We start from the raw sequence: 118,842 nt of genomic DNA on the forward strand, positions 1-118,842 counted from the left end.
TGATGACAGATTGAAAGTGGCCTCAAGCACTTGAGCCTTGGATGGTCATTCTTTTCACAAGTGGCTGCGTTTTTGCGCCGTCAGCTAATTAAGGGTGCCCCGTCATTAAAGATGCGTAAATCAAAGCCTAATGTGACAAACGAGTCTCGGTGAGACACTGGGGTGGGAAAAATGTGGTCCCCTGATTTAATGGGCCTTGAACTGAAGGGGATATAAGTCTTGATGATGATAGTCAAGTACAGTGTATTGATCACCGCTCCATCTGTGTCTGTGGAGGTGGGAGCAGCCAGGACAGAAATGAAACTGGTCTCTCAACAGAGTGGAGCGAGCTTACTCAGGAGCAGGGCGGTCATGACACCAAACATTTGTTTTACTTGACTCCCACTGCAAAAACAGGCCCCGTAAAAATGAGGCAAAAGTTCTTAACCCATAGCCAGATTTTCTTTAAATAAGCAAAATAAAGAAATCTGCCAATGGGGTTAGACGAATAGTAGTGGCGGACCGTGCATTACACACCTGGGCCTTCAGTAGTGCTACGTCTGAATCACTCAAACCCTCAATAACCATTTTCATGGCTCTAAATAAACGGAATAAACAAAACAGTAAACTAATCTCATTATGCAACTACAGCCAGCACAGAACATAGTAGAAAACAACCACATATATTTAAAATATTATTTATCATGATATTTATAATTTCACTTATCAAAGAATCAGATTATTTGAAGACGAAACCCATCCTCTTCTCTTTCCTCAAAAACAGTTCAATCACCCTGTCATGTAGATTATCGCGCTTTAGTTCTGTCAAGAAGTCCTTTTCTATTCCATCATGGTCAGTGCTGAGAGGCGAGTCTGTCCAGTTGTGTTTTTGCGTAGGTTTTAATTCGCTTTAGAGCCAGAAATGTTTAATCGACTGATGCAGTGGACACGGGGATGGTCAGCGTCAAACACACAAATCTGTACAGCTGTTTCATGCTCTCACTCAGATTTTTCTGATGAAGGAAGTCAAAGAGATCAGTGGGAGATTTCACTGCTAAATCCTCCATGGCGTACATTACACCCACTTCTGTTTGTAGCCCTAGTGCTATCCTAGGCACTTTAACATTGAGAGTTGGGTCATCTAGACCCACTAGACAGTGCTCTGAACCTTTTTTCTTCAATGATTTGTGATCTTCACTGGTGTCCATGGATTACATGAAACCTTTCCACCTTTATCCACCTTTGTCATGGTAGGGAGAACACGTCAATGTAAGGGTGGGGTCATCTAAGATAGCACATGGGTTAACTGAGACTGATCAAAAAGAGCTCCGCGGCTCTGTGTCAAACTGGGCAAGGCTGCATGTGACTTCCTGAAACGTCTGTCCAATCAGAAGGTCTGAAAACCATGACGTTGTCTAAGCCTGCTAAGGGGGCCTGCTGAAGCCAACTCAAAATCTGATTGGTTGAAAGAAATGAATGACCAAACTTGATTTAGCAGTAGGAGGTCTTCACAACTCATGGTGAAGGCCCTTACCCTGCCTGGCAACAAAGGAGAGCTGGAATGTGATTGGTTAAATGTTCCAATGTGACAAATACGTCTGTCTGAAAGCAGCATAACCATCATAAACACAATAAAAGAGAAAGGAACATTTAGAATGATTTAATGAGTATGCATGGACAAAATATATTTAACACATGATTCATATATTTTTTAGGCCTTTAAAGACCTTGAAGGCCCTGACGGCCCACCACTGACAAATGGTCTTACCAAGAATTCTTAATTTAAGAAGAAAATTCTAGTCACTAAGACATGTTTTCTAAGATTATTTTGCTCATTACAGCATTTATTCACGGTGAAGTCCACTTAAAACATGAATAAAACTTGACTTACCTTTTTCGTAACTCTGGACAAACAACCTTAGGAATGATTATATGAATGATTATTATATATTAACTTACATATTCAAATCAAATCAAAGTTTATTTGTATAGCACTTTACAACACAAGATACTCAAAGTGCTTTACATGATGACATATAAAAACAAGAGGACAAGACAAACAAATATGTAATTAAAGACCGGCACACAGCCAACACCCCCCCCCCCCCACGCACACACACACACGCACACACACACACACATGCTCACTCGCTGTGATAAAAGAAAAGGATGCAATGTAGAAACCTGGCCTTGTACTGAGGTTGGGGAAACGATGTTTTAGGGGCATGTCCACATCAGTGACACCCCACCCAGGTTCACGGAGTCCACTTCCACAGGACCCCCCAGATCTAGACAAAAAGCCGGACCTGAGAGATCCCATGCAGCGACCCCGCTCACTGAGAAGGGTCCATCACCGATGTGGAGGATCCCTCGGAGGAAAATAACTGGCATTACAGCTAAAATATAAAACACAACAGTCTCTGCGGCCCTGAGGCTCTCTGGGAAGCTGTTCCACAGCCGAGGTCCATTAAAACTGTTTTAGTTCTAACTTTTGGAATAACCAGAAGGCCAGTATCAGAGGATCTCAGGGTCCGCGAGGGCTCATACTTTAATATCATATCAGGTAAACATGAAGGCCCAAGACCATAAAAACATTTGTAAACCAATACAATTATTGATGTATAAATATTATTGATGCACACATAGTGCTAAGCAGTTACATGAAGAAACGTATAATAAAGCTTTTCATACCATGGCCTGGGTGACTACTCGATTCTGATTGGCTGCTGTCTGTGGACCCAAAAGTGATAATCCACAGTGATCATGCACGCCTAAAGAAGAAGTTCCGCTCACATATTTTAAATGTTCTATATCACGGTGCTGGCTTCTTTCAAACAAACTTTTGCTTCATCATCTGGACAAAATTAAGCAGTAAGAGGTGAACTTTCTCTCTTAACTGATGCTTTATTTAACCTGTCATGACGATCAGCATTGATATAGCTTTCCTTTGCCACTCCAGTCGAGAACAGCGCCGGCTCAGCCGGCTCAGCTGTACCACAGAACAAATAGTCCCCTTTTTGGGAAAAAAACGATCCAAACCGAAAAAATAACAAGACAAAAGTACTACAAGCTGGTTGAATATTTATTTACTTTGTAAGTGACCATGGTATAAGCAGGATAATGGCCTTCAAAGTGTGATTCGCGTTGGACGGTTCAGGATGCGCTCCTTCCACTTTCGGCTTCTCCCATCAGGGGTCGCCACAGCGAACGAGTCGCATGGTAAATTTGGCAATGTTTTACGCAACCTTCTCAAACCGGGCTTGGAACCGGCAGAGGTAGAGAAGGGAACAGGGAGCAGCCCGGAGTCGAACCCGGGTTTCACGGACGGAAGGCGCCGCAAACCAGCACGAGCTAAACTGGCTCCCGTAAACGATATATATTACATACGTAAATATTACATACGGTTCAGGATGCGCTAATTTCTGATAATGCACACTTCATCATCCCTTAAGTAATGCATTAAGTAAGGTTAAGTAAACATTGGTTAATTGCTAACTTATGCAATAAATAATACCCTTAGTAATGCAAAATAATGCATAAAAGTGGCTGTTAACACTTTATTTACTGGTCATTTCATCCTTAATTGTGCATTTAGTAAGGGTTAATGGCCGATGAAGTGTGCATTGTCAGAAATTAACGCACGCCTTGTAAGCCTGAACTGTCCGACGCGAAGCGGAGGAGTATTGCTTCCGCAAAGTGTGTTAATTTCTGATAATGTACACTTCAAAGGCCATTAACCCACTTATACAATGGCCACTTACAAAATAAATAAATATTTAATCATATTTCAGTACTTTAGTCTTGTTGTTTTTTCGGTTTGGATCGCTTTTTTCACAAAAAGTGGACTAATTATTACGTGGCGTGTTTTCATGGCAACGCACCACTACGACCTCCGATCTCGACTGCAGCAGGCAAAGGAAAGCGATATATATGCTGATCGTCACGATGGGTTAAATGAAGCATCACTTCAGAGAAAAGTTCACCTCTTACCGCTTGTTTTTGTCCAGATTTCGAAGCAAAAGTTTGCTTGAAAGAAGCCATCACCGCGATATAGAACATATCATGCTATGTGACCAGAACTTCTTTTTTAAGCATGCGTTAACACTTTTTAATGCACACCCAGCAGCCAATCAGAATCGAGACTCACCCGGACCATGGTAAAATCCACAGTAATAAAGGGACCCTTAATTTAAAGTGTTACCAACAGTTTTTCAAGACAATGGTTGTTAAAACAGAAGTCTTTTTACTTTCTTTCAGTTTTTACAGTGGTGGATCAAGTCTTCCCTAAAAGATGCTTTCCCATTACTTTGGTAATAATTTGTATTTAAAGAAAAGTATAATCCTTATTTTCAGTCAGCCATAACCCGTTTTTTTGTCTGATGTGCAGTTGATATCTTCACACATAAAGGTAAAACGTCTTCTGTTCAGTGTTTATTCAATCATTGTGACGCAGACAAATCCCTCACTTGTCAGCACTTCATCAGCAGGCTGAATGTTGGCAGAGTTTGGCTCAATAACAAGACAACAGCAGCAGCAGCCCAATGACACTCTGTGTGTTTTTTAATCAATTTGCACTGTTTTATCACTGCTGTAATAAAACATGAAATATTTATAAAATAAGGGCCTAGGTGGTGGAGAACATTCTACCCAACTGCGTCATTAAGATTTTTGGTTAATTATAATGGCCCATTGGGTCTAGCAGCTCCTCCAGTGAATCACTATCCTCTGTCTATTATCCACTATAATTATCAGCACTGTCTTGCCACTCCTCAGCACTTTCTCTTGGAAACATGTTTATAATTATCCCAAGGACTTGATTTGCTAGTGTCAATTAATAAAAAGCTTCTGTTCATTTGCTTGAGGTTGGAATCAAAAGGCCTTTATAGATGCATTCAATGATGCAAGCCTCTGAAGTACCTGTTGACCATCAAGGCTTTTAATCATTTTTCATTGTACAGATCTTAAATTTGAAAGTATTTTTTGCCTCATTTTGGTGAGAAGACTGGATATTCTGACTTTCTGAGTGCTTTTATAAAGAAAAGTAAAAAGATGGATAATATAATGCAATAAGGTAAATGTAGGATACATTGCCACAAACTTTCAATATGTCTAGCAGTGAGTTTGTGTGAGGCTCCTTAAAAAATGCCTTTTGGAATGGATTTCATCATTGTGTTCTAATAGATTTACATGGTGCAGCATGTACTTAGTGGCCCTTATCTATTTTCTTTTTCAAGTTGCAAAACCTGTTCATGTTTACAGGTGATCAGAATGTTCCCTGTTTTTAGTGTCCCATCTACAATTTTAGAAGCAGAGTGTGAGTTATATATTTTTTTCTTTTTTGGATTTATTGATCCATCCCAGGTCAAAGGCTTTTTCAAATCCAACATTGACCTTTCTGTCACTGATTAAATATGTTGTAGTAAGTTACAGTTTCTATGATAGACGTTTGATAAATATTGAGGACCACAAATTATTTTTTTTCCCTTCGGAAAATTCAATTAAACATACACTTAATAAGGAAAATAAACTTATTTTTGAATATTTACTGTTAAAGTAACAGTTAAAGTTAAAGTTTTTGAACCGTCTTCTTTAGTGTTTTATAAGACTTTCTATTGTTTGGATGAAAGCAAAACTGCAAATCAGGAGCAATACTTTTTCAAATCTCTTAAAATAAAATCTCTTAAAATAACTATCTATGGACCACATAAAGAACTAATTGTTTTTTGCAGGATTTGACGGTGTTTCCATTATCAACTAGTAGTTATCAAAATGCTCTGAAGAGAGAACAGAAATTGGGTGATAACGGTAAAAACAAAGCAAGTTCTTTTACATTTCTTTATTTAACAGTTAATTCTCTTTAGTTTTTTTGTAGGTAAAATGTACTTCTACCTTGGATTCAAACAAATACAGCACCATTTTTAATAAAGTGGGATTTTTGGGTAGAAACTATAAATAAAGTTAATAAAGTCATCATCTTCAGTCTGCAAACCAAGGCAAATATTTTCCCATCATTTGACACATTCAGGATTCTTCTTTAACAAAAGCAACCCTTTAATTTCCCACTTGCATCTCAATCTTCTTATTTCATCATAAGACTTTGCACTAACTGGTTACTGAGCTGATCTCCTTCTCTGGTACTATTAAAAATGCTGGACTTGACATTCATTTTTCGTTTGGCAGCAAAACATTACTGAGGGTCCACAGCAGCAGAATTTCAGATATTTAATTTCATACCCATTATTAGGTAATATACAGCCCAGAGATAATACATTTCATGTATGGATCAGTTAAAAAGTAAACATATTAATACTAAATAAACAATGATGGACCTCTGAGTCCTCAGGCGAAAACACAAGCAGAGCTACAGTATGGTTGGAGATCCTGAAAAGTGTCTGTCTGGGAGAAACGTACCAAAACATTTGTGTTTGTGAATTTTTTCTCACTGGCATTCAAAAATCAAATTTATACAAGGTTGAATTCACTAAGCAGCTAACTGCTAATAAATTCACAGTTTGAGGGGCATTACTTTTAAAATTTGTTTTACTTGTTGCCCCGATGGCTCTGTTTGTACTTTTATTTTATTTTTTGTTATTTGATTTGCTTGAAGTCATAAAAGCTGGTTTGAGATTTCATCAGCAATTCTTTTTCTTCTTTTTCTTTTGTGTACAAACGTTTTTTCAAAGAAACCAACCAAAAGTAGTGTTTCTTCTTAAACCTCATGCAGCAAAAGTAAATAAATAAATAAACTACGAGATTCATCTTCGATTTTGACATAATTTCTTTGGAGGTTCAAATAAATAATGAACGTAGTTGGCCTGCTCTCTTAGCAGGGAAAGATTGATGAGCGCATTCCTACATCACAGATCTACAGACTGTCATATGGCTGAGAGACTTTTTTTCAGGCCCCTGGTGTGTCCAGTGATGACAAACAGTGGGAGGACTGAGAGATCACAGCAGTGCTTTCCTTTGCCTCATGCCTGCTCTCCTGCTGGGAAGCATCTGCGAGTGTGTTAGTGCTGACTTTACATGTACGCCGTGTCTCCTTTCATGTATGTTTGCTAGCAGGTGTTACAGACTCTTCAATTTCTTACAAAGTTTTACGGGCTTGATTGTGTCTTCAACCCTATTTTTTCTTTAGGACACCCCACCAGTGACGTGGGGTGAGGTTCATGGCAGCTGAAGTCAGATTTGCAAGTTTCTGATGTAAAAAGAGTTCACTGTTAAATTGGCAGCTTGCATGTTGAAAAAAGGCCATGTATGAAGTTTGAATTGAAGTCCTGTCACAATTGGTATTTTATTTGCACCAATCTAAATTTTTAACCCTCTGTAAGTTTTAGTTGTTGTTTATGAAGATTCATAGATTTCATTACAAAGTGTTCCTTAAGACAATAAAGACAAATATCATAATTTTGCTTGACGTCATAATTTAGATTTAAAAACCCTTTTTTTCTCGATATGATCTATTTTTTGTTTGCTTTTTTAAAAAATATTTGCAAAAATGGTTGTAAAAACATTCAGGACACATTGCTGAACAGATTAATTATGTTGTTTAGAGGCTGCGTGTCACTGCAGGTCACATGGAACGCCCTCAGCCACAAATGCCTCAGTTGTCCATCTGTCAGTGGCTGAAAAAACACACAAAAATCAACACTGGATGCAAAAAAAACAACAACAGCAAACTGCCTAAAATAGTAAGCATCACACACTGCAGCAAAGCCCTGTCTTGAAATGACAGTAAACATGCACAACTGTCAGGTAGTAGATAACCTTTTAACAGGAGCAAAGTGTGGACTTCAGTGTTTGAGTGTTCACGTTGCTTTGCTGTGTTCCCTGTACAGAGGATTGCGATGGTTCTCTCAGGTGGTTGGGGCGTCTGATCTTTATGCTTGCTCTCCTCTCTCCCCGTGTTCGGTGGAAGATAATTTTGCCTTCTGCTTGGCATATTTGATATCTTCAATGATTTCTGGTGGAAAGTGAACTTCTACCGAGCTCCTTGAAATTTCTGTTTAGTAATGTGCTCTCTGTTGCTCCTTTGAGCTCGCCGCACTGCCTCCCCTCAATCATTCAGCTTCCACCTCAGCTCCTCCATGTGGGATCAAGTACACACCTCATCAAAACCTACAAGCCAGTATCAAAACTTTGCTTGAACCTTTGTCATCAAAGAACCAGCTGCCCGTCTGCTTTGTTTAAGTTTCTGATCTTTGATTTGAGAGGCTTAAACTTTTGGACTAATAATTTCAGGTACAAATTGTGAATGACAGTAGAAAAATACTGAAGCAGCTGTAACAGTTTATTCTCCTTCAGGTATAATTTCATTTAGTGACCTAATCTACTTACGTCCATCTGAACTGTAGTTCAGTACAGCCAGCTGATGATGACCCTTAAAACTATGTATAAGGTCTGGCTGATCCTCAAATCAATCAATGTCTGTAGCCAATTTAAAGCCATTTTAATTGAAACCAGATTCAGCAAAGACCAGCTGGCACCCAAGGTATTTCTTTTCTCTCTAATAAAAACATCATCATGTATACTTGGGTTAGAGACTGGCACTCAGTATGGAAAACTTGCAGGGTTGAGTAACCTGTTAAATGTTGTCCATTTAGAAAAACTTCACAAGAAAACTTCAATATCGACAATTTACACTGGGCAGATAAGCACGTTTTATAGAGTCACTGGGATGTTCTCAAAAAGATTTTTTCCCTTCTAAGACAAGTCAAGGGGACCGACTTTCAGTAAAGAACACAACAAGCCTTGTAGGAAGTAGTGTTATTTCAGAGCTGATGGGTCAAGTGTTCTTTTATGCTACATTCACATCAGGCTCAGAAAGGTGCAGTCAAGCAACCACTTCACATAAAAAGTATATGTAGACGTGCGCATATGTGCGTTTCAGGATTCAAAACTTAGACCCATCCTCTGGCTCTACGTACAAAATGTGCGGCCATTGAACGCGTGTTAAAAGCTGAACTTTGACCAATCAGGGGGACTCAGATTTGGTAGTGACATAAGGCCAGCATTCTTTCTCACAACACAAAGGTGCTAACAACTTAAAATGATGATGCGTTCAAGAATGCGCTAAATGGATATTCTTAAACGCTCATCGGAGTGAACATAGCATGAGGTTCAGGATGCCTTCTTCATTATTGCTTGTGTTCAAAGCCCTGTTCCCGTTTTTGGGTTTATTCATTCAAATAAACGAGTCAAACTTTTTATCTTTCTCTTTGTGTTCAAATTATCAACATCAAGACCAGAAAAAGGGTCATGAGGAGTTTCAACAGTCCCACGAGAGACTCTGCACGCATTTAATCACCTGACACAGCTGCTTGCATCTTCAAAAAGTAAGAAGAAAAGAACTGATATAAAACTTCCATGATCTCAATTTTATTTTTCCCCTGCTGTTCATAGAGGAGGAAGGTCATGAACATGAATACCAATGAACAGCTATGTTTATTCATTATTCGTAGCCGCTATAATAACCCAAAGTTTATCTGATACGGATTCTTGAGAGCAGAGGAGAGAACAGGTAATTTGGCAGAAACAGCAAGTAACCCCAACACACCCACACTAGGCTTAGTCTTTTATCGAACAACCTGAATTACACAAATGAGTTTGTGCATCTTTGTTTCCAACATTCAAAGGGACCAATCATTATCTTTTAATTACTAGTACCCAGTAGTGGGGCCCATTAAAGCAAAGTAATTAATCTAACACTTTCGTGAGGGAGGGGATCTGCGGCACAAACGGCGAGTTCACCAAAACAGGTTTGGAGCTGTATTTTTCACACATGAAGAGGCGCTGCAAAACAAATTAATGGTGCACGCAAAGACTAAAGCCAAGGAGCACAAAGAACTGGGGTACTCATTCACGCACACGAAGGTTTTATCAGAGATGCATCTTCATGCATTTTCTTAATCTATTGACGAGTAAAAGATCAGTTGAATGACCAAAGATGAAAGAGCAAAAGAAATCAGTAAATGAATGACGGAATCAATGTCTAATGCAGTTCACCTTTGTCCGCATGCAGCATGAGTCCTGTTCATACCCTTCGTAAGACCGTAGTGTGTGTGCGTCAGTTATGCTGATGATTGATGAACGTGTCAAATGAAATCACTGTCAAAGTAAAGAGGCCTTAGCTGATACTCTAAACAGTCCAATTACACAGAAATTTCTGGAGTGAACTCAATCAGTCCTAAAGGACCAAGGTCATGTTCACCAGAAACATCTAAATTCACTCCCTTAGTTACTTTTAGCTCATTGTTTCACGAGTCAAAAATGGATAGTTTTATTCATGTTGCCTACATTAAAAAAATGAAATTTACATGAAATAAAGGGTTAGTTGGGACAGTTTTTCTTCAGTAGATCAAATTTATTAACTTCACATATTCTGTGCTAGTGTTCCATAAATCCTTCCTACCAGTGATATTTTCCTACCAACACTCACTGCACATGCGCACACCAAAATGACATCAGAATTTTCTGTTTTAGCGGTGTGACGAGCAGTCGGAGGCAGATGGATCCATCTGCAGAGTTAAATGAAAACAGGAAAAGTGTCGAGAGCTTAAGCAGATCAGACTGGCAGGCGTCGGCTTTGGACTTGGGCCGGAAACAGCGAAAGCGCCGTCGTCAGGATTGACTCACAAATAAATAAATAAACAGTTCATACTGGTCAATATTGAATGCTTCCCCCAATGTTTTGCTCTGTCCTGTTTGAGGATAAAGTCAGTAGGAAGAACAAAACAGACTGGAGATATCGTGACGAGCACATAAATGAAACAGATCATGTCTATGACACAGATTGTAGCTTTTCAACTTTTAATTGCAGTTTTTTTTATGACTGTACAACCCGTCTATACAGTTTTGTTTTTGTTTTCCTTTTTGTGACTACAGGTTCCATGTAATTACATGCTTAATGCTATACTCCCACTTGTAAATTGTTTTCACACAGCGCTTTGGCTCAACGACAGATCCGTGCCTACAGAGTCTGTCTGTCCGCGTGGTGAGTGTCTTAAAATCCACAAGGTCTTTTGATCATCTTTCCACATCATGTGAGGAAAGCAGACGTGGTTAAAAAGTTAGGACGTGGATGGATGACGGATGTCAAGTCTTCACAAAGTCTACAACAAATAAAACAGAATGATAACTGAGGCTCATTCAGGGTTTAACTGTGCAGTGCAATAACCGTTTTATAAATAAGAGCCAGTCAATAATCACTCTGGATGCAATTAACAGCTTTAACTTGACTTGGAACAAACAAATAGAATATGCAGAATAACTGGGATTTTATTATCTCATATTTTCTACTGTCGATTCAGTTGAAGTCATATTACTGCTGTCAGAGTACAAACTTTTCATACTGGTGGTGGATATTGCAGTATTGACTTTTTGATATGAACCTTCATTTTGTTTATCAGCAGCCGTCTTGGCAGATATTATACACAAGTTTTTTTTTCCCCTTAAATTGTAAACATTTTACAACTGTGACTCTCTTTGTTGATGCAGTCAGCCCATGATTTCAAGAGATTTCTTACTGCACAATATGTAGATAAGTTAAATGATATAATCCATAAAAAGAAAACGACTCTTCCAGTGAATGTGCAAGAATTTTATTGTGTTTCTGTGCTATTAAAGTTGATGTCTAAAGCAGGTATAGAGAGAAATATATTGTAGAGATTTATTTTTCGAGGGGGGGGGTTATGCTTTTATGTTTTAGATGTTTTAGGTTAGATTGACCCCTCGTGCTATCCTATGGGGTCCAAATGCCCCGATCCTTACATTGACGTGTTCTCCCTACCATGACAAAGGTGGATAAAGGTGGAAAGGTTTCATGTAATCCATGGACACCAGTGAAGATCACAAATCATTGAAGAAAAAAGGTTCAGAGCACTGTTTAGTGGGTCTAGATGACCCAACTCCCAATGTTAAAGTGCCTAGGATAGCACAACGGATAAAAAGATAAAGCTAACAACACACTTTTATCTTCATAAATAAATAATGTAATCGGTTTTCTCTCATAACAGGCGTGAGGTCTACTGGCCAGTAACCAATTTAACTAAACAATCAATCCAAGAGATGCTGTATTTTTTCTGTCTGATTATTATTGATGCTTAGCAGTTTAAAACTATTAAGAAATAAATAGAAAACTGTTACTTTCATAAGAAAACCTTTTACTAATTGGTCATCCAGCTTTTTGTATTTTTATTATTGTTGCATGAGTTGGTGGTTTAACCACGTGTGTTAATGTTTTTTTTGTCTGATTATTGTTGTGTCTTCTTCGTCTCCCACTCCCCATCCAGCTGTGGGACCTACAAATGTTGGAGGAGACACATGAATGATACCACAAAAACACTATCACTCAGACCAAAGGGCCTTGACCTGTGGGGTCCCCCAAGGTTCAGCCCTCTTCTATCAGTAGATGCTTCCTCTGGGCCACCTGATAGGAAACATTGTAGTGTTCTACCACAGACACGCTGCTGACACTCAGAGCAGGTAAATATGGAGCCAGCATTTGTCCAGGTCCTATTTAGTTTGTCAGAGACCCTCTGGATGATCCAGAGCAGGATTAGGAGAATCTCATTTAATCAGATGAGACCAGCATGGCCATCCGCCATATTTGGAGGGGGAAGAATGTTAAGTTGCATCCTAAGAATAATAGACCGACTTTGAAGCATGGGGGTGGAAGTATCATGCTTTGGGGCTGCTTTTCTGTAAAGTCGACAGGATGACTGATCTGTATGAAGGAAAGGATGGCGAGATTTAAGGAAAAACCTTCTTTCCATTAGTGGGGATAAAACGTGGCTGGATCTTCCAGCATGGCAATGATCCCAAACACATCGCCCCGGGTAACAAAGTAGTGGCTCCTTCAAAAGCGTTTCAAGGTTCTGGAGCAGCCTAGCCAGGTTCTGGACCTCAATCCAGAAGCAATCTGACGGAGGAGTTGAAAGTCTGTGTGGCCCAGTGACACACCCAAAACATTTAGTTGGGTTTGGACCTGAAGTCTCTTTTTTTTTGACCTCACAGATTTATGTCTGTGTGTTTGAGGTCAATAGAACATTTTTCAGAGCTCTCTGAGGAAGCGATGGGTGAAGCTAATAGCTCCTTGTTGCAAATGATGTATTTCTACCAGAGTTAAAGAGAGCTATCATCACACACCAACATCAAGAAACACATCTTTATAGGGAAACCGTTTGGAGGTTTGACAACATTCTGCTAATTTGCCTGGGTCATTCTCCTCAAGCATCTCTTCATCAAAACCCACACCACACACAGGAATGATTCATCTGCATCCAGGAGAGAGGCTAAGCGCCATTTCAAAATTACCTGTGAGTTATCTCCTCAATAACTTCTAATCAGACAGCTGCTGCTTCCCCCACTGTAAACAAAAGTAATTACAGTAGAAGTGATGGATGGAAAGAATAAGAGAGCATCTGCATGCTCAGAACCGGCATGGGACTCCACGGAGCGGAACACTTTAATTAGGGACGGCCTAGCCCAGCACAACTGAATGAGTCTGACAAAGCATGAGTTCAAGTTGCTAAAATAAGCTTCTGCAGATGCAGTGTCTTTGTTTGTCCAAGTTTGAGCCTGTGATTTACTCGAGCGCCTCTGAAAAAGTAACTGAATATTGGATTACAATCTATCTTGACAAACTGTCTCCCTGTTACAGGAAGGAAAGCTGTAACATCAATTTAGTGGGAGATTCATGTATTTTAAACTGCAATCAAAAACCAAAAACAAAGTTTGTGTTGACCAACCATGAGGGTGGCGACACATATCTGCTCTTTTGTGTACTCTTTGAGTATTTAATGAAGATTTGATCCATAGTACAGTATTCCTCCCATATCATGGTTAGGGACTCGTCAAAAACCTTTCTGAAACATTTGTTTTTCATCAAGAATGTTGGAATATTGTTCAACACAAAGTTTTTTTTTGTTTTAGAGCAATAGACCGTACCGTAGTGTTCTTTATGACAAACATTAGGAGTGTCACCCTGTCTCTCTGTGCCTTAAAACCAGGACTCTCCTCCAGGACCTCCTTCATAAGTTTAGTGCAAGAGGGCATCTTTCTCCAGAATAGGTTTCATCAATCATTTCTTCATCTGGATGAGAAATATTTTCCGCAATTATCTTCTTCTGCGTATCAGGATATTTCCCAGCCACTTCTGAGTCAGCTGATGCCATTTCTCCATGCAGAGGCACAATCTTCTCTTGGTAGTGACTCTGGAACCGGTGGAACCAGCTCTGGCTCGCTGTAAAATATTCTTTAGCAGCCGGTGAGGAAGCCGACGGGCCTGAGTGCTATTCGTCTTTGCTCCCCCTCCTCAGAAACTCCCGCAGCTAACCCCTTCATACGCAAAAGTCTCAAACAGGCATGTTGAGTTGTCTAAGTTTTTCTTTTTTTTTTTTTTTTTTTTCTAACTTGTCCTGTCCAACAGCTGGGCAGACAGACGAGAGCTGAGGGCCTCTTGTGTTGGACATATTTTGCTTTAGCAAGAGGGGTTATTAATCTTCTGACAAACCAAAGGTATGTCTGAATAAACCCCTTTTGTAATTGAGGCCAAACTTTATTAATTTCAATCATGTCTGAAAATCTTTGGTGTTGGACCGGACGGAAAAGGAAAGAGGGGAAGAAGAGAGAGGGACGCTAGAGAGAGGGGGGGGTAGGGGGTGATAATAGGAGGGGAAGGGGGATAAGACCATGAAGCAGCATACAGCAACAAGTTTACTGGTTGTTAATCATTATGGTAAGGTTCAAATGCAGTACAAAAAGGTCGGGGCCTGTCCACACACACACTCAAATGTTATAAACACACCTGCTAGCTGCAAAAATGTCCACCTGTCGACATGTACACAAAACAGATAGTGTTCACACGCATACTTATGCCTGATAACCAACTAGTGTGAAATTTATTAGTCATTCAGTCATGCAAGCTATTAGTGCAAAGGTGAGCTAACACCAGTGCTCAGGTGAGGTTTTATGTTCTTCTAAAATGGATGGTGGAACGTGAAAAGAAGGAGGGAGAGTGCCCAGCCATCCCCACCCCAAGACCCCCACCGCAGCAGCAGCGGCAGCCGGAATCCCCCCAACGCCACACGGGAACCGGCAGGGAACAACCGCCGCCCGGGCGACCAAGCCCGCCACCCAGGCCAGGGCCAGCAGGGCCGCCGCAAGGCCCCCAGAGCCAGAGGCCAGGGAAGCACGGAGGGAAAGAGAGCGCCGCCCCAGCCCAACCAGGAGAGCAGCCCCCCCGCCGCGCCGGGAGAACCCAACGCAGAGCCCCACCGGAGAAGGACGCCCACAGCCCCAAACGAGCACCCCACCACCACCCAGGAGTTCCGGGCATCCCCCCGCCCCAACCCCAGGTACGAGCCAGGACCCCCCAAGGGAGACCCGCTCCGCACTCCAGGCAACCATCCGCCCGGCCCACGGTTGGTCCAGGGAGGAGCGAGGCAGGGGGCCCGCCGCCCCCGCCCAGGAGGGGGGAACCCCGGGGAAAAAAAGAGGGCCCACAAGGGGTGTTATAAATATGGCCCGACCAGGCTCGGCCACAGTTGGAAATTTGGCGGGGCCCAGCACTCAGGAGCAAGGACCAGAACCCACCCCCCAGGAACCAGACACCCCCGGCCCAGATGTAATGTGAACTCCCCCACCGCACGGAGAGAGCACCGCCGGGCCCAGGAAGCCGGCACCCCGGGGACACGGCCGCCGTTGCAAAGGGGGGCCCGCACCCCCCACCAGGGAAGAGGAAGAGGCAGGGGACAGATGGACCCAGGTCCCACCTTCCTTGCAAATTGTGTGTGCGTGTATGTGTGTTTGAGATGGTGTGTGTGCATGTGTGTGTGTTTATGTTGGGATGTATATATTGAGGGGGGAGGGGTGTGTGTACTAAGGGGGGTGCAGTTAAAATTGGCGGGTAGGGCACTAAGGGGACATCTCCTGATTACTCACAGTGACGTCCCCTCACCCTCCCCACCAAGGGGCCCTAAATGTCTAAGGTGCGGTTAAAATTGGCGGGTAGGGTGCTAGGAGGACATCCGCTGCTTGCTGGCAGTGATGTCCAAGCACCCCCCCTACCAAGGGCCCTACATGTCTAAGGTGCAAATAAAACCGAAAGAGGGGGGGCCCACTCCATACGGCAACCATAGGAGGGGGGCCACTGCCTAGTAAACCCCCTCCCCAAGGCTCATCGCAGGCTAAGCCCCCCACCCCCTCACCCTATTATGAGGTTATATGAGGAAGGGGGTAAGTTGGGGACAGCTGATAGACTGTCCCCCGGTGGTCAAACAGCTGTCCCCCGCCCCTCCCCCAGCAAGGGGGCCAGGCCCACCCAGCCCAGGGGCCCCACCCCCGGAGGCGCCGACACCCCAGGCCCAGCACCACCCCCCCCCACACAGAGAGAGAGGAGCCAGAAAGCGCCGGCCCCCCCCGAAACAAGCCCAGGCCCCCACCCCCAAACGCCGGCCCTAGAAGAGCTCTGGTCAGGCCTCGACGGGACCGAGGCAGCCAACCGGCCGGGGAAACCGCCGATGGCCTCAGCGGAGACCCCGACCCGTCAACACCCCCTGCCCCGTACCAATACTGGACCCCCCCCCTCCCCCAGAATGCCCCCCCACAGGTCAGGGCCGACAAGACCCCCCACCCCACAGCCGAAGCGGAGGACACCCAGAGTGACCGGGGGCCCCAAGAGGGTTGTCCCGTCCCGCCCCAGAGCCAGGGAAGGGCCGATCCCAGCCCCAGGCGTAGATGGGAAGCCCATCCAGTGCCGCTGGGCCCCCCCCCCCCCGAGCAGCGCCCCCCGCCGACCCCCCCCAGCACAGGCAAAGGGACCACCCCCCCAAGCCAGGCCAGACCACCACCCCACCCCCCCACCACGCACCCCCACACCCAAGCCCAAAGGACCACGCAGCTCCCCAGCCCGCCCCACCCAGGCGCCGGACCCGATCCCCCGACCAACGGAGCCCCCAACAACCCCCGCCAGGCACCGGAGGCCCCGACCCCCACCCCGGCCCACGGCAGAAGGGCAAGGAGCAGCGACGACCAGGCCCCCCCCACCCCCTAAGTCACGGAGTTAGCTATGGGAGACCAGAGAGACCGAATTCTTTCGAAGTTACTTGAACTTTGGGCTGACATTTTTTCCAAGCTGATATGATCAAGCAGCAGATTTCTGTGTTGACTTATATTTATATTTTTTTTGCTTTTCCAATTTATTAAAATAGTTTTTTTAGCAATGCAAAGAGTTATGAAAATGATAGATGCTAATCCTCCTTCTACATCGATGGCACTCATGTCACCAAGCACACAAAGTGACGGTGAAGCTGTGATTGAAACCTTAAGCCAGACTGATAGATCAGCACATACCTGCCGCCAGAGAGCCTGGACAGGCGTGCAGAACCATAGTGCATGCATGTAATTGTCGGGTAGATTACTGTCACAGTGCTGAAAAATGTCTGAGTTACTGAGACCCATCTTGAACATCCTCTGTCCAGTGTAGTAAATTCTGTGAAGAGTTTTGAAATGGATTAGCTGCAGATTTGGACTTTTTGTCATTTTAAAGGTGTTTAGACAAAGTTCTGACCAAAAACTTTCATCTGTGCTGATGCTTAAATCCGCATCCCATTTTGTTGTCGGAAGTGAAATATTGTTATCTAAATTGCATAAAAGTTTGTATATTTTGGAGAGAGTTTTATTCATTGAGAAATTGATCAGAGTGGTAACTACATCTGGTAGCCTTTAAATCGTTGTCTCTGTATTTAAACTTTTTAGTAATAATTGATTTAAGTTGCTGATATTCCAAGAAGTTATATATTCCATGTTTGTCTTGAAGTTCCTGGGGAGTTATGAATCTTCTATCAATAATTATGTGCTCTAGTTGTTTTATGCCCCCTGCTTGCCAAGCTGGGAAGTGGATAATTTTTTTGTTTATGAGGATGTCTGGGTTGTTCCAGATGGGTGTCATTTTGCACGGTTGAATTGATGATTTTGATATTTTGAGAAATTCCCACCAGGCTGTTAAAGTGGCATTTATATTAATACTTTTGAAACAATCCTGTTTTTTAACTATTTGGCTAATAAATGGAAGATCTGACAGGTTGATCTTTCCACATAACGCCTGTTCCAAGTCTAACCATGAGTTAGTTTCTGGATTATTTTTTAACCATTTTAAGATATATTGTAATCTATTTGCAAGAAAGTAATTGTGGAAGTTAGGTAATTCTAATCCTCCACAGCTTTTTGCAGATTTTAAAGTTTTTAGACTAATTCTTGCAGGTTTATTGTTCCATAGAAAGCTTGATATGGATGAGTCTAATGTTTTGAACCATTTTAATGGCGGTTGTGTGGGAATCATTGAGAAGAGATAATTAACTTTGGGTAAGATTTTCATTTTTACCGTGGCTACCTTGCCCATAAGGGACAAAGGCAGGTTGGTCCAGCGTGTTAGATCGTCCTGTATGTTTTTCAGTAATGGGGTGTAGTTTAGCTGCACCAGTTCTGATATTTTGGGGGGAAAATAAATACCTAGATATTTGATATTTCCTGTTTTAACTGGTATTGTGAGTCCTTGCTCCGCATTACTGTTCAGTGGTAATAAAACAGATTTATTCCAATTAATGGAATAGTCTGATATAGAAGAGAATTCATTAATTATTGTTGCCGTTTCATTTACAGAATGTATATTACTTAAAAACAGTAATATGTCATCTGCATAGAGACTAATTTTATGATGGCTGTGTTTGGTTTTAATTCCTTTAATACTCTCATTCTGTCTTATTGCTGCAGCTAGAGGCTCAATAAATATAGCAAAAAGAGAAGGAGAGAGTGGGCAGCCCTGTCTGGTTCCTCTTCCAAGAAAAAACCTGTTGGAAGTCTGTTTATTAGTTCTAACTGATGCATTGGGGTTGTGATATAATATTTTGATCCAATTGATGAATGATTCTCCAAACCCAAACTTATGGAGGGCAGCAATGAGGAACTTCCAGTTTACTCTATCAAAGGCTTTTTCAGCATCCAGTGATAGTATAGTCATTTCCTGTTTTTTGATGGTGGCAAAGTCTATTATGTTAACGAGTCTGCGGACATTATCATCCGAGTGTCTGCCTTTGATGAATCCAGTTTGATCAAAGTCAATTATGTGAGGAGTGACTTTTTCTATTCTCTGTGCTAGTGCTTTGCAGATAATTTTTACATCTGCATTAATTAAAGAAATGGGGCGATAGCTTGAAGGACTCGTGGGGTCTTTGTCTGGTTTTAGAAGAAGGATAATGTTGGCAGAGTTCATGTTAGGTGGTAGAGATTGGCTTTCATTGATAAATTTTACCGTTTTATAAAACGTTGGTGCCAGTTGTTCCCAGAATTCCTTATAAAACTCTGCAGGAAAGCCGTCGGGTCCTGGTGCTTTGCTGTTAGGCATAAGTAACAGAGCTTCATGAAGCTCAGACAGCGAGAGCGGAGAGTCTAAATTTGTGATTTGATCTTCGTTTAACTTGGGCAGGTTTATATTGTTGAGAAATGAGTTGATGCTTTGTTCTGATGGATTGATCTGTGGAGTGTATAAGTTTTGAAATAAGTCTTTAAACGCATTATTAATTTTTACCGGGTCATGGGTGACATTCCCTGTTTGGTCCATAATAGAAGTGATTGTTGATTTTTCTTTATTAATTTTAAGCTGATTAGCTAGAAATTTGCCAGATTTATTTGAGTTTTCGTATCTTTCCAGTCGAAGCCTTTGTATCTGGAATTGTGTTTGTTTATTGATGATGTCATTTAACTGTAGCTTTAAATTTTTCATGTCGCCCAGTATGTGTTCCTGTGCAGAAGCAGCATAAGCAGTCTCCAGAGTTTTTATTTTATTTTCTAATTCTAATAAATCTGCTTTCTCTTTGCGTTTTTTATGCGTTGAATAAGAGATGATTTTCCCTCTCATGACTGCTTTTGCTGCTTCCCAAAGAATACTTGGTGATATTTCAGAAGTATTGTTGAATTCTAAGAAGGTTGCCCACTCTTTTTTAAAGAATTCAATAAATTCCTGGTCTTTTAACAGAGATGTATTAAACCTCCAGGTTGAACCCGAGGGTCTGGGTACTTCCCTTGAAATAGTAACAGAAACTGGTGCATGGTCACTGATAATAATTGGATGAATGTTGGAACTTTTAATTTCTTTCAAAAGGGAGTTACTGACTAATAAATAATCTAAACGAGAGTGTGAATGATGAACTGGAGAAATAAAGGTGAACCCCTTAGTGCTTGGATGACATGAGCGCCACGCGTCGCAGAGACCCAGATCATTCATGTACTGCTTTAGAATACTTGCAGACCGCCATGTACGCTGATTTGCTGCTGTGCTGAGTCTGTCAAGTTCAGGGTCCAAAACCAGGTTGACGTCTCCTCCTATAATGATTGTGGAGTCAGAGTGAGCTGAGAGTGAGGTGAAGAATCTGTGAAAGAAGGAAGAGTCGTCAACATTAGGGCCATAGATACTGGCGATGCAAAAGTCCTTATTCTGAATGGATATATTAATGATTACAAATCTGCCTTCTGGGTCAGTAACTGTATCCTTATGAGTAAATGTAACATTTTTATTAATCAAAACTGAAACCCCTCTTTGTTTGGAGTTGAAACCGGCAGAATACATAACTGGATACTGGGAACAGCACAGGAGATGACCAGCTGATAAAGATAAATGGGTCTCCTGCAGTAAAGCTATATCTGCTTTAAGATCATTCAGGTGATTTAACACTTTCAATCTCTTTGGCCCAGAACCAAGTCCACGCACATTCCAGCTAACGATGTTAAGACTGTTCATAGCTGTTCTAACCGGGAGAGTGCAAGGCTAAATAGTGCGTGTGCCCGTCCGTGTGTGCGTGCACGCTGTGCGTTTCTGCTACACTGACAAGCGCTGTGCGTTGTGGGTGAACGTGTCTTGGCTGTCAGCTGCATGTTGCGTGCGTCCTGTGTGAGCCTAAGTGAGGTTTTTGCAGTTTATCAACGTGTGTGTGCGGGATCGCGTGTGCATGCTCTTATGCGCGCTAGTATGCGCGCGCGCCCGTTCCGTGCATAAATAAATACTTACCGTGGTTGCGTTGACTTTACCTGATTCACATATGAGGAAATGGGAAAGGGGGGGGGACAAGAGAAAAGAGAGAGGAAAAGAGAAAGAACAAAAAACAAAAACAATGAAACAACAACAGAAACATGAATGTGAGAGAAAGAAAAAACACTTTTCCTGAGAGGTGTGGATTATTGATGATCCGATTATTTCCTATTCAGTTAAATAAGTTTGCGGGTTTCTTCTGGGCAGCGCAGATGTCAGTGCGCCTCTGAAAGCCTTCAGCACAGCCAGGGTGTTACCTCTGGGTCCCGGAACAGCTTGCCATTCACAAAAAGTTTATCAACGGCAACCACCGCGCGTGCTCCAGCAGACAGGTGCTTCCTCCTCAGCGGGAAGAGGATTTTCCGCCGGCGGAAGATCTCACCTGGAAACTGATCATTCACACTGTAATGTGTGTCTTTCAGCTCTCGCCCTCTGCTTTTTACCTGCATCTTTTGTTTATAATGTTCAAATTTAGCAACAATAGGACGGGGACGCTGATTGTCCGGCCTCTTTCCTCCGAGCCGGTGAACCCTGTGGAAGGAGATCTTCTGGACTTCTTCCTTGGGGAGTTTCAGGTGGACCTCTATAAAGGACTTAACAATGTTCTCCGGGACTTCCCCTGCCTCTTCTGGAATCCCTGCGAACACTAGATTGTCCCTCATGCTCCTCGCCTGAAGATCCAGGAGGGTTTCCTTTATAGATCGGTTTTCCTCAGAAAGACGGGCGGTGTCGTTGGCCATGATCTTGACGGTCTCTCCGAGGGACTGGTTCTCCGCTGCGAGCTCCTGCACCTGCTGTTGGCTGAACTCCAGAGACTCTCGCAGACCTTGGAATTCCTTATGGAGGATCTCCAGCAGATTTAAACGGCAATCAAGGCTGGAGAGCCTTTTATCAATTGAATCCAGGATGTCACTCATGTTGCTGCCTGGAGAGGAGGCAGCCCCCGGGGGAGTCTTCGGGACGGTTGCGTTTGGTGGACGGAGTGGCGGTGTTGGATTTCTTCATGAGGCAGGTATTGAAACACTCGTCGATGTAATTCTCCAGATCCTCCAGGTCCTCCAGGCTGGCAAATGCTTGACAAACTTTTTCAGATTTTTATTTTTTAACTTTCTGGATTATTTAAATATGGCGGTGTAATAAAATAAATCAAAAATGTTTGTTCACAACTTACGCGCCGCCAAGTAAACTCACCACACTCCTCTCGTCGGCTCTCGCGATACTACAGCATCACGTCATACTACCCCACACGTCATACTACCCTAAGTTTTTCTGATGAACCAGAGGAGTCACACGGCAGATAAAAAAAATACATAAAACTGCGAATATTAATACGCAAATAAGCGTGGGAACACTGTAGTACTGGAAAGTGCAGGAAAGATACAATCCAAGTGTTGTTCAAAAACCCAGAAGTTGGAAATGAATGCTTTTACTTTTAGATTGATATTGCAATGTTTATCGTAATAACGAGGGATCACTGTTACATTTGGTTGCATTTACACAAATGTCAAAAGACATAAAACTGTACAGGAAATTAGTTTAGCTCCTGTTTTATACTCAAAGTTTTATCAAGCTGATGCAAAATTTAAAAAATCTAATAAAAAACCTTTATTTTTTGAAAAGATTCTCATTTTAGTTGCATTGCCTTCCGCTGTTTTGAGATCTCTTCAAAAACACCCTCTGAACCACTTTCTAAAACAATCCAGCTGTTGTAAATTATTTCTCTGGTCACTTTTAAGGATATTCTTCAAAAGCCACACCTTTGGTTTCTGCAGCAGAGCTGATTCTTTCCAGATCACATTATTCCACATGAAGGAATGGTGTTTGCCTTCATGTTTTTCTGGGAAACCGATCTATTGATCTAAGGCTTTGCTCAGCCATCAAGGGCTTTTCCTGTTTGCCTCTAGTCCTGGACCACTTTATTTTATCCTTTCTCATTATAATTTGATGCTCTTTAACACCAGCAGTCCATGAAGCAGTGATGAAATGTTTGGAATTTGGCAGTTTTGTTTGTTTTGCAAAACTAAATTTTAATGAGCAGCCATTTATTTTAAAGCTTCTCTTTTTATTCCAATAAAAAAAAAATCCTTTATAAGATTTTTTTGGTAACTAGTTTTTACTTTTTAACCATTCATATCACAGTGTAGACACGAAGATGTAACATTTCTACAAAAAACTTCAAAGTATTACAAATAATGACAGTTAATCCAACGTATAGATCTGAATTTGTGGTACAAGCTGATGCAATATCAGCTCTAAAAACGATCAGAAATTGTTTCCCCCCTAAATCATAATTTTTATTAGTAGCAGAAGGAAAAGAACTGTCTGTGAGCTATAAAGGCTTTATTGGCAATTAAATGAAATGGGAGCTTATATATTTAAACACACACCTATATTACCTCTATGAATAAACGGGTTCTAAAATGTTTTTTAGTCTTTTCTATTTTTTAAATAAAAATCAGAGGAATTTCTATCATTTTTCAGACTGACTTCCTAAAAGGAGAAAAAAAAAGTGTGAAAAAGCCTAAAAATGGAAGACAGCATCCTAAACAGATGTGACTGTTTAAGCTAGAAGCAGAAATCCTAAAAAAAAAAAAGCAGTGTTTAAACTTTAATGTTCAACAAGAAAATGCTTTCATTTCTCTGAAATCAAATTGAAAGGTGTAAACATGTGAGCAAACACTGTTTTCTTCTCCTTAAATATAAATGAGAGGGTTTTTGGAGAGAAATTGATGTTGGCTCTGTACTTAGTAGACTGTTCACTAAATTCCGCTTTTATGAACCAAAGGTCAGAGAAGAAAATCAGAGCTAGCAAAAAATAAAAAATAGTAAGCATAAAACTGTGCGCTTACTTCATTTTTGTAATGTTATAAAGTATTCTTGTAGCTTTATAGTAATTGTTTTTTTTTTTAATTCTAATATTTCTTTGTAATATTTCAATTTTTGTATCCTGAGTAGATTTTTTATTTTTTATTTAACTGGTCTAAACAACAACAAAAACATTTTGTATTGGTTTAATTGGTGTGTGACAGGATAACAGGAAACATTTCTTATTAAACTAAATGCTGCCTAACAACACAAAAAGTTGTGGCTTCTATGATCAACTTCTATTTGTGAAGATTCAGGATCCCAATCAGGTTTTAAACTGGGAATCCATCCTTAGACTCCTATTCATTTTAAATAGACTTCATCATGTTATATTTGTCATTCTACTAAAATGCATCCCACGCTGATATGAAATTTTAAAATCAAACTTTGAATTTTCTGTGTCTAGTTCTCCTTGTGGCTTTTTCTCAGGACCAATGCAGCGTCCACTTCAGTCGTCATTCACACTTGCCTGTCTACCACAAAGAATTTTAGAACCAGATCATTTGAACCTGTTGATCCAGGTGAACCAGCCTCTACTTACTCTTGTGCTCTGTGCTCTTTTTTTTTAAAGCCACAGGAAGGGTTTCTCAAAAGAGACGCATTTTCTTTAGCAGCTGGAATTTCGGAGGCTTTTCCGCTCAAGGATGCTCCTGATCCTGATCCGAGCAGGATTTCCGTAGAACTCCACAGGGAAGGATCTTGGAGATCACAAACCCAATCTAAAACACATCAAGACAATAGAGCAGTGATGCTTCATGTTCAGAGAAACTGGAACTTTCTATTAATATGAGCCTTAAAGAAGAATGCTTTTAAGCAACCAAATGTCTTGGTTTTTCTTCCCGATTCCCTCTTAAACATGACAAGAAACATGTTTCTACACCAGATGTGGATTAATTGATTTCTTTAAATGATTTTGCTACATCACCTCAACCATTTAAGTAAATTTTGAATATGAGTTTTTTTACTTTAAAACTTTATTTGCGTCATACATTTGTCTTGATTAAAAAGACAACAAACATTTTTTAATACTAACACGCAGACTTGCAGAAACATCCAGAACATCAGTGCTGCATTAGGACCGGCCAGAAACAGAAAGGTTTACATTCTGTTTGGGTTCGAGGACCTGACAGTAGAACTACTTTGCTTGAGGATAACTAACTAAAAAAAAGAAGTTGAACCATGTTATTCGAATATTTTGATTTGGCCACACACCAGCTTAGAAGCTTAGTTTTAAACATTTTTTGTAAGAAAAAGAAAAGTTAATTTTGCTTCAAATGAAATACCAATAACACTCTTGCATGCTGTCACCTCAATTATAAGCAGTTTTCAAAACTGCTAATTTGTACACGTCGTGTGTTCAGCAGTACAGCTAAAGTTTTACTGATAGAAAAACTAATGTTGCATGTGGAGCCTAAAATATGACTCAAAAACTTCACATTGTTTCTAATCATGAACAAAATCAGCACTGTGGCTTTTTCCTTTTTAACAAACTATCAAAGTTCTAAACACCAAACTGCAGAAATGAGACGTTTCCTCTGTGAGGAGATGGCGTGAATGATTCAAGGTCCTTCACAGTTGGCTAAATTGCTCACGACATCCACATTCTGAGAAGACGACTGTAAAAACCATTCATATTTATCTTGATAAATTGTGATGGAAGGGCTCAAGAATAAACTAATTAAACAAAAGCCTTTACTCCTGGTCTAGGAGCAGGATTTCTGCTTTAGGTTTTCTCCACTTCCCATCTCGGCTTTAAACGATTCTTTGATTAAATCAAACCCGTCTGAACACCTGGACATAGAACCATGCGATCAGGTGTCCGATCGCAAATAAATGGGATGCTGGGTTCAAATATGAATCGAGTTTGTTCCTCGTCTACTGATCAGTTTAAACAGATGTCATGGCTGTTATTTATGAGCAATTAAACCCTGCTGACACAGATGTTTCCTCTGAAATGAAAACAAAGCAGAATTTCTTCAAGAGAGCCTTCATCTTGTACTAAAAATTACAGAGCGTAGCTGTACTGATTTGAATGACTGCTTTAATGGGACCTTATGTTCAAATCAAGTTAAATGCAGCGTGGCAAATGTGCTAATATAAATATCTTGTATGTTTGGACAGAAGTCTGTGGCAGAGTGTGCCAACACTGCCAGTGAGGAGAACGGGGAGCTTTTTCAAGAAACCGTGGATTCTGCTTCAATCTTATTTTTAGTTTCTTTTTTTTTTTTGTCTCGTTTTACTCAATTTAGTTTAGTATCTTATTTTAATAAGGTCTACCAAAAGCCAAAAACAGGATCCCTGCATAGCTTATCAGGTAAATGTGAGAGCTTTATTGATAAAAGTGTTTCTTTTTCTGCACGTTGCCTCCTTTAAATCTAATTACATTCATGTAGGATAAACATGCAACCTCTGGAATTAATCACTGAATAAATGCAACTGAACTAAAGTGATCTAATCGATGTTGTAATTCATTAATCCTAATTATTTTGCTTAGTTTTTTATTATTTGTGATGGATTATCCTTAGAGGTTTGATCATTTGTGTACAGATTAAGGGTCAGTTAAAATCTTTGGTTTTTATTGACTAATGACATATTATTGTCATATGCTTTTTCTAAATAAAGCACACTTTCACTTGTGAACAAATTTTCTGTTAACCCACTTCGATCATCTTTTAATCAATTTTAAAAGTGTTCATGTTTTTTTTTAAATTATGACTATGCCATTTTTAGCCAAAATCAAAAAAATTATCATTTTTTATAGAAAATAGTTTCAGCAGAGCGGCAGGGGTTTATTAGAAATTCACCTCTGAGTTGTGAGAGGGACTGTTGGCGCGGAGTAAAATGCAAACGTCCATGGATCTAGTCGTCTACAAGTGGATGCATCAGAATGGAGCAGAGCCAGGAGCTTGTGGCCCACCCAGCGTGTTTTCTACATCATTACTAGGCCTGCACAATATACCGCAAATTTATCGATATCGCAAGATCAGGCTGTGCAACATGCATATCGCAAAAGACAGCAAAAATGGCAATAAATGTTTGCCTTAAATGCGCTAAAACAACCTTATGGCAGCTTGAATTATTTAACCAATCAAATAAATCCATGTCTGCATTTAACCAATCAGATGGATTCCTTTACGATGTTGACCAATCAGATGGAGCCCTTTGATGTTAGATGTTCCCGTCCTATGTCGACAGGGATCATTTGGAGTATAATTCTTAAACTGTTGCAATGAAATGGAAATTATGTTTTTGGTTGCTTCGCTATTTGTTTATATGGCGCAAATTATTTTGTTATCGCAATATTAATCACTCATATCGCAAGTTTTCCTCATATGGTGCAGCCCCAATCATAACTAAGATCTTTATCAAGCTGCATTTTTGTCCTGCTCCTGATTCCCAACAATTTGATTGGAGATAACTTAGAAATGTGATTTTGAGTTCTCCATCATCACGACATGTTAAAAATACAAAAAACCCAATTTGAATCGGAGTGGGTCTTTAAAGCCTATTTAGTCTTGTTTTTTGTATAATGAACATTGGTATCAAGCAAACATTATTATTATGCAGCTTGATATTACTTAGTGCAGTGTTTTTTATATGTCCAATTATCTGGTAAAGCAAATATATTTTCCATGGGAATATGTGCAATACATCAAAGTTCAACTGAATATTTAATGATCAGTCTGAGTCAAATCAGGTTATTTTCCCAAAATGCTGCACTCTAAATCTTAAAAGATAATTCAAAGGTTCATTCGCAAAACCCCCTCATCTCTTTTTGGACACCACAGCACCCACAAATAAGCGCAAAGTCTTTACTTTTGCCAAACACTGGTCACTTGACTCTGAATGGTGTTTGAAGTGAATGCAATTTGGAATTAAGGGTTGATAAAGGCGTGTCAGACTTCTAAATTAATAAGGCCTTGGCATTTGCTTTTTGTCTCACAAGAATGATTTTTTTAATTTCCAAATGGTACTTCCAAGGTCTGACGAAATACTCAGCCACTGAGATCTGGCTTCCCTCAGCTGGACTTTTATACTCTTTATATTTATCTGGTAAACCCGTTTTAGTGTCTCTGTCCCTTTTTCCCGCAATGCAAGACTTGAATGTGTTTTTTTCTGCCCTGGTATCAGCAGTCTGGCAGCACTGGGTCCATCTCTCCCTACCAGAAGACAGAAATGCCTTCCCGACCAGCGCTTTCTTCCTTAAATCCCAACACGTTTTTTTTCCCCCCAGTACCTAAACGGGAAAATAAGTGCTTCTCAGAAAAGGAACAGCCAAACAAACCCCTCTTTGGGCCCGCAGCTGCCAATCTGTAATTTAATTTCAGGCGGGTGTCTGGGGCACGAGGACACACAGGAAGGTCAAGGGCTACTGCAGAGAGAAATGTGTGCGTTTGGGCACAACCTGGGGCCCGATCAGCCTCAGCCAGCTCAGGCCGAGGACGCCGTGTATGCCTCGCACGTGGCTTTGTGAGCTGGAGGAGGTGTCTCTGCAACGTACACAAGTCAGAGCCGATGCAAGTTAGTTATTCCGTGTATGGCAGCAGCAAACAATCACAGGGAAAATCCATTATTCAGAGCAAGTAAAATGTTTGGGATGACTGAGCATCTGTAAACAAAGCAGAATTAACCCTAAAAAAAAAAGGAAACAATTCAACATGGCAGGTGTGATCTGCAAGTCAATGAAATATTTGTGTGACTTTGACAATAATTCATGCTTTAGTCATTATGTAGAATAGGGCAAGTGGCAGATAAATCACCCTTGTAGAATATAGAAGGCGGTCTTTGAACAGCACAGCTAAACTTGTAAGTGATTAAAGGAATGGTCTCTAATAAACTCAACCTTGTTCTGCCTCCACGAACACAAAGTGACCCTGAAAGAGAAACAATAATTACCCATGACCACACACTTTCCCCATCTCTTTAATGTAAATAGGCCTTCAGACAGAGAAACACCAAACTAGGACTTGCTAAAGTGTAAAAAAAAATAATAATAATAATAAAAAATAACATACTTTAAAAACTAGCACTGACAGGAGAAAACAGTTCAAACCAGTCGTATAAAAGAAAAAACAAGACAGTCTGTGTTCATTAAAACTGTTTCGTACATGTAAAGCTGTCAGAGCGCTGAGGAAATTAGGCTGTATCACATGCGCCATTTGCAATTTGTTGGAGCTTAACTGGCATTCAATTTCAATTTCCCCAACTTATTGAATATCGGAAAGCAGCACACAGTGACAGGTACAAGTTACTCCAGCGACAGACACTAATTAGCAAGTCCTGGAGTAATAGGAGAGCCACGTTCTGTCTCTGGCAACTGAGTCAGGGTCATCTCTTTAAGTGTCTCCGTTCCGAGCAGACGCCTCGTCACTTCTCAAACTGTGATGTCAGTGACAGACAAAGGCTTCTGTCTGCGTGCTGCATGGAACACAGCTCACTCAGCAGCATGTACTCACTGTCACGGCTCTCCATGGAGACCAATGCAGGGAGGGCAATAGAAAATAATGGCACATGATGTGTTTATGTGATTTAATAGAAACTCGGGGGGGGAAGAAGATGATGGACTCATCCTTTGCTCAGCGAGGCTTTTACATTCTGCAGGGGACGCTGGAAATAGTCTCCAGGTTGATGGATAGGTGGAGCGGGATTACCTACCACACCACTCTCCACCCCCCAGTATCTGGCCTCGACTCCTGAAAAAAAAAAAAAAAACATGAACACAAATCATGCGTGCCTTTTTAGTGTTCTTTTTTTTCAGGTTCAGAAATAGCAAAAGATAAAGATTTTGTCACGGTGACCCAACAAATAAACCAGAAAATTCAATTATAGATCATTTTCAAAGAATTAGCTGGAGTTCCGGAGTCAAGCAACAGGTGAGAGAAACAATTAAATGGAGATTGTGTAGATTCAGGGACAACAATTGTGCGTTCATCCAACCTAGAAAGCGTCCTCAATCATAACATCCTCCTCCCTGCGTCGAAGTGGACTTTGCCTCACTCGCAGCCCCTGTGGGCCGACCCACTGGAAGCACGGCGAAAGAAATTGTTCTGCCTGCATCATTAAGCACTTGAAATTAAGTTGGCTGGAATTTAATTGTGTCACACATGAAGCTCTCCTACTTGAAAGCCTTTTAAGGCAGTATAGTCGGACGTATGCTGGGGAGTTGTGATTTTAGGCACATTTTTCAAGTCAGCTGGCTTTGTCTGCATGCGGCTGCAGTGCTAAATGAATGTAATAGCCTAACCTCATCAGGACAGATTACAGTTCTGTTCACTGGTCAGATAACCAAGCTCATATCCTGAGTGGAGTTAATAATCTTTGACTGGGAGCAGAAGAAGTGCTGCTTTAAATGTGTATTCCACTAGGACTACTAATGTCTATGTCTGTCATGAACCTTTTGTTTTTAATACACTGTAACAGGGGTTGATTTGACTTGCTCTGTAAGCACATGTAATCCTTTGTTTGAAGCACTTATTTAATAATTTAAAACAGGAAATACAAAAATAATTCAGTTGTCAAGCTGCTCGTACTTTGTGGTTGGTGCTAATTATCATCCTTTATTACACTTTACACATGACAACCGGTTTGATGTGAAGAAACACCCAAATAAAATCCCTCGGGTGATTGCTAACTGCTTCAAATGTCAAAACAAAGAGCGATACAGTTAGAGAGGCTGTCATTCTAAATGCTGGAAATCTTGGCAAATTACAAAGCTTCCCATCAGAGTCTCTGTTTTAGAGAGGGGATTTTAAAATGCAGCCAACTTTCATTTTCTCCCTGTCAAGAAGCAATCCAACTTGCCAACTTATCCATCACCTCGCACTAACACAACAGTTTTCACATGTGCTTTTCTCCCATCGCACTCAAATGATCCTTTTACCCGAACGGAGAGCTTTGCAGATGAGTGGAGCGGTGAGAGCCCGGGCCTCAAAGGATCAAAGAAATAACTCCAGCGTTTACAGCCACTCTGAAAGGAATCCTATTAACAGCACTGACAATCAAACGGATAAAATCAAACTCAAAAGGTTACATAATCATTCCCCTTCACTTACATTTCTAAAATCATTTGTAAAATTTCATGCAGACTAATTGGCAACCACAGTGCCAGAGTGTTCTGCAGTCTGGTTATCGGACACTCGCATTGATGACTGAAAAATTCACCTTTGGTCAACCGACTGCATGTGGTTCTGAGATCCTAAAGTCCCACACCGATCAGCTTTTGATCTTTATGATTATGCTGTTTTAGGCCAAAATCAGAAAAAAAAATCTTCTAGGACATAGTTTCTGCAGAGAAAACATTTCCCATTGCTGTGTGTCTTCTGTTTAAAGGCTCTCCCGCTAGCTTACAGCCCCCCACACCCCCAACCTAAAATTACCAGTGCAACAAAAACGGCAGGCAATATTGGAGCCATCCAGCCGTACGGTTTGACCCAGGATGAGGAAAGCAAAGACGTACTTGGGTCTACTTGTCTGGGACTGGACGCATCAGAATGGAGCGGAGCAGGGAGCTTGTGTGCCCCCCCCCCGCTGCATTTCCTATGTAACAAATACAATCTTTTCAAACTGGATTTTTTTTCGTCTGATTTACAACAATTTACAACAATTGATTTACAACAATTTGAATAAAGAAATAATCTGAAATGCAATTCTGAGCTTCATTTTCTTTATATATGTCCTCCATCGTCAGAAAACTGTTAAATCAATCAGAAAGATGTTAAAAACAGCATTTTCATCAGAGGGGGTCTTTAATTTTGCCAAAGCTGGGCATCATTAGATTCTGCAATAAAACCACTGACACTTGCAGCATTGCAGTTACAGTTTGCAGCTTTACCACTCTCTGATCTGGCTCTGCGATGTCACAGAAACAGCAAACGGGGACTCAACAAAAGACATTTCACACTTGGCTGGTCTCACAGCAACAGGGCTATAATGGATGTGAGCTTTTCACTCTCTTATCATTTCAGACAAGCAAATATTAGCTCCCTAGCCCAGAAATAAAAACAAAAACACTTTTCATATATAAATAATTACTTATACATGATTTAGATATTATGCATCCTTTAGAACAACCAGCATCTCTGTAAATCTAAAGCTGCCACTGCAGTGCAAAGCTATCCCCCGCCCAACACCTGGAACAAAAACTGATGGACACATTCATTTATTCTGGGTACCAGAGATTTAATTAATTTACTCAGGCTATAAAAGATTGTTCAGTGAAAGATACAACGGTAAAGGGATTCAGTCTAATGAGATATTTGAAATCCCCAATGGGCTCATTTCTGTCTTCATTTAAACAGAATAGCGGATGATACGTTTTATTCCTGCTGCTGTTTACCCTGGACATAAATATAAACACAAGATATCCGTGTGTGCATCGTCACGCTATACATCAACATTGTGTTTGACTTTGACGAAAACCATAGCAGCTTTCAGACGGTGTGAGCAAATGATTAAGAGTAACCTTGAGCATAAAATCAGAATAATAGGGAAGCAGCTAAGCCCTGTTGGTACTTAAGGAGTATTACCACATGATCAAGCACATCAGAGTGGCTTCTCCGCACACAAACGGATAATTACAGCGGAGAGTGTGTACCATTCACAAAGATATGCAGATCTGCTTTTAAAAATACATCCACATACAGACATCTTGCAAGGATGCACAGGAAATCAGATCCCCAGGGGCCTGCACAACATAAATGCTGGGGTGTGAAATATATTTAAATAGCAGTTTGTCTCAACAGAGTGGGAAGAAATATAATAGGCTATTGTTATTAGGCTTAACCATGCATGTAAATGCAATGCCTTCAAGTAAACTGTTCCGTTAAAGATATAAGCCTTCCAAAGAGAAACTAAGTAAAGTTAAGTGAAGCAGTCTCTCCTTTTAGACTTTTTTTTTCTCACTTGAATCCCAGAATTATATTCCTCACACTCCAATTGAGAACTATGTTTTTTTTAAGTCTATGGCTGCCCTGCCAGAAAAAAAAAAGTCCCCTCTGTTTCGTATAATATTTTGCATTTATAATCTGCCAGCTTCTGCAGGTTCACATTTGGGTTTATACTTCCAAATTCGTCTTTGATCTAACTAAAGCAAATATTATACAGCACTGGTACAGTTTGTAACTAGTTGATGACTCAAGATTTCAACAAGAACCAAAATATTGGTTTAAGTTTTCTTTGAGAGTCCCACTGAAGTGGTACTGCAGAAATATTGCAACGACTGCTGCAGAAATGTGCAACATTCATCTATCCATCTTCTCAGGCTCATCCAGGCCCGAGTCACGGGGGCAGCAGTCTAAGGAAAGATGCCCTGATTTCCCTCTCAACCCAACAGAGGAAGCTCATTTTGGCCGCTTGTATTTGGGACCTCATTTTTTCGGTCATGACCCAGAGCTCATGACCATATGCAAGTATTGGAATGAAGATCAACCGGTAAATTGAAAGCTCCGTCTTCTGACTCAGCTCTCTCTTCACCACAACAGACCGGCACTGCAGCGACTGAAAAACAGCTGACTTTTGCAAAGAAACTTTGGATACCAGGTTTTATTATTCATTTATTTTCAGGACAATCCAAGAGGACAGGGGTTGGGGGTAATTTGCCATTTTAATGATATTGGAGCTCAAGTGTGGACATTTTTTAGGAAGGCATTTGGCAGGAAAGCTGTCAAATGAAGAGACCTAAAATAGCTTTAAACTGTATTTTGCCTTGCCTAACTGATGTTTTTGGATCGTTGTTGAGTTGGTCGGAGTAACTTCTGCTCAGTGCCCATCCTGCTTTAAACCCCTTTTGCTCAAGTGCCAGTGAGCAAAAGTGAAGTGTAAAGAAATGGTGTGGCCGTTGTGGCCAATAATGGTGCCGTTGACTTCATTAGACCTGCTCAATAATATCAGTATATTTTTTGGAAAGGTTTTCATTCATTTCCTTTGGTCTAAAAATGTATTTTGAGTGTTGGGAGATTGGATTAAGGGATTATACAACATGTTTTGCCACCTTTATAATTAGTAGCTGACAGTAGTGTAAATATAAAATCATTCAATTGGGTTTGTCAGGAGAACACTTTAATTAATTCAAGTTATGTATTTATTTAAGTTTACTCATGTGTGCTTGTTCTTTCCCCTTATGGCAAAGCAGTTTTATTTGCAATTCTTTTTTGTTCAAATATTGAAATGTATCATTTTCACTTGAAAATAAAAAGGGGCTTCAAATTAAAAAATATTAAAAGAATGTGTCTGGAAGGAAACAAGGTGTCTTACAGTAATTCTGGTGAACTACTCCACCTTGTCTGTACGTCTGTAACCATCAGACAGATAAGAAGCTGGAGACACACTGTGGTCAGCCGTCCGTCTTGCTCAGAAGACGTTAGATCATCTCAACACGCATGGAACAGTCTGGTGCAGTGATAATTCACATAGGTCACAAAATATAACAATGATTACTGTGAGAGGTGCACTAAGGCAGCAGCTTCTGCTGTAGGCCTTTCCACTTTAGCCCAATAAGAATAAGGCAGGGTGAGGTGTCTGACAGGTCATTCTGTTACCACACTGTGGTTCCAGTGCAGTAGCACACATCTCCCTCAAAAGAATCCCACACCTATCGCAGCTATTTTTTCTTCTTCCATGGTCTGGATGAGGTCACTCGTTTCCAGCTTCTTTCACTAAAAGCACTCTGCAGCCCCCTCAGAGTTAATTATAAGATTTTTTCCCCCCTTAGGGGAAGTGCATTAATCTTGATTCTTGACTTCAGTCTAAGGGATCATTCGAAGAGGCTCCTGTGGTAAACCCCAAAGGCTCGGCTGCTCAGCACAAAGAAGAACACAGAGAGCAGAGAGAAAAGAGAACGTCTGCTTGTTCTGTGCTGTGTTGGCCACTTCAGTATGCAAGACAATAATTTACCTTAAACCGTTTACTTGGTCAGTGTGTTGATCTGACTCACTATTTGGTCACAGAGCATGACATGCCAGACATCTGCCACCTGTGGTGTGATTGATTTGTTCTCTGATTCAGCATGAAGGTGAATGTCACTTTAGGAGATGAACTGAATAAAGCTCAGGGACCGCAATATCTGTCAGTCAAACAGATAACCTGCAGATCATCACAGCTTAAGTCTGTGGGTAAAACATTGGTCAGCTGCGAGCCGGAAACTTGTTTACAACCTTTGATTCCTTTTTTTTTTTTCATTTACATTTCAAAGAATTTAATCCAAGCATACAAATATGGTTTAGGGATGTACAAATAGGGCTTTGACGGATCTTAAGTCAATCAAATAATATCTTACAAAATAAAATTATTGAGTGAGTCATTGGCCTTAAAACATACCAACGGATGCTAGCTAAACTGGAAACTAAGTTTTTTACTTTATAAAACAAATATAGGTTGAAATGCTATACCCCCTTATCTACTATATAATATAACCAAGAAACATGTTTTTAAACTACCAGTCTTGCATTCTTGTAAAGATAAACGTAGAGACAATATAAAAGTAAAAAAAAAATTTAAAAAAACAGCTACCGTAAATTTTTTTACTTGAGAAATTACACTGATTTGGGAAAATGAAAGATGCTAATCACACTTTAAAACATGCAATAAAACCAAACTTATAATCAGTACTGGGTGGTTTTAGCCACTTTTAAATAATCCTCTGCAAGAAGAAAATATTGAAAACAGTTGCCTCCAATCCTGGGAGTAAATAATAAAGCAGATGGATTCCAGGAATGAAAATCAGCCAAGAAAATGTAGAATTCCATCTCTGCGATTGTTAGTATGTTACCAAAACATCACATCAAGCCAAAGTCACAGACAAACAAAAGAAACCATGTTTCCTAAATCCAGTATATAGTCTCACCCTGCTGAAGTTGGGTGTCCTCCACCGTCTCAACCATAAACGACCTTTCTCAAAGAAGATTCTGAGATGAGACCAAATGTATGAGAAACAAATCTTTGAACTGAACCTGGAACATATTGATGCGGTCACATTATAATGACCTGAGTAGAAATGAATCAGGTTGCAGTGGACTGAAGTCAAAGCCAAGACTTCAGTCAGACTGAAGCTTTGACTGTGGGGTGTTGACAGAGGGGTGTATGCACACGTCTGCTAGCTGCAATGAAATGTGGGGGTTTTATTAAACCTGGGTCGAAAATCTGTCACAAAGATGAGGTGCAACACATCATTTGGACAGATGACTTTCAGTTTCTGTTTTCTTCAACAAATTTGATTTGTTTTTTCTCTATCACCACACAAATTAAACACAGATGTCGTTCATTTACGCTTCATTTGTCTAATTTTAAGGCTCTGAAACACAAAATGCATTTTACACTTTTAAATTAGCAAAAAGTTGCAATAGAAAAGGAATCCTTAGTTTTTTAATTTGGTTTAAATCCGCCTTATAAACGGTTTCTAGCAGTAATCCATGAAAAAACACTTTATTCCAAATCGAAGTTTTACAACTCCTCTATAATAAAACTTTATTTGAAATACACATTTTTTAACCAACTTATATAAAAAAGAAGACTATCTTTTAATAAATAATAAACACATGGGTGATTAGTGAATCATTTACAGTAAAAACATTTTTGAGAAGCCGCTAGCATGCAGAGATGTGAATGTTTCAACTTCGATCTGAGCATGTGCAATTTGCACTTAAGTATCACAATGAAATGTGCACGCTTCCAAAAGACACACATGAAAGTCATGGGCAATATGTCTTGCATACTCCCATCACAGCATGGGGCCTGCAAAGTGTTTAAGTTGATGCCATCTGTAAAGTCTCTGGTGCTGAATATTTTCCCTTTGATAGCCAGGAGCTTTGTAAACAATATGCAAAAATAGCTGCTCCTGTTTATGATCAAATTTAATTAGTTGTAAAACTCGGAACGCCATCGTTTTTGCTTACTGTGAACAAAACATGGCAAATGGGAGACGTTCTGTCCCGTTGCCACATGAAGGAGAGATGCTGCGGTTGGTTCATGGGATGTTCAGAAAGGCTCGTCTTCGTCCACACAGGGAAAAGCAGACAGAGAGCAGCCTGAGCGGGGAGGAATATTACTGATGTTAATCTGCCGCGACAAAGGCCACGGCCTGGTGACCACACACAAAACAAAGTATGTCATCACCACGCCGCACACAGCAGCACAAAGTACACAACACGTGCGTAGACGAGCTAAGAGTTGACCTGCACTGCCAGACAGCTATTTGACAGTGTGCATCTTCAGCACGAGCTTTTGAATAATTCAGTGTTTTCTATATGTTTTTTTTCTTTTTTGCCTATAACTAGCGACGGAACATTTTCTAAATATTAGGAATAGTACTGGCATTTTTATTTAAATTTGTAAAAAAAATAAAGACTTGTGAAAATATTTATTCTCTGCACGGTTCTGCCATATCTTCAGTTTAGGGTGCAGGCATGCACAACAGCGCATCTTCGTGTTTTTCAAACACTTACACACTGCTGATCTCGTGTGCCGTCGCTCATTTGCAATGTGAGCAATCTATGGTAGTTAATTGAGCCCAGAGGCAGTTGGTTTCAATGAAGGCTCTTGTGCTTTTCTGGCAAAAACAGCAGAGAAGGAGCTCTCTGGAGAAGGCAGCTCTGTCGAGAGGCAAACAGAGCAGAACTCCTGCCGTGTTCATTAGCTGTCATTGATCAGCCATTCAGTTGCTGTGCAACTCCTTGTACAACTCCCATATTACCAGTCTGATCTACTAAAAATTAGTGCAAAGGTAGTGAAACCAACACGGCAGCCTTGTACTTTTATTTGAACTTCTTAATTTTAAACATTACAGACGCTTGGACAAACTGTCTGGCCCCATTCCCCCTCTCCTAATATTTCAAATGGACTGCTCCTCTTTGGCTCGTTGTTCCTCTTGCTCAAATAAATAAATAAATACATAGAAAGACGCAGATTTATGGTTTCAGGTGATGGAACAGTTTCTAAATGTCTCTACCGTATTACAAACTGTGTCCTAAAATGTCATTGTATTTTAGCTCCTTTCATCACCCTACAAGTACAACTACCCATACACCACAAAGTCTAAACTATGATCATAAAAAATATTAACAATGAGATGTATTATTAGCATGACAAGCCACAGTTAAAGTGAATATAAATAGAAGGGAATTAAATCAATATTTTACATCTCTGCCAAAGGAACCGCAAAAGAGCCATTATGTAGCACTAATTACACCTATAGGGCCTATCTTTTTAAAAAAAATCTCATCTTCTTTCTCATTTGAATTCATTGAAAGTCCTGGAGTAGACCAGGATCGCCTGTGCAGCACCTCATTTCACTGAGTTCTTTATTCCTTTTATGTCTGCTTTGAACGTTTATTCTCCCCTCATTTACAGGCATATGTGGCTCAGCAAGGTTTCCTGCAATGCCGTATTCCCCCGACATACATAAGAACAAAACGGCTTTAAAATATGCAATGATCCCATCCTATGGACATTTACACCCTGAACCTCGTACACTCGTCTCCGAGCATGAGGTTCTAGTTTCCTTCTCTTCAAAATAGTTAAACAAGGCCTCTAATTTAATGTGATATAACACTTTTGAAGCACAGCGAAGAAAATAGGAGCAAACTTCAGCTCACTTTGCTGACTCACCTGTAAACACAGACTATCCTTTCATTTAGCTTGAGGTAACTCATTGTGGATTGTTTGTGTTGTTTTACATAAGAAATAAATGTTTCCAGCCTCAACTTATTTCTAGAAATTAATTTAAAAATGTTGTAGTTTGACAAAGAAAAAAAGTCTAAATATTTTAATCTTTAAAAAGAAAAATCATTTTAAATCCCGGACACAGTGGTTGGTGTTAGCCTAATCCTAACGTTGTGTTACTGCTTCGTTGACTTTCTGCATCTTAAGGCAATAAGTTAAAAAACAACAACATGATTTGCATCGTATAAATTTGTCTCAAAAACGACATTTTTAACTTATCACTTGTTTATTTGTCATCAAACAGTAGATGAATTCTGCAGAAAACAGCCGTTAACTTAGCTGTGTGTGTTAACACATTTACCATACATGTGAACATATTTATTGATAGGGAAAAAGGTTTATCAAACTAAAGTGCCTCTCGACTCTAAAGGGACTCAATTAAATGCAGAGCTTTACCTTGCAAAAACATGCAGATATGCTGCACTCTGCATAAATGCATCAATCAATAGAAAAATTGCTACAAATATTAGAATAATTGATCCTGAATGATTCAGGAGAAGGGAGGTCTAAAGCCCTGCAGGATATTAGGTCGACAAGGCAGCACAGCTGAAGGTCAGTGGACACGACAGTAATGACAAATGTCTCCAACTGGTCAGGCTTTACTTTGGCTAGTAACGGGAAATTACCCTTCTCCATCTCAGGGAGTCTGCAAGGAGCTTTACAGCAGGAACCAATCAAGGTGTAGTAAAAACACAGTTGTTAATGTCTAACCTGTAATAAAGAGGCTTCATAGATCCATCATCAAAGGATTATTTATATTTTTGGTGTTCTTGCAGCATTTTCCTGATGACAGAGGACAAAATAAAGCTAAAAATTGCATTTCTGAGTATTTCTTCATCTAAATCGTGGCAAATCAGGAGCAGACGAAAAAATGCCGTTTAAAAAAGAGCTTACATAGAGAATACAATTGAATCGGTTAGTTCAAAAGGGGCCCAAGTCCACAATTTTTCAAAATAGAGATATTATATGTTCTGTGGTCTTCAAAGGAAAAGCTATCTGATTATGTGCAAAAAAGTCCCAAGTCCGTTGTAATGTGTTGACTATGCTTGACATTTAAAATGCACTAAGTGCAAAATTCCTGGAATTGGGCCTCTCTTGCATGGGTCTTGCTTTATCCCATAGATGGCAGCACTAGCTATGCAATATGGCAGCGCCCCTGTTTAATTCAAGAAGGGCCCAAGTCCAGAGACTTTAGTTTGCTAGTCCTCTGAAATTATAAAAGTGAGGTGCTTCATATTATAGCATTTGTAAGCTATGAACTGGTGCTAAATCTGGGTAAAGTATTAATCATTTGGTGTAGCCTCCCTTGAAGCTATGCAATTAAAATCATTTCCTGGAAAAACAAACCTCTTGGACTTGGGCCCTTTTTGAACTAGCCACAAGCTCCCAGCTTCACTCCATTCTGATGTATCCACTTGTAGACAAATGGATGCATGTACATCTTTGTTTTCCTCATCTGAGCTGATATCTGGCTCAAAACCGCATGGCTGGATAGCTCCAATACTGCTCGGCAGTTTTGTTGCACCGGTAATGTTAGACTTTTCTGCTACGATAACTTCAGTCAACTTAGTTTATATTTTTTGCTGCATTCATTTGAGTTTTAGCTCACCATTTTTATGCATAATCTTAAAACAAGAAAACAGTCCATATGAAAAACTAGCAGTGATTTTAATGCTGAATTACAATATAGAATCTACCATGAAACTAGTTTCTGAACAAAACCACGTTCATGACAGCTGCATAAATCAAAGAATGCTGCAGAATCGATTTGGTTTTTATCCTCAGAACCTCAGAAACGACAGAAAACCTCACCTTTCAAATCACAAAAAAGACTTTTGACATATCTGTATCCAAATAAAAGAAAAATTGAAGTCCAAATCCAAAACACAGGAAAGGAGGCTTTTGTCCTCCTAAGAAGAGAGATAGAAAACAAAACATATTTAGCCTTTGTGGACACGTTACGCCTTTTAGTTGACAACTTTGCCAAAAACTGTTCAAAGGTTGAGGGGTTTTCTGGCCCCTGCAGGTGCACGAGCTGAGTTTAGGCAGGGGTGATGTAGCATGACACATTTTGTCTACAGTCGAGTGAACAGCGGGAAGCCATGAGTGTCCAATTCCTCTTTTCCAAGCACAACAGGGTCAAAAATGCAAGAAAATCTGTCTCTCATCACTGCTGTAAATGTCCACCTGTGTGCTGCTGATGCTGGTCATGATGGGCTGGGAGATACGCATCAACAAAAAGAGTGAATAAAGAAGCCAAAGGAAGATCTAGCATTCTTGCACTTTCAAAAAAGAAAATGAACCGAGGAACAATAACCTAATGGATGTCATATGACAGTTAGGAAACCTAGCAATGCTTTAAAGTAGCTACATTTTAAAAACCATCTGGATATCAATGGATAGGGTAAAATGAACACACGGTTTGCAGCACAAAATGGCTTACTAGTGATTAACCACACTGCTCTGGTAGAGAAGGCTTTTGCCAGGGATTATTGACCATCAGTCCTTTTAACGAAAGAGAAAAAGTAAGAAAAGAGTTTGCTTTTATTAGAAATAAATAAATGTGTTTGCAATCATGAAGAATAGTACTTTAACAGGTAGGAGGAATACATTTCTGACAGCAATGCCCGAGTACCTACTGTATATTTGAGGGCAACAGATGAACCTTGCAACTTGAGCAATGCAGCTTCAAAGTCTACAATGATTGAAACCATTTTTCATTTAATACAAAATAAGTTACTAAGAGGTGAGTATGCCCGAGGAAAAAATAATACAATGTGGGCTTTTCTATTGTAGAGAACGCTACTAAAACCAAGAGGGCAAAAAATACTAGTACCAATAATTAATGAGTTACAATTCATGAGATCAGAACTTTTTCTTTTCTTCTAAGGAGAAAAAGGTAAAATTGAACCATTTTGTAAAACTTTTCAATAAAGGCGGGAAATCAAACAAATTGAAACTTGCTGGTTTTAATTTGAAGGAGATTTAAGCCATTTAAAGCCTGATTCACACCCTCATATTGTAGCTGTTTTTAATGAACCCACTTTCACTGGTGCTTTCAGCGGGCCAGAATATCCTTTTGGCAGATAATATGAAATACATTGTGTATGTCAGCCAGTGACCTTGGGAATCCTGAAATCAAAATGTCAAGACTTTATACTTTGGACTGTCTGCCAGCCCTCATTAAAGAACTTAAACCAAACGCTCTCAGAGGCGCCGTGTCCTTCAGCACTTTGCCTCCAAGTTTACCTGGTTATTGTGATTCTATGGAGAAACGATGCAAATCTTTTTAAAAGAACTGTTGTGATGCAGATTATCTCACCTACCTTTGTTATGCTACAGCCTTAGTCTTCAGTGGGGTCATGGCTGAGGAGAGAGGGAAAAGAATGAGATTTCAGACTCTGTAAAACAGTTACACTGGCATTATTTTAACTTTCATGGCCACTTTCTTCTATATCAAAAAGGCTTTGTAGTTATTATCCTGCCTCTTCCTCCTCCCCTCAATCTCTGTGCACCAACCTCGCCATGGCTAACAGGAAGCAGAGGGCACAGCGCTTTATTTAATTAGTCACAGCAGCTGAGTGCTCATGTGGAACCAAACAGGGCAGGCAGATTGGAGAAGCGAGATAGATAGGCATTCTCCCACTGGGCCTTTCCTGTGCTGTCAGAGAAGAGCAGATTACATGACAGAAGGGGAATTGGGGGAGCAGGGGGGTGTTGGTAGTGGGTGTTGTATGGCAGGAAGATGTAAATGGCGCCTGTACAGTCAGGTTCATCCAAGAAAATAGATTGCTTTTGCCTCTGAAGTTCCTCTTTTCTCCAACAAAAGCACGCTTTGCAGTGTTTATTGCTAACATGTAAATCCAGCGAGAGTGGACTGGCGCTGCGAAACACAACTCAAAGAGGTCCGACAGATTTTATGAAGCGTGGCAAAGCTCATTATTTCAAATTATTTAGGGTCTGCGGTTTATCTTCCATATCTTCTGACACTGATCAGGTGTCTTTCTCCTCCTATAACCTCTGATAGTCTGTGTAAGCTGTTCAATGTGCAGAACAGTCTTGGTCAATTTATCTCTCAGCCTAAAGAGAGTTAGGGGCCAAAGGAGAAAACACAGCCTCGTCATATACAAAATAATGAGGAAAAACGTACAAAGAGTATTTAGAGATATGTTTAGATTCAGAGCAGGAACGTTTTGATTGTTCCGAAGGGACGGAACGTTTTTTTTCTTTCCAATTTTCTATCTAGTTAGTTATTCTTTTAAAAAGTTGTCAGGGTTCACCAAAGGAGAAGACAAAAGAAGAAATAAGACAGCAATAAGTCCAAGAGCAGTTCGCAAATGTTTTGAGTGCAAATACTAAGCAATGGTTTGTAGAGAGCTCTTTTAATTAGCACTCCTAGAGTTATCCTGTGACCCACATTTAATAATGAAAGAAACACGAATGTTCTATTTACATATCTTTAGTCGTAATGTGTGACCGTTGAGAGAGCCCAGGGGTTGGGAGAGTGGTGCCAGTGAAAGGAGGCATGTCAAACTGAGCTGCCTGGGGCTGCTTTTCAATGCCCTCTGCAGCAAGGTGGAATGGTATATTAGTGACTGTAAGTCTGTCAAGCGGAATTATGTTATAAAGGAGCTGTATGCAGCTTTTTATTGAGCCTAATCCTGTTACATCACACACCAGGGTTGTTTTTTTCCTCTTTAGATTTAGGTTTGTATCAATAAATAATACAGTTAGGAGTGTGTTTGTTTTTTACAAATTCCAAAGGAGGGTTGAGTTTCTAAAAAGAGTATCAATATTTATTTCAGTACTTTAACATGACCAGAATACTAGCTTTGTGCAAGTTTACTCATGCTCCCACTAATCATTGGCTGACAGGTTTTAGCAACCACCTTCGATTGCTCCGTTCGATGACTTACAAAGAACCAAATAATTCATGGGATCTTTTAAAACTTTGCACAAATGGTCAAAGGCAATTATCCATCGCCGCTGGATCCTCTAAAGGTGAGATACATAGCTCATGAGCTGACACTGCAAACTCATTGATTTCTTATGTGTTAACAGTGACTGTTTGTCCTTTCTTCTCTGTGGTATGACATGTTTTAGTGAATCCTTTAATTCAATGTAACTACAATCTGATTACAGAGGGCATTTTGTGACTTAAGGAGGAAAAAAAGGGCGTCAGAGCTCCATTTCAGTGCTTTCTGCCAGCGGTATACCTTTGTGTAACAAACTTGATATTCTCCAAACTTCCTTCTTCACAGGCTTTTTTCAAACCCTGCTCTCTTTTTCACAGGGTGTGTCAAATTGTGCCTTTCCATTGATTCTGCGCCGGTGAAAGAACTGGGTCACTAGCGCTCTCTTCCAGGCACTCGTGCATACAAACTGAAGCCAGATTCTGACAGGAGCTCCACTCGCATGACGGAAGCCATTTCTCCAAAACACATGACGGTTAGATGACTGAACACGTTTCAAAGGGAAGGTGAGGCATGAAGGCAGCGAGAATTGCGTGTCGGATTTCTCTGAATGTGGACAGACATTAGTGCATAAACAGCTACTTTCGCTGTCTCTTAATGGTCTTTTCAGAGTTGCCTGTGTGTTTTTGTGTCAAAGTGCTGGCTTGAGTAAACTCCAAATACATCCAGGATGTGAACTATGCTGTTTGTTAAACATTATTTGCCTCTGCTGTGGATGCAGCAAAGAAATCCCACTGCAAATGAATGAGCACAGGTCCCTAGTTATCACAGGTTATTGTTCCAGCTCGGCTGGCTTTGAAAGGAAGGTACACTCTCCTTTGGACAGCTCATTAAGATAACACACAAATGTGGCCTGCCATCATCCTAGGTTTATGAAAGTGAGGCTCATTTTAGCTCCTTTGTCTCACACAGGAACCTTTGCCTTTGTCAGCGCAATTGGAGCCAGATGGCAAAACAAAGCTGCCTGTCTGAATTGCTCAGAGAATGATCTCATAAAACAGAGCCATTAGCTTGACTTCACAAACTCACCGCCCACCAAATCCACCTGGACCACCAGGTGCATGGTCGACGCAGCGGAGAGATGAGGCAAGAGTGGCTACCAGTTTCAGTTTCATCACTGGAGTACAAGCACATTACAGTTCCCAGCTGTGTACTGTTTTTTTGTTTTTCCCCCAGCCACTTGAGCAAAGGGTGAACCATTAAGTCTTGCTAGTTTTGGGGCAGCTGACCCCGTTTCCGTCATCAACGGGTGATGAGAGAAGCTGACTAAATAAAAGCCATTGACCCCCTTCATTTATGGATTCTTATCTCTAATATTTTGAAAATCACATGCTTTTAACTTTGGTGTTCAACAAAAGAATAAAGTAATAAATCAGAAAAAAACAGAAAGTGAAGGGAGAAATGTTTAAGTCTTTAAGGTTTAGCCACTGAAGAATGTTGACAAAACCTTTGCTTAGTATAATTAATTCTTGACACAGGGATATAATATTGCCAAGCTAGATATTAATAAAACAGAATTCCTAAACGCTGATCGATTAAAAACAAAAACTCAAATACACAATTCACATATAAAATTCTTGCAATAATCCACTTATGTTGGTTTTGTGCCACTTGTGAAACCTTATAGTTCTTTAATTAGCATGTTATTTGTTTAACGTGCACATAAATATTATTAAAATATACCGGTACGCAGTTTTAGGAGAGTTGTATGGTAGGCCCACCAATGTTTTCTGGTTAAGTCTTTTGCAAAACCCCAAACTCAGCTAAAATACATTTACAAAGAAAAAAGGCTTAACTGACATTTTTATTATGCTTAAACAGAAACTGACACATTTTAGAGGAAATGGAATTAAAATGCTAGATTTTCCTTTTTTAGAAGGTTCAATTTAAAACCAATGAACCAAGAAAACATTTGCAGATAAGTAAGTTTGGTAAATTGATATACTCTTCAAGACCATTTGTCTTTTGTTTATTCCATCTTCTCCTCCCACCAAATAATGATGAAGGCTCTAACACTTCACAGAAATACATTTCACTAAGATGAAGAAGAACATAGCTACATTTTCTTTCTAGAAAATCTTTCCAATCTCACAGAACTGTAATAAAAGAGATAGTTTAGGACATTAAAGATTAAATCATTTACTAAACAAACAAAGAAAATACCGGCCTTTTCTTACATATTTGTCACCTGCTAGTCAAGAAAAGCTTGAAAAAAACTATTTAGATAGTTCTGACACAAATCCGTTAAAAAAGTTTAATCTGAATAGAGTATGGCTGACTCTGTCTGCCTATTAAAGTTCATTTTTTAAATCCATATTCTTCCTCTAATAACAAAAAAGGCTTCTTTTCTTTAGCAAATCAAATTTTAAATTAGCTTTTTACAAAAACATTAAAAATTCCCTTTATGTGAAAACCTGATCATTGTGTTCCAGGTTGGAAAGGCTAAACAGAGAGGGCAATCTTTTAGTATTTATTTATGTCTTTAAACCCAATACATTTGTGCTTCCTGTTTTTATGAAAAACGAATCAAATGACTAATTCATTTACACTTAAACCACTTAGGAGAGTATTAGTCAAACACACATATCTAAACTGTTGAATGATGTGATGAAAACATGTGGAAATGTCCCAGAAAAACATGTTGGACCCCTTCAGAAAGAAAGAAATTAATAAATAAATAAAAATGTTTTACTGGTTTCACATGATTCCTACTTTACCATTTTAATTCTTTGCTTATTCAAGTCAGTTTGTTTAGTTTGGTAAATTGTTGGAAGGCGACAAAAAAACTCTTGATGACAAATGTTATTGACAAAAGATATAAAATAATTTATTACCAGAGACAAATTCAGACAAAGTATAATGAAAGAGAATGTACTCAAATATGCCACTGAGTCATGGACAACAACTACAGGCTCTGTGTTTTTTCAAAGCGTTAAGAAATCAGGGTGTTGAAAATATAAGGAGAACTAAAGCAGCATTTTCTTAAGGTAATAGAAAATAAGTTAAAAGAAACTCTGAGACTACCAATAAAGAAGGAAAATGACCCAAGAGGAAAAAGCTAATACAAAGAAAATGTACAAATCCTATATATATAATATTTCAGAAGAAATATTGTTAATAGATTTAGTGAAAGTTACAGCTTATTGCCTTTCACATATTTAAATTCCAACTATCTGTTTGTGGATGGCTTTTGGTATGAGCACCACCACAGACACTGAGGTTTTATAGGTTACTACAACTCTACAACTATCTGAAACATAAAGAAAAGATACATGTGAAGGTTAGACATTCTGAAAGATTTGTTGAAATTTCAACTTTAAATTCTCTTTTGGGATGGAATTGTGTGCCCATCAAGATCCAACATTTTTTGTCAGAAGGACACCACCCAAAAACTCAATCCTCTGATCTTGAGACATAATTCCACTGAAAGTGCAATTTGTTTTTCTACTGAAAATATCAACTTCTTTCTCAATAAAGGTGTTGGGGACACTGCAAATCATCTGGCACTGAACAAAGTGTGTGTGTGTGTGTGTGTGTGTGTTTTTGTCAGCTATCGTTCTTACCATTAGATTTTTGTTGCTCCAGATATGTCTTTTACTTTCACATTTAGCACACCCCCCTGCTGAGCTTCATCACAAATCACTACGCTTTCTCTTAAGGAGTCATGTCACATATGTCGCTTTTAGCTGAGCCACAAATAAAGATCTAGCAAACCTCATGTGGCTCTGAAGCAAGGCATTGAATGAGGATGATCAAAACATAGAAATCTGCCTCCCTTAAGCTGCTTTGAATTTTTCCTTTGACCTTGTGACATTTAAAAAAAGGTTCAGAGTACAGGAAATGTAGAGATACATCAATTTAAGAACTGCAATTCAACTAATAAAAAGACCACACATATTATAGCACATATTCTTGATACTGCCACCATGTGGCGGAATGGCAAAATCCTTGATTTACTAACCGGTCTCGGTCTCGTCTTCGTCGAATTCTTTGGCTTCTTCCGCTGTGAAAGAACAGAGGAGCCATTATTAGCATAATTCAAGGTACACAGAAAGGTACAATACTTCATCAAAAATCTACAGTGAGCTCATCTTTCACTGTTCAAAGTGATGGCAGAGCGATTTGACTACGAGATTGTCGTACGATAGACGCTACCTGCAACCCATCATGCGCTCAGGAACAGGCCCGCATCCACCCTTTAACCTCTTATCCATCCCGTTCACAAAGACAGTAATCACATTAGGCTTTAGCTGCGGGCTGTCTGAAAGCCCACTGTCAACAGAGTTAGGGAGACAACCCAGTGATGGCTGTCACACACTCATACACACAGGACAGGCATAAGAATATTCACACACAGGCTAAAGATAGCCTGTGACAGAGTATCCAAGGGGCAGATATGTATTCTGTGACATGATTCTTATCTCAATCAAGCCTAGAATTCACAATTTAGTGTCTGTTATTGGAGATTAAATTGATATTTGGGGGAAAAAACGTAAATGTCAAGGCAACACAATTCACATGTTTATATTCCTGCATGCCAGTGCAATTATATTTGACTCTGACAGCGGAGACTACAATCCTCTGGGGAAATTAAAGGGAGAAAAAAAATCCAGCCAACGTATGCTGCTCACACCACAATTCTGCGTCTGTCTTCTACTTCTACTGTGTTTGGAAATTATATTACAAAAAAACCAAACATTTTAGCATACTGTGCTTTGTATACCATTTTATATCAATACTCAACAGTTTAACAAATGAAAGCAGAGAAATATGAGGTTGGCCAATCAACTCCAGGTTCTGTGGGGATTTATTCCCTCTGTTTACTGATATAAAAAGCACATTCTGTTGGCAACGCGGGGCTGAATATTAACTCCACACTGATAATACTCTGCGCACTTTAATAAAAAAGAATTTTTTTTTTTAAAAAGCACCTTGAAAAATGCAATTTATATACATTACTCCAGACCTCAGAACGGCTGTGTAAATGTATCACAGAAGTCTGAGCCTCCCCCCTCTCAACAACAGTCCTCCCAGTGTGACAGCACTGAGAATACCTCAGGGAAGAAGACTTTGAAGGGAGAGTGAAGCTCATTTAAGGGCACCTTAAAGTGAGGGTGAAGATGAGGACATCCACAGAGAAGTGAAAGCTGACACATTTGTCTGCATCAGTGTTACAATTTTATACTTTTGCCGTCTGCATTTACGCAGAGGTAAGAAAAGAAAGTTAAAGACCATTAAAGACCCACTTCGATCATCTTTGGAGCTATTTTAAAAGCGTTTCCAGTGGTCTTTTAATTATGCTTATGCCGTTTTAGCCGAAATGAAAAAAATTGTATTTGTTTTCTAGGACATAGTTTCTGCAGAGCGGCAGTAGTACATAAGAAATTAGCCTTTGAGCTGTGGGTGGCCCCCCCTTGCTGTCACCCATAACTGAGATATCTCTGTTGATGCAGTCTCCCGCTAGCTTACAGCCCCTCACAACGCCAGTCTTACATTAGTGGTGTAACAAAACAAAAACAAAATAGAGATATTGGAGCTATCCAGCCACCAAAAGCCAACTCAGACATGGAAAACAAAGACGTACATGGATCTAGTTGTCTGCAAGCGGATGAATCAGAACGGAGGGAGCCTGTGGCCTGCCAAACAGATTTTCAACAGAACTATTCTTTTTCAAAATGCATTACATCATCTGCTACTTATTCACATCAAGTGAAACAAAAAAATACTCAGAAATGCAACTTTCAGCATAATCGTCTTATCACATGTCCTCCATCATCAGAAAACAGTCACAAGAACATGTTAAACACACCAAAGAGGCCGTCTTTATCAGAGCGGGTCTTTGAGAGAAATAGCTCCTCAGGGAAGTCTGGCCTCAGGGATGATTCTTATTGTTTCTGTTTTTTCTAAATTGATGCTAAAACTTCTCAAACACTGCTGAGACATTTTATTTTATTCCTGCATTTTAAAAAAAGTACAATGTGTTCTATATAGTCCTAATTCTAAAATCAAATGAAAAAAAGCTGCTTCCGGTCATTTGTTTTGGTTTCAGGTTGAATAAACTGCCGCTATTATGTGTCCTTTTACATCGAGCAGAATAAAATGTCCCATCTGTCTGTTACTCCATGTGCATCAACGAGGATAGCTTTTAGCTCGAGGTGAGCCTTCTTCACCTGAAGGTTGAGTTGTGTGAAACAAGCGCACCACAGTGGTAAAAGCCCACAGGGAAAACACTGTCTGCTTTATCACCTCACACAGGGGAAATCTGTCCCACGTCGATTACGCATCATCCCTAGAGTAGGTCTGATTGAATTACATGCTTGCTGGAATGTAAAAGGAGCTTTAGAAGAATGGATCACTGGCTCTGGATAGGTCATAGAAGGCATATATTAGAAACCTAGCCATTGTCATTATGTAAAGTTGGCCAAAGGAATGACTGAATGGAGAAATGGAATGACTGAGAGAAAAGAGTCACGGCTGTGAGAGCCTTTCATTGGCGCTCGAGCTGGGCTTTTCCTTCCGAGTGCTGTATCGCAAGCTGCTCTGCCGTGATTCACACTCCCATGCTCGATACACATTATGACAGCAAAGAAAAAAACACTTCTCCACTTTTACTGACCCCTCTATCCTCACTACCTAGACACAGTGAAGAAAGAGTCAACTTCAATCTGACCAAAGCGGAGAACACCATTAAAAGATAAGACACCCACAATTAGGGAGCACAGCTCTGCTTCCTGCCCTCCCAGCATCCCAGGATATGTGCATGGCAAGCCTATTTTAAACCCCTGCACTTCTGTTTTCATACACTATCACTATATCAAGAGAATAACAGTCAGTATGATATGAGAAGAAGTCTGAATCCCCAGCTTTCAGTGCAACGCAGGGAAAACCCTGTAGACTCCACAAGCATTGCTGGCAGGGGACAAAATAAGATTTAGCATTTCAATATGGCAGACAGCGGATGACCACATAATGAATCCCGCCTTCAGTGTTACGGCTCCAGGCGAGACAAGCACCCCCTTATAGTGCCCGCTAAAGAAAAGGATCCCAACAAAGCTGGGAGGCCTGTGCCCGTGGGAGGGGCTGCATTATATTTTTTCTCATTCCATTTCATGTGTTCCATGCAGCTATTTACTCTTTCCTCTGAGTCTGTGTCACTTCCATATTTATTTTTAAACCTCTGGGCCCCGGTACAGACTCTGACTGACCTTTATTTAAATGTCTCCTCCACTCTGAGCAGATCTCATTACAGCAGAGCTAGTGGCTTTGCACTATCCATCTCATTTCAAAACTTTCTAGTTGCACTTGCGGCGATACTCAGCTGTTTTGCAACCCCTAATTACTGTACCCGGGTAATGATGTTCCTCTCTGCTGACGATATGTGTCCCACCATGCGAAATCCTGCCCATATACATTAGGCTAAATTCCCTCTGGATTCCTGGAGTTCCTTGAGCTGTAAGCATCCCGCCTCTGCTTTCTGCTCCGTCTGTCTTTCTCCCATTGTGCCTCCCGCACGCTGCTGAAAGCACGCCGCATTTCATCTGATGGATTGCTGTGTGAGAACTTTAGGAAACCGTCTCGCATTTTAATGAATAACCAAGGAAGGGTTGAAAGGATCTCGGAGCGTAATAGGTTATTCTTTACTAAGCAGTTTAATAGTGTGTGCAGAAGGTCAACATAGTCCAACAAAAACAGGAAATTGTTTCATTACCATATTATGGTTCTGAGTGCAAAAAGTGCAAAGTTCCCACTGTTCTGATTTTCATGGTTCATACCACTCCTAATGAAACCAAAACAGTCCCAACACATGCTTTCCTCCAACTTGGCATATTTAACCAAAGAATTCCTAGGGAGTCATCACCAATGAGATGATCACAGAAGGCTGAAGGGACGCCTTGTGTGTGCGGCCTACCTTCTCTCCTGGCCTCCTCACAGCTCTCCTTGATCTTCCTGCGGCAAACAGCGGCCAGAGCGACGAGCAGCATGAGCAGACACACGGCCAGCCCGACTGTAACCCAGAGAGCCACCGGGGGGAATGCGATGTTCTGACCTGAAGCAGAGAGGGCAGAGGGAGAGACGAGCACAGAAGAGAGAACCTCATTATTCACTCTCGCCGAGCTAAAATAAGAGTGCAACTGTCACGGCAGCATCCATCACCATTATTCTGCCGTTTGGCAATTCTGCTATTAAGGCTTCTCGTCATGAAAATTATAAAAAATCTAGACCGCAAGACTGGTGAAGCACAACATGATGACACTGATAATGACTTTTGCTATCATTGTCACAACTAGCCTTGACTTTCAGAAACGGCAGGACAGTCAGAGAAAACATAAATGAGTATTAACTCTTGCTTAATGTGAACAGAGAGACAGCTTCTTCACTAGTGTCCAATTAAAAGCCCTTCAGTTGAGTCCAGATGGCAGCCAGCTTACCAGTCACACAAGACTGTGATGTCATTTCACTCAAAAAGCCTTGGCATGGTTTTCAGTGGATGCCGGAAAAAAAAACGATCACACCCCCCTGCCTTCTGTTACACATGGAAAAAATATATTTCGCTTCAGTGCTCTGTTCTTTTTAAGATGTCCAGCACTCTTACTGTAATAAAGGAACATTTTGAAGTTTGGAGATACCAAAATAAAAACAAAGAAAGCTTGCAATTACATATTAAAAAAAAGATTAAATTGTCCTTTATACGAAGAGCTTTTTTTCTAGCAAGCATGTGCCATTAGACTTTTGATAAATGGGTTTCCAAACTTACTCAGTTAAACCAACAGCAACTTAGAAAGCGTGTTTTGGCAAAGTGATAAGGGGAAGTGAATTCTGGTCAGCGGGACACAAAACGATGTCGGACATGGCCAAATTTCCCTTGGGTGTTAAAACTGAACAGAGGGAAAGGCAAGAAGAAAACAGCAGAGCCATTAAATATGTGTGAGTCTGACTGTAGCACAAACAGAACTCCTTCACAGAGCTTGCTCTGGGCAGAAAGAAAAGAAAAACTGCCTGGAAAATGAACCCCACTGGAGATGCATAGTGATGAATCACGTGTAAGGGCTTGATGTGAACTGAGGAGACAGACTTTAGTCCCTGCTGGTCAAGACTGAGCGCAAACAGATGCATTTTTGAAAAAAATCAAATGGAAATTAATGCAATTCTGCTCATTCCTGAAAGTATCTTAAAATAAAACAGAGTGTTGAGGCTAACCTAGTCAACCTTTAAGGTCACCAATTGGCAGAAATAGAAAATCTGCTATGACATTTCTCATTCCCAAACAATGAATCCTAATGACTTCTGGGGAGTCGCAGGACTTTCCCTACGAAACATTGAGGCGTTTTGGTTTTTTTTCTTTCTTTTTCTTTTTTAGAGTCATGACAAACTTCTTTCTTAACTTTTTATCAAATGCCACCAAATTAGAACACATATTACTTGTGCAACTCTGGTTTTAGAAAAACAAATAAATAACCATTAAAAGCTAATTAGCCATTCTGAGCATTTGTAAACACAAGATCGTGTTATATGCAAACTTTAGTACTTATGTGACTACGTTCAACCTCACAAAGGCACCTGCATGACGGTGCGCCCTCTCCTATGGGGACTTTATCAACAGACAAATAAAAGGGAATCACTGCATTCACACCATTACTGTCTAGGCCACAACAGTGTAGATTATGTTTTAATATGATTTAGCCTTTTGTAAACCAATATAAAGTCAGAAAAATGAGTTTGAGAGGGAAAGAATCCTTAAAAACGAAATTATTGACATATTGTTTTTCCTAATGAAAAGCAGGGTAAACAACCCAGCGTCACATACACAGGACAGAATTGAAACGTCATTCTGCCATTTGGATGAAGCCGTGTTTGTCAAGAAAAGTAAAAATAAATGTGTTTGGCTTTTGTACCGAGTAAAAATGGCAAAGAGTACTTTGTTTGTATTTTTCTTTTTTGACCATTCTCGCTCTTGTTGCTCTCACACCTTCTCAGCTCGCTCTCCCTCCCTCAAGCCAGGTTGATAAAGACAAATACCACCGTCAGATATCACTGCAATACTGAGGCCCAAAGGGCTGTGGGATCATATTTTTCTCTTTCTCTTGTTTGATGATGTGATTTTGTTTTTCTCAGAAATAGATTTGTCTCTAATGGTTCTGTTTACCTATCCTCCCTCCCTCCTCTTTTTTCTCCTATTTTCTCTGTGCAGTAACAGCGTCATCCTTGAGGCTCAAGGGTCACGTTACAAGGAGTGCGCAGTGTTAATGAATTGCCAAATGATTTTCCTTTGACTAAATCACAATAAAGAAAAATAAATCTTTATTAGCAACAATAGTGATGAAAGGCGGGGCTTATTTCCATCCATCCATCTTCTTTCGCTCATTCTGGACCAGATCGCAGTCTAAGCAAAGATGCCCAGACTTTCGTCTCCCCAGCCACTTCTTCCAGCTCCTCTGGGGGGAGGAGCCTCCCCAGGGCCTCCGCAAAGGCATTGGTATCGCGATATCAAGCTGTGCATTATGCATATCACAACAGTCTATAAAAATTGTAATAAATGGTTACCTTAAATGTGCTAAAACAATCTTATGGCAGCTTGAAGTACTTAACTATTCAAGCAAATCCCTTTATGCATTTGACCAATCAGATGGACCCCTTTGGTGTTAGATACCCGCCTCCTATGTAGACGAGGGTCATTTGGAGTATAATTTAAGTATGTTGACTTGTTTAAATCAAACTATGGCAGTATTATGGAAATAATGTTTTTTGTTTTGTTGCCATTTGTTCATGTACCGCAATTTATAGTCGCAATATTGATCACTAATATCCCAAATCGCAAGTTTTGCTCATGTCGTGCAGCCCTAGCCCAACCAAATCGAGCCTGTACCTCTAAACTTCCCTCACAAACTGAGGCTCCTTTCCTCCCGGAGAGGTGACGTTCCATGTCCCAAAGGCCAAACTCCATAACATAAAGCTGGTATAGTTGTTTATAGCAATACATTTTACATCAATTTTATATCATGTTAAGTCGAAATAGTGTATATAGGTGTAGATTCTTCTTTTTGTTAAATGTTATTACTTTTTGTATTTTTGCCCATTTTAAATACCCGTTCATTCTTTTTGCACATTGCTGTTGTTCTTCTGTTTTTGCACTGATCTGCTGTAGCAATTGAATTTCCCCAACGAAAAAGAATATCTCATCTTATCAAGAATATATATATATGATAACGTTATATATTTTTTACAAACACGAAAATGTCTTCGTCTTAAATTTTCTTAATCTCGTTTTTTTCTCCTTCTTTTTCAATTATATAAAAGAAGATAGCAAAACACATTTTTTGTATTATCAGTCAAGAAAAATGCAGAATGGGCTAATATTTGATGAATCAACGCCCACAGGGTCTAGTTGTCAGTTTGAGGGCACAGTGAACCCAATCTAACCAGCAGAAATGAGCATCTGCCATCGGATGATGTTAACATATTTACTGATCTGCCAAAAGCAGTCAGCAAATATCAGCTGGTCAATTTGTGCCCGCTGCAGTACGGCTTTCCATTGTTGCTGATTCAAACACACTATGTCAGGTTAAAGCCAAAGACAAAATTGAAAAGAAAATGTGCACTGTCAGTATCAAAAAATAAAATTATGCTGTGCAGAAAGCAGATGCCTTTTGTCATTCTGTTTTTCCCTCAGCTTGGTTCCATAAAACTACATTGAGAGCAGAGACTCTGGAGTTTGTGTTTTCTATATTTCAAACAGAAGTAAGACTGAATATTACAGAAAGTTTATTCTGTTCCCTTAAATAGAGATCTACTTCCTGTCATGTCTAACAAAGAAGGAAAAGATGTGTGTTTATATACTTATCATTTGTTAGAACTAACTGCACACAAACCATCAAGAGATGTTTAGAAAATTAGCATAACATCATATGTTGGTTACTCGCCCTTCAAAAAAATTACGGTAGAAAAAACTACGCCTAAACTTACACCCACAATAAAGTCTGAACTAAAGTACTGTGTTTTTTTTTTTTTTAAAGAGAAATTGACTAAAAACTGTTAATTACCATCTCTAATTCAGTGTGTAAAGTCAAATGAAAGTAAATAAAGTTTAAATCATTGGACAGTTTACGCATCCTTGCCCTTAGACCCTCCTTTTTGGCAAGAAAAACTCCTACAAAAATGGATTTTGGGGAAAAAAAGAAGAAACCTCAGCAAAGTCCACACGAATGAGGGATCCTCTCCCAGGACGGACAGGCGATGAACCAGAACTCCTAAAGAAGAATTAGCTTCTCTAATTCTACAACTACATGTTTAAATAGTCCAGCAACGATGTAAAAATAAAAGCTTTCCTACCTATTCTAGAATCAATAATTCTACTGTGGTGTAACAGCAGATCAAACTTCTCAATGAAACAGTTTTCTAGTTAGACACTGGTGGTGTACATGCTCTGATTTGATGGGATCTAGGAGAGCTCTTAACCTGCTCATGCTGGACACTTGAACCTTTTTGCCCAGTGTATTAAAAAAAAGGATTTTTTTGGTGCTTTATAAATGAATGGGATGAGCTGTTAAGTCAATTTAAAGCATTTTAATGCTTGTGAAATTAAATGTCAGTAAAAATAATAAACATTTGTATCACAAATTAGTGATGAATGCCACTGAAAACCAATTACAATAGAGAACATCTAAATGACACTATTTAAAGTTCATGCTAATAAAATGTGGGGATACTTGTTTTCTATGGGAACCAACTAACGCCTGCTTAAGTAAAAATAGATATTTAATGGTGGTAGGCAGGAGAATGATAAAACACCACCTCCATATGGAGCTCCTAACACAGGGCCCGTCGCCAGAGAGAAATGAATCTCCCTTAGTCTCAGGGAGACAGTATAGGGGAGTCGCAAGGGGCCAGCTTAGACATTGTTCAGGCTTCAGCAAATGTGTGAGCCAAGATTTGCCGGCATTTTTACAAGCCTGAGTGTTTTCTCTCGAGCACCTTTGGTGGAATAAAGTGCTCCTAAGACTCCCTTGCCTGTCATCTTGGTTCTGCTACATGAAGACAGGGAAGATCAAAGCTGCTTTCTATCCAACTGCCACCTTAGTTTTACCTGCCTGGAAGAAACCTAGCCTCTTAAGCTGGGACCAAAAGAGAATAATGTCCCTTGACAGAAAGATGGCTTCTGGCTAAGAAGAGCCTCAAGGCTCATTGCCGACAAGCAGAAAAGATGAGGAAGAGGAGAGGAACAGTCACTTAGGTTTTTCTTTAATTGACAGGACAAACAAGCTGTCTTTATCGTGGCTGGCTGTGAAAATAAAGGAAAGGAAAGGGACCTGGGGATAAAAACAGTCCATCACAGAGGGGGAAGCTGGACTGAGGCCTTGGTTGATGGCCCTGTCCTAAAGGAAGACATCCAGCCAAGGAAATGGTCAAGGCCAGAAACCTAGAAAATGTTTCTCTATATCTACCCAACAATGCCTTACACAGTAGAAATAAACAAAACAATATAAGGAAATAAGGTTTTAAGGTATAAAGAAACCATACAGAGAGATAAAGAACTCTGCTGTGCTCATACTTAACTGACACTAGAGAGAAGACTGATGCACATTTCTTTAGCGGGAGCAAAGTCACAGATCCGAGTGATTTAAATGTCTTTATTTATGCCCTGTGCAGCACACACAATCACACGTCAAAGAGCCTGGGAGGAACAATAACAAGGCTAATGGAAAAACGATGGCCTTGGTGTCAGAGGACACAGATTAGCCAGAACAAAAAAAAAAAAGAAACAAGCATGAATTATTGGAATTACGCTGAACAAATGACTTCATTTGTTTCAGCTCCAGCGTCAATTATGAATCTTTATAATCAACCTCCAAATGTCCATCAGAACAACCAAACCTATCCTACCCAGACGCTGGAGTGTGTGACCTCAGTCGCACCAGCTGTTCTTGCAGTATTTTTAGGAAAGCCTCTCCTCACCGGGAGAGGACACATAGCTGACTTATGAAGGGAAAACTTGGCAAACTGAGATGGATATGGACAGCTTCTGTCCTCTCAGCATCTTCGCTCTGAACCATCGTTCTTTTTTTTTTCTTTGCATTTCAATAAACTGCTTTTCAGGGAAATGCTACCTCTGTGTCTTATTGGCATGCAGAAAGATAATGCTCTCATCTCGAGGACGACATTGCGTCTATTTACTTACACAATTTGTCTGACATTATTGCCTTCCCCTTGACACAGTGAGCTTGTGGCAAACACAAGTATATGATGCACAGACTTGCACATTAAAAAAGAGGAATAGCTCTGCATTTATGGGAATAAAGTCCTTAACAGCCCCTTTTCTTCTCCGTAGGAGAACAATAAAAGCCATCTGGTGGTGGTGGGGGGTGTTATTGAAGGTACGCTGGAGAGGCAGGTGAATGAGCTAGTGGGTCAGTGAAGGTTAAAGTAAGTAAGGATGTAAGTGATCAAGTGATCCAAGCAGATGAAAAAAGAATGGATGCTAAACTCCAACAAAACCATTTTGGGATTTCTCCTCGTGAGCTATTCTCCTCACACTGCACTGGCCTTTCTTCAAGTGGCTGCTGCCTCAGAGGTCACAGGTCATATTCCTATTGTGCAATACTCAGGATTTAGGATGAGGAATTTGTGCGGGAAGGGCTCCTCACCTGTGAAATGAGGCGGAGTTTAATCTGACTGATTCACACGGAAGTATTCCCGCTTGCCCAGCGGATACACAGCAGTCAAAGAGTAAAATCAGACATTGAGATTGGAAACAACTGCTGATGAGCCAGCATTAGAAAACTGGAGTGTGTGTGTGCATACAAAACAGCTGTCCAGGCGAATAAAAGGATCAAAACTTTTGTTTTTTTGTAAAGGAAACCATGTAAAATGAATTAATTTAGCCAAATAGTTATATCAGGAAACACGTTTGTTTTAAATTGGGTAACTTCCTTTTACAATAAAACACCAAGTGTTATTTAGAGAGAAGGTTTTGAAGATCAAAACTCTGATATGATTATTCAAATGAAAAAAAACAAACAATCTGTTCATCACTAAATGAACATTTAATATTATACTCCAGTCAGACTTCTTTTTCTTTTAATGATAGTGAGTTTGGTGACGAATCCCTCTGCATGGTGGCATGATTGCCTCTTGTACGTGAAAATGTTTGTCAACAATGGCAACAAAGGAAACACAAGCTTTAATATATATGACATGGATGTTAGTTAACCCTTTAAAACCAGTGTTGACGTCCTTTCATTGTATGCAAGTCTTCAACTATTTACACAATTACCATAATTTCAGCCGATTCTAAAGCATAGAAAAAAAGCAGCTTAGAGCTGATATGCAACACTTTACAGTAATGAAGTGGTGACACAAACAACGTAGATCAACTGAGTCCGTCCTGGAGAAAAGTGGCTTTGTGCACTTCTGCAATACTTACCGAGAAGGAGGGTCTTTGGGCAGGGATGCCCAGTTTAGCTTAGTCTGTTTAGTTTAGTTAAGTTTAGCAATTACCTATTACATTTAATGACTGATTTCTTTCTTATACAACTATTGTTGTAATAGTGGGCAATATAAATAAAATGAATGGAACTTTATGTTAGTAATGTGTTGCATTTCGGTGCATAGCTGTGATTAAAAAGCAACATTTCTATGTGTCAGAATAAGCTGATTCAAGTTGATCCAGTAAAAAGGTTGGAGAGTTACGGAATGCCAAAGAGCGTGTTATTGAAGTGTTACCAATGACATCTCTGGTGCTGAAAAGTTGAAGAATTATTCAACTGCATGATTTAGATGCTGTGGCTAAGATTTGAGTGAACTGTTAAATATTAGGGAGCTAAAGCTATTTGAACAGAAAGGGTTAATGAAACAAATATACATGTTTGAATCAGTTGCAGAAAATACATTCCAGGTAAAACTGTATCTTAGAATCCGTAAACACTGGCCAAGTCTAAAGGTGAGAGGTATAATCAGAATGAACTTCATATTAGTAGACATGTATGCCTTGATATGGATTTGAGAACTGTATTTATTCGAATACAGAATGGGTTTTAAATGTCATGTCAAAGAGCACTGCATCAGCTTACTGAATTTTAAGCGGTGACCATATCCCTCAATTCAACCATAAAACAAATAAAACATTTGCATGTTCAGACAAGGCTAGGAGAAGAAATGAAGTCAGATGAGTCAACAGACAGGAGCAGACCAGAACACAGAAGTTTGAGGACTATTTTCAGAATGTTCTGCAGCTCAGACACTCAGCACTGGCACAGATGAAAACAAATGATGGACCACAAAGCAGACAATATGCCCACAGTTAATGTCCTAATGAGAGGGAAAATGCACAGTTGAAAGATGGACATAACCTAATACTTTCCACTGGAACAAAACAAACAAAAACAAAAACAATGACAAAGCTGGATTTGCAGTCAATGACAAAGACTTGAAGGCATCTCACCCTTTAAAAAAAATAAACAAACAACACACACACACACACACACACAAAAAAAACAGTTTGTCCAAATTTGTAAAACAAAAACTTGGAAAAAAAAGTAGCAGAATCCTCATAAAAATACACAAAGCTTCTTTAGAAAAACCCAGTGCACTTGCATTTCTAAAACAATGACTGTCGACTTCTAATTATCTGCACAGAGTGTTATGGAAGAGAAACTAAAATGTTTAAAGACTCACTCCAGTCATATTTTGATCAATTTTTTATCTAGAACTAAGCTTCTTCAGTGCGGCACTAGTTCATTGTGGGTGGGACCTTTCACACAGAGAAATACCCCCCTTTTCCATTCTCCATAACTGAGAGCTCTGTGCTTAAGTTAGCTTAAAGCTTCTCACAACCCCAACCCAACATCACCCGTACAAAAAATGACGAGTAATTTCCAGTCGCACCGCTTTGAGCCAGATGCCAGCTCGGATGGGGAAACAAAGACGTACATGGATTCATTTGTCTAAAGGAGGATGCATCAGAATGGAGCGGAGCAGGGAGCTTGTGGCTTACCGATTGCAGTACCTACATCACTGCTAGAGGCGTTTTCCAACTGCATTTTCTGTCTGCTCCTGATTCCCAACGATATGGATAAGGAAATATTTAGAAATGCAATTTAAAGCTTAATTTTATGTATACATGTCTCCCATCATGAGAAAAATGCCCCAAGAACACATTAAAAGCACCAAAAACGCAGTTTTCATTGAAGTGGATCTTAAAGAAGATTTGAATTATGTATGTCATATTTCAATGGTTTTTTTTATTCTGCCATTTTTACATAAAGACACAAAAGTCTTAGCAGCTAACTAATTGTTTCTTCAATTGAATGCGTGTCACTACGTTCTGCAACACATTTAAATACAGATTAGAATGTCTAGAAATAATGTCTTACATGTGTCATTAATACTAATTTTATCAATCTACCTAAAAAAAGGTTGCTAACCTTTTTTTCTTAGAGAGAAGACGTAAAGTGTGGAACAAACATCCAGCCAGGCTGTCTCCCAGCCTCTTCACCAGGCCTCCAGCCCCGCTGGGGCCTCAATTAAAAAACTCCTCTGATGTGTAGTAACTGACAGAGAGTCCATCACTTCCGCACATCCCTCTCCACTGAGAGCAACATTAAGATGTTGCAGGCAGAGCAGAGCGGAGGATCGATTTTCTGTTTTTGGAGGGCTACTCCTTTTTTTTATTTTTTTAAACTAAGCTATCGTCGCATTGCAGATTGAACTTTGGTGCAATAATCACTTTATAACATTGTGTTGGTCAAAGTTTTAATTAGCTTTAAGACAAGAAATGCCTGGAAGGGATTTACTGGCGATGTGTGGGAGACAATAATTAGTGACGGCTATGACTGCCAAAACTGTTTTTCTGGCAAGTTGACACTGAAGACGAGAGGAGCTGACACCAGAGTGACAAAGATAAATGTACGAAAGCAAAGGAGGGATGCCTGAACTACAACTGCTTCCTCTAATAGCAATAATATTTCTTGTCCTAATCAACTACTTGGATTGCAACAAGCTGGGAAACAGCAAAACCCTTAAAACGCATGCAATGACTCCAAAACAGCCATGTCATTTTCTTTTCCTTGGGATGTTTTAACTACATTGTTAACAGTCAAACTGATGCAATACAGTAAAGTAAAAATATGAACACTGTAAATAAATCTGCAATCATAAATGTTTAATAGTATTCCAACATAAATATGTCAATTACTCTGCATGCACTAAATGTGCAGCTGAACAGTTTTGCAGTTTTTCATGATTTATTTATGGAAATGTTTAAAGTCACCCCAAAGAATTTGTATTTGGCAAGTCTGAGAATCATGAAGCATGACATGATATAATACATTAACATGACAGTGAACTAACGACAGACAATCAATACGTTGATATTGACGTTGATATAGACCATCAAAACTTGCGAGCGAAAAATAAAGTTTAACTGAAGTAAAAGTGCACGACTTCCATGATTTCTGCCTCTAGTTGCTTTGCCCCGCCCTTGGAATTCCTGGCCAATGAGTGAAGAGATCTTTAATCACACGGTTTTGTTCACAGGCTTTAGTCAGGAACAGGAAAGTCCCTCTTGACAGCAGTCTGAATACAGACCAAAGGCAAGGTTGGTCCGGACCAAATTAAGTGGACTGGGTCCGGACCAAATGGATTTTGCAAGTCTGTTTAAAACCACCTCAGCTCTGTTTGCTGGTGTGAAATTTGGGAGATCTTTTAGCCTGTATGCCTGCAGAAATACACCACCACCCCCTCAAAAAGGAGAGAATGTTGCTCATTTGTAGGTAAACTGAAATCTCTATTCACAGTATGATGATTGTAAAAAGCACTCCAAGAAACTAAGCCCTTTAGCATAAAGTACGAGTAAAACAGTCATATATATGCATTTAGGATTTGCTACATCCCCGAAAGTTTGTGGTACTAACCACTCAGCCAAACATGAGATAAACAAGCAACCGCTTTATATTTAATTTATTCATTGAGTTTACGGTCAATATATAGAGGTTTAGCTTTAAACTCATCAAGCTCGTGCATATTCTATCATTTTCTAAGTTCTCATTTGCATTATGCCAGTGGGAGCGGAGAAAAAAACCTTTTAATTAAGTAAAGAGATGGGCTCGTTGTGCATGGAAATAGCTTATGCATAAACAGAGTAGAGAAAAGGTAAGTAATATGTTGTTGCAAACCACTTGAAAGCGACTAACATTATTTTGTGATAGTTCCAAAGGCTGATTGCTGCTTAAAATCCTATGCAGACACCATGAAGAGCAAACCTGATTGCTAAAACTGCATCGGTATTGCATCAGTTTAGTGCAAAGTGGGTGTCATGTCATGCAGAACTTAAGCTTTAATATGACACTCATTGAACCACCTATTCATGAGTTAATTTGGGTTAGGAAATTAAACAGATGTGCAAGCTTTTCTTTTTCTCTACATGCTCTTAAGCTTCTTCATTGATCTTTAAATGCAGTAAAGCTCCAGCAAAGAAGAGGGTTTTTTTTTTACTTGGTGTTGCCTTTATTTTAACTGAAATAATTTTGATGTTTACTAAAAAAAAGAAAGCTTTGTTTTTAAAAACACAATTCGTTTCCTGTATTTGTAACTAAATACAGCATGGTTCAAAATCTACAGGAGCATAGACGTTAATAATTCTGAATAAGAACGGGATGTAAGCTAAACCCTGTGAGACAAACTTTATTCACAACTTAAAAGAAGCATCTGGACCTCTTCAAGGAGCTCAAGTTCTTAGTATGTTTCTCCCACTGCAGCATTACTAGGAGAATATTTAATGACAGATTTTTTTAAAGACATTTCTCTGCCTGAGGCTGTCATTATAAAACAGCATTTCTCATATTCCTCAGCTGCAGCCTTTGGTGAATATGGCAAAGACAGATGAATATTCTCAGAACATTGATGTTGGATGGACTGACATTTCCGTGCAGGTCAGGAATTCCCTCATTTATTTATGCTAAGACCAACATGTCCAAAGAACAAAACAAAACAAAAGTTACTTTTCTACTGATTGTGGTAATAAAAAAAAATGTAATTAATTAATTTGCTCAGTGTTTCAAGTTTTTAATGCGTTTCTGGGGTTTAATCCCAATTCTCAACCAAAAACTGAAAAACAATGTTTATGTTACGCAATGAGAATGTTACCCTTATTTATTCATGCACAGGACAGTTCAGTGAATTTGCACACATTTTGCATGGTCACATTCACTACATTACCTCATGTGTCGTGCAACAAGTTCCAACATAACAAATCCTATTAGAACTTGACTGTAGATGGCTTCAAAAGGGGAAAATAATTCAATAATGTCTTTTCTTCAACAAATATGTATCTATTAGTTTAGGCAAATGAAGAAAAAAATAGAAATGATTAAAAAAGGTTATTGTTTACCACACTGTTTAATTAAAGTCTGTATTGGCCAATTTCATGCATTTAAACCCATAATCACTTCCTACAAATTACATTTACTGTGATATTTACAGACTCCCTCCAATAATGATGTTATGTCACCATCTTTGTTAGAGCAAAACATTCACATAAGAGGTTTCTAACATCTTGTTCTCTCAATTCAGAAGCCCAATCAGCTAACTGGTGATGACTGAGGATTTATGCACCAACTAGTCATCTACCATAAGCACACAGTGCAAACCACACACAAGCTAATTCAAGGAAGCACTGTTTGTGACCCACTTAGACTAGGGGTGTGCCAAAATATCGATATGGTGATATATCGTGATATTTAGTCCCGTGATTGATTCTCGATGCGTCATTATCAAGAATCGACCTTTTATATACGTTGATCCCTGCACTGTACGCCCAGACAGAAGCTATGGTTGAGATGGCGCCTGGGACAGCAGAAAGAGAGGCATCCCTGCCCTCAGGCCCCCCTTCTCCTCAAAGCAGCGGTAGACGAGCGGCGTTTTGACGCTAAAAAGCCTGTGGTTCTCAAGAAAAAACATGAACATATAAACATACATCGCATGCAGCTTTTCCCCATACGTTTTGTTCACAAAGATGTTTACTTTTAGAAGCACTTTAAGTTCATGTATTTTATCCCTGGTCATTTATTTTAAAAGCAGTCTATGTCTTAAATAACTTAAAGGAAAGTTCCTGGCTACTTGATTTAATTTTTCGGGGAGAATTTTATTTTTGCACTAAAAGTGTCATTTATTTTTAACAAAGACACTATTATTTGTTCACAGAATTGATATCTGATTTACAGCTATTATTTTTAAATAATGCAATGGCTATGGCTTTGTTTTTCAAAAGTTAATACCAATGTGCCTGGCAGCTACTTGACTTATTCATTTTTTATCCTGTTTACAGCAATTTTGTACTAAATAATGGTACTGCTGTTCATGTTCACTACTGTTTACACTGAATTTTACAGATATTTCGAAAATGAAAGTTGTCATTATTTGTCAAAGACAGAGTATTACTGATTTCAGCAATGTTACACAAAAGTCTGTTATCATTACACTAAATAGGACACAAGTTGTTCCATATCATTGTGTTTAAAAACGAAAAAATAAATCTGGAAATATTTTCCAAAAAACAGTTTTCACGTTCTTCTTTCTTAAAGTTTGATATATCGTGAGTTGTTAGAGATGATATATGGATTATCACATTATCACTGTATCGTGATAGTATCTTTATCATTTATTACCGAGTACCCAGTGATTCCCAGCCCTAGCTTAGACACTGAATTCATCACTGCTCCAGGTGAAAGACGGTAAAGGCAAAGAAGCTGCCATCGGTGGGTGAATGTGTGTGGATGGGTGAATGGGACTGTGACTGTAAACCGCTTTGAGCCTTAAAGACCCACTCCAATAAAAACATTATATTTGTTGTTTTTAACATGTTCATGTTTAACATTTTTCTCATGATGGCAGATAAACATAGATGAAATTACAATTAAAACAGCTTTAGTACCCCACTGATTACAATAACATCTTTAGGTCAAAACTACTCTATAAGGTCCAACGTGTCCCAAATCTTCACCAAAACTCTGGTTTCGAATCAAATCGCCTCCTTTCTGAAAGACTCGCATTGGCTCCCTGTCAACTTTACAATCCAGTTCCAAAGCATTGTGTTTTCCTCTAAGAGAACCTCTCGTCTCCTTACATTTCTGATCTCACCCATGTCTCCCTCTTCCCGCTTTCTCAGATCCTCCTCTGCCATTCACCACTGTACCTTATGTTCCTCTTCAGCACCATGGGGAGCCAAGCCTTCAGCCATTCTGCTCTCAAGCTCTATCCTTCTCTCTTTTCTCCTTTTTTTTCTTCAAGTCCTAACCTTAAACATGTCTGTTTATATTTTTAAATATAGTCATTCTTTACTCTTTTATGTTTTAACTTATAACAGAGTTTTTGAAAGCCACTAGTACTGTAAATAAAATGAATATTTATTACTACGGTTTCAATTTAAGACAATCCACTGTAACTTTTGATCTCATTTTGTTTCCAACATATACCTGTATGATGACTAAATCTGTCGATAGTCCTTACACTATCTTCTTCTTCTTTCCCTTTCGGCTTTTCCCATCAGGGGTCGCCACAGGGAACAAGTCGCATGGTAAACTTGGCAATGTTTTTACGTCGGATGCCCTTCCTGACCTCAAAGCAACCGGGCTTGGGACCAGCACAGAAGTAGAGAAGGGAACAGGGAGCAGCCCGGATTCGAACCCTGGTTTCACGGACGGAAGGTGCCGCAAACCAGCACGAGCTATACCGGCTCCCGGATAGTCCTTACACTATAATTTCAAATAAATTCAACTACATGAAAATGACACCTGAGTTTTTTTATATGAAATTATTACATTTAAAAGACTGAGTCATTTAACACTGAAAGAACTTCAACGTAGCAATTAAGGGCTTTGTTGAATCAATACATCAAACTAATCTCAGAAAAATCCAGACATTTATTGAGTATAAATCCTGAAGGTGTTTCTCCAGTCTCTTAAGATGGACTGTACTTAAGTGGAGCCATGATTCATTACAAGCCCTTCCTATAAAACCGCTTGTAATTTTAATGCCACAAGTCACACTGGTAAAACTGTTATATTTTTCTTCACAGAAAGTGATGCATTTGAATTCCTTGGAGTTTTGGAGAATTTTACAAAAAACTACTCAAAGCCCTTTATCTACATTTATTTTTCTCCCAAAAAATTACTGTCAAATTCCCCTTCATTGTTTGTTTTTGTTTGAAGATATTGCGTTGTTTAGTCCCTTTAGACAGACTGAAAAATGGGTGGGTGTTCCATTTGATGGTGTGCAGATAATCACATGTGTGACAAAGTTATTTAGTTTGAGAAATGCTTGGCCTGAAGCTGAGAAATGAGTTGGTAACATGTTGTATTGTATGTTCACACCAATGTCGCTCAAGGGCAGCAATTTCCACATGACAAATGTGTCAAAAACCAAAGCAAGGTTTGCTTATGCGCATATCACATGAGAAGGTAATGGAGTTAAAAAGAAGAGCTTGAATAGGGATTAACAAGTTTAGAAGGAAACTGGTCATTTTGCTCTTTCTGCAGAAAGATAAGAGAAAAGCAGCAGTAAAAGACATTTTGAAAACACCTGCATGGGCTACATTTATCTAAGCAGCACTAATGCAAATGTGATCATTTACAGTTGATTCTATTGTCCTTTTAGAACCCCCCCCCCCCCCCATGTGCTGTCATAATACAGACTGCTCAGAAAGTTGCTGCTATTTAACCAAGAAAAAAGATCAATAAATGTTTTCAGTAAAACGACCCACCTTTAAATCATATGAAACCCCAAAACATGCAGTTACTAAAAGTTCTAAATAAAGACCCAATTCAATGAAAATTTGGTTGTTAGGGTTTTTTTTCAAAACATTTTCTTTTAGCATTTTTCACATGATGGAGGACCCATTTTCAAGAATTTAAAGTGAAAATTGCATTCCACCCTGTTTTTTATTTATTAAAATCGGGGTGAAATCAGGAGAAGATGAAAAAAAGCTCACTTTAGTGAAATGAAATGCAATTGCAATGGGGGGGCCATAGTCTCACTGCTCTGCTCAATTCTGATGTTTCACTTGCAGACAAAAAGATAAATTATGTCTTAGTTTTCCTCGTCTGAGCTGGCATCTGGCTCAAAACCGTATGGCTGGATAACTCTAAAATTGCTCACCATTTTTGTCGCATCGCTGATATTAAGTTGGGGTTGTGAGGGGCTGTAAACTAGCGCGAGAGCGTGTAGACTAATGGATGATGGGAATTGAACACCAAGCCATAAAAAAACAAGACAAACCAGGAGAGTTTAGTGAAATATTTAAACGAAGCCCACATGGTCGTTCAATATCTCTGTTTCAAAACGTTTCACCAAGAAATTAAGGCGAGCAAAACATGTTCTATGAAAAAGTTGAAAATCCACTCTTTGTTTTCTCTGAAGTTAGACAAAAGGACTCCTCACATTCATTTCTTATCTTTTCATTGCTGTCTTCAGGTAGTGGTGTAGAAATATGTTCAATTGTTTTGCTGTTTTTGCTAGAAAAATGCTGAGACATTTCTATTTTTCAATCATTAACTGTTTGGTTACAAACATGTACGCATTTTATTCCTTTGTTTTTTTTCAGATTCCTGCAGTCTATCTTTACAAACTTCCCTACTTTCTGTTTTGATGCTTGATGAACTTTTTGGAGAACATGCACAATTTCCATTTGCAACTTTCCCATTTTTAAGAATGTCGTTTTGTTTTTGTAAAAACCTTTGGTAACACTTTATATTAAGATTCCTTAACAAGCTTTGTTAACACATTAACAAGCATTATAAATGAATTTATAGGGTGTTAGTAAGACATTTATTAGTACAATAAGTCTAATAAGGTTTATTAAATTACTTAGTTAACACATTTACAAGCATTATTATTAGGATGTTTTCAAGATGTTAATGATGCATTTACTGATATTATAGGTGCCTAACAAATTTGTCAGTGTTAATAAGCTTAATAAGATTTATTAACAACCTTTGTTAACAAATTAAGATGTATTTTTATTGTTTGGGGTTCTAGTAAGATATTTATTAGCATTATAGACGCCTGACACAAGCCTAAGTGTTCATAAGCTTAATAAGTTGTATTAACTAACTTATCAAATTAATAGGCTTTATTAATGTGTCAGATGCTAGTAAGATATTTATTAGCATTATAGATGTCTTGCAAATACCTGAAAGTGTTAATAAGATTTATTAACATCTAAAGTCAGACCATTGTCTTCTGAATCCATATTACTAAACTGCTTATAAGCTTTACAAATGTATTAATTAACTTTGTTAATAGTTTATTAATTGTTTTGCAGCACCTCATCTAAAGTGTGGACGTTTTTAAGCACAAACAACCACAAAGCATAAAGATTGTAAAAAGAACTTTATGACATTAAATCAGACTAAACATACACAAATCGTTCTGTAAAATATATATAATAATTTAATTCAGAAAAATATATTTTTAAAAAAAAACATATATACTGGTGTCGGATTATGCTACCATCATAGCTAATAAGGATAAAGTATTAGCATCTATCCTGAGTGAAACATTCATTGCTAATCCCATCACCAGGAGACAATTCTCTGCATTCAATGCCAACTTCATTCAACCACTGTTGCCTTGCTTCAAAGTCCACAAGAAAGTTGCACAAGCCAGTCATTTTTGAAGAACGAAGACAATAAACCTACAGGAGCCATGCTAAAGCTAACACGCTAACGACCGACCGGTACAGAATCAAAGATGGGCGGGGCTTCTTTCGTCACCTGTGTGAAAGCAAAGTCTAAGAGGCCATTCAATTGGCTGAAAGTGAGCATGCCTGTTTTGCTGATGAGTTTGATTGACAGATTCATTAGCCAATGGTGACATTAGTTAACCTGCCCATCTTTGATTCGATGGGCAGGTTAGCGTGTTAGCTTTAGCATGGCTCCTGTAGGTTTATTGTCTTCGGTCTTCAAAAATGACTGGCTTGTGCAACTTTCTTGTGGACTTTGAAGCAAGGCAACAGTGGTTAAATGCAGTTGCAGTGAATGCAGAGAATTGTCTCCTGGTGATGGGATTTGCTATGAATGTTTCACTCAGGATAGATGCTAATACTTTATCCTTATTAGCTATGATGCTAGCATAATCCGACACCAGTATATATGTTTTTAAAAAAAAAAAATATTTTTCTGAATTAAATTATTATATATCTTTTACAGAACGATTTGTGTATGTTTAGTCTGATTTAATGTCATAAAGTTCTTTTTACAATCTTTATGCTTTGTGGTTGTTTGTGCTAAAAAACGTCCACACTTTAGATGAGGTGCTGCAAAACAATTAATAAACTATTAACAAAGTTAATTAATACATTTGTAAAGCTTATAAGCAGTTTAGTAATATGGATTCAGAAGACAATGGTCTGATTTTAGATGTTAATAAATCTTATTAACACTTTCAGGTATTTACAAGACATCTATAATGCTAATAAATATCTTACTAGCATCTGACACATTAATAAAGCCTATTAATTTGTTAAGTTAGTTAATAAAACTTATTAAGCCTATGAACACTTAGGTTTGTGTGAGACATCTATAATGCTAATAAATATCTTACTAGAACCCCAAACAATAAAAATACTTCTTAATTTGTTAACAAAGGTTGTTAATAAATCTTATTAAGCTTATTAACACTGACAAATTTGTTAGGCACCTATAATATCAGTAAATGCATCATTAACATCTTGAAAACATCCTAATAATAATGCTTGTAAATGTGTTAACTAAGTAATTTAATAAACCTTATTAGACTTATTGTACTAATAAATGTCTTACTAACACCCTATAAATTCTTTTATAATGCTTGTTAATGTGTTAACAAAGCTTGTTAAGGAATCTTAATATAAAGTGTTACCAAACCTTTAAATAAATCGAATGCCAAGATCCTATCTAAACATCATTTCTACGTAAGCAGATGTGTCTCTATGGGATGAACTGTAAAATAACGCCACTGATTTTTCGCTCATATAGTAACATTTTTTTCAGTAAAAATTGAAATTCAAAACAATGTGTATAAGCATATATGTTTAAGCATTTTTTATCCAGGTTAAAAAGATGACCTATTATGCCAAATATGTATATTTCTTGGGGTTTCTTTGAGTTTTTGAGTGAAAATACAGTCAAAGACTTTGCCATTAAAAAAAAAAAAACTAACTTTTGAAACTTTACTAAACTGTGAGAATACAGTTTGAATGTAATTCAAACAGCACTTTTTTTCCAGGGTTGGAGTCTGTTTTTTGTTGTTTCTAGATATAATACTGACAACTTGAAATGTAGTCTAGTTGCAAATGTCTATCTATTTCACAGCAGCAGATGTAAAGCAGGTGTTAAAAGCTCGCTGTGGCACTGACCAAGTCACTCTTAGCTGTGGAAACATGTCTGAAGATTGATAACATGAACCATATCTGACAACTTTAATAGGGTAAGAAGGTTTTTTGAGCTTCTTTTTGGACAATTTAGTAACAGACTGCATTTTGTCAAGGAGACGGATGTAGCTGCAAAATTCAAGCTAGCAGCAAAATATCAATTTGTCTTGAGGGCTGTGTAAGTAATTGGAAAGCTGCTGTAAATTCAAACTTGGACCAATAAAAAGGGCCACACAACTTAATTGTAGACATCACTGTAATATTTGACCCCAGGGCTTGGAAGCTTCATTACTGTTGAGCTTCCTATCAAGCAGTGAGCCTGTGGATACCTCTGCATTCCCAAGCCAAACTGTCAAGACGTGGAGACAAGGTCGTTGACCGATACAGCTGTTTGAAACTGCTGTCCTCTGGCAGACGAGACACGGAGCATATTCTGAACTTTTATTTTACATGAATTAATTGGTTATAGCTCTCTACTTGCTTTAAAAAGAATAGAAATTGATCCTTAAGGATCTACTCTGACGTCTACCTGAACCAGTAGACAATGCCCTCTTTGTTTTGCCAGCTACTAATTTGGACTGTTTGCAACCACTGAACAAAGCAATTTACTGAATTTGCAAACATCCTTAGCAGGACAATAACTCATAGCACTATCAGTGGGGGAGTTTAAACATCAAATGAATGACCTGAATAATTCAAAAGCCAAACTCTGAAGGTGTGCCCAGTGTTTTTTTTTTTTTGTTTTGTTTTTTTTTGGTGGCTGGTCTCCCAATTTCTCTGGAAAGCTGAAGCTAACATGATTTTATGTTAGGAATCTAAAAGCCGATGCCAGGCTTCCTGAAACCAATCCCTCTTACAGGATTAACAGGGGGCTGAGTGAAACGTCCACTATGGAGCCCCCACTGGTTCCAACACAATCACTGACAAAAGTCCTTTTTATTCATCTCTACTGGAATTAAATAAAAAAGTAACACAAATGACAAAGTTGTGTCTGCTTTTGAGTAAGTAACTGTGTGTCACACTGACGTAACCATCTAGACAAACAAAACGTGTCCGCTCCAATGTAGTCTATGCATGCAAACACACCATATTTTTTTCTTGCAAGTGTGAAATACTTAGTATAGGAAGGGCAGTCTCCAGTTTGGAAAAGAAATCCATAATGGAAGTACTTAAACATGCAGTTACTCAATCGATCATTAGGAGTCTGCTGCAAAAGTAAAGGTCAGCTCATACTCCCCAAGAACCGAGAATATTGTCCCACCCCATGAAAATAAATGATGTCTTCCCACAGCCTTGCTGTTGGAGTTCCTGCAGCTTATTCTCCACACATCCCTTCTTCTCTTGTTCTTCAGGTGAGAACAAGTGGGGTTAAAAAAGTAAAGTACTGGGTTGTTCACTTTTGTTCATCCACACCGTCATTGCTCACTCAATGAAGGGATCAGATCTTTAAGGACACAATCTAAGTTCAGTCGTTTTCTTATAAAAAAAAAAAAAAATCTTTTTTTTCCTTTCCAATGTTTGGTCTTCTTACTTTCTCCAATACTGCAAAAACTGCCAAACTTCTCATTGGCATCATGCTGCGGCATTCCTTTATTTTTGCTGTATTGATGTTACACTTAGAGCAAATGACGTACGCTGCATTGGGAGTGCCCTACATCAACTTCTTTGCAGTACGAGAGAGAAGATGACATTTTTCAACCAAAACAAACTTGATCAAAAATCTCTATTGAGCAGGCCAACAAACACCTCTGTTTTCCAAAGCATGCGGAGCCCTTAACTCCTCTATATACAATTGTATCATGGTATTAGCTTTATTCATGTGGACATTTTTGATAAAAACAGTTAGCTACCTGAAACGGCATGCCAGCATGTAATGTCATGACATAATTTAATGACTAATAGTTTTGACTTTGCTTCTGAGAAAAGATATCAAGTGAAGCCAAACATTTTAGTATTCCTGGACGAATAAATCAATACAAAATGGAAGCCCAAAACATGATTCAGAGGGGTCATCTATGCAAAGGAATCTAGCGAGTATTTCTTTTTTTTATTACAATTCTTTGTTTTTTAATTTGGAGAACAAATGACAATCAACTGTAGAGTTGCCTGCATATCCTGAGGGAGTAGGATGAAATATGCTGAGGTTTTTATTTTTCTGTTCAAAGTATGACACTTGAAATAGTGCAGCAACAAATGAAACTAAAATGTATTCCTCTAAAACCCATACCTTTATTTTATTTTATTTTTTCTGCTAGGACAGGATATAATGTAAGGACATATTAAAATACATATCATGTACAGGCAAACTCTATTTTAACAAAAAATATAGGGGCTCCAAAAGTTTGGTTTTCCAGATAAAGAAAGAATTGATTCTATTTTAAGGTCCTTAAGGAAATAATACTGTCAAAGATAAAGAAAGAAAAAAAAGTAGCTTTTGATTGTAGCCAAGAACATTACCAGTTAGTTCTAAAAGATTTTCAGACCAAACATTTGACAAGGTAGTGTCTGAAATAAAACAAGGGAAAATGAATCTTTGCACAAAAGAGAGAAGCTCGGATTTTCTCGCTTAGCGAAGGACTCTAATGGGGCGGCATAAAGCTAGAACTGACAGCAACTGAACTTAACCTTGCAGTGTTTCTGAGCTGCTGACAGAAAGACTGCAAGCATGACAAATCACATTGCTCTGGACATAATTCAAGGATAAAATTTGCAATAATGAAGACCCAGTGGAGGACATCCACGTGTCTTTAGAGCGGTGACAGCAGCAAGTGGCCCCCATTTATTAATCCTGATAAGAATAATGTGCTCACAATGGTGTGGTTGCTGCATACCTGTATTTATTTTAGATAGTAAACCTACTTCATCAGTCTGCTGATTGTTTTCACAAACTGGGCTGGGTTCATGATAAGACACGGCGTGCATTCAGCAAGAAAAAGACCTATTTGTGCACTGGGCGCTAATTTATACAGTGCTTGTGAGAAGGTTGCCTGCTTGCAGCTCCACTGACAACAGATCCATTTATACTGTTTGCCGTTTCTCTGAAGGCTTTGTTAATTACATTTGAATTAGTCCTTGTTCAGGGAGAACAAAAATCTGCAAAGTGGTTTGTTATGGAGGACAAGAGTGCAAAGCCTGATGCTGAATAACTTATTAGATGTGTGACCATACGCTGGGTAAGATATCCTGGTGAAGAACAGATTTTGAGTGCCTTAAACCAATGGATGCTGTGCTATCATGAGGCTTTATTCTTCTAAGAAAACAGCTCAGTCCGTACTGGATGCAACATTCTTATATAACATTTGGAAAATGTCTAATAGAACTGAAACAAAAAGGCTTCAGGCTGCCAGGAAGTATGTGCAGTCTTTAGGGAAAATGTATGTAAAAAAACACAACTGTAACAAAAAAAAAAGCTGTTGCATTACGTGTACAGATGACATCAGTATTAGATTGTGATGATATAACCAAGACAGGGACAAGTATGAAAGCAAAAGTCTGCTGCTGTGCTTAAACCTGAATAAATGAATTCAGGTTCTCAGACTGGTAAAATCCATCTTCATGACAAAGGTCACTGTTTACAAGGCAATTAAAGTTGCTTTTAACCTTGATTTTCCCAGTGAAGCTGAGGTTTAGAAACCACGTGCCTCACAATCACACAGTAATAAACATTCTCCTTGGGGAAATACAGCAGACAAAAACAGCGTTGAACCTGAAGTACAGTGAACGAGCAAAGGCATTCTAAAAGAAGCTGATGCGTAAAAGCGGCATGTGGTCTTAGCAGAGAGGGAGAGCAAACTTAAATTCTTAACAAGCATGTTTACTTTTACCCAAGAACCCTTTATAGGAGTGAGCTGAAAGAGCAATTTTTGAGACCGACTGGGCTCCAAGAGATTCAAAACACACAGTAGCAGCAAAGCAGAGCTGGCAAGAATCTCTGACAGCTGACAGAGTGGATTTGATAGCCTCCTGACAAAATAAAAGGACTCAGTTACTTATTTTGTTAAGCCAAACAAACACAATTAGGAGAATCTCCACTGTTAAAAGTCTTAAGCCTTACAACCCACCCGCATGTGCTTAGGGATGTGAATACTAAATCAAACAATTGTGGTCAATAAAGGGAAAATGGTGCCATCTGGGCATGCGGATTGTATTTCTTTGTCTTATTTTTTTGCTGGCCTTATCAAGACATTTGTAAATTCTGAACACAGATTTTGAAAAAGCAAGTCAAAGTGAGAAGGTGTTGAAAGGCTTCAGTTTCCTTGCAGACATAATGGAGGGTCTTCTAAATCACTACTGAGTCAATAATCTTTCTTAATAGCAGATGTATTCTAAAATACTAAGTGGTAGAACAATGCTAAAACTAATGGTACTGTGATACTAATGCAGAATTATTAAAACTAAATGATATTAAATACAGCAGTTATACCAAATAAAACCTAATTTACATTTTTGTACAATATTAGTCATAGATTCTGAAAGTTGTCCCACTTGAAATTGAAAAAATTGTGGATGGATTAGGTCATTGAACATCTTAGGTGGGGTGCACATTCAAACACCGAACTCCCAAATTCCATTGGCATCAATTTATTTATGTTGACAGATGAGTTGAATGGTGGATGATTTTGCCTGGAATTAAATGCAGAAACAAATGAACACAATGATATATATTCTATTGTTGGTTAAAGATAATAAAACAAGACCTAAAGATCCTTCAAAACTGGCAGTAAAGCAGATTTGATTATCTTTTATAGTTTTTAATGTAGTCCTACTATAGATCAACAGTTTCTGTGGTTTTGATCACACCACTAGGGATGCAACAATTCACTTTACCCACGATTTGGTTCAAACCTCGTTTTTCGGGTCACGGTTGTGTTTCGGTTCGATATATCATTTGTGTATCACAAAATAACAACAAATAAATACAAATTCAGAATTTTCTTTCTTCTGATAAACTAGTAATAATGAAGAAAAGCCTTTCAGTTGGCTCGTAATAAGCCTGGTGTACTTCAATTAAATAGTAAATATTACCGGTAAATCCTTCTTAAATTCAGCATAAAAATTGTTTGACTCTTTCAACGTAAACACCCTGATATTCAGGAAAGGATGAAACGATTCCCTTTCCCCCGTTTCGCTTTTGGTCAAGAATTGTGGCATTCCTACCACCAACCCATGAGGAGTACCTCAAGTACTGGATATTTGCTACTCAACATGCACAGGCTCCCTTTTGGGTTCCATCATCCACACTGATAATGTTTTATAGCTTAGAAAGGCACACAACACTCAAGTTTACTTAGCTCTGCTAACAGAAGACCATGTCCTGTTTGTCACACTAGATGCACTACTGGATCCTAGGAGGCCAATTCAGGCATTTATTTCCAACAGTTTTTAGTCAGATTTTTGCTCTACAAACTGATGCAACCAGCTTCTCCTCTGTCTCAACTGTGCCGCAGAATTACAGTTTTAAAACCTAAACTTTTTTTTTTTTAGTTGTCTTTGTTCAACAGAGATAAAGACATTTTACGAAATCATTTCATAACAAAACAAAATGCCAAATGCAAATTTCTGGCTTTATTGTTTAAATGTTTTACATGGTTTTTGTATTGCCCTCAACTCATTTTGTGTGGGTTAATTTTGAATGACCTCTGTTTGAAACAGACTATGTACAGATGGAGCCGCACTGTTCAGCAAAAATAAAAACTAAAGTAAAAGAAAAAATTATAATAAAAACACAAACATGTTAATTGAACAGATTACCTTCAGTCGTATACTGGAAAGAGTATGACATTTTAACTTTTGTGCATCAATTGCAAAAGTCTCTCTACTAAAATAAAAAGACACCCCACAATCCTGTTACAAAGAAGCTAACAAATGAGTCACTGTGCTGCATGTTAGAAGCCAGATAAAGGCTGCCAGAGTAAAAATCAGTGAAAACAGAGAGGCGGGTGGTCTCGCTTTTTGTCAACAAGTCCATCTTAAGCCTGTCAGGCCATAATGCCCCAGCTCTGAGCTCAGCAAACACTGTTGTCTTCATCTTACTTTCTGTCATCAACTCTCCCCCCTCCTAACCCTTCCCCTGTAGCTCCCTCCATCTATCTCCCTGGCTCATCTCTCTGTCTGCTACCTTTCCCCACTATCTCCATCAGCACACTTTTCCACTGAAAATGCTGCGCCAGCACAGAGTTGCTGTGGAAATGGCGCCATCTCCGTTGAAAGGCGGGCAGACGGAATGGGGGGGTTGGTGCTAGGGGGGCTGTTCAGTGGCACAGCCGTCAGGCAGCACACAGCAGCAACCGCACAGCAACACTGCACTTAATCTATTGCCAAAAATACATACAAAAGGGAGTCAGAAAAAAAACCCACTCGATTAAAAAAAATTCTATTAAAATGAGGAACACAGTGGTAATAATAGTCTGGGAGTGTCTGACATTTTATTGCACACAGACAGGAGGGAGGAAAATGGCAGGGAGTTGGTACACAAGCCAACTGCCCACGCAAGCAGACAGGCTACGGTTCATTTGAGGACTGGAGCTGCACCTTCCCTAGACTGTCCATTAATACCAGCTGCAGGTCTCCTCACGTCTAAGCATCAGTCCCCTCAGCTAATCTGTCATCATCTCAGAAACACACAAAAAAGACCCTTTTGTCAGATTAAACACATGTCCAGACCTCTGCTACAGTGCAGAACCACCACCTGTAGCTCCCTGTCATCTCAAGGAGCTTAAAGCAGAGACTCTTAGAACGCACGCACGCACGCACGCACACACCCCTACAACTTTTACAACGGATGCAAACACATTTATATTTCAAACAACTGACCATGTACCCTACAACCCATTATACTACGCACACATCTTGCTGAGAATTTACAAACCACTAGGGCCTTCAAGCTGTTTTGCTGTTCTCTACAAAATTAATATAAAATGGAACAATGCTGTTTAAAAGAGCACATTTTATTCTACCCAAACCGCAATATGAAGAAGGCTTTTGAAATGCACTTTAGACTCCAAGCTATTTATTTTTCCTTTTCCTCCCCTTTTTTCCTCCTCTTTCTCCATAATATTTTACTAGTCTTCTGTCGGAAAATTCATTGACTTCTCAAAGTGTGGATTTAGCTTTTTTGTCTCCTGCTTCCAATGTTCTATTTATTTTGTATTCATTTGACATTAGTATTTATTTCTGTTTTTGTCTGAGTTGCTATGTAACTAGCCAGGTTTACGTCTTAAATATCCTGTTTTGCTTGATGAGTTTGTTTTGTCGTCTTCATCATTTCCCATATTTTCCCGTGTCCAGCTTTAACTGCCTCAGTTGTTACCACTTGGTCTCAGATTGCTTTTGTCATTTCCTTTTTTATTTTCTCTGTTGATTTGAACTGATGTTTTATTTACTCCTTTGTGCAGAATTTTCAGCGTTTTACGGTTGATTTTATTGCCACACTGGAAACTTTTAATTTATTTATAATATTACAGTGAATTCAAGTGACCACCTGTGTGGGCTCTCCAGTGAAAGAAAAAAAATGATCATTTGATGACACAAAGAGAAATTAGGTGAGGAGGCAAGTCAAAGCCATGCATTTTCTATCAACTTTTTCTTTGAGCTTATTATCCAATATATTTCAAACCGTGTCACTGATCTGTTGCACAATCATTGGGGGAAAGAACAGTTAAAAGTTTCTGCTTATAATTTATGCTTTTAATCCCTGCTGTGATACAAAGGGGAAGATTAAAGTGTGAACACTACTGGGATTGTTTTCAGACAGTCTCTAATGATCAGGACAACTCCAACTGTAAAAATCTAATTCACCATTTCAAAAGAAAATAAAGTCATTGCAGAATTGTTGAATTTAAATTTATGACATGAAAGGTGAAGATATCAAATGTGCTTCAAAAAAATGTACATACAAATAAATAAGTAAATAAAGACGTACATAAGATACTTTAAAGGTTGCTCCATAGCTTTTTCCGAATTTGCTTAATTTGTTCCAGCTTCTGACTGATAAGCGGTTCTGTTTTCGTAAAGTCCCAACCAAATTGTTAAAGAGGCCTCTTTTACTGCTCCATCCAGTCCTGCCAATTGGCCATCCTGTTTCCAGACAGCCCAGTCATTTCCCAGCCCAGTGGAGCAGCACTCCCTGACCTCTGCCACAACAGGCCGACCACCAGCACCAGCCAAAGCAGAGTCGGCCTGGGCCATCTCTACTTATTTATGAGCCATTTCACACAGCGCTGCTCCCATTAGAGACCCAGCCCAGCTTACACTGGACTTCCATTGCACTTAACACATGGAGGACACCAACAGGGCCACAGGGACATGACAGGATTATGACTAGGTGGTGGTATTGCCGGGGAGATAAAGAGAACACTACAATTATTATGCAGGTAGCAATGCAGATAACACTTAAAAACACAAAGATGGCTCCTATTTAATCAAATTCCAACAGAAATCAGCAACAAAATCAATCAATTTACTTCTTAACCTTCATTTTTTTTTGTGAAGCATCTTTTAACCCATGTTTTAGAAAGCTATTTGATTTTCCTAGGGGATATAATCATCCTGTGATGTAATTAAACAATGGGACAGAACCAATAAGTTCTGCTGATTTGACATTAATTCAACATTTCATTATTTTCCATTAGTTTTATTGAAGCTTCAACAGACACAGAAAGAAGCCTCCACGGTGGGGAAATTTAGCTAAGTGATTGATTCACCAAAAGCATACAACAATTTAATCAGAGACCCTGTGTATGCATGACTAACAACAAGATTAGTGTGAGCTGGTAACATTTGAACACTGCAGGAGATACAAATTAGCTTGTTTACTTTGCCACAAGAATAAGAAAGACAGTGCTGGCTTGAAAACCTTAAGGGAAGACTCGTCCCCACCTGTGATGGTGAGAAAGGCGAAGCCGTCTTCACCTAGCAGTGGGTTGATGAGCTGGCAGCTGTATGTGCTGTTGGGCTCCAACATAACTGTTAAGACGCTGGTCATAGTGAACAGGCCTTCTTCATTAGCCACCAGCGAAACGGTGACGTTTTCCGTCAGGTTGCGGCCGCTCCCATCCTGCCATACAACACTGCCTTCAGGATAGCCTCCGTAAGCCACACAGGTCAGGGCCACTTTGTCGCCTGGCCGCAGGTTGGATTCAGGCTGTAAGGTTAGCACAGGCTTGGTGTACGGCGCTGAGAAAACAAGAGGAGGAAAAGAGTGAGGAATCAAGTGTTAAAGACCCAGTCCAATGAAAATCATGGTTTTGGTGTTTTGAACATGTTCTTGAGGTGATGGAAGACATATATAAAGAAAGATAATCTAAAATTGTGTTTGGTGTTAGAGTATACAATGCAGAATACAGGGATAAATTGGAGAAAGCTGATTCACTGTGGCGACCCCTGAAGGGAAATGCCAAAAGGAAAAGAAGAAGAATCTAAAATAGAGTTTCTGAATAATTCTTTTTTTCAAATCTCTGAATGAGGAGTAGACGAAAAATGCCATTGGAAAAAGCTTGTAGCTGTTACGTAGGTGCTATAATCGGTGGGCCATAAGCTCCCTGCTCTGTTCTGCTCCATTCTGATGCATCCACTTGCAGACAAAGAGATCCATGAACGTCTTTATTTTCCTTATTCGAGCTGGCATCTGGCAGCTGTATAGCTGGATAGTTTTGATATTGCTCACCATTTTTGTTGCCCCGCTAATGATAGGTTTGGGTTGTGAGGAGCTGTAAACTAGCGGGACAGTGTGTAAACAGATGGATGATAGGAGGGGGGTGTGGTTGCTCCACGTCAACAACAGTCCCGCCAACAATACAGAGGCGAATTTCTAACGAACAACTGCTGCTCTGCAGAAACTATGTCCTAGAAAAAGGACACGTTTTTTGATTTTGCATAAAAATGGCATCATCATTATTAAAAAACCACTGGGAACACTTTTACAGCAGATCCAAATATAATTGGAGGTTATGGAGGGAGGGCACAGAAGCAATGAGAATTAAACACTCCATAAACCCGTGATTATTGATGATATTGCTACTCTGCATTCCACAGTGCAGAAATCCCACAGTCGATGAGAAATTGTCATGTTACAGTCTTTCACATCACCTGCCTCACCCGAAGAAGCATGCCACCAAGCCCCTCTCAGTAACAAAACCATCTTAGGCAGAGTTTGGGAGCTGTGCAGACCAGAACCAGCACTCAAAGGATAATTGATTTGGGAAAACTAAGCTTGTAGAGAAAAAATGATGTAGAAAGAAAGAGATGAGAGGTAAGAGGTGAGTTCTCAGCCTCGGCGTGCTAGCACGCCTATCCAGTCCCTTGAGCTGTAAGACAAACATGTAGGTGACGGAGGCTCAGCTGTATTCCCTCAACCAATCCCAGCTCCGCAAACAAAGGAGAGAAGCTGTGGTTTGGATGAAACTAGTTTGTCTGAGCTTCTTTCACTAAAGTGTGATCACACCACTAAAGCAGATTTTGCATCGATCACACACCCCATCTGTGTGTTTCACTTGCAAGGGGCATTACTATCTTTTCACACATCATGAAGAAAAGCTGAATTACCAAGTGTAAATGCTGACTAAAATCAGAAAATAATCAAGTCCATAGCATAAAACAGCACCAGTTCATCACTGATGGACGCTTTCTTTCTTCCTTCACTGTCCATCAACAAAAGCATTCACCAACACCACCTAATGTTCATTCATTCTAATAGAATAGAGCAGCAATCTCACAGCAGATGCATAAATGTAAAAAGCAGCTTTAGAATCGTATGAAAGGCTCTCGGCTGTGAAGGAGGGCAAAGTAGTCGCACGGCAAAGAAAATGTTAGTGATGGCTGATTGGCCATGACAACAGCTAATAATCAAAGTCAACAGATATTGATCATGACATGGAGTACAATCAGTGCTTATTGACAAAAAGGGAGGAAAAAAAACCTTAGAAGCCTGAAGGAAGCTGTTTATCACCTGTTTACATCTCATACAAAGAAATAACCCTAAATTACCTCCAACTCTGCTGGGCTGTCTGTGGTTGATTTAATAAAGACATGGGAAGGAATAATTCTGAGAAAATGTTTTTTTTTTTACCGTGTTCTGTTATTGAAAAATATAACACCTTTGTGATCATGCAGGGTAACAAAAACTAACATGAATATTGCATCAAAACAAAGACAGCGGTCATATTTTGTCTGCTAATAGGACCGCATTCGGATTAAAACATCAAAATAGTATTAGTTATATATTATTTTAATAATGTACAATATTGTACACAATGTCAGGGGTCATAAGGTAGTTAAGCTGGAAAAAACTACAGGGTTGCATTTGCTTTTTATGTAGAAAAGTCTTTACCAATTTTTTTCTTTACTTTATGAGATGTTAGATTTCTTATGTATCTGGAAAAAAAAAAACTCTTGTAAAGAGGTAATGTGATAAAAGCATCCATGTTTTCAGACCAAAATGGAAATCAAACCTCACACATATGTTGGCCTCTTTCACAGAACTTTAGTTCTGTTGTTTTGAGAAAATTAACTAAAAGATTTGCATTTTTGCATTCTGGAAGAATGTTTTAGTGTTGCTGAAACTTCTTAGCAGCCCAACCATTGGTTGAGTTTTGGGTTCTTCATAGTTTTTCCGTCAACTATGAAATTGCGCAAATTGGATTTGCGATAAAGAATTTGCCTAATGAAAAAAACTTGTATTTATCGGAAATACGTTTTTGCACTTGGAGGAGCTTGTTTTTTTGCGGCACATCAAAATTGACATATTTCGAAAACTGCAATGGAAAACTTTTTTTCGATTAAAAGGAGTCACGTGACCAACAACTGGACGGCAATGCACTTCTTGGTAGGAACTGGCTGCCTTGGTCACTGCCCAGCAGGCGCCACAGGAGATCCCACTTCATCAAACAGCTCATCAAAAGTTGAGCGAGTCATGTGGAATTATTGGATCCACAGCTCCTCTGTAAAATCCCCAACCATGATTTCCCATCCGTAGCCACTCCCACTACGCCATTCCATGGCCAGAACAAGACGCAGATGTCTTCTTTGATAGATGATGTTGAGCGCTAGTGCAGTGGCAGAGAATTAGAATGATTCTGCTGTAAATCAAAGTATTGTTCATCTATTTCCATGTATTTGAATGACTAATCGCATAAATTGGTCTTTATGTTTATTCCCATGTATGTTTAATATAAACTGTAATGGCGACATTGTTTTTTGTTGTTGCCATTTCTAGAATTTTGATAATATTGTGTGATGGAAAGGCAGCTATTGACATTGACAGCTTGACTCACCAGCCACCTGCAGAAAAAGAGCAGCTCTCCCATAGTCCTGCACCCTGACAAAGCAGGTGTAGCTCCCTTCATCCGCCACCACCACCTTGCTTAGCAGCAGCGAAGCATTGCCCAGCTTCAGCTGAGTGGGGAACAGGCTGGTCCGGTTGGCAAAGCCCTCTGCCTGGTCCACCAGCAGGTCGCGTCCCTCTGAGTACGTGTGTACATTGCGCTTGGTGTCTGTTAGCTGCCAGAAGATGCTCAGATCCGATAGGTTGAAGACATTGGGGTGGCTGAAGGAGCAGTTGAGAATTGCATCCTGCCCATACAGCGCCACCACAGGTTGCTCTGGGACACGAAGTTCCATTACAGCTGTGAAAAGATATACACATTTTGTTAGCCAATTACAACTAACATTTGTAAAAAATAAAATGCAGCTATTGTTAACAGTAGTCTAAGCAGGATCTGGACAAATAAAACTACCGTTACATATTCATGACTATGATTTATCATTGACTACAGTGTTCTGAACGTTAAAAAAAAAATCACGGGAACAGTTGGAGAAGCAGAATGAAAATCTAATAAAAATCCTCTTTGTGTAGAATGATAACACAAGGATTGCAAAGTTAGAGGGCAGAAATAAAAGGAATCTGAGCAGAGTCTCAGGACTTTCTTTGTGTTCTTAGGCTTTGCCTCGTGGTGATGGCTCAGTGCAGCAAAGCTAAGCAGGAGCGGCAACAACATCTGTGTAGCCTTAGTTTAATCTTTAGTTAAATCTAGCAAAAGGTGCTGGAGGAATATGATCGCAGCACGACTGTTGAACATTTCAGAGAAAATGAAAAGTGGCTTTGTTTTGCAATTTCAGAGGGAATTTTGTGTGCATCTGTGTTTATGCATGTGTGTGAGCTGCTTGTGGAGAGTTGGCTGAGCACTAAGTGTACAATGCATAATCATTTGGGATTAGTAGCCGTATCAAGCAGTCTAGAGTGCATCCATACTATTCTCACGAGTCAGCATTCTCCATTGATCCATGTCTGATGTTACACAACTATGAGACACTCATCAGCATCACAGGAGAAGGGGAAAAAAGCCAGTCGGCCCTCCGGGCAATGCATTCTACTTTATGCTCAGCCTCTCTAATTGTTGTAATCACAGTGGCATTTTAGCCTCCTCACCTCTTTTTGAGCTCTGTCTATCACACAGCACATGTTGGTATTGAGTCACTTAGCTGTGAAGGAGATTTGCCTGCTGCAGAGGTGCAATAATTACTTTCCCCATTAACAACAAACAAGTCTTTCATCTGAGAGTGCTATACGGATGAGTATTGGTAAGTCAAGGCGGCCCTATTTTCATCTCAGTCAGCCAGGCCCAGCCTGGTGGTCTCTCCTCATCAACCCCATAAACTGCAAGAACAGTGCCCCCTCATGTTTCACCTTCAAACTACACGGAAAAAAAGGAAAAGAAGCCACAGATCCTCTTATGATACATCAGGAGCACCCAGCATTGATGCTGTGCTACAAAAGGCTCACAAAATCTCTTTGAAAGTGATGATTCCTGTTTGAATTCAAATAAGTTAGACATAAAGGCGTTTAACATAAAAATGTTTCATTTTTTTCCTACAGGGAAACCGAAAAAGTCTCTCCAGTAAATCCTGTATCACAGAATAACAGGTTGCCTTAACTTCATTTTGACTTCGAGTGTTGCTCCACCATTTGACCCTGAACAAATCAAAGTGTCCAAACTAACAAGTGGCTCTCAGAAAACAATTTTCTGTCATACTCCCCACCACCACATACACACACAACCACCACCAGTGCAAGCAACAGAAGGCTTTTCTGTTTTAAACCGTGATTACAAAAGCTTTTCTGCGGCAGCAGGGGGGGACGCGTATCATATTGTGCCCACATTCACCCAGCAGGGGGACAAGATACAGAAGACCTATCAAAGCAGAGCATGGCAGAAGCAAGCCCCAACGTTCTGCTTGCACTGGGGATGTCTGAACAAATCTCTACAGTGTGTCTTTGCTGTTTTTAAAGGTGGCCTAACCACGTCTGGGATTTTTTTCTAAATGAGTGGACAGACTGGGAGAGCCCTCGCTGAGACATGCATGTTGCAGGATGAAAAGATAGAGCAATTAAATCCCTCCCTGGCCAGCATGGGATGACTCACACCACTGAGTTCACACACAGAGGAAAAACAAGAAGGCGACACAGACAGAGGCGCTGGGATATACAATAAGAAAGACACGGACTCTGTCAAAGAGACAGGGACAGAATTACTTCATCCTCCCAGTTCATCTTCTTCTTTATCTAGTGGCAAACTTCTAGCTCCAAAACCCTGGGAGTATGCAGTTGTATAATGATGCTACGTTCACACCGGGCTAGTTGCATTCGAGCGACCACTTCCAATGAAAAGTCTATGTGACCACGTGCATATGCGGGCTTCTGCGTTCAAATCTCCTGGATTTACACGTCACTACACACATTTTAAGTCAGTTTTTGGACTGGAATTGTAAGACACCAGGTCTTTCATATGAAAATAGAGCTGTGAAAGAAAAAGCCTGGAGCAAGACTTGCAAGATTTGTACCGCTTTAACATTTTGCACCAAGCCTCTTCCAACTGTGAGTACAAGCACTAGTATCAGGTAGAAACAGTCCTGTGTGAACACCATATGTTAAAAGCACATTCAAGGATGTTCAAGAATCTGTGTACGTAGCTTGAGACCTTCAACAGGGCAACTGATCTGCATTTGCAGTAAAAAAGCTAAGGGAGCATTTTGCATTACACTACAGGGAGTATTGGGGGATGACATCATGGTAAAAAGCGCAATATGTTTTAATTGTAGGATGTGAAATGGCACAGAAACTCTCCATATACAGTTTTTGATTGTTTACCATAAGGTCTGTACAAAAAACATGATTTCTCCTTAGAGTTTACTGTAATAAAGTCTAATTTCAGAAATTAGGGATTATATCCATATGGTCTCTGGGTGGGTTGGGTCCAACTAGAGGGTACATTGCATCTTGTATAAAGAGATCCCACAAAGGGCAGGCTGGGAGACATCGTGCTGCAGGGATTTATACGCTGCACTTTGTGTTTATGGGTCTCAGCTCTGTTTGAGTGCCACTGAGACAGTGACAGGCACTTTCACAGCCGACATGAAATAAACTCATTACACTTTTGCGAGTGCTGGCAACAGGCCCCGCTTACCAGTCAGACACATGGTTGGCTAGAAAAGGCTGCAAGTGATCTTCACACTCCACTCCACTTCCACTATCAAGACTAACCACCAACGTGTCAATATCTAGCACCTCCTTTCCATTCTGTTTTCCTCAAATACGTAAGGCACGGCTAACACTGAATATGCCTCTGCGGGGTTCTTCATGCAGTGAAATTATTGAAACGTCATTCCGGCCGGGCACATGAAACTAATGTAAATGTTTACACTTTGGATTTCGGAAAGAGATTCATAAAACCCTAGGCTCTATTAATAAGACAATTGCAGTTCTAACTAAATAAGTGACTAATTGTTTTTCTTTCAGGCTTTTTTGTTGGTATGTCACTGCACTGAACTCATCTTAAACTTTACCTTAAATAGGTAAAACATGCAAGCCTTCCTAAAAGCAGATCCTTGTACTAAACCAATGTTGGAAATATAATCAAAGACTGCAAATTCTTTGAAACAACTAGTTTCAGAGTATTAAACATGGAATGAGTCTGGGATGTAACAGAAATCAGAAATATTCAATACCTGTAGGAGTGGACAACATGGAGCTGATGTTGGAGTTTCACTGACTTCAGTCCAAAAACTGCACTTAAAGTTAAAGTCCCATTATCTGTCACACACCTAGGTGTGTGAAATTTGTTCTCCGCATTTGACCCATCCCCTGGGGGGGGCGGTGAGCTACAGACACAGCCGCACTCGGGAATCATTTGGTGGTTCAACCCCCCAACCTAACCCCTTAATGTTGAGTGTCAAACAGGGAAGCATTTGGTCCCATATTTAGAGTCTTTGGTATGATTTCAACTCATGACCTTCCAGTCACAGGGCAGACACTCTTCCACAAGGCCACTGAGCTGGTCCAGTGGACCTGTTGTAAATCTAAATCCCATGCACCCATACCAGGCTGTAGGTTTTTAAGGTTGTCTGGGCCCATGAAGAGGAGCGATCACATCTTAAGGGGAGAGCAGATGTGTCTTGCAGTTTCCTTGGCGCTCGCATGAGGGACATAGTTGAAAGTGAAAACATGTAATTGTCATAGGTGTGGCCAGTGTATTGTGAAGCATTAAGTAAGGCTAAGCGCGCTCACACTTATGCAATAAGGGTGATGCTGTTGTAAGGTGTCCTTATGCCACACTCTAGTCATTTGTAAAGCATTGGTCACAACAACTGCCCACATGGCTATACTAGCTGTTTGCAAGCGAAAATTGGGCAAACCTCTATGGGACACAAAATGAGCATTTGTGAACATCATGACCCCTTTTGCAGTCTGCAGGATTCGGGTGGTGGGTGAAAAACTGGAAAATCCATACGACACACCTGCTTCCCACTTATTTCACTCCCTTGTGCATTGTTTAGGAATTCACCGCAACCTGTCCCCCGTAGCATGCCTGTACAAAAAATGTGCATGAATATTGTCGCACTCCAGGCTCACAGAGTGGTTTATAACATTCCTTTTTCATGAGGGTCACCTGCGTGGCCGGTACAAGTTCTTTTGGCTCAAGACAGTATGTGGCAGTTGGGACCAAGGCTTTATTGAACAACACAAACCACCAGGGTAGCTGTTGTTCCGCAAGTGGCTGGAATCTGAGTACATCATGCATAGCAAAAATACACGTGCCTGACAGTGTTGCAAATCTGCAGAATGGACATTTTTCCAGAGATTGTAGCGTAAATATTGCAATAACACCAAATGAAACATTTTTGCATCACTGGCAGTACGACCAGGCACAGAATGATCGTAAGTAACTATCTCAGTTTACTGCTCACTGATATACTGCCAACAATACTCCATTAATACTGGATACCACTTAAACATTTACATCCTCCAAGTCCAGATGTGAACTTTATGAAGCCTATAATGGTTTTATCATTTCTAACCCAGCTCCAATATATTTGTCTCCATCAGACTCATCCTTAGTTTGTAGGAATCCTGTTGTGTTGTGGGAACGGGAAAATTATGTTTCATCTTGGTATAAACAAATTATTAAGGTATTTATAAAAAGACATGTTTTAAGGTGTTTCAGCCATACTAATGGTCAAATTCCAGATCTTTTCTTGGATTCTATAGTCTTTTACTCGTCCAATTAATAAGATATCACAGAATGTCTGTATCAAAGATGAATTACTGAACATATCTTAATATGATACAGTAAGATTCAAAGCTCTAATTTTCCACAAAAAAATTAAATTAACTCAGAAAAGTACAAAAACTTCATTTGTGACCATGCAAAATTGCCCTTCAATCTGCAACTTCCCTGGTTTTACTTCTCTTCCAAACAAAGGAATTATGACTTACAGAATTTGTCACTTGATCTCATCAACTGGGAAAAAAAAGAGTCAATGGACTGCATATGTAGAAGCAGCATTTTCTTTTCAATGACTGTTATTTCTTATCGAGTTGTCATTTATTGAGTCTACTAACAAAAGTCAGACGATGATACATAACGTTTTTTTCAGTAATGAGAAAAAAAAATAATGTTTTATGATGCATTATTGTTGACTTTAACATTTTATAGCATAAAGATGGAGAAAAAGGCATTTGTATTAAAAAGAAAGTCAATCAACTAAAAGCATGAATATAACCAAAATTAAAGCATAATATATTAATTAATATATGTAAATAGGGCTGCACAGTGACACAGTGGTTGGTGCTTTTGCCTCAGAGTGAGAATGCTGTGGTTCAAATCCCAGATGGGATCTGTGTGTGTGGAGTTTGCATGTTCTCCCTGTGTATGCAAAGGACTCCAGCAAGATTCATAGATTCATTACTCTAAATTGTCCCCAGGTGAGACTGTGAGACTCTATGTGTATGTATGTGTGTGTGTGTGTGACTGTGTGGCCCTGTGACAGGATGGCAACCTTCAACCGACAGAAGCCAAGTAACACTCTAGCAGCCGTAAAAGAGATACAGCGGGTTTTAAAAAACGGATGGATGGATATTTGCAGACACACATATAAATAGATATCAGAATTTAAAAAAATAAAAACACTGAAAAGGCCATGAAGAATTGATTTTTCAGACTTGCATGACTTTTGACAACTCCACATCACAGATACGCATTACACATTCACAGGAACTGGACAGAAGCTACTCCGACAGTAAAATGACAATACTGTTACAAAGCTGCTCCAGGGTGGGGAGGTCCCAATCATCAAGCCTGCTGGACAGCATTACTACAGAACAGTTGGTTGGTGCTAATACTGTTCTTGACTCACACATTACAGGCAACCCTATTAAGGGTTTAAATTTTCTGCAGATAAATCAACATGGTTATTTTTAGGGATGGGCAATATATCTGTGCCAGTATTGGTATCCGCCGATATTTGAATAACTTGAGTTTATCTGTATCGCTCCAATATTTAAAAATTCTACTGATAGTCTTCTGACTGTGTTTAGATACACTATATTTTTTAAATGTATACTTGTTCCTATTACATTGGGAAGCTTATGTTTACAGTCATAGTCGGTAATTGACTGTTTAAGTAAATTTTATTTTTGCTAGGTTATGTGCAACAGTCAATAAATGGTCTGAATGTTTTTTAGTTATTTTTTCAAAGTTTTAAAGTGATACTTGTTGCTATGAGATCCCTTGCTGTACGTTAAAAAGGCCAAGTACAATGTGATTTTTCAGTAAAAGAAAAGTTTTGCATTTCTACTAAAGAAACAAAGAGGAAATCCAAACTTTTGTGTTACTGTTGATGCTTAAATATCGGTATCTGCAAATATCGATTATCAGCCACAGCTGCAGGAGAAATATCGGTTATCGGTATCAGCCGAAAAAAATTATATCGGCCCATCCCTAGTTATTCTACAGTCCACTGACTTGGTCAGTGCATTCACTTCACCGGTATCAGCATTTCCACCGGTAGCAAGCAATTCCAAAGTTCTTCCAGCTCAATAGGCAATATAACTTTGCAGGAACCTCAACCAGTTCAATATGTGTGAGACATACAAAAATTACGCAGAAATCTGCTTCAACAATAAATAACGAAAACTTTTCCTCAGCATAGTGAGTACGCAAATTTAACAAATATAGCTTTGTTAAGGCATTCAAAATCAGAGAAATTTAAAGATAATTTTTATACTTAAAAGTAGATTAAACATCAGTGCTTGTGAGGAACTAAGGCCAAACTGGCTAAACGAAACACACTGATTTATATGGTCCGCTTATAATAGACTGCAGTGAAAGTAGGTTTGAATTGAGCCAAAAGAAAAGTTTAGCAACAAGCCTTTTACAACACTGCCATCACATGCAGATGAGTGGAAGTGCAGTTCAAAACAACCTTTGGAAATATGCACAACCTGAACATCAAAGGATTTTGCTCAAAGGGTCTACAAGCCCTTTCATAATGAAAATTTGTGATATGACCAACGTCAGTACAAGTCTGAAGGGAAAGCTAAGCTTTTGATTTTGTCAGCAGCAAGATGTCCACAATGCACACATTTGAGAGAAAAAGAAACCAGAGCTTACAGACCAGGGTGGTGTGACTGCCTCGCAAGCAAGGTTTTAAATGAAATGAGAAATTTCCCAGAGTTATGTGTCTTAGGCAGTAGATTTATAATAGCCCTCAATGCGGCATAATGTGGTTTGATTGAGTGAGCCGTCTGCAGCATAAACGGGTCACGTTCAACATTAAGCTGTAAAGATAATCTCTTTCCTCTTTCTTTCAGGAACCTATCAAGGGAACGAGACTTTCCCGGCTCTGGGAAAGACACTGGAGATGGCAGATAGGGCAAACAAGGATCCTGGCATGCTCATTCCCCCAATACCATAAATCACAGCAGGACACACCGTTCCTCTGTCTTATGGTGTTCTTGCTCTTTCTGACTGCCTTCCCCTTTCTTGCATCTTTCAAGGACAAATGCCAACCCCCACCCCCCCCACCCCACCCCCAAACCCAATAACCTGCTAATCGACTCTGACAGTGTGATAGTGGTGGGTTTTTCTAGAAAAAGAGCATGGATACAGGAGAGCTTTGGGCTTACAAGGCAAGCAGGAAGGAATTTTTAATGAGAAAAAGTTAAGGACAGAAAAGGAGAACTCCCAAATGAATGAACCTAGACTTCTTCTTTTTTACTGGCAATCAATAGTATTTTAAAATTAAGTGCCAAACGTATCAGATTTATGTAGTATTAGAAGCAGAAAACATGTTGGCGTCAATATTCCTTGGAAGCGGAGTTACTCCACGCCAACAGCCCCACTCAAAACTCAGTGGTGAATTTCAAATGAACTCCTGCCTCTCTGCAGAAACAGGCTGTTTTTGTTGTTGTTGGTTTTTTCTTGGGTAAGAAATGACATAATCATAATTAAAAGACCGCTGGGAACAAATACATCAAAAGATGATTGGAGTAGGACTTTAAATGTTTGGCTAATTGATTTTTTTTTGCTGGCTTAAGAGAGAAGGAAATGAAGGCATGGGTCAAAATTGCTCCCTGCTGTGTTTCTGCGTTATCACTGATGCTCGTCCCGACAAGAAGAGATCTCTTTGTAGCAGTTGCTGGATTGCTTCAGCAGCAAGCTAACAGCTGTGATACTTTCCAGCCACAAATCAGCATCCATTCATCGCATCTCCAAAGACACACAGCGACAGAGATATGGCTCCAGGCCCCTCTTCTCCTCCACAACTGCAACTTCGGAATCCAACTTGTATCAATGGTTTCTTGATCCCACAGGGCAGCATTTATAGGACTTGCTGAAATAATCATGAAGTGCTTGTTGTTCAATGACCGAGCGCTGAGAAGAGAGGAGCTGAGAAACAGAAGTGAAAAGGAGGGAAGCCTGCAGACACCAGTCATTACATATGCACTACAGCGAAACCAATCTTTTTTTGAGGCCGTCCTCTATTGTTTTTAAAGGATACTTCAGTGGACCAAATCAAATTAGCAAGAACATCACAGATACGGGGTAATAACCCTAAATTGAATTTTGGAACAGACTAAAGTGTCCCTCTGCTGAAATCAATTGCTGTGAAGACAAAATGAGGCCAGAGAAAGAGCATCCATGGTTAGCAGACCTTTAAAAAGTGCAACAGAGATGGAGGCACAAGTGGGCTTCTTTCACGCTTCATGCGCCCCCACAATTTGTGCGTAGCAACTCCTACATAAGATGCTATCTATCTAATTATGCACCCCATTTGGAATTACCTTACAGCTACTACAACCACTAAGTCAGGTTTGCATTTTTTTGCATTTGTGTGAACAAGACTTGTCTCTCATTGTTTGGGTACTAAGAGTTACACGCGGCCTTGTAATCGTACTAAACTCGCACACACTAGAACATCAACAAGTATTTAATTAGACAACCTCCTGTTAGCTCTGCCAGTGGCTGACACTGCTGTGTGGTATGCAGAAGTGAGCCAAGGATATGACTAAACACAGCCAACTGTTGTCCAAAAGTGATGTCTATAAAATGACATTTCCACGATTTTACTAAATCAATAAGTGTGAGTTTGTGGTAGCAGGAAAAGTTTTTAAAAGGCTCATGGCGGCCTAGTTTTTGAAAGACCCGCACTGATCATGCTTTGATCCATCCATTTGTCTACAAGTGGGTGCATCACAATAGAGCAAAGCAATTCAATTTTATTTCAAATGTCCTCCATCATCAGAAAAATGCCACAATAACATGTTAAAAAACACAGTTTTCATCGTCTTTAAGTTGACTTTTATCTCTTCTCCAAGAGGCTTCAACTTGAAATACTCTTTTATTTAAACTTTTTCTGCTATGGAACCATCCTGGAGAACCAGAGACACCAACTAGTAAGGTCAAAGATTATTTAAGCAAACTTATATGTCTTTAAGAAAGAATTGTGAAACAACTCTCAATTACATATTGTGGGGTAGCAGTAGGGCTGCACGATATGAAGAAAACTCACAACATCGGTGATCAATATTGCGATGAGATTATGAATTGCAGCATATTGCAGCAATTTTCGCTGACTTTTGTGATATGCGTATCGCACAGCTTGATATTGCGATAAAGGTATATTTGGGATTTATTTTGCAGGCCTATGTAGCAGTGTTATAGTGTAATATTTGGTCGATGTCCCACAAGCTGTCACCTGATTACTGAGTCAGAACACAGGAAGTGTGTGGGCGGGCAGAGAGGACTTCACAGGAAAACACGTCATCCCATACAGACACTTCACATAGCTTCAAACACAAATCTCATAATCCCAGCGAGAGACCAGGAGACCAAAGAGACGGTGGACATGCTCAACTTACACACTGACAAACAAGCACAGAGGCTCATGGGTAAACAAGACACTCTGTTTGGGTAGCCACTTTTGGCAATCAGCATGACCTGTACATGGTTATCTAAGTAATTACTTTTGGGCTTTGGGGTAAAAAAGACAGAAAGATTAAGTACATGCCACTGGATTCAAAATATTAATAAAACCACTAAAAGATAAACATCTCTCTCCTTTTAAAAAGTAATATAGTTGATGCTTCTGCTACAGTTAATAGAATTCCATTAAATCCAATTAGATCTGGTGTGCGTGTCGTTTTTGGAATATCATACTGCGCTACGGGGAGAGACTGTAGAAACAAACTGGACTCTAATTCACTTAGTGCTCCAGTTAGCACAAAGAACTTGAATCACTGTGTGAGCTACAATAGCCTATTACCTGCAAGTTAAAGACCTCCATCAGTCCCCGACACCTCAACATCTTCTCTCACCGAGAGGGAGCAATAGGTAGAGGATGCCACACTGCAAGTAATGAGCAGGCCACAAGCACATTTGTGTTGGGAGAGAATAGGTCCCTAATGAACCACTGAGGACACTTAGGTCCAATGAATCGGGACTGAAATGTGCCACTGATAGAAGGCTTTGCCAGTTCAACCAGAGAATAGATTAGAAACAAGAAAAGAACCCGATGTAATGGTATTTTAAGAGGTAAAATTCCACAGTCTCTACATAATCATTGTAAATGCACATATCCATACACACATATGTGTAGACCTCTGATTAAAGAATAAATCATATATCAATTTTCATATTCCTGAATCCTATGGAAATATCTATTTACATTTGTGAATATAGCCAATTGCAAATTCCTGGCTATACAGTAGTTATTATGTACATTATTATACACATTATAAACATTGTATGTTCAGTTGTTACTCGTATTATTTCCTGCACATATTCAGCCTTAGTCACATGTTTGCTTTCCCCTACGATTGCTGCAGGTTTTTGAGTTGTCCAGGCCTGTAGAGGGTCGTCGATAGGAGGGGCTCCATCCCAAGTGGACCGCAGGTGTGTCTTTCAGTTCCCTTTAGTCTTATACGGCCACCTTAAGATGTAACATACAGCCAAAATATAACATACCATTGTTGTGTGTCTAGTAAGTATGTCGTGAAATATTAATACAACTAATGCAAGTTTTATATGCTTATAAAGTATGGGGAAAGGTGTCCTATGATGCTCTTAAACCATGGTCTAGTCATTGGTAGGGGGTGAGTCCTGAACCTCACTGACCCCACGCACGGGGTGTGTTCATGATTTATAAGTGCCAGTTGACACCCATAGGATGCCCACTAGGGCTGGGTATCACTAATAATTTCCAGAATCAATTCTATTGACCAGAGCCTGGATCGATCCCATTGACGATTTTTTTCTATTCTTCTTCAAAAGGAAAAGCTCTGATAAAAATGTCCAGATCTTTATGTTCTGCCTCTCCTGGAGGGCGTTTCAGTTTGGCCTCTAAGTAGAGCTCGCACTGTAGCATTACACTTTATTCCAAAAGATTTAAGCAAAAAAACTTTAGCTTTAGACCACAAATGGTTACTTTAACATTTTTTCCTTAAAGGAGTTTGGAAAACTCATGTCTGTGAGTATATAAAGCTGTAAATTTATTCAGCAATTTATGTTTAGGTCAACCGAGCGTTAGCATTAGTCGTGCTATAGGAAATTCCATTATACGTTAGCATCTTTATTTTCAAACTTTATTGAATGTATCAATTCAATACAGAACAATGCAAAACAGCAACAAGGAAGGAACAAGGCAGGGGGTTATTTTTACATTTTACACAAATACATTGAAACTGACGCACAGATCAAATGTATTAATGGCTTTCTTTTTGTCAGATTTTCTTATTGTGATCATGTATTGTTTGAACTCATTGATAGGCTGTACCACTATTATGTTTTAGGTCACCAGAAAAGAAAAGGCATAAAAGATCAATCTCTACTTTTAAGGATCGATCATTGATTTATTAAGCTTGGATTGATACAGATTGATTAATTGATATTATCAACTCAGCCCAAATTACGTTCTGATATTGTTTAATTTTTATACGTCAGGCCTCATGCGAGGAGCCTGCACATTTCACATTCAGAAAACTTATGGGCCTCCTGCGCAGTCCGCAGGAAAAATCCGTACAATACACCGGCATCTCACCTACCTCCCCCTTTTTTACCCTTACTTTTGTATGCGTATTTGCTACGACATGTCCCTTTCAGAATGCCAGTTGATAACAATGTGCAACAGCATTTTTGTTCTACAGGATCATAGAGCGTTCTACACACTTGCTATTTGGTCTAGGTCACCTGCATGGCCCAAACATTTTTCACCTGCAGACAGCCGTATCCACCTGTAATGGCAGTTATGACAAATGCTTTCTATAGTTGCACTTAGGATTGAAACCTTGTGGACTTGTGGTTAGACATAAAACTGCATTTTGTTGCTTGGTTCTTGTATAAGTGTAATGACAATAATGTTTAATGTAATCTAAAATGAACAGTGATGTTTTCATACAAACTAAAACGTTAAAATCAGAACCTGCTTGATAAATATCATGTGTCACCATCTAAGATAAAGACGGCTGTTCAAATATCTTCTTTTTTTTTTTTGTGGAAAGTCATGACATCCGATCAGAAGTAACCGTTTTTCTGAAAGCACGATTTCCACTAAAGGAAAAGTCTAAGTATACTCCATATACATTCTCCACTGCAACATCAGGTTACAGATATTAAAAGATGACTCCTCTTTCACTCCCAAAGTCACAGCTTGATGAAAACTGCAAGTCGTGCATCTTTCTCAGCATCACCTGTGCCCTAAAGCGTCCTACAGGTTTAAAAAAAAAGGTCAAAGCCTCTCTCTTTTGCAAGCTCAAAGATAAATAAAAATATGCCACAGTAGCAAAAACATTCAAAAGCATTCTCTTTGTAGACATCTGTCTACGTGGTAAAAGTTTCCACAGGGAGCTTCATGACTTTCAAACTACGTGGGTGTTATTTAGGAGTGTGCTCATTTGAACTGCTGTTTTGCCCAATTAGGCCTTAAAGGGAGGGGATTCAAACACCCAGCAGGCTGTATTGTCTAACAGGCAGTGCCATTCTCACCGTGATGACTTGGATCTAATAGCAGGCCACAGGCAGAGGCCGAACTCACCCATTGCTTGAACGGCCAGCACTGCAGGCAGCAGAAGGAGGAGCATGGTCTTCCAGGGAGGATTTAAATAGCTGGTTGTCTGCTTCAGAGGCAGCACTGAGGGGAGGAAAAGAGAGTGCCTGTAAGGAGAATGAACATTCTAATGGCAGGGGCGAGATCGTGCAACGATACATGTGGATGGCTATTACGAAGAGGGTAATTACACTTTTACAGTTTGCTGGAATCCACGTGCGCATTAACTTTGATGAAAGTTTGTCTGAAGGTGACGGCTTGTCCCTTTTTTCTGGCTCGCTTAAGGCTTTTACTCTTTCATCAGGAGCAAAGCTGCAGTGACAAAAGGGGACTTCCAAAGGGGCCAAGTCATTCTCTCTGGTTTCCTGAGGGAAAATACCACATCTGGAAGGAGCAGAGGCAGACAAGACTATCTCACCTCTCTTGGAGCCTCTCACGCATGCAATATTAATAAGATATATATCTACTAGATTGGTAGAGGTCACACTGAGCCTGTGTTTGCAGAAACAAAACTCAGAAGATATTGGATAATACCAAAGATAGAGACTTTTTTTTTCAGTGATAGAAAGTCAACGCTTCGCTGAATATAAAATCACAGGAAAGCCACAAAAGTCTTGATTTTTTAAATTTACATCACTGAACCGGAAAAAAAAAGATTCCAAACTTGCATTCTTATTGTGATAACAATGCTAAGATTTGTAAAGGTCCCCAAGAACCCACCTGTTAGTGAAAACCTCCAAAAGAACACATTCAACAGAACTTGGACAGGAAGATAACAGGACAAGACATCTGTAAGGTGCATTTAAAGACCCACTCCATTGAAATGTGTGTTTTTGGTGTTTTTAACATGTCCTTGTAGCATTTTGCTGATGACGGAGGACACGTATAAAGAAAATTACAATGAAAAGTGTGTTTGTGAGTACTCCACTTCGATTGAGAATAGAATCTAGTAAAAACGTGACATTTTCTCCACTTTCTTAAAACCCACTTACCACAACCTTGTGCACGTGTAACTTTAATGTGTGTGTAAATGTGGTTTCGTCTTGGTGCATCAGGTGATTGGTGTGGACTATTTAAAGATTTGTTTGCGTTGTAGCCGAATTCGTAGTTGGTTTTAAGCTGGTGTTATTTCAAGTTGTTCATGCATACATTTTATTTGTTATTTGCAAGATTGAATATTTTGGATTTAGGATATTTGAGTGTACGTGTGTGGATACACAGTTGCAAGTACACACAGCTATGCACAAAATATATTGTACGAGTCACAATCAAGTATTACACACACACAAATCAAAAGTAACAGACAGGCAGACACACATTACAAATCAAGAATTACGCACACAGAAATCCACTGAGTCCTTACATCTGGCTGGATATCTCAGATATAGCTCACCATTTTTGTTGCCCCGGTTATGTTAGCTTGGGGTTGTAAAGGGCTTTAAGCTAGCAGGAGAGAATATAAACAAAGGGAAGATGGGAAGGATTATTTCACACTAACGGTCCCACCCACAACTCAGAGGCGAATTTCTGATGAACTACTGTCGCTTTGCAGAAACTATATACTAGAAAACAACAAAGTTTTTTTAATAAGCTAAAAACGCTAAAAAGCATCATGAAAATACCACTGGGAACACTTTTAGAATAGACCAACATATGTGGGACTTTAACATATCCTACAGCTTATGGAGTGATATTTCTGCCACTACGTTGCACACAAAACTTTTTTTGCTTTCAAATTTTTTTTTTGCATTCAGAAACTTTTTTTTTTTGCTTTCAAACCTTTTTTTTTTGCTTTCAAAAACTTTTTTGGCTTTTGCAAAACATGTTTTCGAATGTGTTGTGTCAAATCTCGCTTTTTTGCCATCTTTGATTTTGCTGACTACTCTGAGCACACCTTAGCGCAGGGGTGGGCAATTCCAGGCCTCGAGGGCCGGTGTGTCTGCATGATTTCCAGATACTCTTGCCCTACTCATGGCTGATTACCTGGTTCAGGTGTGTCCAGCCAATAATCTTGCCCTACTCATGGCTGATTACCTGGTTCAGGTGTGTCCAGCCAATCAGAACATGACAGAGCAGGGTATGCTGGAAAACATGCAGGACTGCGGCCCTCAGTGCCCACCTCTGCCTTAGCGTGACAAAACTGACACTATGGCCACCGCCAAAAAAGTTTTCGCATGCGTTGTGTGTCATCTCACTTTTTCCCCATCTTTGATTTTGCTGAATTAAGTTTCTGTTTAGCCTGACAAAGCTGCCATCAGACAGCTGCTGATTGGTCCAGATTCTAACCCATCAGGTGTCTCTGTCTCATATTGATGGTGCTTGGAGGCAGACATGGACTTTGGACTTTGTGTCGGTTCTGTTTGTACAGGATTGTGCTGTTTTCAACCATTCTGGCCCGTTTCTCTCAGAGTAAAACCCAGAAAAAAGCCGCAAAGCAGCTAAAATAAAACCAAGTTTTGTATTTATTTATGTCAGTTATTCTTCACTGCAAGGAAGGACCTGTTAGCATTTGGCTAATATTTGCTAAAAACATTTGCCGTGGAGGCACTTAAAACTCTGAACGAGCAATGAGCATCTTGGATGTAAATATGTGGGAATTACATCAGCCTTTATTTTGTTCTGGACACCACTGGAAACACATATTCACATGATGGTTTTTCAGATCGTAGCAGCACTTCCGCCTTCGGCGATCGGGAGCTTCGGATCGCGGGGCCTCGCGCTCCTCTGTGCGAAGGCGGCTGCCGGTCCGAAGAAAAAAAGCTTGTCCAGGGAGGGGGGTTCGACCAACCAAGGTGCGTCCGCAGAAGGCGGAAATGCTGCTACGTAGTCCTGAGAAGCTGTGTACAATCATCAGAAGTTCACAACCATCACAAAGTCCTCTCCTCTGCCGCTAACACAAAGGTCCACTGCTCCTGGTGTGTCTGTGTCTCTTAGCAACCGGACACACGGAGAAAGCACTGACGTCATCGCGCCGCCTCCACAATGGAAATGCTTATTCGAATTGAATAATGCGACAATGTTCACAGAGTGGATCTTAAAATAAAAATGTAATCCCCTCTTTGCATTTTGGTTTAAATTATGACACAGAATAAGCGGTTTTTAAGTAGAAATGAAAGAGCATTTGGATGGATTGATTTTTCATTTAAATTTTGAGTCATTTTAATTGTCAAATTAGACATTTCTAAATGAATTTTGCTACACATTTACCAGAGAACTTTTTGAAAATGAAATGTCAAATACCATTTTCATTATCATTTTAATTAAGTGACAGAATAAGCGGTGTTGAAGAAGAAAAGGAAAAAGCATTTTGGCGGATTGCTTTTTCATTTTAATTTTGAGTCAAAAATGCAGCTTCATTTTGAAAATGAAAAAGCATTTCTGGTATTGACTTTTATGTTTAATTATGCTACAGAATCGCTTCCATACATAACAGCTCAGTGCACATCAGGTAATGTTTTAGAGAACAGACACAACAGGAGGAAAACAAAAATGTGCAAAGTGGAAAAGTTTTCTTCAAAAAGTAGCAAAAGTCTACAGACGGCATCATGTCTGTCTGTTCCTTGTCTGCATTTATGGGTTTTTCACCACATAAGTGTGTTCCATCCACATCATTTGTACTGGGGCTGCTTCCCAGCTTTCAGAAATGTCAGCAAGTGGCTAGCTGAATGCTAGCATCCAAACACAAGTTCAGCATTTCTTTTTTTATTTCTGCTGGAGCCTCACAATACAATGGGTATAGCTGTTGACAAATCAATTGTTAAAACCAGCACTATGAATCATCTCAGCTCTGTAGCTAAACCAAAATGTTTTCCATGTGCCTCCAACTGTAGCTTGAGCAGAGGATGTGGGCAGTAGCTTGGGTTCAGCACAGCTCCAAACTTCCTCTACAGGTTCTTCAAAGTATGAAAAATACAGATGTGTGTGATCCTATATTCATTTCACTGATAAACGAGATTCAAAAGCAGGTAGAAATATTCGATAAACATAGCCATACGATAGTTTTATGTTGTTTTTTTTTTTCTCCTAGCAAGCAGAAATTCCCCAGAAAAAAGCATGATGTGAAATTTGCCAACACAGCAGACCACAGTCTGACTCAGGCTGCTACATCCAGACACCAGGAAGCCATCAAAGGGGTTTTTTACTGAATGACTCAACTGCTCTGCTCTGCTCCCCCTCTTCCCAGCATGGAAGCTACTTCCTTCCTTTTAGTTTTAAAATTCATTTCAATTTCAAAAGTGAAAAGAAACCAGACTGACCAAACTTGCTGCAGTCCACCTAAAGAATATAAACGTTGAAGCGCTTTGTAAAACTACAAATGTCAACTCTTTATTTAGACTTTCAGATTCGTTGCTCTTTAGTAACTTCTAATGGTGCAATTAAAAGCCAATTAAAAGATGGAGGAAGCCGAGTTACTTGAAGCTTTTTCTGATGTGCACTTGACCTCCTTAAAGTGGGTATAGGAAACGGAGGCATGGCTGTCGGTTTATGACTCATAAAACCCCCCGTATTTCACTTTGTCACAATGCTAGGGACTATTACACTTCTTATCAAGCACTCAGAACGAAGAACTATTTTGAGACATCACAGATCATTAAGACTTACAGTAACATGGTGTTCATGGCATCATCAATCCCGTCTGCAGAGAAATCTCAATGACAGAGAACGAATGGTGAGTCGCTTTAATCTAGTGAATTAAAAAAAAAAAAAAAAACTCACCGGCCTTCTGGGCTTCGATGCTTTAGTGGCATATGGGAACCTTCACAGCTAAGTTCCCCAAACTATATAAAACCTCTCAACCCTTGAAATAAAGATAGGTCTAACCCCATGATGAGACCTTCAAGTCCAAAAAGCAGCAGTGATGAGGATTCATTGGACTCACTTTGCCATAACTGGACTCACTTCAGTCAAGCGATTTCATACATAGTCTAATAAAATTATCCATTAGTCAGTCTAAGTGAGACAAAGGACTTCATAAACCTCAGGGAAGATTTATGTCCAAGAAGAAACATAATAGTTTGACTTTATTTAAAACTACTGAAAGTTTAATATGAGTTATTTTACTGGGCTGTGCGCTCGTCTCATAGAGATCCAACACTGAAAAATAGTGCACGACTTTTAGTTCTCCACTTTCCATCATCAGAAGGAAAATACAAACTCTACTGATCACATTTATGATGCTCAGAAGACCCTGGAAACATCACAAGTCACACTGTGTTATTTTAATTTGAGTGCTATGGAGACAATTTTTTAGAAAAACCTTGTCTTTGTTTCTTTTTTTTTTCAAACCGTAAGTTTAAAAATGTAATATCTAACAAGATGGCAAAGTCACTCAGATTCTAGAGATGTCCTTGACTTAAAAAAAAGATTATTTAAAATCTACAGAGTTAAATATTTTTAGCTTATCGAGTTGATTTCTGGGTATAAACAAAAAGACGTCAGAGTGAAACCCAAACAGTTGATTACAGTGTTTGCCTTACTCCCCATACACACTATTCAGCTCCTCCCATTCATTTGAGCTCTTTGAATGTGCTGGAGGTACCACTGTCTGCAGTTTGGCAGAACGCTGCCAGAATTTCAGCAGCTTTAATAGGGCCGCCTGCGGAAACTGAGCAGCAACTTTGTCCCTGCCAGTAACCTGAGAGCAACTTTTTTTTTTTTTTTTAATGGTCAAGCATGAGCATTTTGGAAGCAGATTTGGAAGGGGGTACACATTGTCACCTTACAGCCAGCAGGTCCTGCTTTAAATTCTGGCTGAGTAATTATGTGTTAAAGCTTCTGAAATGTTCTCAATCTAAATGGGACTCTGTCTTTTCCTAAAAACAGTTGGATTAGTCTCCATCAGTGTCTGTTGTCCTAATTAAAAAAAATAAAGACCCCAGAGAATACTTTTATAATGGATTAGCAAATATTTGGAATGGGAATTTAACATTTTCTGCATATTTTAAACTCATTCTTCCAGAACAATAAACATTTCTTGTCATTTAAACCTCTTTCTTAAAACATGAACACAATTTTAAAGATAAGACGGTGATGTAGCGTTAAATATTCACCGTTTATTATATATGTGAATTTGGATACACAGAGACTGCAGCTATTTTAATTCATAAAAAGTGTTGTTTTTTTTAAAGAAGGAAGTTGATTCAGACATTAGATGCCCTGACAGGATGCAGTCTTTCTTTCCAGGTGTGCAGCAGCTGCATCACTGCAAGTAACATCAAATCCAAAAAATCATTTGCTATTTTGTTTTTCTGCTATTGATGACTTAATTATATATATGTGTGTATTTTTTATTTATTTATCGGTTTTCTTATAGTTTCCAAACAGGAAAAGTGAAACCCAAAGGTGAGAACTGCCGCAACACATTTGCAGTGGTGCAGTACTTTTTTTCACTCGATAGAGGGCGCATTACCATGGATTCTGATGTTAGCTTATTAGCTTCATCTCTAAAGCTCTGTTTCCATGAACTTAACGCCCTTTTGAAACATTTGTTTAAAGTATCGAAACAAAAAGAGCGGGAAGCCATGACTTTAAAGCCTATCAACGGAGCGAGTGGGGTGATAGCGGTTCGTTCCTCCTCCCTGCCTGACCTCACAGTTCCTCACCTCCTCCAGCAGCTGTTGCTTGTCTTTCCCAAAAGTTTCCAGTCGCTTTTTTTTAAAGCTAACTCTCGACAACAGTCCTGCTCGGCGAGTCCCAAATATGACAGACTAGTTGCTCACCATGGTATAAAGGCGAACCCAGAAACCCCGCAGAGAGTGGAGGTTCTTCTGTCCTCCTGGCGATGTGGTTGTTGTTGGTGGTTTTTCTAGTTCAGGTCTGTCCTCTCACAGCAGAAGTGGCAGAAACTTTGTTTTTCGTCGAAGTGAACGAGTGGAGCGGTTGTGCTCTGGGATGCGTGGGTTATTCCATTGATTTAATTGGGACGGCTCTCCTCCTAGAAACCACTCCTCGTAGCGGTGTCCAGCGGTGACGTCATGAGGAGCCGCCAGTGCGCCGACCCCCACACCCTTTAACCGTTTAGTCAACCTACCTCTCAATATGAAGAAAATATGAGGAAAAGTAAACAAACAAATCACAATGAAGTCCTAAACTTGTGAGAATAAAGTCGTACAGTTAGCAATAAAAAGAAACAAAGAACAAAGTCGAATATTTATGCTTCAAAAAAGTTGTAATTTTACAGGGAAAATATATTTTTTTAATGTTACATACATGTTAACCTTTTATAAAATGACTTTATTTTCGAAAAAGCATGACATGATCCTTGTCAAATTTGGACTTTTTAAAATGATTTTTTTAATTTAAACCTTTTTTATATCATCAATTCAATTCAGTTTTATTTATATAGCCCAATATTCCAACACAGTTGTCTCACATCGGCAATTGTACAAAACATAGAGAGAAAGAAAGAAGATACCTTAGGGAGGTCCACATGAAGGAGGGATTCTCTCCCAGGATGGACAGGCGATGTACCAGAACTCTTAGAGAAGACTGGGACCGTAAGATTGCTCTCCCTGACACTATACCCTCTGCATTTATCAGGCTTGGGACAGGCACTGGTTTGTGGCTTGTTAAGGCTGCTTTTTTTTGTATTTGTCCACTTGGTATCATTGAAGAGCCCCAAATCTCTTCTGTAGACCCCTAAGGAGTTCCTTTTGTAAAGCTGTGGTTGGGAGATATTCAGGTTTAATAATGTCCTAGAGGGTACAATTTCCTGTGCCGGTAGTCAGGAGGTTTTTAAAGCTGCAGCTTTCTGAGTTACCGCGGTAAGTTTGAGGCTAAGGAAGCATATATAACCTCAGCTTTCGGTTCCAAAAATGGAGGTATGTTTAAGGGTATGCTTAGATTCCCATAGCAACTCATGCTCTGCGCATAACCTGGTCTGGATCAGGTTTAGTTGAAGGTTAGTTTGTTTCAGAGAGGTGAAGCAGCATGGCGTGTCCATTTGAAGATGATTTAGTGGATGAAGAAGCTCATATAATACTTTTTCCACCGTGAGAAGGTGATGGATGTTGGAAAGATAAACTTTTTACTTTGATCCAACTTAATTATTTGCTTCAGTTAAGATAAACAATTATCAACTTAAAAATAACACATAGTTACCAGACATTTATTTTACTTTCATTCAAATAAATTCAATTAAGTAGGTGTAACTTTGGTGCTACTGTTAGATCGGCAGCACAAGGAATTGTGGGATACCATTCCCTTTGCCTGTCTGGACGGATTTGGGTACAAGTGTAGGTTTTGTCTGAATATGTTTAGTTGCAGCTGTTTAACTGTGTTTTGCCGAGTTACTTTAACCTGTTATGTTTAATTCTTTCAGCACCATGAGTGAGAGGGACGGAGGGAATGATGAACTTTATTTAGCAATCCAAGTCTTACTTTATGGTGTAAAAACTGAAGTTACAGCCAGAATCACGATATGTGAATGCAGGGTATTATTTGTAAATCCACACCATATCATATGTTTTAATTTTATAAAAATGAGAAAATCTGCAGCCTAGACATATGTGAGTTCAAGAAGTACAATAAATTAAGATGGAAAAACATTTAATTGAATTGGAGTAATATGACATTTAGTTAAAAAAAATATGTACATTTGAGTTGTATAAACAACTGAGTTGGATAGACATAAGAAGTTAGGTTGAATAAATTAAACTCAATTACTTGTTACCAATTGAATTAATTCATTTAAGTTGGATAAGTTATATATATATATATATATATATATATATATATATATATATATATATATATATATATATATATATATATATATATACACACATCACACAACGTGATTGGAAATAAGATCAGAAACTCGTGCGTTTACTTTGTCCGTTTTCCTCCAAGCAGAAACTCTTTCTTTTGCTGATGCAGCAGTATCACTTTTTTGATGGACATATAATCTTCAGACGCCGTCATTAAAATCTCTGACTCCGTCTCACTGGAGTATAGGTCTTTTGGAACCGACATACCCAAAGTAAGCAAGTTCAGGGGAACTTCAGCCAGAGTTCAGGGTCAAAGTCAGGGTAGTTTAAACGTGCCTTCTGGAATACCCCACAGGAATCAGACATGATTCAAAACAAAGATCTCTAGCCAAAAATACTAATTACCAGTTGAATCTTTGCAACAAGGCACTTTTTAATCACATACACAAAAGTCTAATTGTGAATCCAATGGGTGAACAGTAAACAATCACATTTAACATTTGTGCTTAACAGCATAAAGACATTACTAAAAAGACAAATCAAACAAAATGGCAACATTTCTGACAACTAAATTCTGTAGATTACAACTTGAAAGATCCACCCAAGTTTTGTGCAGGGTCACAAGAAGTACCTGGAGATGATTCCAGCTACTGCAGGACTAAGGCAGGGAACACTGAGGTACGTTTTCTAGTCCGTTGCAGGGCTTCACACAGACAGACAAGCTCATCTGAGTCACCATCAACATATAAAAGAGGAGTTTAGACTGTGGGAGGAAGCAGTGCTGTTTGGAGATAACTCATGCGTGTACAGAAAGCACATGCAAAGAAAAGATCTATCCAGGATTCAGACCAGGCCTTGTTGCTGTAAGGAAACAGTTCTGACTATTACACTGGCCTTGAAAGATACATTGACTTTTCTTTTTTTTTCTATTTTGTAGGCCTGTATAACACTACAGTACTTTCAAAATACAGATGCATCTTACAGAGGTTAGTACATATAAATCTTAACATTTTTCTCAGTATAAGTCTACAGAAAAAGATCCATCTCAGTTTTAGTGCAAAAGTCCGTTCATGTGAAAACGTCATAAAATGTATTTTGGAAGTGCAATAGATTTTGAGGCTCTTTTTGGAAGTAATGAAGATCCCTGCAGGTTCAGGGATGAGTACATCAGAGTAACAGCTGCTGTTAAATGTTGAGTAATCTGGAATGTAAATGTTTTATGGAAAAAGGAAATATTCATATATACTAGCAGGGCAGATGGATTTAGAAAAATAATCTTATTTGAATTCAAGATTCATTCATTGTCTCTTCTCATTTGCAGAGAAAAACGCAGGTGAGACAAGATGTTCCTCACTAGTATGACAGCGCAACGAAAGCAAACAATAAAATAGCATCAACTAGAATAAAAAATAGCAATAAAATAGAGTAGAATTAAACTTTTAACTTTTTAACCTCAGACAGGGCAGTTGAGATGAGGGAGGCAGGAGAACATCCAGCAAAGATTGACTATTGCCTGGAAAACAAACGGCAACTGCAGTCACCTACACTTTCCAGGAGTATTCATGTCAAAAACCTAAATGATGCACCGTTTTTTTTTTTTTAATGTCACAGAATGAAATTTGCATTTGTTCTAGCCAGGGATTCAAGGCGCAGACCCCGATGTTCCAGAAAAAGCCACCACAACCTCTTGAAAAATGTCCCATTTTATTCTACTAAACTGAGATTAAAAGACAGGAAACCAGTAGAAAACTCTTGGCTTTCCACTGTGAGCAATTCTCATCTAGAAATTATAATGTTTTATCAATTCATTTTACAGTAAAACATCTTATGTTGAAATGTATGTTATAAAACTGCAGTAATAAAGATAGAGTGACAATATTTCAGCAACCTGAAGAAGCTGAATCTTTGTTTATCCACCACATGTGGTTGTATATTTGAGTCTGTGGTTTGTAGAACAGTCCTATAACATCATTTAGGGCATTATAATTACTTCAACTTTCAGTATGTCTGTTCCAATGAAACTCTATATTAATCACAGACTTTTAGGCTTTATGAAAAATAGTAAGGAATTGAGCTTTAGAAGGCTGTTAAGTAAAGCCAGACTAACTTCCTGTCCTCCGTGAGGTTTATGCTTCCAGACTTGTCTTAAGCCCTCATGTGATTAAATTATTTTTTAAGAGTCTATTTTTTAAGAGTCTCCACTTTCTAAAGGTTTGACCATAAAAGTAGTTTGAACTCCAGCTGTGAGGGGCCGAGTGGACCCAGAAGGAGGAGTTATTGCCAACAGGAACGCACTTTCATCATTGTTGTTCACATGCATTCACATGATTTGGCACAAACTTTCTATTCAGAACAGTGTGGTCACCCATCAGCCTAGAATCATGTCTGTCAAAGAGGGATTGCTTTTCTTGCAGACAACGGGATTGAACACCCTGAATGCATCAAAGCAAAGAAAAATACTCTCTGCCATGATGAAATAAAAGAAGTCACATACCTAAAATTGAGATGATTCGCTGTATCGACCCCCGAAAGGACATGCCGAAAGGTGAACAACATATTGATATGACAGCATCACGCAGTTAATGCAGATTTTTCGGCTACACATGATGCCAATCTCCCATTCCACCACATCCCAAAGGTTCTCGAATGGGTTGAGATTGGATGACTATGGAGGCCGTTGTTGTCCAGTGAACTCATTGCCATGTTCAAGAAACCAGTCGGAGATGATTCCAGCTTTACGACACAGTGCTGTTTTATTCTGCTTGGAGTGGCCGTCAGATATTGGTACACTAGTCATAAAAGGATGGACATGGTCAGCAACAATACTCAGGTAGGCCATGGCATTGCAACCATGCTTAATTGGTACTAAGGGATCCAAAATGTGCAAAGAACTGTAGCCAATCTCCTATTGTCCAGATCCTGTGCGGACTGTAGCCTGAGTTTCCTGTTCTTGGCTAACAGGAGTGGCACCCGGTGTGGTCCTCTGCTGCTGTAGAGATCTGCCTCAGGGTTGGACATGGTGTGCGTTCAGAGACGCTATTGTGCAGAGCACGGTTAGAACCAGTGGGAATTTAAATTACTGATACCTTTCTATCAGCTGGCATCAGTCTGGCCATTCTCCTCTGACCTATGGCTTAAAGAAGGTATTTCCACCCACAGAACTGCCTCTCACTGGATATTTTCTATTTTTGGACCATTTTCTGGAAACTCTAGAGATGGTTGTGGGTGAAAAATCCCAGTAGATCAGCAGTTTCTGAAATACTCTGACCAGACCGTCTGGCACCAACAACAATGCCACATTCAAAGTCAAAACATGTTAAATGTACAACACAGTGTATGTAAATTACCTTCTTTCCCCATTCTGATGCTCAGTTTAAATGGCAGCAGACCACGTCGACATGTCTAAATGCATTGAGTTGCTGTCATGTGATTGGCTGATTAGAAATGTGTGTTAACTAGCAGTTGGACAGTTGTGCCTGTCCAACTGTTCAAGTGGCTCATGAGTGTGAATCTTGATATAATAAATAAATAAATAAAACTCTTTTTAAAGTTTTATTCATGTTAAACTTGTGAAAAAAAGTAAAAAATGAAATGAAATAGAGTAAAAAGGCAGACACAATTAAGATGACTGGCTCAAAGTTAAAAGCATAGAGACTTGTATTTACCACTTAAAAAAAACATAGTAAATTATAATAAATAAATGTTTAGTCCTTGACAACAGTCAAAATGTAATCCCATAAAAGGTTATTAGGTATTGGTCAGTGTCTGTTCCATTGTCTTCTGCTAACTAAACCAATGTAAATCTGAAATGCTTGGATCATTTTACAGATGGTAAAGTCTTCTCAAAAATGACTAGTATAAGGCTTTAGCATTTGCATTCAATATGTATTGTACCCCAGTTTTCTTTGGGGCCAGAATGATGGGGTGAAGTTCATTAGATTTGTAAATGTGTTTACTTTATTTTGAACAAAACAACTATATGAGTTAGAGTTTAATCAACGGTCCACCATGTTGAAAAGCGATAAATGTGCACACTCTCCATTTTGTTCAACAAGGATTAGGAAGAAGAAGCAGAGAGCTTTGTGAGCTCTCCCCATAAAATATGTATGAATGCAAAACATCAGTCTCTCACTCACACCTTCCATTATTCATTCAAGCTCACTATGTCTCCCTTCTATACTCAAAAACAAATACAATGATGGAACTGGAGGACAAGTGCTAGTGAGCTTTTCGTTTCACTCAGAATTAACACTCTCTGGGCTTGCATGCGCTCGCTTATGTTCAAATTTATCTGCAGATTAAACGCTTCAGAGAACACTCTCATCTTGGCTATAAGCAACATTAGATTTAGTGCAATACGTTTCCGGTCAAATTTATGGAAACACTGGAGGGACTGTCTTTTTACTTGTCATTGTAATTAAGGTTTTTACAGTGTAGTATGTATATGTAATCTTTTTATCTTGGTATTTATTCTTATCCTTTTTAATTAATTTGTTTGTATTAAGTATTTTCTATTAACTTTTTTATGAACTGTAACTATACACTGTACCTCAGCTGTGTATTCTTGACACTGTATTTTTTTTTTAAATGTGGTGGGTCTGTGTACTCCTTTTTACTGATTGGACCATGAGTCTGGAATAAATTCTATCTATCTATCTATCTATCTATCTATCTATCTATCTATCTATCTATCTATCTATCTATCTATCTATCTATCTATCTATCTATCTATCTATCTATCTATCTATCTATCTATCTATGAAACTTCATGGGATTAAGGAAACATGGAAGGACACATTTATGGTGTTTGAAAAATTTGTGCAATGAGGACAGAATTACAAACTAAATTGGTAATAAAGCAGCAGTTCAATGAAAACATCATAAAAAGTATTTTAAAAATATTCAAGGAAAGGTACACAAAGGACATATACTTGGCACGTAATTAGTTGATCATACTACTAACCCATATGTCCTCGTAGGCTCGTTTTTATGAAGTACCGCTGAGAAACAGCTGTGAAAGAAAATTAGAGGAAGTGGCAAACTAGACAGAAAAGTGTTCATGGGGATTTACGAATGTGCAACAGATGTGGAAAGGTTGAACAGGAAAGCGATGGGACAAGAAAAAAGGTCTTTGCTCGTGGAGTGGACGTGAACGCAACACGAGTCACGTGATTACAAATCCCGGAAGTGAAACGAGTGTCAACAGAGCGGTGAGTCTGCATCTTTCTTTTTATTCATAGGGTTGTTTCTTGTTCAGTTTTTAAATACATAAATAAATAAAATGTTCGGAAACTTTTATTTGAAATGTTCACAAGAAGCAAAATAATGTTTAATTAAGAAAAAACGTCACTACACGGCTGTCCTCTGTTCATTTTTTAAACAACCGTTTAGGTAATTGTTAGTATTGTAAATGTTCTCTAAACATGTAAACTTGTTTTAAAAGTCACTTGACAAAAAGATGCATCTTTAAGCAAAGGCACACATTTTCGGGTTAGCTTTAAGCTAACGGGGCATTCAAAACAGATGTCCCTGCTCTTGTTTGCGCAGACAATGATGGCGTCCTCAGACTGGCGCTTGTCTCTGAAACTGGCGGACCAGCCCAAATCCACCTTTCACTTCCCCGAGATGATGCCCGGAGATGTCCCACCTGGAGGATACAGAGTCGCCACCTTGAAGCAGCTTGTAGCAGCGCAGCTGCCAGACTCCGTCCCAGACCCTGAACTCATAGGTTTGTTAGCAGCAGAAATGGCTGCCTGTTGTTGTTGTTGTTGTTGTTGTTGTTGTTGTTGTTGTTGTTGTTGTTGTTGTTGTGTGTGTGTATAACTTGTTGTTCCTTGTTTTCCCAGAGCTGGTCCACTGTGGGCGAAAGCTCAAGGACGAGCTGACACTGGACGCCTGTGGGGTCCAGCCGGGATCCACAGTACACATTCTGAAGAAGACATGGCCAGAGCCGGAGAGCAGTCCAGGTCCGTGTCTGCTGCTGCGGTCAGAAGCTCTTGAAAGTCTCTCCCCATCACCGACACCTCGGCTCCGGATTTGTGTTTTTGCAGAGCCGGTGAACAGAGTGACTGCAGCCAGAGAGTTCCGGGTGTTCCACGCCGCTCTGCATTCGCTCAATTCAGCCTACAGAGACGCAGTGAGTCCATAACCAACAAAGACCCACTCTGTGTCCCGATTCCTTCACTACTCACTACATAGCCTACAAAGCTCCTAATACATGTTCTGATAACAAAAGTACCACAAAGATTTATTAATCTATTTATTTATTTATGTACTAAAAGTCTATATTAAAATTAGCAAGGCTCTAAAAAGAACTTAAATAAAAAAAAATCTCTTTTTGTCATTTTAAACTATTGGGTATATTTTGGAATTCGCTGAATGATATTAATAATTGTAGAAAATGTTTTGGAAACATCCATAAATCTTATGGATTGGATGGAAAAATCATAACTGTACAATTCTAACGCTTCCTGCTCAGTTTTTACACACAAGTGTGAGAAACCGAGCTTCAAAGCAGAGATGGCAAAACAGTTTACTTTTTTTTTTTAAAAAATGGGCAAAAAATTGTTCAAATGATGAAACTATATGAGATTCTACCAAACAGAAGTTGGATTTCGGAGCCAGAATCAGGGAGGACTGGAATCCCAGCAGCCCTCGGAGCGCTGGAACCCACAACATTTTTTTGGTCTTGCCATTAAAAACTGATCCCAAAAAAAAAGATCACCTAAAATCTGTTTTGTAGAATTCCAGAAATCTTTACAGCATGTTTTTACAGGTTTGTTTGAGTTTTGCAGTGATGGACTCTCATTTAATGTCTCACCTGGAGATCATTTCTCGTTCAATGGTTTCGTTTTACTCCCCAAGGTTTCCACTGTTTGTCTTAAATCACTATTATTTTTACTTATTATTATACATGTATATATTTTCCCCATATTTGTCTTTTTTTGAGCACATTTGAAGCCGTTTGTTGCACATATTGAATAGAAATATGGATGAACAGTTATGTCTCTGCCAAAGCACCTGTCTGAAACGGTGAAAGCTGATTCGCTGTGGCGACCCCAGACAGGATAAGTCAACTTATACATAAAAGAGCTAAAAGCTTCTGAATCTGAACAATCTTACTTGTTTTGTATTTTAGGATCTGGTGGTGAGCAGGATCTTTTGCTTGGTGTTTTTGGCTGAACTGGTAACTTTAGCACTGAAGACAATTTTTTGAAAATCATCAAAACCTCAGCCTGTTCTGCATTTACGTGGTGTAAAAAGATTCAGTTGGAATCAAAATGGAATCAGTAAAATCAGTTGTTTTGTTCTTGTTTGGACACTAAAAGCATCTAGACTTTGAACCAGAGGACAGGAACTCAAATGCTTCATGAATAGAAGCAGTCCGATTCTGAATGCTGGTTGTTCGGGAGTCAAATATTCTGGACGTTTTGGATCCAAACCAAAGCAGCTGCTGTTGGATTCTTCCATTTACTAATATTTTGACTCTGCAAAGGAATTTGGCTCCGGTGATTACATTCCTTTCCATTTGGCTGTCCGCACACCTGTCTTCACCGCAGTCTGGCTGTGATTAGATCACCTCCAATGCTTTTTATAGCTGTAGCTGAACAAAATCCCGGCCGGCGTTTGGTTATTCAGCTGGATCAGACTCTGACAGTAAAGGCTGGCGGAGCTCCATGGCAGTAATGGGAGCACTCGGCTTCTAAAAATCTGTGTTTGCTCTGAACTCTCAGGTCTATAAAATGCTGACGAATAAGGAGTCTCTGGATCAGATCATTGTAGCCACACCCGGCCTCAGGTCAGACCCGGTCGCTTTAGGTGAGAGCTGGACCAGCCACTTCCTGTGGGATATCTTTCGTGCATCGTAATGCTAACATTTCCCCTTCAATCTTCAGGAGTGCTTCAGGATAAGGATCTCTTTGTGCAGTTCACGGATCCAAACATGCTGGAAGTGTGAGTGGGACTTCTCAGTGTCCTCTGGTGACCCACAAGCTTCCGTTTAACAGTCGTGTCTGTCTGGTAGGTTAACCAGTTCCCACCCGGCACTGGTCAACGCCATCATCCTGGTCCTGCATTCAGTTGCAGGAAGCATGCCGACTCAGTCCAGTGCCAGCTCCTCCCGCTCTGCCAGCTCTTACAGTGAGATGCCAGGTGAGCCAGCAGAGTTCACCTCCTGGCATTTCCAGACGGTATTGATGGTGAAGCCGCTCAGCAACGTGCTCTTTTCTGCTGTTCTTTCTGCCAGGAGGCTTCATGTTTGAAGGCATGTCAGACGACGAGGACGACTTCCAGTCTGTGAGTCTGGGCGGGACGCCGGGCATCACGCTCTAAACGCCGCTGCGGTTATCGTCTGGAAGTCTGACCTGCTGAATCTGAATGTGCTTTAGGGCAGCCCAGCAGGCCCGTCCAGCAGAGGTGGGCTCTCTGCGGGGATTCGTCCGGTGTCTTTGGGCCACAGCGGAGCGGCCGGCCCGCGACCTATTACACAAAGTGAACTCGCAACTGCTCTGGCGCTGGCCAGCACTCCAGACAGCAGTGCAGTCACTCCCACAACAGCCAACCAGGTGAGGCCGTGGATTTTCAACCAACCGCTGAGCTAGAAACAGCACCAATACTTTTAATGAGTTAAAGAGCTGAGCTCCTGCAGCGTTTTTCTGCTCTCCTCATTGTCTTATCTTTCATTCTCTTTGGTTAAGGCGGACCCCTCTGGTAGCATGGCCCCCATGCCGGCCGGGACACCAGTCAGCACGGATCTGTTCAGTCAGGCTCTGCAGCAAGCTCTGCAGGCCTCCAACGTTCCCACTCTGCAGGTGAGCCAGCGCCTTAAAGGGGATAATTGCACCCAGACGCTCTGGGAGGAAAGACTCCGCCTTTTACTTGCCTCTGCTTCTTCTATCAGGGCCGGTGGCAGTCCCAGATGCAGCAGCTCAGGGACATGGGCATCCAGGATGAAGAGCTGATGCTGAGGGCGCTGCAGGCCACAGACGGCGACATCCAGGCCGCCCTGGAGCTCATTTTTGCTGGTGGCCCTGGACTTTAAACCCCGACTCTGCAGAGGAAACCTTCTGTAAAGGACGTCATGCTTGCATCTTTCTGGTTTCAACAAGTTCAAACAACTTTCTGTATTTTACTATTAAAGTGACAAAACTGTAAATGTTTGATCTTCTCATTTATTTCTTGTAGTTCTAAATTTGTAAGCTTGTTTAAATTTAGTTGGCTACAGGAAGCTTTGATTGTCGGAGCATAAAGTATTTTTCACAATCAAAGAACAATTCATTTAAACGCTCACTCCAATCATCTCCTGATCCATTTTAAAAGCGTTCCCAGTGTTTTTTTTAAATTAATTATTTAGCTCAAATCAAGTCTTTTTTCTAGGACATACTCTCTGCAGAGCGGCAGAAGTTCAGTAGAAATCATCTACTTCTCCCCGTTACTGAGAGCTCTCTGCTTAGGAACTGTCCCACTAGCTTACAGCCCCTCCCGCCCCAATCTAACAGTAGCAGTGCAGCAAAAAAAGGTGCTGGAGCTGTCCAGCCGTTCAGTTCTGAACCAGATGTCAGCTCAGACGAGGAAAACAGATGTTCATTTGTCTGCAGACAGATCAGAATAGAGCAGAGTAGAGAGCTCTTTTTCCATTTTTTTCAACTTCTCCTGGTTCACAACTATTTGAATCCAGAAATACTCAGAAATGTAAATTTGTGCCTAATTTCTATTATCAGAAAATGTCCCAGGAACATGTTAGAAATACATAAAACAATGTATTGCAGTGGGACCTATTTTTTTTTTTTTTTTTACAAATAAATGTCTTTTTAATAAAAAAAGTATTATTAAACACATTTCTGATTGAATTAATTTCAATCATCAGCAATATTCGACATTTTTTTACACTAGTACAGTAGTTCTGTTGTCTGCTGTAATGTTCCTATCTGCACACTAGATGGCAGTGCAGCGCTTCTCTGTAAACAGAAAGTTGAGTTCTCACTCTGCTAAATCTAGGATGCATTTGAATGAAAGTTGTGTCCTTTAATTTTTCAAAGAGGACATTAAGCTTAGAAAGCCAGAACCCCAGAGAGGACGTTACAGAGAAGACAGCTGTATTATCACCGCCCTCTCGTGTGTTTTCCTGCTTCTCAAAGTCTTAGAACCAGCAGATGAACCCACTTTTTCTCTCTTCCAGCTTTATTACAGACGGAGACATTAGCTTTGTCTAGTTATCTCCCATCGGGGTATTTTAGGAGAGGACATATTGCCCCTCCCCCCCTCCGTCCGTCTCCTGCTGCCTAACTCATACATACAGTAATTGCCCTGCTCGCTTTTATTACTGCATCTGTGCGTCTGACAGCTCAATCAGTGGATTGGCCTTTTCACGAGAGCAGCAGCTCCCAAACAGGGCTGCGTGCAGGTCTGTCTGTCTGTCGTCCACGCTGCTTTATATGCAGACACACCTGTGGGCAATTTCCACCTCCAACTGCCTCCAAGGGTATTTTCACAATAAAGCATTTCCATTTTGCTGAAGGAACCACCGTCAGCACTCTGACAGCACAGTGGTGAGTGAAAATGGCTCTGGCTCACTGCTAAATTAAAGATCCAGTCGTGCATCTCATTTATTCAACAGATTGTTTTGTGTGTGTGTGTGTGTGGGTGTTCACAGAGTGAATTTTAAGCTCTGTAAGCACAGCTTTTGTTTTATGGCTAATTTATTCAATTAGCATGCACGATTGCCATGGAAACTATTGGTATTTTTTCTTTCTGCAAAGACTACAGCAATAAACCTTGGAAGTAACTAACATTGTACTGTTTGATTCTAGAACACTGATGTTATTCTTCCCCAATTCTTGTTTTTTTGGTCAGACTTTGAACATCCGGTTAAGATTCAGTCCACAAACAGATGTTTTGACCTTTGCAGGGAGAACTCAGAATTCATTGGTGGATCAATACGTTGTCCTAAATCGGTACAGATCCAGCGAACGCCCAGCTGGAAAAAAAAACCTCCAGGTACTTCTGTCGCTCCTCTGTTTGGATCTTTGAGCCTCAGTGCAGCTTCTACTGCAGAAAGAGACTCTGATCCGTGGTTTTATTGAATGCAACAATAAATCAAATTCATCCTCGACGCTTGTCATATCGTCTTCATAGCAGACGAAAGGCAAGGGGAGAAAAAAAGAACACTAAAGGATTTGAAAAGTTGAATCTCTTGAGCTCAATCTGTGTTCAAGTCTCCGTGAACAATTAATCCTTATTGTGCTTGTGTGAATGCAGCATTTCTGATGTTATAGACGGGTTAGTCCACTGCAGGAACCCCCACTGCCTCCGTGGATGGATGATCCTATTAGTAAAATAATAGTCTTTGCTAAATATTTGAATCGACATTCCCCAGCTCCTCTGTGACCTGAGGCTGTGGGTCTGATGGTGGATTCATGGCGGTTTTGCAGTGACTTGAATCACTAACGAACTGATTCAAGTATAAGAAAATTGATTTAAAAGCACATAAAAATCTATACGGTCAAAGTAATTCTTAATAATCAATTATATTTGCGTGAAAATCGGATTATATTTGGTTGTTTCTACACGACAAACAGCTATCGGGAGGGAGAAAATATATGTTTTTATCCCCACTTACTGTGCTTTTCGGATATTTCTGCCGTTTGATCGGAATTTTTCATACTTGCAGCTCTGAACCTGCTCATTTCTGTCCAGTTCCACCTAATGAGCGAGGTCCTGCTCCGTGTCATTACAGGTAATACGTTAAACCAAGAGCAAGCAGGGGCTGGAATGGGGCAGTCCTCTGTAATCAAGGCCTCGCAGACGTCCTGAACAATACCAACAGATGAAATCCTCCAACATCCCACAGCAGGAGGAATATAATGGCCTCTGCAAGTCTTTGTCTCCCTGAAAGGAGACAACTCAGGTGATATTAACATAAGGTCTGTTACCTGAGATTGCTTTCTGCCCGGCGTGACTGAGTGGAATATGAAATGAGCTTCAGACGAACACAAGGCCATTCTCTGTCCTTGTTGTTGCTTTCAAGCCATGCTTTTTATTCTTTCTCAGCCCCCTCTCTGTGCACAAAAGCTTCTTTGATGCGTCTCATCCCAGGTGCTTTAGCCCTTGATTGAGCTTCTCTGGATGAGAGGAGGAAAGCAGGAGGCTGCGGGGAGAAAACCAGCCGTCCATCCGAGGAAGTTAGCTGTGAAACCTGGATCATGCATGTCTCGTTTGGAGCATTTGAACGCGTTTGTTTGCTTTATATGCTTTACAAGATTGTGCTGCAAAGCACACGACTTAAGAGCTTTTGAATGTTCAGCGATTCCTTGCATCAGCCGCCTGCCTTCACTTTCGCTGAACGACTGCCAGATGCTTTGTGGCCAGAACGGCGGACATTTTTATGCTGCCGCAGTAAAACATTCCTGAAAGACTGTTGACGGAACGTGAGAGAAAAAAAAAACCAAACAATCAAGAGACGAAAAATGACAAAACACAAAAGAAAACATGCTGATCTGTTACAAAGCATAGACTATTTTAATTAAGAAAAACTAAATTGAAATAATATTTTTAACACAGGACACCGCGTTAAACATGTGCCGTAAAAACCAGGCAATCACAGACATGGACATGAAGGCAGATGTCTGTGATTGGCTGGCTTTTGTAATGCGGTGCCTGTTTTGAGAGCAGAAGACAGAGTGAAAATTGTTTCGTTTGCATTTTTCCGTTTCAATAGTAAAACACATAATTTTGACTTTCAAGTGCACAATAATGTTTTTAATCACACTAAAGTTTTATGCTAAGAACAGTGAGTGTTGCGCTCAGAATGGCACAAAAATCCCTCCATACTACAGATTTGAACTCGCGACCTTCCAATTTCAGGGCCTTTTCCACAAGACCGTTAAGTTGGTTATGTAAGAACATGTACATGTTTTGGAGTTAAAACCCGGGAATTCTGGCTGTGATGGTTGGGATGCATTCGGGATATAAACTAATGGATGAAGTGGAATGAGAAAAACAAAAAAACCAGTTGATTTTGGAAGAGTGGATGCAGAAGACAGGGCTGGATGGACGCCGAGAGGCAACAGCCCAAAGCAAAAGATGGAATTCCATGGGAGGCTGGCAGATTCTTCAGTTTGTTTTTCGACTTCCCTTCCAAACTTTGAAATAGAAGAGGAAGAGTTCAATGCACCTCCATTACTAGAAAAAAAAGAAGTTCTTCCCAAAAGCTGAAGCCAGGAAGAAAGAAGTAGTTTTGATGACTTGCAACAC

At 39.6% G+C, this 118,842-nt stretch overlaps 2 protein-coding genes across 6 annotated transcripts; one reads left to right on the forward strand and one right to left on the reverse strand.

Annotated features, from left to right (window-relative positions):
• Nucleotides 1-28,833: 28,833 nt before the first annotated feature.
• cd276 (CD276 molecule) lies at nt 28,834-103,894 on the reverse strand. Of its 4 annotated transcripts, XR_013654895.1 has the most exons (9): nt 103,603-103,894; nt 96,872-96,967; nt 83,278-83,628; nt 79,886-80,182; nt 51,521-51,658; nt 47,573-47,614; nt 41,965-42,004; nt 40,451-40,548; nt 28,834-29,619 (listed from the first exon to the last, which is right to left on the reverse strand). XR_013654895.1 is itself a non-coding variant. In XM_004067295.4 (8 exons), exons 2-7 carry the CDS (start codon nt 96,915-96,917, stop codon nt 41,970-41,972), a joined length of 909 nt encoding a protein of 302 aa, XP_004067343.1. In that variant the 5' UTR covers nt 96,918-96,967; nt 103,603-103,894; the 3' UTR covers nt 28,834-29,619; nt 41,965-41,969. The 4 variants fall into 4 exon arrangements, 3 of the variants coding, with proteins under 3 accessions (XP_004067343.1, XP_078800736.1, XP_078800737.1); XM_004067295.4 differs by lacking the exon at nt 40,451-40,548; XM_078944610.1 differs by lacking the exons at nt 40,451-40,548; nt 103,603-103,894 and adding an exon at nt 97,075-97,267.
• Nucleotides 103,895-110,677: 6,783 nt separating this feature from the next.
• Nucleotides 110,678-114,745, forward strand: LOC101169527 (ubiquitin-like protein 7). 2 transcript variants are annotated; one of them, XM_004067296.5, is made up of 11 exons: nt 110,678-110,801; nt 111,139-111,319; nt 111,438-111,557; nt 111,642-111,727; nt 113,325-113,409; nt 113,487-113,544; nt 113,615-113,742; nt 113,837-113,886; nt 113,979-114,155; nt 114,288-114,401; nt 114,491-114,745. In XM_004067296.5, exons 2-11 carry the CDS (start codon nt 111,142-111,144, stop codon nt 114,629-114,631), a joined length of 1,137 nt encoding a protein of 378 aa, XP_004067344.1. In that variant the 5' UTR covers nt 110,678-110,801; nt 111,139-111,141; the 3' UTR covers nt 114,632-114,745. The 2 variants fall into 2 exon arrangements, with proteins under 2 accessions (XP_004067344.1, XP_078801436.1); XM_078945310.1 differs by having other exon boundaries at nt 110,794-110,982.
• The last annotated feature ends 4,097 nt before the right edge of the window (nt 114,746-118,842 follow it).

Source organism: Oryzias latipes, chromosome 3 (assembly GCF_053564925.1).
Source record: "Oryzias latipes strain Hd-rR chromosome 3, Olatipes_Hd-rR_3.1".
Lineage (NCBI taxonomy): Eukaryota > Metazoa > Chordata > Actinopteri > Beloniformes > Adrianichthyidae > Oryzias > Oryzias latipes.

What these genes read in the sequence shown, in the direction of transcription:
- cd276 (XM_004067295.4), bottom strand. Translation starts at nt 96,917, where the DNA reads ATGCTCCTCCTTCTGCTGCCTGCAGTGCTGGCCGTTCAAGCAATGG. An exon ending in CGCCTTTCTCACCATCACAG is followed by an intron (nt 51,659 to 79,885) that starts GTGGGGACGAGT and finishes TCTCTGCTTCAG; the next exon opens with GTCAGAACATCGCATTCCCC. An exon ending in CGAAGACGAGACCGAGACCG is followed by an intron (nt 42,005 to 47,572) that starts GTTAGTAAATCA and finishes CTCTCTCCTCAG; the next exon opens with CCATGACCCCACTGAAGACT.
- LOC101169527 (XM_004067296.5), top strand. Translation starts at nt 111,142, where the DNA reads ATGATGGCGTCCTCAGACTGGCGCTTGTCTCTGAAACTGGCGGACCAG. An exon ending in CCCAGACCCTGAACTCATAG is followed by an intron (nt 111,320 to 111,437) that starts GTTTGTTAGCAG and finishes TTGTTTTCCCAG; the next exon opens with AGCTGGTCCACTGTGGGCGA. An exon ending in CCAACGTTCCCACTCTGCAG is followed by an intron (nt 114,402 to 114,490) that starts GTGAGCCAGCGC and finishes TTCTTCTATCAG; the next exon opens with GGCCGGTGGCAGTCCCAGAT.